Below are 143,526 nucleotides of genomic sequence, written 5' to 3' on the forward strand. Positions count from 1 at the left end.
AAAAATAGTACCTGATGCCGCTCTTATGCTTGCTATTAAACAATAAAGAGATGCATAAAATAGAATATGAACTTACACTGACTTTTACTTGGTGTTCAGTGGGGCAAGGGGACACTTTGGTATTACCACTATGTAACATTGTAAACAAATACAGACAATTGCATTCAAAAAAGCTGCCTTCTCATTTCCAAGTTGGATTTCAAGGGTTAAAAAATAAATAATTAAATAAAAAAGCATGATTGGGAATTTCATCAGTTTATTACTCAACATGTAATCAATTGGCTGTTGTAATGGTCGGCTGAGAGTCACCAGTTATTCGGGTCACACTTCATACTTTTACATCTGCAGCTGTGTTATTATATGTATCTTCTTTATACAAACCTCAGCTAACCATGTTAGACCACAAATAAGCAATTTCCAGTATTCCAAACGCATGTTTTACATTGTTCATCTAGTGAAAAAGTTGGCGTCAGGCTGAGGTTTTGCCCAAATAAGGACTTGATATGGAGAGCAAGTAATAAGTGAACCCATAGACTATGATGAACACTAACAGAATTTATGCTCAAAAGAAGAACTATGATATTTTATCATAATCATAACCAATTTAGCAAGATTATCCCAGCTCTGTAAGTTGTGGTTTGTGATGCTGTGACGGTAATGATGAGTGTTGATCTTCCTGTCCAGTGTTTTCACAGCCTGATCTATTAAAGCCTTTGCAGAACATCATCTTCGAAGATACAAACCAAACGTTTTGTGGTGCTACAAACCAAAAGCAGAAGGGTTAAAAGCTGAAGAATCTTGGTGCTGGTGAAATATTCTCCAGTAGGTGGCGGTAGTGCAACGATCACGGATGCCAACTACCTTAAAACCCCACAGAAGAAGATGAAGTGTAAATATTCCTGTCTCGTTCAGTCTAGTCAGACAACCACTGCAAAAGACAAGAGCCTTTAGTTTTCTCTTTCTCCTGTGACCCATGGATGTGAGGAAGGTCCAGGTTTCAGGATCTTGACGTTTTATTCGAGCAGCGGCTGCTCACTGCGGTTTTCCAAGATATGGATGAACAAAGATCAGAGTCTGGGTCTGGATACTCAGAGGAGCTTCAGCAGCAAAGGAAACTACTGGATGGGATTTTATTACCTGAGATAAAGCTGCACAGAACAGGTTGGTTTGAAGATGTGTGTAATAATGTTTTGTGCAATCGAGCTAGTAGCTATAGTAGAAGTTGGCTCTGACCTAATATGTTTTAACTAATGCCAAAAAAGCACAACAAATTCATCTGGAAATGTGGGTTGTAATGTGGATTTTCAAGTTTTCTGTGTAAAAAAAAATGTACAACGAATACCAGCACACTCAACAAAAATTAGCTACTTTGTACTGTACCATATGAATTAATAAATTATTTTCCTATCGAAGATTTATTTTACAGCTCATTTTATTTTGATTCCACATATTGCGTGGGAACCGTTTGAGAAGGATGCACCCGGCATGAAGTCCTCAATCAAAGGCACATTGTTGTCATTCTTAATCAGAAACTCTGCTGTCTTCATGCCTTCATGCTACAGACGGCACAGTGGTCCACTGTGTTGGTCCACTGTATTGGTCCATGCTAAAAGGCTAACTCTAGTGCTCCAAATAAAGATGGCGGCTTTTCTTTTTGTGGCATCACTTTTTGCTGAATGGCCTTCGTAATTGTCTTACTGCCTCCTAATGGTCTGGTGGTTTTTCAAAATTAAGTTTATTTATGTGAAAAATGGACTCTGTGTCCATGATGTATCTTATACAGAGTTTTGAAACCCTTCATTGTTGACTGCCATAGTAAAAAAAACTTGACCCATTGATACCTCTCTTTTGAACTTGGCTTATTAATTGTACAAGTTATTAGAGCCCGACCGATATGGCATTTTCGGGGCCGATGCCGATATCGATACTGGGGGCAAAAAAAAGCCTATATCCGATATATCAACAGGTATATCAGCTGATATATATATATATATATATATATATAAAAATATATATATATATATATATATATATATATATATATATATATATATATATATATAAAATAAATTCATTGATATACACGGGATATATACTGTATATAATCACAAATCATTATAATACCCATATGATTCAAGACAGAGACAGAACACTATTAAATGAAAACAAGGAACTTAAATTATAAAACTGTCAACATAAGAAATGTAGTGTAAACCAATGATAAATAAGAACAAGCTGTAAACACAATAATAAATAAAGAAGTCAAACTGTAAACACCTTAAATAGATAAGTCAAATTTTAAACACAGTAAGTATTGAAAAAAAAAATATGTAAACACACAATGAGCAACTTACACAATGTTAAAATGACATATTATAGTCTTACATTAGATAATGGAAGACGTGTGGATTAACAGTAGCATTTATCTCTGTTTATCTCACAAAAAAGCAACTAACACGATGTTAAAACGTCATTCTATAGTCTTACATTAGATAATGGTGGACGGAAGGGGCGGGCACTCAGGCAGTGTGCAGCCCAACACACAGACACACAGGAGCAGGAACAACAGAATCTCTGTAGAGCAAAAAATTTTATAATTGGCTACATTTTGGCAGATGTCGATTAATCGGTGACAGGTATAACAGGCATAATCAGCCATATAAGTTGTCTTAACTTATAGAGCCCTATCGGGCTCTAGAAGTTATAGACATTGTCTCTGTTATGCCACCCATCTGTTTCTGAAGCGGAGCTTTGAAGCAAATCATCAGCAAGAGCCATGTTGGAAATCGGGCTGGCTTCAGCCTCCTCATTAATGGCAACAGTCTATAGACATTATTATTTCAGTTAGAAAAAATGTCTTTTTTTGGAGCAGCGTGTATATGGTTTCCTGTACTTCTAGAGACAGCCTTACGTGGATGTTCAAGAAACTGTGTTTTTAGGTATAGAGGCAGGCTTTTGGCAGCCTCGCTTACTGCTGCAAGGTGTGAGTCAGTGACGGGTCATAATGGGTTATAATTTGTTAACAGCATCACAAATTATCAAATGTCCAACTTGTTGTGGTGGATTGATGGGGTTTACATTAAAGAGTTAGACTCCAGTGAGAGAGTCCTTTGCCACTCTAAAATGTATTCATCCATATCTTTCATTTACAGATGTGTGTAAACAGGTGCACTCCACTTTCAGTTCTTCTTTGAGATCAATGTCTCAAAAAGAAGGAGGTTCCCGTAATCTTTTGTCCACCATATGAGATTGTCATTACAGTTAAGCAGCAGTCCTGGGAATAAAGATCCTGAGTTTTTTCTTTCACATCAGGAAAAATATCTAATATCTCATTATTATTTGTTCACTGCAGATGTTCAGCTACTTATAATAAAGAAAGAGGAGCTTTCCCCTGAGCAGCAAGAGAGGAGCCTCTATCCAGACCAGGAGGATAATGAGTCCCCAATCATTAAAGAGGAACAGGAGGAACTGTGGATCGGTCAGGGGGAAGAGCAGCTTCAAGGACTGGAGGACGCTGATGCAAAGTTCCTGTTGACTTCAGTCCATATGAAGAGTGAGAATGATGAAGAGAAACCTGAGTCTCCACAGCTTCATCAGACACTAACTGACCATATGGGAACATCAGCTGGAGGAGAGGACTATGGAAGACCAGAACCAGCAAGGAGTTTAGATCCAGAGAGAAATTTACAACCAGAGAATGAGGTTCCAAGTGAAGCCTCTTCAGATGCTGAATCAGAGACTAGAGATGGGGCAAAAACTGTAGAGTCACTAAATTGTCCTGTGCCTGGTGAAACCAATCAAGTGGCTTTAATCACAGAAAAGAAATCTTTCAGCTGCTTAGACTGTGGAAAAGGATTTAACCGTAAAAGATATTTGGTTAAACACATGTTTGTTCACTCAGAAGAAAAACCTTTTGGCTGTTCTGAATGTGGGAAAAGATTTAACCGTAAAGGAAATCTCCAAAGACATATGTTGGTTCACTCAGAAGGAAAACCATACAGCTGTGTTGAATGTGGGACTGGATTTAATAATAAAGGAAATCTGACTCTACATATGTTTGTTCACGCAGAAGAAAAACCTTTCAGCTGTACCGAATGTGGTAAAAGATTTAACCACAAAGAAAGTCTGACAAGACATATGTTTGTTCACTTAGAAGAAAAGCCATTCATCTGTACTGAATGTGGGAAAGGGTTTAACCAGAAGGGGACTCTCACTGTACATATGGTTGTTCACACTAAAGAGAAACCTTACAGCTGCCCTGAATGTGATAAAAGATTTAGCCACAAATTAAGCCTGACGCGACACATGTTTGTTCACTCAAGAGAAAAACCATTTATCTGTGCTGAATGTGGGAAAGATTTTAACAGAAAGGGAACTCTGACAGCACATATGGTTGTTCACACAAAAGAAAAAGTTTACAGCTGTTCTGAATGTGATAAAAGATTTAGCCACAAAGTAAGTCTGACAAGACATATGATTGTCCACACCAAAGAAAAACCTTATAACTGTTCAGAATGCACATTTTACTAAGCTTGACAACACTTGATTGATCAGAAACTGAGACATAACTTAACACAGTATAACATAAAACAACATAACTCAACTCAGCTCTTTATTTTATTGATAGACTGAAGTTTGAACAGACTACTGCAGTAAAACTGTTGCATGTGAGTTGGAATAAACATTATCAGAAACAGTTTACCCTTGTTTCAGCTTTTAGCTTGCGTTTTATCACTCTCTTGTTTACAGGAGACAAAGATGGAGCATGACTGAAGAAGCTTAGTCCTGGACCCTGTGGAGGTGGAGGCTGGCTGAACTTGAGAATGATGGACAAGCTGTCATCATCTATTTTCTTTTGGACCTTCTTGCACTTTCTATATTCTTTCTTGCTTTTGTTTTCTTGGTTGCTGCTGTGACTTCAATTTCGTTGTCCTTGTTACAATGTCAATAAAGTTCTATTCTATTCTATTCTATTCTATTCTATTCTATTCTATTCTATTCTATTCTTATTCTAGCTGCTGATACCCTAAAGGCCCACCTATCTGCCACAGCCTTCTGAGTTTGCACAAAGAAATGCTTCATCTATTTTCCTCGCCTCCAGATGGCGCCATCATCAACAAACAGGGACGTGCCAAATCCATGAAGAATTTTTAGAAATACATAATTTATCTTAACACTGAAAAGGACTGATTACTGAACCTTGGGATGTTCTATTCTCCCATTTTTAACAAACACTCCCTATCCACACCTGAACTGACCTATGATTAAGGAAATTTCTAATCCAATAATACATTCTTTCTAAATACCTGTATCATGGAGTTTAAAAAGCATACCCTCCTTCCACAGAGTGTAACTCAGCTCTTTTCACAAAAAATGTTTTGACTGAAGCATAGCAGCCAATCACATTTGAGGATATAGAATCATACCATTATGTGATAGCAGGAAGGGGGGACACTTGAGTCAGGTACAGCATTTTGACCCCACTCAGTGAGACAGCAGACAGCGATGAGGAGGAGAACGTGTACTGTTACGAAAACATGTAAATAAGAGCAAGACCTGCAAACAAAGCAGCATCTGTCCCAGAGTCTTTTGTTAATTTGTTTTTTTGTGCAAAAAATGTTGATTAAAATTTCAAATAAAAGTACAAAAGCCTGCTTTTGTAACAGGAAAAATGCACAAAATGAAGCAATTATGAGGCTTATTTAGCTATATGTTTGGCTTCAAAGATTATTTTTGCAAAACTATTAAAAATTTATACAACAATGGCAGCAGCTAAAGCTAAAACATGGAATAGATTTATTGTATCACGTTGCACAAAGCAGGGCAGCCCAGTCTCACCCTACTTATTTCTGATTGTGTCTCACTTCTGGACACTTAACATTTCCAGCAGTGTTTTTAATTCAGATTGCATGTTTGCAAGCAAAGCACATGTCTGAGGGTGAATGTTTTTAAGAGTATGTAGGTGGTAGCGGTGGGCGTTGCAAAAAAGAAGATTAAGAATTGCTGCTATTGCCACTCATAGTTTTATGAACAAGATAGATTTACAAAAGATGCCTTCTCATTTCCAAGTTGGATTTAAAGAATTGAAAAAATAGCATGCTTGGAAAATTCATCAACAGTTTTATTACTCAACAAGTAATTGGCTGCTTCCTGTCAACAGGAAATGTGAGAAACAATGCCATGACTTTTAGCCACGGCCTGATGGTAAAACGTTTAAATTCCTTTATTCCTGACAATTTCTCTACAAAGTTTTTCTCATGATTAGTGCTGTCAAAACTGTTTTTACTGCAGTGTGGGATTTTAAGGCAAATTTCAGGAATACTCAAAAAGTCTATGTATTATTTTCTTAAACAAGAAATAAACACTGACCATTCATTTCCTTACAACGATGAAAAGTAGAAAAAGCTTTAGTCTTACAAAGCATCAAGCACATAAAGATGATACGTATTAAAAAATATTAGCTCCCCAATGTAAAAAACACAGAAATCAGGTCTAAAATATTTAATCTATGAAAGCACATTTATATCAACATTATCTAAGATACAAAAAACACATTATAATGCTAAAAATAAAAGCAGGAGGCAATATTTTACTTAAACTCACAAATTCAGATCTTGAAAGGACATTCGATAGAAAACTGACAAACGTACATCATTTTCAAAGTCCCTGATAAACAACTTTGCTTTGGAACATGTCAGTAAAAATCAACTCCCTGAGTGTGACTTTAAGGCTTTGAGTGTTTACTTTTTAAAAGGTTCAGTTTTCTGTTCCTATTATTCTGGTGCTGGGGACAAAAAGATGTTGAAAAGGATAGCAAAGATTAAAAACACTATATATCCAACTATACAGATCCAGAAGCGAGGGTCTTTGAGGAGCTTCTTGTTGTAATCGCTGAAGAAGACGTAGCCGATGGTCATCCCGGCGACAATCCCTCCAAAATGGGCCACGAAGGACACCTGGGGAAAAAGAAAATGGAGTCAGAGTTAGCCAGAATTTTATGCAGGAGAGCTGAGGCTTGTACTATTAAGTGGGACTAACACACAACACTGGGATCTCTTTAATTAACCAGACATTCTCAACCCTGATAGCTCGATATGAGCTCAGTAACTCTGTGTGCTGTGGGGTAAATATAGCTACTGTGGCACGGTAAGTGATTCTTTCGACCAATCAATGGACTACAGTGTTGTAGTGCCACCTTTTGGGATTGGACCAACTTAGTCCGGCACCCCATGGACGGGCTCCAAAAGCAACACTGTAGCTGCAGCAATAGCCAGGAACGAATGCTGGCAGGAAATTGCTGACTCCGTTAATGTATAAATTTGTGAGATTATACAATAATTCATCGGACAGTGTAAACCAACAGCTCTGATCACTGAACTTCACTTTGTTATGGCACAGATGTTTGGGGCAGAGCACTTCCTCAGTGCCCTTCCTTTGGTTTAAATTTCCCATTGAGTTCTTTTGATGTTCAGCAACCCTCCAAGTGAGTGTGTTTTTTGTAGAAATATTAATTCCTCACTGTGATGAGGTGAATAGTTGCGCTTCCATAAATTCATATTTCTGCAGTCATGCCATGTGTGACCATTATTATCAACCTCATTATTTCAGATCACCCTGACTGTGATGTTTAGAGCCATTTGTATCACATGGCTCAATCAGCTGTATCTTTTGTACAGGATGTCATTTGGGACATCAAAAGAATTGCCTCTGTCCTTACAAACTCTTTCTTTACAGAGCACACCTCACACGATTCACACACCAACATCGACAGGATCTTCTGAGAATGGGCAGGCCATGTTCGTGGGATGTAGGAAATCCAGGGTCAACCCTAAAGTTACTTTGATAAGAGGAAATCCAGCTTTACAGTACAGGCCTTAGATATCCCATCTCACTGGATGTTGCAGAACAGGTTTAACAGCCAAATCAAGGGATTGGAAACAAAAACAGGGAGTAGGAAGAAGCTGGGGGAGGTTAAAACTTACATGAGTTTTTAACTCATTCAATGGTGCAACAGGGATCATGGTTTGTCCTTTTGGTTGGTTTTCTAACAAAAATGAAAGCTAGATATAAGGAATGTGTTTTGTTTGTAGTCTTTCCAAGGAGCTACTTATTTGCATGAATGATCAAGTCCCAGCATGAACTACTGGTCCTGTCTGCACCCACAGGGGCATGAAATCCTTCACCAAACACCAGCAGCTTGGGAGGGGTTTGCTGAATTAGCAGGATCCCTCTTTAGCTTTGTTATTCATTTGAGTTTAACCAAAGCAAAGTTCTTACTTTGCTTGAGTCCTGTATAGGGGGAAGTGAAATCCTACCTTCAAGCCAGCCTCGTCACTGACAAATCGTCTGTAGAAGGCAAATCCAAAATCTGTGCCAACTGGAGAAGGAAAACAGTTTTTAACTGTCATTTCAGCAGGTTGGGGAAAAACAGATGAATTGGTTGGAATTAAAGGGAGAGCGTACCAAAGATGACGATGACGAGGATTCGAAACACTCCAAGGAGAGGGATCATCTCTCGGAAATTCTGCAAGGGAAACAGTTGCAAACTTAAACGCCAGTAATACTGAGAAAAACTTAAACAAACATGAGGTTTAGAAGCTAACGGTGTGGCATGTAACAGAAAAGGCGTGGTTTTAACATTTACCAAAAACAGAGGGATGAAATGTGTGGTGAGGTGATGTTAAATCACGTTCTTTCATATAAACTTACAACAACAGCATTCATAAAGTATCCTCCAATCAGGGCATAAACTCCCCCAGAGGCTCCCACCAGCGCGCTGAGAGGATCAAAGATGGAGCTGGACAAAGAGCCTGAGGGGAAACACAAAATATAAATCAGCTTCAAAATCAGAGACAGCCGAGAAGAGCTCTAACACAAACAGGGTAACACAACCTCAAAATGAGCCAGCGTCACATACATGAATGCATACGATTCATAAACACTGATGTTTTTAAGCTAGCTTGGGATTTTTATAGCTGCTCATCATTAAAACAGGAAAAAAACAGGTAATGCTGACCTGCCAGGACTCCTGCCATGTAAACCATCCCCACTTCAAAGCCTTTGTGTACCAGCTCCAGCGGGATTCCCAAGACCAGCTGCATCACCAGGTTCCCCAAGATGTGCTCTACACTGCATAGAGATGAGGAGAAAATGCAGAGGAAATGTGGCTGTGAAAAGTTGTGTGAGAAGAGAGAAGACTTAGCTGCCTTAGTTATAAACCAGGCTGTTTTAAGGCTTCTCAAGAAATATCAACAAGATTTGAAGGTCCCATATTATGCGAAAATCACTTTATTAAGTCTTTTAGTGAAATTTGTGGGTCTTTGGCTTTCCTCCCAGCCCACAAAATGGGATATTTAATGACAAAACCAGTACACAGTAGTGCTTGTAAATGTAAAATCCTGTCCTAAAACGAGCTTTTTGGACTTTGAGGATTTGCCGACCTCAGCGATTCCCTTTTTTGACCAATCAGGCGCAAGTCTGACCTGACTGGTCCACCGGGGCAAATACCCTCGAACCCCCACCCAGCCCACTCCCCTCCATAGAGAATGCCAAAATTGAAGAGCCATCACTTTTCTGTTTTTGACTGTAAACAGCCACTTAGTTCCATCATGCACAAGCTTCCCATCTCGGAAGAAGACAAGACTAAGTGGCTAGAGTGGAGGAAATGTTCCAGCTACACTCAGTAAAACTATGCATGTGTATGCTAGTCACTTCACGGCCGACTGCTTTTCCAACTTTGGACAGTACAACAGAGGGCTAGCCAATAGACTGGTCCTGAATCCAGGCACATTACCAACCATCCGCCAACAAACCTCGGACCCTGGAAATGTGAGTATTTTAAATGCTGTGTGCTGTGGAGCAGATGTAAGAGCTTTCCCTCAGTGCTCCCCCTGTCTCTGTGTTAGCTTCAGGATGCTAACTTTAACTCTAAGCTGCGGTTGGCCTGTTGTTTTAGCCTGTAATGTTACTGTATCCGGTATCATTTTAGTTTAGTGTTGTTTCAGTGGTCTATGATTCTTTTGTTTGGAACAAGCACTAAACAAAAAAACACCATGTAAATGCCTTAGCTAACTAGCTAGCAAGTTACTGTAACTTTAAATCTGCTCATATAAATGCTATTAGTGACTACCTCTCAGGGTCTAGACAGGCTGTGCCATTTATCAGAACTCTGTTGTAGAGTTCTGTAAATGAAAATACTTTCCTAAAACAGTTGGGTTTTGTAGTTTTCCTGAACAGTGTTTAATTTGGAACCATTTTCAGACACATTTGGTGCAAGAGTAAATATTTCTTTAAGCAGGAAAACTAAGTTTAGTAAACTTGGAATAAACTGTAGAGTCTGTGATCATTGTAGCAGAAGAACGTGTCACACTAAGCAATGTGTTTGGTTCTATGGATGTTCTTTCTTTTAATTTAATAGTTTTTAAGCAACATGTGGCTGCACAGGAAGGTCAAACCTCATTACTTAGGGTCTTTCAATTGAATTTGTCAACAGTAAAGATGATACAGAGTATCAGGAGCTGTCTTATCCTTAAAGCAAACACACTGCAAAGTCTCTTCCAGTTGCTATCTTTGAGCAGCTGTACCCACTGTTCCTCTTTGCTAATCTAGTTTTTCCAATGTGCTTCTGTGTAGTCATGATTTTTGGTTTCCTTGTGTCTCTGTGGTTCACACACTCATGACTTCTAAGACTGCTAGTACGCCACGTCTTGTGACTTTGGAGTGTTTGAACAGATGTTTTATTTTTTACTTTTATGGCCTTCATGTTTTCCTTTCAAACCTCCCTTAAAAAAAATAGACTCAGCTTCACTTTACTCACCATTTATAACTGCAATAATTCAATATCAGTTAAAAAGTGTTGGATAATGTCAAAGTTTTTAGTAGTAGCATCAACAGAAATGAATCTATTCTCACATCATCATCACAAAAACAGACAGATTACAGGATTTACCAAACTGATCTTAACCACAGAGCCACAACACCGTAGTGACTCTGAGAGTGTGTCCACCTCCCTGTATGACTCAAGCCTTCACTGGGTAATTAAAGAGTCTCAAAATCCCTGCCAACGCTTACCCAGCGTGGACAAACATGTAGGAGATAAAGCGCCATGCTTCCTCTCTGCTCTCAGGCTTGTATGTGAGGGGGCTTGTCCAGATGGCGTCCTCCAATGTCACCCACTGCTTCTGGGGCTTCCACACGGCATAGTAGATAAAAACTGCCAACTGAGAAAGAACAGGAAATATACTCATGAAGTTCAACTATGAGAAGGAGATGGAATAATTTCTGTTTCCTCTGCAAAATAAACATTTAACTTTACCAGCAGCAACAAGGAGGGTGAAACCCAAAACAGCTGAGAAAACACAGATGAGAAGTCTGAGTCACTTACACAGATGTATTTTTAACCAGCAGCAGAAAATCCCCCTGTGCATCCTTACATTACAGACTGTATTTGTAGGAATATGAAGCCAATGCCAGCAGCACTGGACTAGGGCCTCCTCCCCCAAAGTAATAAAGTATTTAGTGACATTCAAATACAGAGACACTGGACGTCTGTGAGGCACAAAGGGAGACTGTTCATCCACAAGTATGACCAGGCAGAGTGGTAAAATTGAGAGGAAAGCAGCAGCTCTTAACCAAACTAGACAGCAGCATAGGCTCAGCTAGAAAACTGAGTTTCAGTGATGTTTGTTTTAATCGATAAAAAAGGAAAAGTGGCCTCATCCTGTGAGAGTTTGTTTCTCAAATGTTGATAATCTGACACTTTTAGGATCTTACAGTACACAATAGAAGAGCAAGAAGGATGAAGTCTTTTATACTAGCTTTTTCAAGATATAACACAACAAAGGGAAGGAGTAATGCTTAGTTTGCATAATCAGGGGCGGAGCTGTTAGACATGTGGGCTCATGTAGCTGTTAGCTAGAAGGCTAAGACACCTCGGCGCTATCTCTGTCCTCAGTAAAAGGTGCTGTTTGGACTATGGTTTGTATTTTAAGCAACACCTTTGGCTGGAATCAGTAGTGTTTGCATGATTAGGACTCCCATGAGTAGGGATGGGTATCAAATTCGGTAATTTTATAGGTGCTGACCTAATTCTGTCAAAAGTACCGGGTACCGATCCATGTAAAATCCAAAGGTACCATGTTTAGGTACTTAAACGCATCCTTGTGACTATGAGGGAGTAGAAGAGAAGGTAATTTTCCATGTTGGACATAAACACAGTATTGCAAGTTTACACGAAAAATAAATATGTTAAACTGAAAAAATATATATATTTTATTATCAAACAAATGTATATTTTTTTACCACATAAACACAAAAAAGTACCAGAAATTGGTACTGTTGAGTACCGATACTGATTGCCAGGCTCTGGGCATCGATACCGTATTGTCTAAAATGTGAAAGGTACCCATCCCTACCCATCACCCATTGACGTAACGACATGACTCTCACCAAAGTGTGCATTTGTTTTGGAATTAAGTGAAAGGAGGGCACACCTTCTTTTAAGCACTAGCTCTCTTTGTTCAAGACAACATTTTACACGATGCAAATCAACATGATAATGTTTTAAGTTACAGTTACCAAGTGCTAGCATTCAAAGCGTGACAACAAGCAAACTTTATAAACTCAATTCTTAAAAAAGGGCTCTGGATGGGCATGTACTGGTATTGGGTATCAGGTCGATACCAGCTTTATTTAAAGGTATTGGTACTTGTGAAGGCTGCCAATACCAGCAGCAGATACTCAAGGCAAAAAAAATCTTGCATCGAGTAAGTCATCCTCACCAGTAGTTGGCGCTACATTGCTCAATTTGACACCCCGCGAATGAGAGCCAGGCCCTTTCCAAACAACATGATTAAACCAGGGCAAGTTAACAGTTCAACTGTTTCATTTTGCACTTCAGTTTATTTAGAAAATAAGACTAAAGTTCTGACAGTTGTTTTATTTTGCACTATTTTTGATTTGTTGGGGGGAAAAATGGAAACTCTGAGAGTTGTTGTTTTATTTTGGACTTAATGGCAGAGTGACTGTGCTGTCTTTGTTTACAATGATCTGTCACTGTTAATTGAAATTTTATGTTTTGAAAGGACTTGGGAGAACTCAAGAGGGAGTACTATGGTTGGTCTGAAAAAGTGGTATTGAACATCCCCAAAAAGGACAGATCTTGCTTCTTGGTGGTAAATTATGTCAGCTGGCTTACTGTTGTCAAAGGAACTCTTAGTGTATAGGACGTGTCCCCACAGGGCCTCAGAGGTTGATTTAAAGCTAGTTTAAGTTAACATTTCCAATATGGCACCTGCTATTGTCTGGCTTCAGAACTACAGGTCAGGAATCAGTGGATGGCTTCACAGAGATTCCATCCTTGTTTGAAGCAGTATGTGTTTCGCATGTATTGACGCTGAGCAAGACCAAGAAGGTTTAGCCTAGTTACCCTGGATCTGCTTTTGTTATCAGCAAAATGTTCACCTGGTGCTTGGCTGAGGCATGTTGTAGTATGCTACAGAGCTTTCATATTCATAATTCGTCACATCAATTATCTAGCTGACATAATTACAGACAAATAAATTCATCAAACTACAATATGTCATTTTAGTGTATCTGTAAATTGTCCAAAAAGTGAAGCAGTTGGGTTCTCAATGAAACACTGACATGTGATTGGTTCTCTGTGTATGCACTATTCATAAACCTAACATTCAGGCAATTTCGAATGCATTCCTTTTAGTAATAGTTTCCAGTTTTACTCAAGGACTGAAGGACATAATAAAAAACTCAGTCTACCTCCTCTTTCTGCCTCGAGTCCCCCTTTTGCTATTTCATAAAACCTCCCACCGAGCATCTACATTCCACATTAGAGTTATTTACCTCAACCTAAAAGTCAAACGCCAGTCTGACTTTCCTGTTTACACACTCATAACAAGCACCTCTGAACCTCCCACCAGTGTGGATCAACTGTGTCAGCTCTGAGCTTAAGCTGTAACCTTATGAAAATGAATGTTTGTATTGACAAGATGCCAACCACACTTCTTGAGTCGGGGCGTTAAAAAGGAGGAAAAGCAGACGCTGAAATTCGTGGAGTGATAGAAATTACTGCAAAAGTTTTACAGCAGTAAAATGTCAAACAACTGTTTTTAAAAATAAGCGATAATACCACATAACTTCTACAGATATACTCTGATAACTACAGTTAGAGCTAATCCATACAGTCATTAACACCATGGCAGAGTTTGAAGGCTGTGTGTACAGAGCAGGATCCATACTGATCGGCCAGTGCTTGTGTGTTTTCATGCTGCACACACTCAGTGTATGAACTACCTCAGCAATACTGATGAGGATGATGAAGATGGGGGGCGGGCAGCAGTTGGCTCGTTCCAGGTACTTGCTGCGGGAGTCTTCTGGAAGCATCCATCTGGAGACAGACTCCTGGAACTTCTCACAGCATCCTCTCTTCTTGTCTCCATCAGGCCGGTCTTCTGCTATCCTGACTTGAACCCCATCTCTGTCCACAGGTAACGGCTCCTGCTGCTCCAGGTTGATGTCCTCCATCACTGCTCCCGTCCTGCATAGAAGATACATATTCAGGCTTTAATCTGGGTTTGAGTATTGTCTGTGGCATAACAGCATAATTTTACAGGCAGTACTTTGAAGTTTTGCTCCCATTAAATTTAACAACATTTTTACTACGAAATTAAAAAAGCTTGTATTTTTCCCTCCGCCAAGGAAGTTACATTTTTTGTAAATTTGTGCGTTTGTTTGTCTGTAAACAACATAACTCAAAAAGTAACAAACAGATCTTGATGAAGTTTTCAGGAAATGTTGAAAATGGGATAAAGAAGAAGTGATTCGACTTTGGAGCTGATCCGGATCCCTATCTGGATCCAGGACTTCTTTGAAGGATTCTTTGACATTGTGAGATAGGGCTGTTTTCACCATATTTGTATATAACTCCACGATAAATGGACGGATTGCTTTGCAAAACAATACAATACAAAGTTACAATAATTTTTGACAGATGTAAAAGCACAATCCGGATCCTGGTATTCTGGATACTAAGATCTGGAATACGAAACATGTACTTGCTCATCATAATTTTCAACCCTGTCAGATAACAAATTATCGTACAAACCTGCAACTAACACCAAATTGTAGCAGACAGTCTGCTGAAAGGGAGTATAACATTAAAGTAGGACGTAAGTGTTGTGTGACAATCACAAAATGCTTGGCGGAGGTTTGCGCTTTCTGAGTGCTTTTCAAGTTTTAAGGAATGAAATTGGTTCGAGCGGCCAAAAGCAGACTTTTATAGACCCAGAATTTACTCAACGGTTTTCGGTCACACAAACTGAATAAAAAAAAACTCTCTTAGTATTACACAACATAATTCAATAGTATGTTAATTACAGCCTTGAATTTAAAGATTTGACGAAAACAAAAAACATCTGAGATGCAACCTTCATTGCTATATGAGTAATTTACGTAAAATCTGGCAACTGTTGCAACAGCACATACATTTTTTGGAAGACAATTTTGTTAAACTCCTCTTCCCTATTCTAACACAAAGTGTTTTTTTCTTCTCCAGAAAAGTTTATGGCAATAAATTATAAAGATGAACAGACCATGAGTTTATTCCACTCATTTTAAGATTAGGATGTGTTCTCTGCGAGAACCAAGAAAGCTTGAAAATGAAATACTCTTTTTCTTCTGGGGCCTATTGTTACATCCTGTTTGGTGTCAGTCTTGTTTTCTTTGTCTGATGAATATCAACCTAAGTATCTGTTTTCATATGAAGCGCTTCAGCTCACTCAGTTTGTGTTAAAGGCACCCAAATGCCAGCAGAGGAGGACACTTCATGTTTGAATTAGTAAGGTTGTTGTCAACATTGTTTGACATGTACGGTAACATGGTCAGTCTTTTTTGTTTCTTTATGTTGTTGCTCTTATTTGCCCTGAAGTGAAACACTAAACTAAAACAAATGTACCTAACTCAGTAACACCATCTTACTCCAACAGAATTTTTTTTAATGAAGTATGAGAGAAATGTTTAAAAATCTTCAGTTTCAGAGACTGTTATAAGTGCTGAATGACAAACAGAGGATTAAAGGTCAATTTTCCACATAAGATAATAGACTTAAGCTGTGGCTTTGAGCCATTCACTCTAAAAGTGGTTCAGAAGTGAGTTTAACCTCAGCTATTCAGAATATTCATTTCCAGTAGAAGAGTCAAACAGGTGTTAGTCAGAATTTTCTGCTTATCTTGAGGACTTTTGGGGAAGTTAGACTGTTTTTATGTCAAGTCTGGAGGAAAATAACACTGTGAAACACTTATTATTCTCTCTAACAGACAGTTTGACTGGTGGTTCCCAAAAAGGTGCTCATCGCCTCTAAACTGATTGATATCTGAGTGAGGATACACCCATTCTTCAAATTCTCTGTTTTCGAATTCCAGTCAGCATCTGGACTCTGTTACAGAAGCAGCTTGAAGGTTTTCTAAACACACTTCTCAAGTTAAAACTCCTCACAAACTGTAGGAGTGAGCATTTTGAACCCCCAGAGTTGAAATCTTACTGGATGGTCTTTTGGAAAACATTAATGTGAGGCAGCTTTTAACAGCCACTTACATGGCAGCCTCTAAATTAGCGTTTCCTGTTTACTGGGCGTTGCTGATGACTGATTTTATGGCTCTAAGACATTTTCTTAAAGTAACTTCATAAAAAACTCTAAGCCATTAGAAAGTTTCCTAACATATGTTCTTGTATGCAAAAGCGTGAATATATCTCCGGCCTACTCACCGAAACCTTCACCGCGAAGAGTGCAGATGTTTCCGAGCGCTCCTACGCGCATAAATATTGATTCAGCAGCTAAACTAATTCACACAGCTCAATATGCAGGATGAAGTTCCTCCGCTGAGAGTTTGAAAAATTGCTAAATGGCAGCTTTAAAACCGTTCCTCCATGTTTCAAGAGAGCCCACGGGATCCCTTCTTCAACCGACCCGTCCTTCGGAGACCGAATGAAACAACAACAAAAAAAGCTCTTGGAGATAATTATAGTCCATTCATTGCTTTTTCCTGCATGAAACTTCCTTCCCTCCCTCCCAGCATAAACAAAACCCTGATGCGTCCCTCCTTCCGCTAAAACTACTCACAGTCCTTCGGAACCACGAAGAACACCGATGACTGTAGCCCGCGCGATACGACAACAGCTTACCTGCTTCCCCGTACCACACCTGGGATCAAGTGACGTCACCGACACAGTGGAAGCTCATTATCTCGAGCTGCTTTGCTCACGCGCTCCCTCTACACCCAAACCGCACGCGGTGGAAAATTTAGGCAACAAAGGCGCCGTTTACTACACAGTGGGGTTATATAACACGTTATTAAATACTCCGCAGCAACTAATTCAGCTAAGTGCAGAGGATAAAGCCTTACCAGGACATTAAAGATGTCAATGGGTTGGCAGTACCTAAAATCAACCACAAGAGAGCGCTAGAGCCCACAATTGAGAACAATAGAGCAGGGTTTGTTTGGATTTAAGGTGGCAAGCAAAACAAAACGCTCAACATATACGCGGTTATCTTGTTAAACCAGAGATTATCAGTGGATTATTGGGCCCCTATTTTTAAAAACGTGTCATTGTTTAAGTAGTATCATAGAAATTCTGCTTATACATTACGCTATATTAATTTAGGTGTGGAATTTGTGTTTACCAAATTCCCCCCTTGGGTTCATTAAGTCTTTCTGATTCTGAAATCAAATACTGTCTTATAGAATGTCTATCAACTGTGACTTATGCTTGTCACATGGTCTCTTTCCATAAAATGTTAAAGTTTGATTTTTTTTCAATTAAAGAATACAAAAACAAAGGAGTTATCTGATGCCCCATAAAACCCAATGTTTTCATTTGATATTTTTAAAAATAAAACAAAAGTGCAACAAATCTTACCAACCAGGGTTTATTTATTTAACCACTGCTTTTTGATTAAAAAAAAAAAAATCCAAACTTTTAGACAAATCTTACAAAGACATCCTGGTAAATTAATATTAACTTGTTTAAGAGCTGTTGTTTTACTGACTGAAACAGTAGAAAACACACACAAACACACACACATCTAATTGAAAATCATACCACGAGACAAATTTAAATCACAGAACTTTTATTTTTTTCAAAAGGGAGAAAAATCCACATTCTCAGGTAAAGAGTTGTGGGAAGGGAGGGAAGAGGGGAAGGGTGGGAGGAGGGGTATGAAAATAGGGACAAAGTGAGAAGCAGGAGCCTTTAAATACAGCTGCTGAAAGGTTATACAGAATGATCACGAGCCAATAAGCTTTTCTACAGCACCGGCAAGAGATTTGACACAGATCTGCTTTAGTCAGGATTTCCAGAAAGAGTATATCAACAAGGAAAAATGTTGGGCTGCGTACATAGTTTATCTTTCAGATTCGTCTAGCTTTTGGCCAGCAGCAACAGTTTTTAAGTAAGAAATCAAGGTTTAGATTAAAAAGAAGATAAACCATGGCACCCAAACAGGTCAAGATGAAGGGGGGTAAAAATTTTGGTAAATAAAATAAAAATCAAGAGGAAGGGGGCCAAAGAGGAGCAGCCATCTTGTGAGAGGAAGCTGGAAATCTTGTTGATGTGAGTTCAGGAGACGTCTGAAACAGATGACGAAATACAGATGATTACAAGCAGCACAGGCGTACAGCGCCCATAAGGTTTAAATGCAACACAGGCACTGAAGATTGAAACACTTCAATAAATCCTTTTGATTTGAAGGTAGTGTGATATACTTACAACTAGCAGGTCGGGCACCGTATCTTCGCATGATCTGGTCTTGTGTGAATTTCACAAAGGATTCATATTGTTCTGGGGAGAAAAGAGGTAGAGGTGAGGATGCAGACTTAGAAACACAGCTTTCTCAGGAAAATCTGATGCAGCTTGTCAAGATGTTTCATAAAACTATGAGGAAACTGCGTTCGTTTTAAGTTTCTTTGACACAAGCAAAAAATGCCTGAAATATTCAAACTTTTCGGGGGGAAATAGATTTTGTCCCAAATTTTTAATTCTCTTTTTCTGCCAATCACGAGTAAAGATTTTGAAAGAGGTGAGCAGAAGTGCAAAATCAGCAGATAAAAGTCTGAAACACTCAGTGAACTGGGGGCTGAACACTTGAAGAGACTTGTGCCAGCTTTATAGTCTCACTTTTCACGTCCTTCATTGGTGTTTTTATTTGTACGGTTGAGCTCCCTTATACACAATGTAATGGCAAAAATAAAGACATCCACCACTGCTAAGAAAAATAACTCAAATGCCAACTGCCTTGCTATGAAAGAAATGAAATATTTTGAGTTGTTGGAGCGTGTTTGACAAAGAAAATAACCCACTGTGAGATGCATGTGTGAATAGCCAGTCTCAGAAAATATCAGGGCCTGAATGTGATGAAAAGTTATCTAGAAGATGTGGCAAGTTCAGGGGAATTCTCAAGTCAAGCGTGGACTGCCTACAGGCCTGTGAGTGCTCTGCTCTGCTCACCCTCCTCCTGCTTGCATGTTTTCAGTTTCAGTTTTACACAACATACTCAAACATGATTTCAAAGATGACATGCTGGTCTGAGCTTTATTTATTATCAGGAAATCTACAAAAATACAGCATACTGTACTGAGCCAGAGACTTATCTTCTCTTTCCCACAGCAGCTAATTAAGGGGAAAGCCCAAATACGTAATAGAGATTTTACCCTGGGTTTTATGCCATTGACAGCCAAAAGTCTGATTTTCTCTTACACAAAACTTTTACAGTTCTAAGTTAACTGTACAGTTTGAAAAAAAACACCTTTTAATGAAAGAGGGGACAAAAGCAAAGATGTTTTCTTTAATAGGACCTGCAAAATGTGAATGTAATCTAAGTGAATGCAGTGTTGCCTCAGCTTCTACGTAAATACTTTCTGCTTGTGCAAAGTCTTGGCATCTTACAAGCACATAAACTCTGTTAGAGAGATTCATGGATGCCAGAGCTGCAGTCATAACCTTTTTTAATATAAAGAGAGACTCATAAGAGCTAGAGCTGCATGTTCCCCATCACACACAGACACTTTTATTCTTCTTCATTGCCTGAGCGTAAGAACCTGCTGTCTACAATGAAAGCCCAGAGGGATATGGTTCTTATTATGATGATTATGTTTTTTACCTGCAAGTTTTGTGTTAAGGATCTGTTCGTACTCCTCCCGGATCTTCTCCTCATGGTCTTTCAGCAGCCGCTCACACAGGTAGCTCACCTGCTTCAGTGTAAACGAGGGCTGGTCCTTCCTTGAGGCACCTAAGGAACACAAAATCACAACGGTTATAAAAACGGTGGATCACTAACGGCTCTGGTGCTGTTACTGAGACAGTGATGTCTTCTAGTGTTAGGCCAGGTGCAAATTTTACAGCTTTGTTTTGTGTCGTCAGTCACCTCTGCAAGCCAGCAGGGTCATGCAGCACTAATGCGAGCTCTTTCTGGGTCTCCAGAGTGTCTTTGTCGCAGTGCTGATGGAGATGGTTTTAGCTTACAGAGCATTCTTGAGTTATGTTGTAAACCATTAGAATGAAATGTTGGTAAATCACGGGAAGAGTAAAGCAGAGTGAGGATGAAGGTTTAATGGGCGTATCAGAGACAGAAAGAGGCCAGGTCAGTGCAGCACAGTCAGTGTGATGTATGAGCCGATACTGCAGACAGGAAAGAGACAGGAGCCCAAAGGCTGAGGCTTGGATTAAAGAACACTCCAACTACCCCGCAGTTCTCTTCCTCTCTTCAGACTGGTCCACTTTGATATGAAATGGATGATCAATTATTTATTATCATTTATCATTAATATTAGTCAATTTTAATTATACATCTCATAGCGTTTATCATGATGTGCACATATGTCAACAACTGACTGACATTCCAGAGGCCAGTGCTGTTAACTTTTATTCTTTAATTAAACTGAACAGTGAAAAATAGTCACAGTTAAAAACAATTAACGATGCATACCTGAAACAAAAAAAACAATTATTTTACAGATGATCATTGATTAATCTTTCGAGATGTCTGAATCAACCACTAAGGATCTCATGATCCAGTTTTTTCTTTCTGGGTTTAATCTTCTTTGGTTTATTACTATCTGTATGACATGTGGATTTATTAACTTGTTGACAAAGAAAGATTGCATCTTCTCTTAATTTGTAAACGCTGCACATTATTGCGGTAAATCTCAATTATTCTGTGACACTCTGGCTCCCCATAACAGTTTGATTTGTAATCCTTTCAGACACAACAAAGCATGAAAGTGTTGCTTATTCAGGGCTCGGTCTGAAACAAATCAATTACACAGCACAGCATTCTGAATAACAGTAAGCTGTTTTAAGCATAGCAGAAGAACAGGCAGGCCTAATGTAATGGATACATGGGGTTGGATTTGAACAGGTCCAGCTGCAATTGTGTCATTGGTAATTGAGAAAGTGGTCACCTTGGTTTGGTTATTGTTGGACCATCTTTTCTGGTTGAGCAAGAACAAAACAAAACTGCTGTTTCGTTTTTAAAACAACTGAGACAAGAATTCATATAAAAGAATTGAGATAAAAGTAGAAATGAGATATAAAACGATTTCCAGCCAAAATCAAAATCATAAGATAGAAAATTTAAATTTCAAAGTGCAATCAAGTAGGGCTGTAGCTATCAAACATTTTAGTATCGAGTATTATACTGAAAATCCCATGGATTAATCAAGTAATCAGATAAAATACATTTCTGTTTAGTTAAAGAGCAGTTATTTTTCAAATGATTTTTTTTCTTTAAGAAATAGAATTTTCTGATACAGCATGTCAATAAGAGCACTTGCTTTGGCAGCTCCAAAATTTGTAAACACACTTTGACACATTTTTTGTGACCCATTAGTCTCCAAACTCCAGAAAAGAAGCTAGATTTGTTGCTAGTTGCTATTTTGTATAAGAGGTACCTTGGGGGGTCTGAAAACTCTCTTAATATGGCCTCAGCTCTATTTGAAACACCACTCTTTGATCTTTTTAAAAATTAAACGATTCCTCGAGGCGGAGAAAATTACTCAAGTAATTTTTGTAATCGAATACCTCGAATCATTCGAGGAATCATTTCAGCTCTACAATCAAGTTATTGAAAGTAGATTAAAAAGGAGCTGAAGTAACAAGAATTAATTTCAAAATTCCAATTAAAAAACAAAATTACAGGATTAAAATCAGATTTACAAAATGAAAAAAATAAATTTATGACAATAAAAAAATGTAAAACTAAAAAAGTGGAAGTTAGGAGATGCCTATTTGGAATTATAAGATAAAGTCAAATTTATGAAATACTAGACTAGAACTGATGAGATAGTAACTCAAAATGATGTGATTATGACAAAATGTTGAGATGCCAAGCTAACATTAAAAGTTAAAAAGTCAAAGAAATAAGAAGAAATGTAAAAATTGCAAAATAAACCATAGAAATGATGAGATAAAAATGGCAAAATTATTAGCTAAAGAGATTAAAATATGAGATATTCCATCAAAATTATAAGATTAAAAGTCAAACAATGAGATAAACAGAAACTATGAGTTGAAGAATAGAGTAAAAAAAGTGAACTTATGAGAACCTACATCAAATTTTGAGATACAAAGTTAAAAAGATGCAAGTTTGGACTTTTTCATCTTAACATTTCGACTTTTCATCTCATTATTTCTCCTTAGGATCTCATTCAATATCCCATTATTTTAAATTGTATCTTTTATTGTGGCGAGTTAGTACAAATTCACTGTTATAGAAACCCAAACCAATCAAAAAGAAAAGCTTTATTCTTTATTCTGCACCTGATCCAGGTAGAGGAAGGGACACAAACACAAACATGCCCAACAAGGAGCTCATAAAATTAGGTCAAACATCCACAAACTAACACTGATACCGCCATTAGATCTAGGCATGACGAGAGGGCAGGCCTCCTGGGTACAGTCATAAACAACAGCTCATGTGTATATGGGGCAGATAGTAATTTATCTACCTGGTGGGGAGCTGGGGGCGTTGAGGGAGGAACTGGGGCTGGGGGCATCGCTGGAGCTACAGGCCTCGGTCTGGTTGAAAGCCCCTTCCAGCTGCCGCCGCCTCTGGATCCGGCTGTACTCCTGACGCAGGTTCTGGAAGATTTGCTCTGAAAGGGAGGAAACAGACTGTAAGTGTTCGAGTCTTTACTTGCACATTAAAAAGTCTATGAAACCATTCTGCAGAAGTTGCTCAAGAATCATCATTGTTTGATACAAAATGACTTTGAAAGTGATTCATTAGAGAGAGGAAATGATCAATATTCTCATTAGTTTTGTCTTTCATGTGTTATTTTCTGTCTACGCCCACCACAGCCATATTAATACAATGTTGAATGTGTTCCAGCACGAGCAGGGACTATTAGAGGAAGGCACATTCAGCAAATGTTCTTAGATTAAACAACAGCTGTGCTGACTTCCTCTGTTCTGGCTCTTTTGTGACTCTGTTTAGAAAAAAAAACCTAAATAGGCAGGAAGTGAAGGTGTTAAAGGTTGACATACTCAAAACTATGAGTACACAAACACCCAGCTGACTAACAAACCCCTCCTGACACGGCTGATACATCACTTTCACTTCTCTTTTATCTATTTTTATGTATCGTATCAAACTACAGCTGGTTGGAACTTGTATGTTGATGCAGTCATTTTAAGTAAACTGATCTGTGTTATACCATACAGTAATGCAGATGGGACATTTCTCGTCTAACTTGCACAATCATTAGCTTTCAATTTAGCTTGAAGCACTGCTAACAGAGCAGATTAGCCTTGGGCATGCTACAAACTGGAAGGCAAAGATAATCAAATTCTTCTGTTTTCCCTAAGGCAAAAAGGTGGCTGTTCTTCTGAAGATTACAAAGATTAACTTTTGGAACACTGCGACTGACACAGGATGAACAGCAAGGCAGAGATAATGTGTGATAAAATGAAATGAAAAAAAACAAAACAAAACATCAGCCATCTTTGACTGGGGCAAAGAGTTGTGGTATCCTTAAGACTTTGCTACATTCTCTTGTTTTGGTAGTACGTTTGTTGCTTTTTTTTACAGTTTTAATGCAAACATTTTTTTATTTTCATTATGGTTTAATAAGCTTTAGCTGAAGCCCCAGAGGTACAACTTGGAGACAAAAACAAAAGACAAAGATCACTACACAAGGCTTTGCAAGATCAATAAATCGTAGTTCCTCCACAGTGGCTACACTCTAGTGATCTTTGTTGATTCCTTGCCAGAATGAACCCTTCATGTCCCTGCTGTGCAGTGTCGACACTGCTTAAACATGGTTAACAGCCAGCACACATACATCCAATTACAAGGTTAAAGTTCAGAGAAGTCCTGGGAAAAACATGAGGAAAAAAACACCACGGCCTCAACCAGCACTGATAACCAAATGTAGAGGAGGGCCTTTATCTTCTTGATTCATTGAGTACATGTGTCCCCTCTATCTGGTGAGCTGTGCCTATTTATCTTGGGTGGGGAGGGAGCTGGAGGCCGTGTTGCTGTCCCTTCGGACTGCTAACTGCTCACTTGTTTGGAGAGAAAATCCTGTTTTCCCCATCATCCAGGGCCATTTACAGAAAGGCTTTTTTACATGTGGCCTGGAAGCAGGAAACACAGCTACTTTATGAATTTAAATACAAGGTTCAGAAGAATATTTATAAGAAAAATCAATCTAGTAGAAATCCACAAGTGCTTGTGATGAGGATTGCAACTTCTGTAAAGTTTCTTTTCAGTTTGTATCTCAAACAGAAGCATGAAGTGGACATGAGGAATTACAGCTACAAGAAAAAGAAGGAATTCATCAAATTCATATGACACGAGTTTGTGGAAAAATCCTGATTTTATATTAAGGCCGCCAAATAGGCCTTTCATGATAATCAATAAATCGATTAACCGAACACTAAATAAAAATGTCCTCGGTAAGTTTGCCAGCCCTCGACCTTGACACGTGCATGCATGTTTGTTTTCCTCCTCTCTTTCGACTAAAGAGGCTAAATGAGAAGATGGCTCACTATGTCTATCTTTCCTAACATCGGGGAGCATAGGTTCTATAGCGGATTTAGCGGACTTATAGCGGAGTGAGCATCTGTCAAAAATGTGATCTTTGGCATCTTTTGCGATGCCAAAGCAATGATGTACTGCTCGCGCGTACACACAGAGAGAGCTGAAGCGAGCGTCCTGAGGGGTAAGGAGGAAACACACGCTAATATGAGTGATGGCACGAAAGATACGGTTAGTAAGCCACCTGCCACATTCCAAGTGTGAGAATATTTTGTTTTTTTATCAGAATGAACAAAGTGTGAGCTCATGAACACCAACGAGCTGATATGTCACATTTGTTTGAAAATGGTGGCGACGAAGAAGAAAGGGAGGTGCAGCGGAGCCTTGTTCTTTGACAGTTCGCTCTTACTGAGGCTTTTGGTCTGCAAAGTAAATAGAAATAAAAGCACCAAATGGTGGGCGCTCAAAGACAGCTACATTGCCAAAGAAATGCAGCCCTTCAATACGGTTGAAAGCCAGAAATGTTAAAAATGTTTGACAGACAGTATGGATTGACTGGGAAAAAGTACATGTTACAAACATTTCAGGAACTGTATAAACTCCCTTTTATTTAGGCTATAGTTTTTATTGTTTTTTTTGGGGGGGGGGTTTCATTTTTTCTTTAAAAACAGGGTCTATGTTTTATTGTTTTTATTATTTTTTTTCATTGACATGTATTTTTTTCTAAAAGAGAGTCCATTTCATTTTCATTGTATTGTTTTTCTCTTTCTTGTTTGTTAAATTTATTATATTTTTTGTTTAATTTATTTTATTTAAAAGATCCCAACCTTCTAATTACAGTTAAATACTCTTAAGAAATTAAAGTTTCTTGCTTCTGATATGGTGTACTCACTTTATTATCCCATTTATCATAATTACATCAATGAAAAAATGGAGAAAAAAAAAAAATCAAATAATATTGACAATAATATCGTTTATCAGCAATAATATTTTGGAAAATTATCGTCCAGCAAAATTTGTTATCGTGACAGGCCTACCGCCAAACTTTAACGTATCACAGTCTTTTAGAAGTAAGTGGAGACTCCTCTGGCTGCATGTGGCCTCTAAAACCATCCAGGACCTTAAACAAAACAAGACCCTAATCTGACAGGCTCTGTTTGTTTAGTTCGACTGAGCTGCTCACTCAAAATAAAGACTCGACACAGCAAAAGCATCTCTGTTCCACACAAAGAGGCTGGAACTATTAGCAGATTCACATGAACATTTATCAGGGTCAATTCAGAAAGTCAAGTACAGGCTGCAAGTATGATTACAAAATACCCACAGGTTTCTGTTTCAGATTGTTGTTGAAATACCCAGACAATAATGTGGAGATGTGAACTTTAAGCTACCTGCCACATATTTGGGGGGACCATATGAGTGTGTCTGACCTCACCAGCTGAAACACATGCTTTAAATTAGCCAAGATCCCGTTATGCTGCACTTCCTCAGTTTCTCCTTAATGATAAATCTGATCGCAGAACTTAAAAAAGGAAATGCATGCCTGCCAGAGACACAGTGTCTTGTCTTCATTTTCATTCGAGTGTTTTGCTTGCCACCCTCGGTTAGCAATTTCCTGGGGGAAACCCTGTAGTACACACAGGAACTCAGCGTGATTGTTGTTTAAACAAAAGAGAGACAGATGCTTTCGACGCTACTTTGAAGCAGTTACTCACTCAATAAGTGTGTTAACCTGCAGTTTAACATCTGAATTTGTTAATCAAAGCTGTGTTACTGCTATAAAAACAAATTAAGTCACACTTTAACCCAAAATAATGAAAAAATGTTGATATTTATTGTTGGCCAGTATCAATATTCCTGGGTACATCTGATAGACAAATCTCTTGCTGCCTGTCACTTCCAGCCCTGCCAACTACTAGTGCCTCAACTGTGGGCGTTGCTTGGCAACAATGACCCCTGCCACAACCAGGCCAAGCAATCAATCACAGAGACTTCCGGGAGCCAGGGGGAAACAGTGGAGAAAGCCTTGGCTAAAAGGCTTAAACACAGGCCGAATACTGAATACGAGAGGGAGATAGGCTGGGTAGATTGGACATGGTGGTGCAGAGAAAACAAAGCTGACTCATTTCATTTCACCCTCCACTGCTTAAGGATTGTATAGGGGAGGTGGCTTTAGTGTGGTCCAACTGCAGAGAGGTCACTTATGGAGTCATTTTGTCTTCTATTGAAGACAAGACTTGGAGTCATCATCATTTTGTGTGTGAACACTTTGTGGTCAATCCATAACCACATCCTGGAAACAAAACTAAGAACAAAAAATCACAATTGTTTTGAAAAACACAAAGTGTAGCAATATGGTAAAAAAAAACAAAAAACAAAAACAGAGCACTGCTAAAGTAGAAGGTCTCGGTATGTGGAGAAAAAAGTTGGTTTGAAAAGTCAGAGCAGAAGTTTGTGATTCTGTTCACCTCTGTGTGCAAAATCGATCCCTCCTCTGTTAACAAGCGTCCCCTGGCCAGACAGCAGGTTGAGTTTAGACAAGAATACTGAACAGTTCAAAAGCCTGATTGGGGTTTTAGGCCACAACTAAGGCTTGTCATCCAGATCCGTTAACCTGGCAGAAGTCAACAAGTTCAGCCTCATCTGTCAACTGGGGGAACTTAACCGAAGTGCAAGCCCAGACAGGCGGCAAAGAAACAAGGTAGCCAAGCACCCGTCTCAGCCAACTGAAGAACAGCTAAACTGAACATTTGTACCCACAGTAAAGTCTAAATATTAGCATTTCTTGTTAACATTTTTTAAAGAGGCAAAACAATATCAGCAAAATCTGTGCAAGGTCCTCTTCACTGTAACTTTCTCTGTTGACTTTTTCTTCTCACTCAACCAGTCTTGCAATAAACCCAAAGCCCATACTGGGTTGCAATTTGTGGTTACTTCAAGTCCATTTCCTTGATTTTGGTCAAAATCTATGACTGTGCTCTTTGTGTGTTTGAATATCTCGAGTTAATTTTTTCTGTGCTGTTTTCTCTACGTCTTGTCTTCTGTTCTCTGCTGAAAATAATCTCCATGTTGCCTACTGATGCCACAGGAAAGTCTGGTTTTCATCACATTGGCAGCTTAAGGAGTGAAATCACTGGAATTGTCGTCGTAACTCAGGTTGATTTGATATGTGAGACACATGAGGCCTGGTGGTCCCTAGTGCTGCCTTTTTTTATTTAGAAGTAAGAGCCATTGTCAGAGGGTTTTGATCAATCAGAGTGAAGTTTAAGGGGAGGAAGGAAGTCAGCTAATAATTACCCATAGATACCTGGTAAGATCCCAGTATCTCGCCCACACACAGCTTTCCTCACCATTAGCAAACCTGACAAGCTAGAAAGCCTGTGTGGGTAGAGACGGGTGGGAGGGATGACAGCTGACCTTTTGCTAAATACAAAACTGCTTTCACTTGGCAAACCAGAAGAAGGGCAGGCCTGCAGCACCAGTCCCATGAGGGGCCTCTTTCTGGCTGAAGGTGAGTATAATACCTGGAATCTGGGCCTCATGTCTGCAGCAGACAAATGTGCATTACTTGCAGATTTACTTGCAGCTGCTGCAGCATAATTCAGCGAGACAGACACACGCTGGAGGAGATGGAGGCTTTTTGGATTCCGACCATGAAGTTACGGCTAAATGAGCAACTTGGAAAAAACTATCCCAATAATTCATTTTCTATACAAACATTCACCGAGATCCATTACGAATCCCTCCCTCAGAGGGCTATTTCACAGGACTGCAAATTTAATTTGAACAATAAGAGGCAACAACAGGAGTCAAAACTTCTAGGAAACTACAAACCCAATGAAGTAAACTGCTCTGAGCGTCATGGGAAACAAAACACTCCTTAAATCATCATTTAACCCTGGCTTGTTGAGATAAGTGGAACTCACAGTTCACCAGAAACGGACATTTCACAGGAGGCCAGCTGTGGATACATCTCTGTCAACACCTACATCTGTGGGTGTGGGTGTTTGTTTCTTGATAACTGATGTAGCCTAGCATGAACCCTTAGCTTTGGCTGGCTAGCCTTCAACTACAACACACAGTCAATGTTTTTATTTAGAGATTTTTAACTCATCTGCAAGTAAATCTTCATTATTAGCATGGAAAAAATCTTTTTATCAAAAGTTTTTATTTTTTTTAAATACTTTTTATTTTGCATTTTTAAGAGTGTACACAGGATAAACCTAAATTATGTTGATCTAAATAACCTTGGCATTACAACTGAAGAGTACAATTATACTTTCCGGTAAAATACAAAAATAGGGGTACATACACAAACGAGAGTTCATCAAACAAGAAAGATTTTTGTACAAGTCTTACACCAGTTCAACTTCATAATTAAGGTAAATCCTCAGCAAAAAAAAAAAAAAAAAACTAAGACAAGCAAACAAACAAAACACTGGACAAAGAACAAAAACAAAAACGAATAAAAAGGGAAAAAAAATCTGAAACAAGTAACAGAGCATAAAACAAACAGAGCAGTACTGGCAATATGCATTTTTTTAAAAATATTTCTAGATATTTTTTCCCCCTCTATTTCAACCCATATTTTTCAAATATTATAATTGCATTAGTTCATTTATCTTCTTCCATCGCAACTCGAAAACATCCCTGAGATTTCTTATACTATGTGTAATTCTTTCCATGATACATATTTCTTTTATTAATTCAATCCATTTGCTTATTTGCGATGGGTTTGGTTTTAACCAGTTTTTCGTTATCTGTTTGATTGCTGTTATTCTTAAGATTCTGTACAGATATTTGTCAGATTTGAGTGAGAGGACCTTTGGGGGGGTTCCCAAGAGTAAGTTTTGGGGGCCTAAGGAAAGGTCATATTTAAATATCTTTCCCATTTCCTCTTTAACTGCACATCAAAAGCTTTTAATCCACAAATCATAGACATATTTTACATTAAAAGGGTAGAAATATCTATTTTAGCTAAAGGATTGACACACATGAACTAGGTAATAATGGAGGATAGAACATTTTTTTAAGCTTTCTTGTTTCTCCATGTTTGATTAAATCACTCCTAAGGTCTGCTTAAATCAGACCTCAAAAAGACAAAGGATAGCACCTCTCACTGGTATCACCCTGTCCAATCTCAGAGAACAAGCCTTACTGGATCACAGTGGAGACATCAAGGTAATAATCCTGTGTCTACTTGTGCACCCCACACCCATCCAGCACATACAGTGCTGCTTTCTTAGCTAACAGGGGGAGAAAAGGAGTACAGACATAAAGGAAATGAACAATGCCCTGCAGCCTTGAAGAGGAAAAGAAACTAGTGCTGCATAATGGTAACCCCCACCTTAGTGCAAGACAATTGTGGCACTAAAGCCAAGGAACATTACCCAGGCAGCTCCTCATTAACAGCCTGCCATGATGTGCCTGCTGCTGTGATGCCGTTTGTCTTTTTTGGAGGAGCCAACAGGCTGGATTTGTCACCAAGGTGTTAAAGGGTGGTTAGAACCTTTTGTTTTATTCCAGAAAATGATATATTGCACAGAAAAATCAGGGGAATCTAGACTACAGCTGGAGATTGTTCACGCAGAGCTGATTGAACGGGTTATGAAGCTATTTTCAACTCCCCCAATGTTAACACGTTTTTCTTCAGCCATATGACAAAGCTTTCAATAAACTATTTGCGTGAACAAATCAGAATCAGTAACTGAGTGCTTCCCAATTCTGCTATGAAAGAATACAGTGAGCTAGCAAATAGTCACTCTCAAATTCCTACACATCCACTTTTACTTTTTAACGTCTGTTTCTTTATTATGATTCATATCACTATATGTGTCGGTAACTTAGCAACAACATTCTCTTTCCTGGAGTTAGCGTGGCTAAGCTAATGTTTAGCCTCCAACCCCCATTCTGATTCTCCAAACTAGCTAGCTATCCATTCCACTCCACCCAAACCCCCTCCCCCATGACACCCACCCAGAAACGCAGATAAAACGACAAATATTGTTTAATTAAATACCTGGGGTAAGCCTGTGTTCGCCTCCTATCGCCGGGGGAGACATCGAATGCGTTGGGCTGTCGACCGGGGGACGGAGGTTGCATCTTTGCGGGGACGGAGTGCTGGGAGTCCCCGGTAGTGGATTGCACCTTCTCCGCTTGGGAGACTGGGGACTGAGGAGGGCCTCGAACTCCATCGACCGTTTTAACGTAGCTCCACAAGCCATGTTGGCAAAACAAAGAGGGGGGAAAAGATGGAGGAAAAACGACCCTCAAAAAGGGGTTTTAGCGGTCTAGGTTGGTACGTTAAGCGTTCCTCGAATTTCTTGAGCCTTTCTTCCTCTCCACAACAACGGATTTTCTTCTCTGAGTAGTAAGCCAACTGCCGACCCTGCCTGCTGAATTTTTAAAACGTCACAATGGACCGTACCACTATTGGTATTCGGAGGGTAGTTATAAAATACATTAAACATTTAACCCCGTCTTGTTAGGCTATTTAGGTGCATTTTCGACCAAACGTAGTTTTTTAAATGCTTACTTACTCAGTTATAAATGAAATTTACTTGTTGACAAATTACATGGCTCGTTTACTTTACAGACTCTAGACCCCCACCCCACCGTTGTTGATTGCTTACCGTTGAACTCAACTTGAAGGTTCACGAGACGTCTGGCGTTGGTGGTCAGGTAAGAAAAGTAGATTAAAAAATGAACTCCAGAGTGATGTTTGACAATAATCTTCTTTGGTGGGGAGTAGGTTGTTTTTACCGGTTTGGTAACAGCAGGCAGGATTAGAAAGCGCGCAGTACATTCGCACCAGTTTGGCAGACTATGCAAATATGGGTTAGACAAAATATCCACAACATGTAGGAGCCCTGAGTGCAACAGCAACAACTTGACTTGTTCCCAACACAATACTAAACGAGAAACAGGCGTAACCTTTTAGTAAAGTGGGCAATGGATCCATTGTTTTGTTTTCTAGATCACAATAAAATTACCCATTACAAGAAGACAGTCTGTGTACTATCCTGATGTAACAAAACTTGTGCTTTGCTTTGAGGAAACTATCAGGAACTACTTACCAATATGGGGAAATAAACGAGTTCATATGTATGGATGAATGTATGCTTTGGATTTCCATTTTCAGTGTACTTTATTTTTGCCAATTTTTTTATTGCCATGCCTGTGATTCCTTACAAGAATGAAAGATAAGTAAGATAAAGAATGATTTTGTGAATAGAAAAAAGTTACAAAGAATCCAATCGAAGATCATGTATTTTATTAATTCAGTTGATACAGTGAGATGGATCAACAAACAATCAAATTTTGTGATTCTCTAACGTGTTACCGTCTGTGCGTATGTGAGTTTAAGTGCATTTCTGTCTGTGCTTTACTGCAGCTGCTCATTGTCCCCACAGCAAAGAGAGTTGCAGTGCCTGTGTTTGTCTTCCTCCTGGCATCATTTGTCCCATTTACCTCGACACACTGCTTGGATTCATGTGGTGAACACATAGGGTGAACATTGTGTGAGAGCCTCCTCGTGCGTGGAGCTTTTGTGGAGTTCTGGCATTCATGTGCAGATAGGACAGGCAGCCCACAGTGTCCTCTGTGCTCATGCACACTCTGGGACAAAAATGTTGAAACATAAATAAGCAGAAAAACAACAAGTCCACCTTTCTACTATGAGGTGAGGTGACCCCCTGAAGTGAAGTCAGCAATTCAGTTCAAGTGGCATGGTTTGTAAAAGGAATGAGAGAGCTCAAATACTGTCATGGGGCAGAGAGGTCAAAGGTTAGGAGTTGGCTGGCCACATGACATCATCTCACTTTAAAGGACCAACATACACTGGACCCATCGCATGGAATCCACAAATGCTTATAGATGACAACCTCTATTTCTATACATATAAATTATATTGTTATAGTTCTTCTGTCATGTTTCACTGCTTTTCCTCTATTTTTTTCTGTTTCCATTACCAATTTCAATGCCAAGACTTTTGGGGATGCACTGATCTCACGTCATGAGTTCTGATACTAATACAGATAGCCGTTTTGGGTATTGGCCAAAAAGTGATACACCTCCAAACTGCTGAGCCAATGTGCATCACTCAGTCCATGCTACATCGGCTTTCAGCTTACTGCTGTAAACTCAAGATAGCATAATGGAAAATATCTGCCCCTTATCACTGATACCTAATCTAGCTTTTTGAGACAGTATCTGACTAATATTGTAAACTAGGGTTAGAGGGGCAGAGATTACACCGATAACATATTTTCCTAGTGACGGCATAAAAGATCCAAAACATTTACTGGCTGGTATTTAAAAAAAACTCTGTTATGATGTATGAAATAATGTGGTCTAATATCCCTTGATTTCATGTTTTTGGAATCAAAAGCAGAACCCAATGCAGTTATTGTTTTCTTAATTTCATAAATGATGCACATTTTAATGCCTAAGATGAGATGTATATTAGATTGTAATTTGCATGGAATAATGGAGGTTATTATTATTAAAAATACTAAATTAAATACTGTTAAACATTACATCAAATGCAACAATACACAAACAACTTGACATCAGCATTAAATATCAGCCACTGGATGACCTGCTCTCTTATTATTAGGGATGGGTACCTTTCACATTACATTACATTGACTTTCACAATACGGTACTGATGCCCAGTACCCGGTACTCAGGGGTACCAATTTTGGGTACTTTTGAGTGTTTATATAGTAATAAATGATAATTTGTTTAAAAATAAAATACTAAAGTTTTTCAATTTAATATGTTTATTCTTCATTATATAACCTACTATATAGCCTACTCTTCCACTCTGTTACAGTCACAAAGACGTGTTTAGGTACCTTAACATGGTACTTTTTGATTTTACGTGAATAGGTACTCAGTACTACAGACAAAATTCGGTCAGTACCTATAGAAGTATTTAATTCGGTACCCATCCCTATCTATTATCAGTATTGGCTGTTAAAAAACTTATACCTGTAAACCTCTTACTGTGAAGTCTTCTTTGAGTTTAAACAAGAGGGAATACTACTCTAATACATGCATAATTTCTTAAATTATAAACATTTTTACACAAACTGTATATGGAAAACACTGTTAACATTTTTGTAAGCCCTCTGCAGGCCTCACACATGAATTAACCTAAAACCTGTTGATCTTTCTGGGACTAAAGGGGTATGGTGTCACAACGGTTCAATTAATTTGTGATTTTGTTTGGTTGTTACCTGTACAAATTCTCTATGGTAAGAAACATTAAAAATCCTAATAGTACTTCCTGGTTAATTAAGAGAGTAAGGTAAGCTCTCTAGCATAATGTCCAGCTAATTAGAGGTTGATACAGATACTAGGATTAGCATTGGTTTAATTATTTGTATTTAGAACTCTTTCTTTTTTGTGAAAGCACCAACAAACAACCCCAAGCTTGTGTCCCTCATTTGACATCCTCACTAAAAACTAGATTGTTGTTATTTTTGATAGTGTCCTTTCACAGTAGCTATTATTACTGCATGTATTAAAAACAGAAAGAAGTGTCTGCCAGCACTTCCAATTTGATAAGAATAAATCCTGCTCATATGTATTCATGGTCATCAGCAAAGACTGTGGTGTCTGTTTTCACTGCTCATACACCTCTCCATATGTACGAACTCATTTCCTGACATACATAGTTTAATTGTTCACCATCTCTGAGATTGAGGTAAGTGGGGTGTTTCTGTTCCTTGGGGTCTGGTCCTCAGAACAGTTGTTGTCTTCTAATCTTGGAGTTAAGTTTTCTGTAGACTTTTTACACCTTCCCGTCTCGCACAGCTTCTGCAGCAGCTGCAGCAGAGCCACCCGAAGCTCTCGACAGCGCAATGCATACAGCAGTGGGTTGACCGCAGAGTTGACCAGGCACAAGGTGCTGCAGAAAGCAAAGGCCCTCTGTTGGTTGTGTGTTAGCAGCATGGAGACATCAGCCAACATAAAGGAGAGCGCAGGGAGCCAGCAGCTCACCATTATGAGGAGAATCAGCCCAAAGGTACGTGCTAGCCGGATATCCATCCTCATGCGAGCGTGGCCGGTCCCTGCTGCTCCTTGGATGTTGGTCATGGAGGACTCGTGGCGGTGTGCTGTCCACAGAATGAGAGCATAGGCCCCTAAAATAAGAGCCAGGAGCACCAGGATGAAGCTGGTCCAGCAGGCTAGATATCCCTGGTTGATGTAAGGGAAGAGGCGTGAGCAGGGTGGAGTGAGCCCTGTGGGACACCTCCACCCCATCAGGGGTAGGAAAGACATGAAGATGGTGGCGCTCCAGAGGACCAGCAGGCTCAGCATAGCTCGCCGACGGGTCACCAGCACCTTATAGCTGGAGGCCTGATGGATGCAGAGGTAACGGTCCAGAGCAGTGAGCAGAAGACTCCCCACAGAGCTGCTGAAGGCCATTGTGACCCCACCTAGCTTAAAAAGGTAGGCAGTGGGACCGTCCCTGCGGCGAAAGAGGTGGAAGTCCAGAAAGCTGGTGGTGAAGAAGCAGCTGGCAAAGACGTCAGCAAGCGCGAGGCTGCCTATGAAAAGAAATGAAGGCCTCTGCCGAAGAGTGGCAGTAGCTGCGATCACCACCAACACCAGAGCATTTTCCAAGAGGGTGACGGGACCCGCCAGGAAACAGATGGAGCCGATGGCTGTCTTCTCTGCCTGGATGAGAACCATGTAGCACTCCAGATTCTCACATGAGGTGTTAACTGTGAGAGAAATATCAGGTTTAGATATGTTGTATGGATAGATCACAGATGACAAGTGTGTTCAAACTTATTTTGTATTGAAAAGAAGCAAGTTAATTTATTCATATGAAGTTGTATACCTGAGTTGTTCCCTTTGGCTTCTGGGGGTCCTGAAGAAGTGTGAAAATCCCATTCATCCATTTTTGCACTCACTGTTTGGGCCAGTGTTGCTGTGGGATGGTAATAGGATGTAAAGTAAGATCATTTATTTGTAGCAAAATAACAGTCTCTGGGGAGGATCTGCAGCCTCTCATCTTCTAACCCAGGGGTCTGCAACCTTTACTTTCATAAGAGCCCTTTTGCCTCAGCTCACCTGGATTAAATTCATTCAGGAGCCACAGAATCTACTTTATCTTCAAAACAAAGACGAAAAAGTGGAAAATTGTAAACATAGTAAAACTCATGAAAATTATCGAAACTAGATTTTTTTTGTGTTTATAAAATTGTACATGTGATGTCTTGTTTTTTTTTAAATTCAATAAATTTGCAGATATAAAAAATCAAAATAAATATCTAATATCATGCATTTCTTAAATTTGAAAAATTTATGAAATTTCTTCAAATTTTGCAAATAAAAAAAAAAGATATTTAAAATGTAAATAAATAAATAAAATAAAATCCCCAAATTATGAAATCTAAAAATCTGCCAAATTGTCTGAATTTGCAAAAAAAAAGAAAAAAAAGGAATTCAAAGAATTAGCAAAAATTAAAAAAAAATAAACATTTTGAATTTCTATTTATAAATTTTAAAATTTTTGATTAAAAAAAATGTCAAAAAAAAAACATAAAAATGTCCAAAAAATTTTAAACTTTATTGACAGATGTTATGCATATTTAGTTTAATAAAATGTTAAGTCATGATTTTATTTAATGTCAGTGTCGTCAATCATCAATGCCCTTTGTAAGAAAAATGAAAATTCATTATTTTAATAATATTTTTTAAAGCTACAAGGAGCCACTGCAAAGGAGTCAAAGAACCACATGAGGCTCCAGAGCCACAGGTTGCAGACCTTTGTTCTAACCTTATTATCCATGTGCTGGTTTGAAGGGGTGGGGGCATTATGATAACCACAGGCTTTTCTGATTGGCTGCTTGAATAATGCCAAAGGAAGGGTATAGACCAGTGCAGAGGTAGAAGAACACTGAAGCAGAAAAAGCAAAAGCTCCAGAAGAACTTAAAACTACACGTATGTCCTGACCGTGAACAAGAGGATGCAACTACTCAAGTGTTGCAGTCACAGTCGCAACAGCATGTCTCTGACCTGTGACATTTTGAATCTGCAACATCAAATCAAAACCACAATGGTGTAGGACGAAGTGGAAATACTGAAGGAGGGGAAGTTGGCATTGTTTTGCATGTATTTCTATTCAGATCATTCCTGTTGTTGCATCACGGCAGGAGAAAATTTAAACTGTTTTGTGATGTATTCCCAGAAGGTGGGCTACACAAAGAAAGCAGTGGCTCTTTTGCTTCCACATTGTCAGGGTTTCTGTAGCGTGACCAAAGTAAAGCAAAAAAAGCAAGAAATTACATCAAAAATATGATTTTGTAAAATCCCAATTTAATCAAATACTAAAAATTTAATGTGGTCGTCATACAAATACAGCAAGATGTTTTTACATTTAGAGGATGACATAGCTGACTTCCTGTGGAGACACACATGAAATAGATAATGTAATCTCTCTTTGTCAATATTGAACTTGGGGCTTAAAGTGAACATTAACATTTGTGAGTCAAGACGGAAAGTGATTTAGAGGTCACAGCAAACAGGCAATGATCATTACAGTATCTGCTGATGATGCCACAAACAGGATCCTGGTAGATTTATAACAGGTCATAAAACACAAAACTCAAAGAATAAGGGCAGAAACTTTGGCAGAATCCTTGCTTAAATTTAATTATTTATTTATTTTTGGAAATGCAAAACTTTCAACAGTTTGTGACACAAATAAGACTTGAGTGATTGAATATAATGACAGTAACAGGTCATCATATTTATATTTATAAAACTGCCTGAATGAGAGGAACACACTACATAAAGCTCATCATATGGGCTAAGTTAGTCTGCATTTCTTGTAGTTAATTTATTTGCTCCATGGCCATTGCATCAAGCATCATAACACAATTTTTCTGTAAAATCTGAGCATAGAGATAATCATTAACAAAATACATGCAATTTTTAGAATCAGTGGAACAACACAATATAATCAATTCAAATGATAATAGGAAAAATGTCTGAGTGTATCATTATGTGTATTTGCCTACACATATCTTTGTGGCAAACATATGTCCGCTGTTTTTGACAACTTGAAATTTGATATTCAACTCAACGTTCTACATTCACCTTGGCAGTAATTTTAATTTAAGAGCATGCAGAGATAGATATATACTTAAATTCATGCTAATGGCCTGCTTTCATGTCAAATAGGGTGAAGACTGCCCCCTGTTGGACGTAGAGTGGTTTGCACTGTGACAAACTACCACATCAGAGTGTGAAGGTCACCACAGAGATGAACAATTCTCTGCTGAGTGCATCATCTGTATGCAATCAATAGATTAAGCTCAGAGTGGTGTGAGAGGATTTGATTAATGTAAATAATGCAGTGATAAATGGGAGTGGCCACTGATAACTGCTTTGACAAACATAAAATCTACTTTTTACATGATAATAAGCACTGAAAAATGCAAGCACTTGGAAGATTTGATTATTATTTTTTTGCAGCTGTGACAAAAAATAATAAATCACTTCTGGATCGATATATCTAGTAGACTTCACACTGTGTGAGTGATTACAAATCTCATGAGCGCACTTACAAGAATGTTTGCACCAAACCAGGTTACTTTCCCCACCAGTTTCCTGTCGATTGACCTTTTTTTCAGGTTTCTGTAACCAACATGAGACTACTTTTGTGGGAGCAGAGATAAGAACATCAAGAGTAGCAGAAGAATTACTTTCCAGAGAGCTTCCTTTTGACTGAAAGGACAATATTTCTCAATGTGACTGTGAGCTATAAGGGCTCGTGCACAGTGGATATTACACCACCTCAGGCTTCTTCTCCCTTCTGGTTTAAAAAATACATTTTGCTCGACAGAGTAAAAAGCTGTTGTGACTGCCGAGAAACGGTCACTGGTATAAAAATAAGACGGCATTTTCAAGAAAGCTGCAAATAGTTATAGAAATGAATACATATGTCCATTTTAATCACATCTTTGTCGACACACGCATTAAAATATGGTGTAGTAACACTCTTGAGTCACTGTTGCACCCTGCCTCTTTGTTGCAAAATGAAGAAACTGTTTTGCCAGAGGAATAAGAACAGACGTGATATTTTTAACTTCTTAGATGATTTGCAAATCTATTCTACAAAAAGACAAACATACAAATCAAGGAACTTATTTCAAATAACTTTGATTAACTTACCTTTCTTCCTGTCTGTGTTTTTTCTTGTTTTTGTTTTCCTGTTCGAGTCAAGTCTCTCAGCAAAATCAACCACAGCAAGACCACATAGACCTGCAGATCTGACTGGTGGTAAAGAGCGCGAGTGAGGGGAGAAGATAAGGTGGGTGGCACTGATGACAGAAGAGAGAGGGGGAGGGAGGGATAGACAGAGAGATAGACAGAGAGAGATGAAAGAGCCCCGGGGTTATTTTAAATACAGCTGGAGTCTGTGATGAAATACAGTAAAGAAAATGCTGTTTCATTATGATTATATACATAAAAAGAGCACTGGACTAAAGAGCTTTACCATAAACAGCATAAAGACTGCACACCTATGACTCCAGTTGTGCCCTAAGTAATGCTTTTCAAGCAGACCTGTCAGCGTGGACTCATAGGAGCAGAGCACTTACCCTGGGTGTTAAACGTCAGGTGTGAAAAATATGTCGATACTTAAGGGATGAAAAACACACCAAACACCCCTGATGTGAAAAATACAGTAACCTTCCAGGGCAAGGCAAATATATAAGTAAAGCACATTCTATATACAAATATGTTTTCACCACAAATAAGAAAACATTCAAATAAAAATAAAACAACATTTTTTGAGGAACAGAAGATTAAAATATTGAAACAGAGATGCTGGCTATATGAATATATGAAGGTCCATGTTAATGATGTACCTGTCCAGAGCAGCATCAAACTGAAACTGCACTCCATTAAAGAAAATGTCCATGCTGTTAGCAATAATTTGCCAAATTGCTACTCCACAGTAAAGAATAGTTTCTCTTAGGCTCAAACTCATAACCTTGTTTGACAATTCATAGTTCTTTCCACTAAATCATTCCTGTTTGTGCAGCAGCAAGTGTACCCTTCCACTTCTTCAGCTAATTATTCACCACTTATCTTCATCTGACAGAGCATCACACAAACACGCAACGACACCACTTCCTTGTTAAATTGCATAATTTACACTATTCTTATAACACACCGCATGAATTGTTACGAAAGACTTCAACTGACAACTTATGTACAAAAAAATGACTCAAAAAAGGATAAGTGTTGCGTCTTTAACTGCACTGTTAATAAAAATTGTTGGAAGTGCTTTAAAAAAAAGACGTCTTAATTTAAATAGTGGACAGATGAACAGTTTCTCATGCAAATATGAGACTCAAACACAAATAAATCTCTTAGCTGCTCCAGCACATGAGAAACATATCAACACATTTACTTTTACAGTTTCAAATTGAAATGGTTTGTTACCTAGTACACACTGACTACTGCAAAGGCTGTTTGTTTGCAAGCGGGTTGGGTTGTTATTCTGCTTGCAAGACAGCAGGGGGCAATGCTCAGCAACCACTAACTACAGGCCACAGTGAGTGACCCAGGGACCTGGGTCTCTGAGACTCTGGACATATTTATGGCCATGTTTTTGTTTTTTTTAGGTCTCTATTTCTCTTTATGGATAAAAATTAAACTCTAAAAGCAGTTCCATCTTCAATTGAGGTCGTTTAATTTAGAGTAAAACCCCCTGGAAAGAGTAAAGAGAGTACATCATTAGTGTTATGACAGATTAATCAAGCTATAAAATCACACAATCACCTGAGGCATCCTGAAATGCATGAGCAACTTATTTTAGCTTGTCACTTCAGGGGAAAGTATGCTTAATAGAACAGAAAGTAGGACTAACAAATCTTTCAAAATGACAACACACAGAAGTAGGTCAGGAAGGGATATTTGGGGTGAGTTTCAGTCAGGTAATGAATTACTATTTGTAATAAGAATAAATATTTCTGCATCCTTTGATATGAAAGTGAAATGGTGTGCTGATTATGTTGTCTCCTTTGCTGAGCTGATCCTCGCAGAAGGCCAGAGGCAGGAAATGTGATTATAGCAAGCAGAGCAGCTTCAATAAGATTTCTTCTCTGTCACTGCCAGACCAGGTGCATCACAACAGAGCAGAACAGGACAGAAGAAAGCCGGAAATGTTTAATTATTAGTTGGATTACATCACCCTGTTACACAATCCCTCTTTTTTTAGAAATCGGCCTGGACGCAAACATGATACAGCTCGCTGTGCTGTTTCAGGAGGTTTCAGGCAGAATCCATTAATCAAATTTCCTCCTCCCATTTCCAGACCACCAGACCTTCAGACAGATGTATCAGATCACTGATGTGATAAGAAAAAATGAATAGTAAAAATTGAATTACTTCATGCTAAATGTTTTAATAATGTATAATTATTTCCCAGGCTTCTTGAAATAGTATAACTGGATAATAAGTTATTAATAAATGGTTTAATTATTCATGCAGAAATTAAATTAGGAATTTAAAACTTCAAGAAATGAAAACCAAAGCCTGAAGGCATAAATTAAAAGACCCTAAGAAACAAACATTGATCTTAATTTAGTACGAGATAAATACACAAGAACAACCTCTTGAGAATCTTTTTATTCCAATGTCTCGTTATCTTTTTCTTTTTAAACCAAATCTTTTTAAAATCTTAAAGCGACAGTGTAAAACCTTAAGTATGTGTAGATTTTGAAGCCCTCTGTGGAAAAAACAGTAGGTATTCTCCCTGTGCTGATCTTATCCAATGAATTTTTAGTCTGATGGAAAAATCAGACTGATTTCATCAAATTCATACCCACTTTGCTGTGAGGTATATAAACAATGGCTGTTCTTGCAGTCTGCTGTAGCTCAAACTGTTGCCAATATACTTGCTGGTCACCTTGAAAGTAAGAATCTTCTACAGCCAAAACAATTTGGGTTAAGACCAAGATTTTCAATAGAGATGACAGATTGTTAACTCACTCAAGCAATAAAAGAGTCTCTTTCAAAGGGATTACTTCATTTAGAGGGTGTTTTAGTGCTAAAAGGTGTAGTGTATAGCAGTTGGCAGCATTTCGCCACACAGACATGGTGAAAATGTGGTATAATATTTAAATATGTATGTGGAGTACCTTTAAACAAATAAACAATAATCTCAATAAAACTTTTGTTTTCTTTTATTAGGTTAGAAAAGTCTTCTTATATTTACATTACTGTGGGTCCTGTTCATGGAGGTAGACATAACAAACAGCCATGTTTGTCTACAGTAGATTTTGTGGGACAGAAAGAGCAACATGTGGTTTTATGAGCGTGGTTGCTGGTGTTCAAATCAACCTGGAAGTTAGGTGAAGAAGAAAAGAGGGGTCCGTTGTTGTTTTTACAGAGCAGCACATGAGACTGGAGCAGAAAGGATCTGTCATAGTCGAGGAAACATCCTGTTCCTGTTCACCCAAAAGCATAATCAGAAGTACAAACCTATAAAAACAGAAGTCTTTCTATTAATCTTGAAATTACACTTTGTCAGTATTCTCTAATCTTATTCAAAAGTCAAACCATAATCTTACCTTTTTTTAATTTGAGGTTTTGCTACCTAACCAGTCAACTGGCATCCCTGCTATCTATGAGGAAGTGTTCAGAGGAATGTTTAGAGCTCTTCGCTGCACAGGTGTCATCATCAGAGGCATGATTCAGAATCTGATTAGTCTATTTGGGCTTTGTCTATGCAGTGTCTTTCTCCCACATCTACTCTGCTGCTATGAATATGCAAATGTTCACCAAACAAAAATCAACAGAAAACTGAAAAACTAAAAAAGAAACAATTCCTGATGTTCAGAGTGTGGTCAAATTTAACAGAGGCTTTTTGTTTAGAAATTAAGGCTTATTTGAATTTCAGATGAGGAATGTATAGAAGACTTCTATACCTATCTATATCTATCTAGCCCAAGTGGCAACCTCCAGTCCAAAAATATGGGTTAATGCAGAAGTGCTTAAGTATGCAGGTTTCCAGGTGTCCACGTCAGACTGGCTCTGGAAGTACCAGAAAGTACCAAGCCAAAAGCTGCGTTTCCACCAAGCAGTCCGGGTCGGTTCAATACGGTTTGGCTCGGTTTTGTACAGTTAAGCCAGATCCCGTTTGCGTTTCCACTGCAAACTGTGCTCTCTCGTGGTGAGCGGCGTGTAAGCCGGATGCCGCAATAGAGCGGATGGATTCAGTCTGGCACCCATACGAAAGGGTCCCAAAAAGTAGGCCGGCTTGTCTGTGCTTTTGGGGATCTGTTCTGGGATAAGTCAGTAGAAATGCCCCAAAATGCGCTGTACCAAGACGAACCGGTCTGCTTGGTGGAAACGCGGCTAAAGAAGCCGTTTTCACAGCAGAGATAAACATGTTTACTGCCTGGTACAGCAAATGACTGCAGTCTGAATAACTGATTGCTTTTGGCATAAACTGTAAGGAGAGTGTATATATATTCTAACTTGGCAGTTTAGAAGATATCTATATGGCCACTTTAACCAGTCAGAGGCACAGCTCAGCTGATTGACAGGCGGATGCCTTAAAGCTGTTGGTAAGGAGACTCAAAGCCTGCTCTACTTCCAATATAGCGCCAGCCGACTATTTACTTTACAGCTCTGTTTCAAAAACATTTCATGGAGACCAGTCTCACCTTTTACTTTACATACTCTTGCAACTAAACAAACAGGCTCTCTGACACAAACTTGGTGCATGATACACTGTACAAACAATGATTTAACAACACACCAACTCTTTGTGTTTTTTCAACGGGTGGGATCCAAACCAAAAAGGAGGTGTGCAAACTTATTTTACTATGTAATACAACAGTTTTCATGTGCTTTTAAGTAAAATTACAGGCAACAGAAGAGTTAAGAGTGAAATTTAATGAGAAGAAAACCACTGACACAGTTTAAGATTTTTAACACACATTTTAAGAAATGAATGAAACTGAAGTAGGTCTTTAAACAACTGTTTCTTGAAATCATTGCATCTTAAAACTGTGGTAATTGCTTAACTGTGTTCATTTATGTATATATTAATCATATACCCAAAATACAGGATGTTGTTCATTGAATCTTAAATATATTGAGTGCAATGTGATAAAAAGTTGTACTCCTTTATGTACTCTACCTTCAAGCTCATTTGTGTGTGGTTATGTCACTGTGCCCCAACCAGTCTAGAAAAACTTGGCAACAAAAAGGAACCGTTTTATTTGATTGCATTATACAAGGTCTTTGAAATGAGCCAAACTTTCTGCTGAGTAGTGTGAAACCATTTGTGCTTCTGATCCTCCCACTGTGTGGGTGTGTTCTTGACACTTTTCTTTTCAAATTCATGTGAAACTTTGTTGCTTGTTTCCACTATTTACACCCGGTAATTATGCTAAATAATCTACAAGACAGAGAAACAGAGACGGACAAGTTTCAGCACATCAATCCTGTGTAAGAGAAAAAATAGACCTGGATGCTTTTTCATCTCATGTGTTGAAGATATACTCCATTACACTGTATTGAATTACCAACGGTTTATTTACTAGCTCCCTTCCATGTTTATGTAATCCTCCACAGCCAGTCAAATATGGAGATTTTTCCACCTCCTATCTACTGTACAACCTACAGAAGCCTCTGGGTGACCTACTTTCCATACATAGCTGACTTTGGGCACACCCCCATTCAAAGGTTGCCTTAGTTTGGGGAGTGTCTTTCCAAGGCCTTCAGCTGCAAGCTCTGACACAGACGGGGTTGCGAAACTGTTCTAGAGTTCAGGCACTTTAAACAAGCAGAGTGCGAAGTAACGTTGACCGTGGACTTAGATTCAACCGGCTAGTTGTTTGGTATTCTTCAGACTTTGACCTGCTGACTACTTTGAAAACAAGTTACAGGCCGTTGTGACATACATGCCAGTTGAGTCGGAAAGTGAGGGAAGGGGGCGGGGGGAGGGTTAAAAAGCAAACTTGAGATAGTACACAAATCTGGTGTCAGAAGGTGAAAAGACACAAAGAATAAAGAAATCAGACATAATAACCTCCATTAAATAACAATGCAACAAAAGTATGACCCAACCAACCAGATCCAACTATGTGACCCAAAACTAATTGGGTTGTGAAGTCAGAAAGTGCCTGAAATAGCCTAACTTTTAATGGCTTAAACAGGCCACACTAGGCCTCAGCCTGCTATTACCCTTACCTGCATGCTACTGTCTTTATTTAGATACCAAACACACATCTGCTCTAATGACACTAGAGGCTATTGTAAACCATTTGGCTCCTGGTTAATTCAAACAAACGTCAGAGGCAGTAAAGTTACCACCTAATAACCCCAAAGCCTGACCCAAATGTTTACGAGACTGTGTCTTATTGACTGTGTTAAACTGACTAGTTGTTGTTTTTTAACTGTTGCACCATAAAACCCAAGACAAATTCTTTGTAGCGTAAAAATTACTCGGCATTACACTGATTTTGATTCTGATTTTGTACAAAGCAATGGCTTGATCATACTGGCAATCTAGACTTTAAGTACACATTGTTCATATAATATTAACTTCAAGAAAATATATTTCGTATATAATTCGCTACCTTGTTTTCCCTATAGCTTTTTTTTTTTTTTTTTTACCAAAACGGTAAAGAAAACAATGGGATTGCAAAGCGATCAGTAAGGCATGGTGCTTTTATATTGTTATAGCTTAAAAACAGAAGAAGATGGGGGGATGGGCTGTCGATCCTACAAACAGATTGTGTATCATCACAGCCTGTTGAAGCTGTTTTTCACTCAGAACCACAAGGTTGAATCGTAAAGTGAACCTGTGGTGGCTTAGTATTTATGTTAGGGAATGAAAACTGGGGACGGTTACCGTAGGTTAATTTCAGTGAGAGGCTAACATTACATAATGTTTTTATTTTTAAATTTTGTTACTTGAAGCCATTCCTTCACACTCCTTTCTAGTGTGGGCAATATTCCATGTGATATACCATCAAAATGTCACGTTTTTAATGTTTTAAAACGTCTGTTTTCGGTTCCTTTCTCACTTCTCTTTCAGGAAATACCCCGAGCTCCAACAAAGGAAAGGAGAGGACTGTAAGCGATTGACGTCACCAGTCTGGCAACAGGCGTGAATGCGTCTGGATTTCTCGTCATTGATTGGCTGGTACAATTTGTTCTCCCTACCTGATTGGACAGACCTCGGTTAGCCCCAGCTACATATCTCTGCTGAAGATTCCATTTTGTTGCAATTCAGACGGAGTCGGGAGAGAGACTGAAGTGGCCTATACGGCCACTTTTACACCGCAAAATACTCAGAAGGCGACGGATTATCAGGAAATATAGCTTTGCTGTAATTCTAACATAGTCTGTCGAAGGATTTCAAAGGCATATCTCATACTTAATTCGGAAGGGGTTTCAACAACCGAGCCTGAAGAAGTCGGTAAGTGATACAGTTTAGTTCCTCGTCGCCATATTGAGTCTAGTTTCTTTGTTTTGGTTTTGTGCCAAAGTAGTTTGACCGAAATTGTGAATGCTGTTCTATTTACCTTTAAGAACGTAATAGTTGTTGCAGAACGATCACCTGTATCGAAGTTATGGCTGTTAACTATTTTTCCTGTATTAAAAATGCTTGTTTTACAAGACTAACGAAACTGCAGTGAAGCTAAGGTTGCGCCCGAACAAAACTGGAATATAGTGACGCAGTTTTCTTATCTATCCTACTACAGTAGGCACGATATATTTCTTCTGGCATTATGGTAGCAGAATCATAATCCTAGTTTTAGCAGTTTTTCATTCTTGTCGGTCCAGATGTGGTGACGCACTATGAAATGCACAACCCCCTCCTGGAAGAAAACAACACCCGAACGATTTTTTCCCCCTTCTGTTTTGACAATTTAGCAACTCTAGCATCGCTTGAAACAATGTTATTGTTATTTTTGGTGTATTAGGTTTCTTCGACTTCTTGGAGCACCGTGTGCCGAGGTGAATTGATGTTCAGCTCGGCTTCACGACAAAACAACGTTCATAGGCACATGAAAACCTCAGACCTTGCTGGACACCAAAGTGCAGAGAGAAGTAGATTGAGAACTACTTCAAGGACCTGGGGCCCGATCGGAGGCGAAAGATTGAAGAGAGATCTCTGTGTCGTCAACTTTCTCACAACAAAGAGGTGAGCTGGGGCTGTTTTGCTCTTCAGTTGTGGGTGGGGGAGGGGCGGCGCAGTCGGGAGTCTGGTGATTCTGCACGTAACGCCGTGAGCTTGTTTTCATTCAGAGACTGCGCAAGTGTGTGCGTGCACTGTGAAAGGATTAGCCTTGTTAGGTTCACCCTGTCAATAAATAGAATAACACAGCGGGGAAACACAATTAATCCACTTGATGTCCGTTATAGTTGATGGTAATTGTAATGTTCTTGCTGTTTAGGTGACACGTAGAAAGGCAATATGGGAGGTGGAGAGAGATACAACATTCCAGTTTCCCACCCTGAGCGCCCTCTGCCCAAGAAGAACCATCAACTTGGGCGTGCCAAGCAGAGAAGCCGTGACCAGAATGGAGCAGCAGCATCTGCAGGTGTAGGGGGCCTGCACCACCATGGCCACCGCCGGAGCGACAAAGGCTTGTCCTACCATAGGTCTCCAGAGGCGCGGCAGGCCGTGTCTGCAGAGAAGAATGCTTCTGTCCGTTTTGCCACCAACTATGATCAGAACTGGGAGGGTGCAGTGTCTCACCTTAACACACTCCTGGCCACCCAGGGGAGTCCGAGCTATGCAGGGCCAAAGTTCAGTGAGCCACCCTCGCCTAGTGTTTTGCCCAAACCCCCAAGCCACTGGGTGTCCTTTCCAATGGGCTCTTGTGATAACAGGGAGATGATGACCTTCCAGCTCAAAAGTCTCCTCAAGGTGCAGGCCTAAGAGGGAAACCCGTTGCTATCGTTGAAAAGCCAATCAATGAACTGGGACCCTATCGAAGGCGCCCACCTCCCAGGAACATCTCGGTGCTGTAATCATTTTAGCTGTTTTTAGGTTTACCTCAATGAGTGTTTCAGGAGACATTTTCAGCAACATTTGCTGAGAATGTTTGTTATGAACACATTTTTTTTAAAACAATCGTTCAAGGTATTACAGTTCACTGAGCCTTGCTGGTTGGTGGTGCTGTTTGTGAGGTCTTTTTCTCTGTGACTAATGACAAACTGGATATCCTTTGTACTTCTATTTTGTTTAGTTCTTTTTTTGTTGGCTGTTAAAGCAGATTAAGTGTTCTTTTCCACCTAAACAAGGGTAATGGTACAGATCAGGATAATTCCCAACACTTTAAAGTCCATTTCTGGGGACAGATATGTTCCTTCGTTAGTTTAAATGAGCCTTTAGACTCATCTCTAAAGATTCAGGTGCTAAAGCAAAATCATATTTGTAGCATTTTTGACTAGGTCCACCTCTTATTCCTTACACCCTTCTCCTTGTTTGGGATAAAAGATACACTCAGCTGCAGTTCTGCAGGGAAAAAGCTATCTTACTAGATATAATAAGCTGTAGTGAGTAAGTATAGGTCAAAAGTATAACCTCAACTGAAGGGTAATAAGAGACCACGGCACACTGGCCTTTGACTGTCAACTCCTGTACCTTTTTTATTGCGCTGTGCGCACATGCACTATGGGAGTTGAACTAGTCTGAGACCAAACACTCTATCATAGCATTATTTTGTACAAGTCCTTTATGTTGTGATTGAAAGATGTGTGAAGAACTGTTTGTAACCAAAGCAAAAGTTTTGCGGTATTTTATTTTTCTTGGACATCCTTTGTGTGGCAGGTGGTGTTTCCATCGCCACTTCAACCATGCCAGCCGTGTGATGAATGGGATTGTGCCCCCTGGGTCACTTCTTATGTTTTTCCAAACTGTGCTGTGTGAAGTCCAGACTCTGCCTGTAAAATACAGTGCTGCAGCTTCAACATGCGGAAGAGGGCCAGTGCTTATGTGTGTGAATGTTGCGTTTCACTATGAGTCACGTGAAGTTGCCCTGTTGGCTGCATGCATCTGTACGCAAGCTAAGGCAGAGCTGAAGAGTGTTCTGCAATAAGTGGCCCAGGGGTCTTGACATCGGGCAGTTGATGTTTACAAAACAGGTCTCAATTGTTGACCACCTGATTATTAACAGACCCTCTTTGCCTCTGCCCCTGATTAACACTTTTGCACTGCAATCAGAAGTTGTTTTTGATGAGTTACAGACCAGAATGCTATTGTATTGATGGAGGCGTGATCGACTATCCCTATGGATTCTCTATTTTTGTGATTCAATCCTATATTGAGGCTCTTTATTTCCCTTCGCAGAATTGAAGCTGCTAATAGCTGACCTAAAGACAACAAACAAAGTAAGAAAGCTCGTTAGTGTGTTCGAGAGCCATGTAAATAATAAAATGTATAAAGTTCTTGTAGCATATGTACATTTACAGGCCATGTTTGAGGCCTGTCTGACAAAAGTATTTTTAGTAATAACACTGAATGTATAAGACATGCTAAGGACATGTCTTGACTTCAATGTCTTGACTTCAATACTGAAGAATATTTTTGTTAAAAAAAAACAAGAAAAGATGCCCACAGCATTTGTCAGAACCCCTGCACTGTTATCTTTTCAGAGATCTTGCACATGTTTTTTATTGTTTTGTATAACACAGTGCAGGGTAAAATGCTAAATGCAAAATCAGAAAATCTCAATTTGACCCCAAAGGAGACTTGCCTATGTTTGGATATGAGTTTGAATGTGCTTACAGCAAGTAAGCGTGATGCTCTTAAACTTGCGTTGACCTGTTGTGCCTATGTTTATCCCCATGCTGAATATGACTTTGTTTCGTTTGGCAGCCATGCCACCAATTTAACCAAATGTTTTCATGAGAACCATCTTCACTTCTCAGCTGTTCTTCCGCCAGCTGACAACTGAATTTGGTTGCAAGCTGTACAACTACTTCTTGTTTTGTTTTTGATGTACAATTTTTTTTTGTCACCCTGATTGAATTATGCATGGCAGTCTCCTTTATTCTAAATTCTGAAACATGTAACTAATTGGCTCTTAATTAAGTCCCCCATGAAATGTCACCAAAGCTGAAACGATATTGCCCTGTTTAGAATTGGTATAATTGGTGTTTAAAAAAATGAAATGTGAATGAACACACTGTGAAATGAATTGATGACAAATTTTAACAAAAAAAGAAAAAAGAAATAAATCCCTTCCCCTCCCCCCATTTCTGTCTCTGTCTCAGTATATTCATAAAGGTTTTCCAAGGATTAAAGTGTGTTCTGAGGTATCTTGGAGAATTGTCGATAGAAGAAGTGCTTTTACTTTAATTTATATGAAAATACTTAATAATTAGTCAAGAAATCCTTAGTAAAAATAACCTGGTACCATTGAATCTATAAAGTAGACTTCTATAAGTCTAACTTCGGCCAAGTGTAACAACACTTTTTGTGCCTCCACTGCAATGAATCCCCATGTAATGCCGTGATTTTGTTTGTTAGATTTAAGTTGACTGGAAAGGTACTTACTTTGAACACTTATAACACTCTATAGTCTTAAGTGCACTCTTTAAGATGGACTTATTTTACCTAGGTGATAAACACCTCACTGATCGTTTCAAAACATTGATGCCTATCAACTTTCCAGCCCTGAGGTGTATGTTACAGGAAAGACCATCATGGCTGTTACACAATCTCAAAAACAGAATTTATTTCACTGTGTTTTGCACTAGGAAAACCAGATTAAAAAAGTGAAGCTATTCTTTTCTTTTACCCATGGACTTTTCCCTAGTGGTTTCACCCCAGCAGTACCACCACATACATAAAGCTTGTTTGGTACATATTATTTCAAAGTAGCTTTAAAAATCTAATTAGATAGGACATAATGATCATCATTATCTGAGCCAGAATTAGAGAAACACATTATTTTACAAATAGAAATAGTCAAAGGACAATATGCATAAATATATCTCTGGTGTCAATTAAAAGTAAATTACAGTCAAGTAGAAAAAGGAAATGATTGAACTGATTGCTACTTTCCAAAATTTGATACATTTTACATGCACACATCCTTTTAAGACCACAGGCTTCTTGCGTGGTGTGTGTCAAATAGCTTTTTGCACCTTTGAGTATGAACGAGAGAAAGGGATGAGGGGGGTTGAGCTCGAGCCAGGTCATAGATGGTAGTGTGCCCTCTAGTGGTAAGTGTATGTAGTGCAACACTTTTCATGATCAATAAATATATTCTTACAAACAGTAAAGTTCACTTTAATTCCAAACAATATGATTTACCTTCCTATTTTTTTTAAATATACATATACATTTTATCTTTTAATGATTTTGCTCTATTCATTCCCTCTTTGTATGTCATTTATATAGTAATAGACCTATGCAGGATTCAAAGTGTGTTCTGACACTTTGCTTTTACAGTTTCAGAATAAACAGAGACAATACAAAAACAGACTAACACCAGACTGGCAGTTGTAAAGGTAATTACCACGCAACTTACCTGCCTTAAATGAAGTACTTCTAAAGGACTTTTATTGTCTCACAGCTTGTTTACACCTGCAACAAAGTCTTATGCTTATTGTCTTGGTGGTATTAGCAGTCGTTATTTAGGCTAATGTATCCAGTGATTGTTATCTCTAACAGAAGTCAGTTGACAGAATAATCTCCATGCCCTGTGGTGAGCTGTGTCAACATTAGGCAGGTAGCCTGGGAATATGCTGTAGCTATAATTGAGTTAGTAAGGAAATTGTTTCTAACTGCAATTTCTTAGTGGCGAAATAACGATTTTATTTGACGGTATGCTCTTGTGTGAAGTAAAATACAATATTTTAAGGAGAGAATGAAGTAAAAGTTACACAGCCTGCCTTTTCAGGCCTATTCATTGTGTGTCCGCGATGATAAATGTAAGCTAACTGAGTTAGCATTATTAGCTTGACGTTTTCCTCATGTGTGCAGTGTTAACACATGAGTTAGCAAAATGACGTTCTGAGAAATATGATATTTTGTCTGTTGCTTTACATAAGTTTTAATTTCAGTGATAAAAACAGGCTTTTGACGATGAATTTCCTCAAATTCTCTCCGAAATGACAAAGCACAGCAAGGTTTTTAAGCAACACTTTTATTAAATAGACATTGGTTTCTTCACTGCCAAGGTTGGCCTACATCTTCTTGCTCCTCCTGACCAGAGTTGTTGAGCCAATGGTCATAGTCTGGAAACCAATAACAGAGAAGAATATGTCAGAAAAACTCAAGAGAATGCTTTTATTATCTGTGACATTTACTGTGTGTGTACCTCAATCATCTCTCCTCCCTTGATTTCCTGGACGTGGGTGGACTTGCCAGTGTTGCAGACTAGTTTGCCACCCTCCATTTTGACCACACACTGAGGTTCAAAGAGGAAACAACATGTCAAACAAAGACTCCAAAACAAGTCCCAGATCAAAAAATCTCAAAGCAGCAGAGTTTAGGAGAAAACTAAAATGACAGACCTTGATTATTTTGCCGTCCATGGTGGTGATGTCAGCCTCCTTGCCGATGGTGAAGGAGTTGGTCACAGTCTTTCCAGGGGTCTTTGAGGTGACAGTGAAGTCATTGCCGCTCTGCTTGATCTCAGTTATTGGCTTGATGTCCTTGGCCATCTTGATGACTTCTGGAGGAAGTTCTGTGCACACCCCACAATGTGTTTTTGGTCAATCAATGCAAAGAATTAAAAACTGAAAACTCAATAGACTTCTCTCTTTTTTCGTTCTTACCCAGAGCCTTCAGGAACTCCTCGATGTTCTCCTGAGCGTAGACCTGCCATGTTCCATTGAAGTCCATGTTTCCTTAAAGATTGGGGTTCTCCTTCACCAAGGTGGGCTGGAGGCTGTGACAGCTGTGTGAAGCTCAACACAATGTGGAGGATGTGACTGTGGGGCTGCTCCTCTTATACAGGTACTATGTCTAATGAGTAACAAACCCCTCTGTAGTAATCACTGCTGTTTGAACAACCTGAAGTTCAATTACTCCTGTTTGACCAAACCTTAGCGTCCAATAAAAATGGATTTAGATGTTGATTTTTGTCACATGTTTTTAAGAAGCTTCACTGATAAGAAATGTGAAGAAATTGAACTATGTGCATAAAATGACACAATGATCAAACATTGCCTTTAAACTCATATCCATACATAGGCACTCATGAGTTTAGTGTGGATTCTATTGGACTTTTATTTACTGTGAATTTCCCCATTGAGATATAAAATCCTCTCCATAAAGAGACCGGGCTGAATCAGCAGCTGAATAAAGGTGCATAAAAAAGAACGAAACCTGAATACCACATATTAAGATTATACCAATCAATGAATTTGTGACTTCAGGAGCAGGATATGTTCTTTTCCTGATCAAGTAATAAAATAACCTTAACCAGGTGACTGTTGCTCATAGCAAAACAAAATTGGCCTTAACAAAGTGTGCAGAATGGAAGGATGGTACTGGCTTTCAGCTATACTGAAAAGTATCAGATGAGACATGGAAGTGCAGTAAAACATTATGAAGAAAATGACCCAGTGTGCCATTAGATAGTTATAGTTAAGACAACAATAATTATCTTACAGGCTGTGGAGACAATGCATAAATGTACTTCAATCCCAACAGCTCCTGTAGTGATGAGGTTGCATGCACACATTAGGATGCAGATGCATTTAATGCATCATGGTTTAAGCCTGAATTATGTAACATGCACCTCTATGTGCACCACTACAACCACACTTGCGTTTACATTCATTTTGCATTTTGATGTCTTAAGTCAGGGTTACTCCAGAGACTTCTTTACAACCCTCTTGTCATATAAACCTTTTACAAAAAGTGAGGAATTTTGTGTTGGGTGGATTATTTCTTAATTGTAACAATGCCCCTCAGATATTTTATTGCTGGAAAGTCTTTATGTTTCTCTTTTAAAGGGGCTACATTTGTAAGAAACATGCATTTGTGGGTTGGGAAATTTGCCAGTTCTTCTCTGCCAATGCCAAACAGCTTTTACTGCAAACATGATTCTTACCTGTGCTAAGTTTATCTACATTACAAAATAGGCAATAAAGTGCTTGTTAAAGGCCTCACTCTGGCCTGCACCAAGTCCCCAATATCTCCTTTAATGACATGTTATAAGCAAAAATAGCTGCTTTATTAAGCACATATTGATTTGAATATCACATTTTTATTTCTGACATACAGATTGCACTTATTTCTTAACAAGAAATATGTTTTTATTTTGTATAAATGTAAGGAATTTGTAAATATATTTGTACAAAATAACATCACATCTGATTTGCAGTTGCTGCTCAAACCTTGTTTTTTTATTGAAATATGACCACAGACTTTTTGCACGTCTGCAACCTTTCTGCAGAGTGCCATTGAACCTCCTGAGGTGACTCTACCTAACTGACTGGGGCCCTGTAGTGGGGTCAATGACACCACGGACTGTTTGTTTTCACAGTGCAAGACAAAAACTCTGATTGCAACATCACTAAAAAAAGAAATCGGCAGTCCATTATGTTCTCTATGAGGAGAAGAAAAGTGATTTGGGTTAAGATATACCACTTAAATGAAGCAGTTCTTAACACTTGAGAAACAGTTATTTGAAAGTGCTTTATTTGCTTCACACAAAAAGGATGATTTATCAAATGCATCATCTGGCAAAAGGACAAAAGTAGCAACAAGGCCATCAGGGTAAGAGGCAAAATGTAGTTTAACAGCAGCACAAGTACAGAGGAGCAGTCAGTAAACTAAAACTGTAACATCATTGAAGTATTTTGAAGTCACTGTTGAATATCTGCTCGTGCTTTCAGTTTTTGATTCATTGAAAGGAGACTTTTTTCATTCTACAGTTTGCACTATTTAATTTAAATGGAGAAAAAAAAGTCAACTCTTCTAAATGTTAACTTAAGTTCACTAACACCCTGTAAGGCCACCATCCCTCCATCACTCCATCTATCTATCTATCCTTTCCTTAGCAAAAATGTCAGCCTTCATGTGTTTTCTGATCAACTTTTTTCATCCTAACTCATAATCACAGCGTGTGCCGGCGGCTTCTCCCCGATCTTGTAAACACTCACTGTCACATCAGCAGTTTCAGAGCCGCACTTGTTACGCACAAAGATGCTATATTTCCCAGAATCTTCCATTTTGACATTGTGCACGGTGATGGTGCTGCATTTGGGCTCCTTAGTGATGGTAAACTGGACCTCATCGACTATCTCTCTGTCGTTCCTCAGCCAGAAGATCTCCGGGGCTGGATCACCGTCAATAAAGCAGGTCAGACACAAAGACTGAGGAGAGGAGGTGTTTATGATTGAGAGTAAGACAATTACGTTATAAAACAGTTAAGAAATGAGACTAAATATAGATGTCATACCTTCCCCTCCATGATGGCCACCACATCAGGGAGACCTTTAGTCACTTTAGCCCGATCTGAAACAAACCACACAACAGTAACTCCCTCTGACACCCACTGTTACAATCCTTTAATCTTTGTTGAGAGCACAATAACACGTAACCCGCTACTCACTTTTCTCAGCGATGGCTGCCTGCCTGAAGGAGGAAAACAAAGGGTCAAATCGATGCGACACCGCACAGGTCAGGACACTCATACTGTGTCAAGATGCTTTCAGTGCACCGTTTTCTGCTAATGGCCTGTTCCCTCTGACTTCTACGTGTTTTTGTTATTTTCACAGCAAGCCATGCGTCATTTAGAGCATCTAGTGTTGCACTTACTTTAACCTCTGGTGCTCCAGTATGGCGTCAGCGAGAGCTGTTGATAAAATACTGACATTAGTTTGCAATCAGACCATTACACAGTCTCAATATTACATTTTAAATCCTCTAAAATTTCACTCACCTTGTCCAGACAGCTCAAGGCAGCGTTTGTGTGTCTCTTTCCCATCAAACATCTCTAAAGTGTATTTGCCTTTGTCATTATCTGTTGGATTACGAATCTCAATCCAGACCATGTCCATACTGCTGCCGGGCTTCATCCTGGCCTCCTGATCGATCCTCTTCTCCCTACAGAAGAAAGAAGAGTTCCTATTTGCTCTTTGCTACACGTGTGCTGTAGAAACAAGCACACAATGTCGAGATCTTTACCAGAAATGTGAGAATTTTGCTGTTACCCTTGAGGAAATATCTGGTCAAGACTTAAATTTTGAAGGGATAATCTTCCCCATGACTTTGGCAGACTGCAATACACAAGGTCACTGCTTTCCTCTCTTCTGTGAAAGCTATTTGTGTATCAACCAGCAGATGGCGCTGGCAACCTTTCTTTAGGAACAAGAATCCTCCGACCATGTCAGAGTTGTGTTTCATACAGGGTGTATGTCACAGAATGGGAAATGAAGAGACAAGCTTAAAGACTGTATTCTGTCTTGTAAAATCATGTCAGTGAAAGAGCTCTCATTTATTTTTTTCTATTTTCTTGGGACTGTTTGTGCCACAAAATGACATATCTAGAAGCAGGTGAATCCCACAAACACACAGCCTTCAATCTCCCTCCTCAAAGAGCTTCAACCTTGTGCAACACTAGCAGACAGTAGATGAAATAATTCATTTAAACTGATCAAAATTCTTGAAAATAAGATGTAATTCTTGTTAAACTTTGATTCACATTTATCAAAAGTTCAGACTTGCATCTGGGATATCTAGATCTGGTGTGATGAACCGGTTGTCCAGATGTGCTCCCAGCTGCCACATACGACATTTGCATGCAGACATTAAGATCCAGCTCCTCTGTCACATTTAGCAGCTGAACTCATTAAAGAAGTTGAACTTTGAGCAGCAATTTTACACGCTGAACTTCAGTGTAGGAGCCTGAGACTTTGCCATTATAAAGAGAAATGTCATTGTCAATTAATACACCCAACTTGGTTTTTGTGGGTGTATGCATGTGCAGCATGTGAAGTTCCCTAGGTCCACTTTCATACATCCTTGCACCCAGCTTTCATCTGACGTTGAACTATTAGAGATGGGACAATATGCTATTCTTGTGATTTGATTCTATTATGAATTTTGGGGTGCGGTCGATTTAAATTACAATTCATCAATATTTACAATTTTTGCGATTTTTAGTTTGCTTTTTAACATCAGACCATATAAAAAAGTTCAATGAGGATGATGTCTGCAGACTATATCAGGAGCCATATTTTCCCATAAAATGCACATCACATGAGTCAGAGAAAAACACTTCACCCCCTGCTGGAGAAAAGTGGTATTTTTTTTCCAATCCAGTTTATAAACAAAGACTGAAATTAAGAATTTGAATTAGAAAAAAAAGAAGATTTTTTTTGGCTAAGAATCCTGATTTTGTCAAACAAAAATCCTGATACATTGATTTTTGATTTTTTTCTCCCACCCCTAATATTAATTATGGTGCTGAAATGAAGCATGTACTAACTATCTGTGCATTTACATTTTCTGTCGCGGTCACAAACATAACAAAAGAATGGGGAGTAACAGATGTTACTACTAGTTCTGTAGTAACATGTAGTAAAATCCTGTAGTAACATCTTGCAGAACTACATTTGGGCGGTGCATAGGCTATTTTGTATGGAGCTAAAGCTCTGAACATTCTCCGGAAACTCAAGAACTCTTACAGCTGGTGTGTTTAAATTAATGTATTTGTCAAAATGATGGTAAAAATGTGCTTCATAAACATCCTGAGTTTCAGAGAAAATGTGCAGAAAAAGCATAAATTGGCTCATAAAAATTGTTTGAGATGCAGGATAAGGAATATTTGGGACCAAAAATGTTTTCAGGTCAAAAAAGCCTTAAAGGTTAATATGTCAGTATCATTTTAGCTCTTGGTCATATTCACAAAATCTAATTTTGGCCTTTTTGATAATACAGGCCAACATTTGCCGTGCAGGTGGACTCACCCGTAGTACCAGCTGTTCTTCAGGTAGCTAGTATAGTATTTGAGTGAGCTGTAGATCATAACCCCTTCAGCGGTGCTTTGGATCTTCAGCTGGCTGGCTGACAATGCTACAAAGAAACAACACTGTGAGAGAGACTTCAGAGCTCCTGATTATTTGCCCATTTTCAGTGTCTTTTGTATTTTAAAGCATGTTCTCTCTTATCTGTAGAGCTCAACATGTTCATATTTAAAAATCACAACCCAACCAATATTAATTAACATGGCTAACAAAGCACATCTGGTGTAAAATAAATTTCCCTGGCACATTACACAAACATCACTGTGTAAAGAAGAAGTGTTAATAACTCACCACATTGTTTACTCAGCTGCTGCAAGAGCTTGTCGTACTCTGTAAATAAAAAGCATGATTCAGTGTACAGAGAGGGTTTTATGTTGTCTTTGGAGCTCAACAAATATCAAACACAAGATTAAAAGTGGAAGGTCGATGCTGAAGACGTAAGATAAAAACGGGGTGAATTATGATAATGTGAACCCCTTCATTGACATTGCGGATGAGAAACTTCTGGCATCTAACATGTACACAGAACAAAGTCACATCTCACCGTCACTCAGCAACTGTAAGGTGCTAACATCCTCTCCTCGCCCGTCTGACACCACGGCTTTGTACAAACCTGCCTCTTTCTGTGTGACCTTAGAGGAAAATATACAATAACAACAAAATCCAAACAAGTCCTTGTCTTTGTTATTTGACCTCACTTCACATGCTAATCTTAAAACAGATCAGGACGATTTGATTACCTGGGGGACGGTGAGTTTACTGATCCCTGAAGATTGGACGTACTCTACTTTGGTTAACCCCACTCCTTCTTTAAACCAGTTCAAGGTTGTGTCCTTGTTTGTATTTGTCGGCTGAGCATGAAGAGGGAAAACATACTTTAAGTACAACTGCCAAGGTATTCCAATAAATATACTGGCTGAAAATTCATGTGATCACTACAACTCTCAAGGCTGATGTCAGGAGTCTTAATTCATAAGTCTCTGCTCTGAGAATTTAAGTTTTGCCTAAAACACATTTTATTTCTCAAGTTTATACATTTAATACAAAAGTCTGGAAAGAAGCTCATTAAGGTGTTTCCTGATTTTTTTATGACAAGAAAATCTGGGGTGATATGTTTTACTTTATTCTATTATTTGTCTTTGCTTAGGTGCTTGGTTTGTTGTCATAACTCCACCAGGCCTCAGAGAAAAACTACCCTTTCTACCTCACTCAATCAAGCTAGCGACCTGCATCTCAGATTAACATTAGCTCTTATTTCTATGACTCAAAAATGGGAAAAAGTACTTGATAGTGGGCTTAAGAAAGTCCCAAAAATGTTGGAATATTCCATTAGTAAAAAAGGCTTGTGTAGATGATTGCCTTGCTCCAAACACCAATCTTTATATGCTGGGTCTGATTTTATCAGGGTTGTATGTATTGTTCCTGTTATCTGCTTTGTTGTGTACATGGGAGTCTTTGCTGCTACTCTCCCTGCATATGAAAGAAGTAAAAGGTGTGCTCTCCACACCTCAAGCACTGGCATTCCATACATGTAAATGGAAGGGCAAGAAACTCTCGATATAGAGCTTCTGGATATGGCTTGTTGTATGAGTTTGTTTTTGACTCAAGTGGTCCTGACTGAAACAGAAATGTTTTCATGAGTTACTTTAAAACAAGGTGAAAGAAAATGTGGCTTCCTCTGTCACCGCTGTTTTCAAACATATTCTGTAAAATGTGACAGTACCTTGCACTTTATAACCAGCTCGCAATCCTCATTAACACTCCATGACAAGAATTCCTGAAAATATGGTCCTTTGGAAAATAGAAAACATGATTAGTCATTTGTACTGATGCCATAGAAACAGTGACTCTCAGGCTTCTACTAATTCTTAGCAAATAATGAAACATTAATTCATATTCCGTCAATTAATTCCAATTACTGAGCTGCATAAAAACCTGAAAATGACTGTGACAGCAGTCATTAATGACGGTACTGGCAAGTTAAACTTTTATCCTACTTAGATTAGTGCCTCCTCACTATTAAATCATCATTAAATGTTTCATGTGTGCCTTGAATGTTGGACCTACTGTATCATAAGCTTTCTGTTTGAGTACATTGAATATTCTTTACAATCAATCCAACTGAGTCCCTCAGGCTGCTGCAGCAATGTTCTTATTGTATTTACTTTGTCAAAGAGTGATGCTGATGTTTTGATGACTGCTCACCAGACTTTCTCAGTAGGTCTCGTCTGTTTTTATCAGCCAGGGCCAGTGTCTGACGAAACTCTGACAGAGACACAGAAATACCAGAGAGACTGAGAAGAAGTTAAGCCACAAAAGACACAAGAAGAGAAGTGATGGGAACCTGTTGCTTTAATGCGTACTCTTTCTAAAACAACACCAACTAGTTTTAAACTTCTCTGGTTAGCCTGAGGGGAAGGATGTTTGGGTGGGGAAATGAGACTTGTATTTAAAGAGGGGGTATATGCCTCCTTGCATTTTAATCATAGATAGAAAGTAATAATGCTGGATGTCTTTATTAATCTTATTAAACTGCTACATAGTCACATGTTGTACAAATCCTTGAATCCTATGTGTAAATTGCCAAAAATGGTCAGTTTTAGAAATAGCACGAGATCTTCATGAGACTTGTTGAAATGATGATGTCATAGTATGTGGATGTCCAAACTGGTTCATGACACTTTTGAGGGGCTGGCTTACGACATCAAGGTGTGCTCATAACGCAGCCCCCTGACAGGCCCACAGAGGTCTGGCCAATCAGAGGAAATAGGGTTTGTGGAGAGGTGAGCTTTAAAGAGAAAACAGCTAAAATGGAGCCTTTCAGACAAAGGCTGAAATAAAGGGTTTCAACAACACCAGTGTGAGAAAAAACTGGGATTTTCTAGCTGTAAATCCTGTAAATCTACTACTGCTGTACCAAATGGATGAAATAAAGCCTAAAAAAGAATAATACTATTGCCTGGCTATAAAACTGTCTTTAACAAGTTTACTAGTGTTCCTTTATTTAAAAGGATAAACAAGAAATTGTTTAAGTTTGGACCTCAAATCTGATTTAGTAAGCTAGTTTTATGACGTTAATGACATTTACCAACTTGTGACATCACAAATTGAGGGAGACTTGCACCCCTCTTGCATAATTCTTGCGTGTCTTTTCGAGCTAGCTTATCCTGGGATTACTTTCATGGAATCTTTACTATTATTTGTATCAACATCCGATACTTAGACTTGTTTTTAAAAGTTTAAGAGATAAAGCCTAAAAAAGAACAATACCCTGTCTTTAAATTTTTTTTGTAAAGATGACCTTTCAGAAATAAGTAACAAATTTTACCTCCTGATGCTTATCAAAACAAGGCCGAATATGTTTCCAGAAGTTACACCTTTTAATGCCTTCCTTGGAGATCAACACAACATTACATGTTTAATTCAAACACAGATGCCTAAAACTCCCTTTTCTGTCATGTTATACTTAAAACAAGCCTCCAACGGGAGCATATCAGTTTCAAAACTTAACCTCATCAGGATTAAATGTTCCTACGCACACAGATGTTTCAAATTTGTATTTTGCAAGAGGACGCTGACACCCACAGTTTACAGTCATCAAGCTCCTCTTGTTTTAGAAACACACTGCATAAGATTGAAAAGGAAATGCAAATGAGCTGCCTCCTTGGAGTAAGCTATTTAAAATGTTTTGGATTGCAAATGGGGTTTTAAAAAAATCATTTTTCACTAATATATTAAATTTTTCCCCTATTTATTCATGTATTATTCAAAATCAGCGCTCATAAACAGTGACTTTTCACATCTTCTTGTATAAAAACAAAATAATGAGCCATTTAAATGTCTCTTGCAGGGCCATAACTAGAATTTTAAAAACATAGAGGTCATGAGGAAAAGTTTGGAGGACTGGCTAAAAACTGTCGTGATTGATGTGATTTTTTTTTTAATGCTTCTTCACTATGACCTCATATTTTCTAGTCTTCTCCTCATTTCCTTCTTCTGGTGTAAGTAACCAAGTTGCAGATGAGTGAGTACTTACTCTGATCCACAAAGACCAAAGTAGTCTGGTTTTTGGCCCGCCCGTCCCTCAGCTGAGCCGTGTACGAGCCCTGGTCCTCTGGAGAGAGCTGATCAAACAGTATCTCCACCAGACCTTTGGCCTTGTCAAAGTTGATCTTACGGTGCTGCGGGAGAGCAAACATTCATGCAGCTCACATCAGCTCGTATGTCCAACATGTTGGTTCTGTTTGCACGGTTAGGCGAACAGAGGGAATAAAGCATGAATGAGGGCATGAAACGTGTCTGTAATGAAAACTATCTCTATAGATTTAAAAGTCCTTGTCTGTAAGGCATGCACACATACACACACTGAAACACAAACAAACAGGAACACACAGAGAGCAGCCTTTGAGCTTGTTTTCGTAGCTTTTATGTTCATCAAGATAAGTGTGTGCTGTGCATGTTGATGGGCCTCAGTGCTGGGTGTGATTTGTGATGTATGGCGAGCCTAAGGGTCCTAATCAGCTAAATGGCTTTTGAATTCACAAACCTCAGATGTGATCATTTAGAAATAACATACAATCAGTGCTGTTCAGATGGAACTGGGATATAGAGAAATAATGGAATAAATGAAAATGAAATACAGGCAGTGAATGAAAGCGACTGAGTATAAAGCACTCGTCTTCAGCACACAAAATGTGTCAGACAGAGTTGTGAAACCACAATAAACACACTGTGTCATGTTTGTTTTTCCCTCTATGGACACATCAGTGCGGGGCTCAATGACCATGACTGTGGTGCTGATTATTTTTAGCCCGATGTCATAACATATATCAGCACCGAGAAGGTTTGTTCACATTCAGTTTATGTTCCTCCTGATGATTATAGTGTTGCTTTGTTTTGGGTCTCTGAAATGGCAGGTGAAATCACTGTGCCGCTATTTTCGCAGCAGTGTTACATTATTTTGTCAATGACAGGGTAACAGTGTTTATGAAATTTGCTTTTTGTTTTGGCTCCAGATAGATTTGGCTCTCGCTGAGTTGTTTTGTGAAAGTAAATAAATTTCAAGGTCAATTTTGAGGCATATTAACAGTAACAGCATACAAACTTCAGGCTGACTTGTGCACAATATGCCTCAGAATAAACAATAGAGGGAAAATATCTATCGTGCTATATTTAGTATCACTTCACATACTAACATTAAGTGTATATGTATAACGCCTGAAATGCACCAGATTTGTCTGTAGTGCGACTCTGTTGCACTGTGTCTTGACTGTGTTTGTCAACTTACACGGGCTGCGTGTTCAGTCATACGAGCTGCGTGACTGACAGACAGCTGGAGTCACAGACCAAGGAGATCCCGCGCTTCCCTCTCCATTGATAAGTCTCTCTTCATTCATGTTGGGGTGTGAAACCTCAAACCTGTTGACTCCTGGTCTGGCTCCTCTCATTATGTCCCTTTATCATCGTAGTCAAGCTTAATACGAACTGATTTTGACACAATCTGTTTCATTTCGAAAGTCACTGGGTGTTTTTAGGTAGTTTCTGGTCATGACTTCCTGTCCTGCTCGATCTTTCCTTCGCTGAATTTATGCGTCACAGCTCCGCGTCCATCAAAATTAGGATGGCTGCGTATTTCCTGCAACATGCCGGACAAGCCACACAGACGTACTGCAACAGAATGAATCCTGTGTAAGTTGCTACATTGATTTGAATGAAACCTATTTGGTCCGTTCGCCGTAACAGAACAGAGGCGCACTGCAGACGCATCCTGTGTATTTTAGTCGTTAAACTGATTGGTGCTGCAGGATAACTTGTGCAATGCTTCTTACTGGAGTGCTGGATATTTCTCGGTCATTGAAGATGAGGCGGAGCTCAGCGTTGTTACTCAGGCTCTCTGTTTGGAGCCAGAGACGAACGACACCTTTCTCAGAAACCTCCACCTGCCAGCCAGACTTCAGAGCTATCACTGTCAAAAAGCAAACACAGAACACCTCTGGAAATGTTTCATTTGCTCTTTGACAATCCTTACATTGATTCCAACATGTAAGACTCAACATGCATAAGTTTGATGTCTTTGCCACATACGTACACGGATTTCTGACTTGCCAGCTGAGTTCCTTAAGTCGTTCGAGGTCTGCAAGTAGTAAAACAGTTTTTGAAGGTTAATTAAACTTTGATCCGCAGTCACAATTTTGTAACACTGAGGAACAATGGCTTGCATGACTGAAAGTTGATTGAGATCAAATGCTTGGTTGGATGCTTATTGAGACGTGTGACCTTGTGGATGTGGTGCTGAGGGGAATAATTATTTGAAACCCCCTTAAAATTAAAAGTCAGTTATTCCTTCTAGCATCAGCTTTTTCGATGACACTGCAGGCGGCAAGGTTGGCATCATTCATAAATGATAAACTGAGGTTCAAAACTTTTCCTTTTTCCTGTTTGAGTTTACCTTCAGCAGTGAAGTCATAGCTTGACGAAAGGTCTGGGTTATCACTCATTTCCACAGTGTAGAGACCTAGATCCTCCTCGGAGGGGTCTGTGAAGGTGAGCTTTGACCTGGCAGACAAAATGAAAAGCAGAAAGTATCTTTCATCATCTCTCCACCCTGCTGGAGAGGCCCAGTCTCACAGTGTTAGCCTGCACCTTTCATGATCCTATCTGTCCCTCTAGTGTTGTGTAAACACCTTTAAGCCAACTGAACACAGAGTTACATTTGTGATTCTCATGCTATTATTTAGCACAGCACAGAGCAACATTGAGAGCTTGCATGCAGCTTCCCAAAGGCTACGTAAATGATAATTAAAAGGGGCTGGCATTGAGTGGAAACCGAAATGAAAATGACTCCAGAGATGTCACTTAACAAGATAATTCAATCTAATTGGATCTAATCTCATCTGTGTTCAATTTCTCTTTGGATATTCTCTCATTTATCCTTTCTGGTTGGTTTGAAATCTAACTAGGCGTCATGCACATGCTTTTTTTAAATTCAACACAACTCCTACAGGAGTCAGTTTTTAAGTGCAAACTAACATACCCATTCTTTTTGGTTTCTACCCGAGCTCTTCCAGCATCAATGGGCTCAGTGTAGTTTTTGCCCCAGAGGAATTTGCTTTCGTCGTTAATCTCATTAGCTTCGTAGCCAAGATAAATGAAACCATCGTCGTCCACTCCGATCTCAATGTTCTTCGTGCCTGCAAATAAAAAAAAACTTAAAGTCCAAAATTAATGTATAATTGATTTTTTTTAAGCTGTCCAAATTGTACTTATAATAACTGCATTATTAATGTATTTCACAATTTAATCCAAAAATCTAGATTCAGCTGAGTTAAACCCACATTCTTGGCATCCTATAGTTTATAAAAACACTTTTCACGTTAGAGTGATGTCTTTTAAAGCCCTAAGTTCAGCTTTGTCTAAAACGCAAGCCCATGTTGATCTATTTGGCTAGCACTCTAGTAGCCTCCACCACTGTTGCTGTGCTACAAAGCTGTCTTTAACAAGTTTACTGGTGTTCCTTCTTTAAAAGGATATAACAGGATAGAAATTGTTTAAGTTTGGACCTCAAATCTGATCCAGTAAGTTAGTAGTAAAATTTACCAACTTGTGACATCACAAATTGAGGGAGACTAATTCTTCTCATCTTTGCTATTATTTGTATTAACATCCAATACTTAAACTTGTTTTTAAGAGTACAGGAAAGCACAGCACCACCTCTTTGAGATGGTCTCACTTTAACTGCCTTTTTGAGAAATGGATACAGCAGACTTGAGTGCACAGCTATTCTTGTATGCTATCCTATCTTCAGTCCAGCTCCTAAAGGACTCAGGCAATCATTTTTTTGACATTATCATGTTGGTACATATTGAGCTGCACAGGCTGACCTGGTCTGGTCTGAGCGATGACTGGCTCAGTGGGCAGGGAAGCACAGCTCACTCCAGCCTCATTGACAGCTGACACACGCAGTCGGTAGGTCTGACCCGCCTGGAGACCTGACACCTGGATGTCATAGGAAACATGAAGTATTTACAGATCATAGTCGTAACTCAACATGGTTACTTATTTAAGCAGTGCGGTTCATGCGGATGAAACAGTCTTCAAAGATGGGCTTTCAGAGGAATGATTTAGTAGACAGAAGCAATCAGTTGACCAGTTAAATCAGATCATGACAAAAATCCAATTATATCTAAAAATTTTGAAATACATGAGTGAAGCTAATCTGTGTTTACTAATCGCTAGAAGTTGTCACTACATTTGTATGCCACTCACTTTGAAATGTGTGTCAGTGATTGGTTTTTCAGTCACATAAGTCCAGTCATCTGATTGGTCACCCTGGCTGATTTCCAGTAAATAGCCAGTGACAGGGCTCCTTCCCTGATACAGTGGAGCCGCCCACAGAAGCACGAGGGAGCTGTCTCTCACCTCCCTGACCTCTGCGTCATACGGACAACCTGAGGGAGAGAAGAGCAAAGGTTATTGAGCAACTGGTCAGATTTGTTGTGAAGGGGAGTGCAGAAAAATATCCTCCTGTCGGTATTTCCTGAACATATAGAAGGAACCAACACTGTCAGAGCAGGAGGTAGTAACAAAATAAGCTTGAGTTTAAGCTAAAAAATAAGCGACGCCCTGTAATCTACCCCTCCCGACTACATGCTGGCATGTGGTGGTTAATTTGCTTAATGATTTTCGGTCACTTTTAAATTATTGAAGTCACGCAGGAAAGCCCATTTTCTAAGATTAATGAGCTGCGCTTTAAAAGAGGCGTTTGTGAGAGAGCCTCTCTCCATTCTCAATATTAATGCTATTAGAAGCTGATATGAGCGCGGGCCAGAGCTGACACACACTGAAATGACTTATAAAATGTGTGTGCTTGTGCTAATATACAATATGTGTGTTTTAATAATGATATTGTGAGGGTGCAGCTCCCGCTTTCATAGTTTCAGGTTTATTCTGCGACTAGTATCTCTCAAATATCGATAAAGTGTTGAAAAGTCAATAAAGTGTTTGATTTTTTTAATAGTAGTTATTATTGTGCACTCAAGGTAATGAGCTATAAAGATAGCAGTGGTGTGTTCAGTGCAATACAGAGTTGTTTAGATTCTCAAGCTGAATATGATATATATAATATTAATTTTTGCTTTCATAATCAGTAAAAAAACCTCTTCACTGGGGCTTTAAAGTAAAAGAAATAAATGCGTTGAACATCAGCTAAGCTTGGACCCTTTGATCCTAAAGCTAACAGGTAAATCTGCCTTTGTTCACCAACTTTGTTAGAAGTTTTCACTCTGAAGCTGAAAGTAGACCCAGGGCTAAGAGGCTCTTCAGTGGTACAGAAACTTGCCTCCAGTCAGGACTACATTAAAGGACAAGTCATACATATTCAACGCAAAATTAAGTCCGCTTACTACCTCCAACTTGAGGCTATCACTAAAGCTGTTACAGCACCTTCTGTATTTTGCTCTTGACTGCTGACCTCAGCCTCCATTTGGAGATTTAACAGCAGAATATGCAAATAAACTGTTTTTATACTTGTACTCCGTTTTGACCCAGCGTCTTTGATTGGAGATGACCATATGGACTTTTAATGGTGCCATTTTAAACAAAAATGGGTTTGTTGTGTATGGTAATGAGTCCTACAGTTGATAAGTCTTTGTGTCCTTACTTTACTCTTGTACTAATGGAAGGAAAGTTTCTTGAGGAGAACTGTAGATCATGAGGGTAACTACAGAAGCTTAAAATCAAATAAATTTAAAGATACTCATCCTCACTTGAAACAGAAATGTAGTCAGTTTATTGTGAATTCACTTGGATGGATAATATTTATCTGTTAAAATGGAAATGCTTTTTTGAATCTCAGTTTCATTTATCCCAAAAAGGGGGATTTTGTGACCTTTAAAATAACTGATTTGGGAGCCAATAATATTCCAGTATGAAAACAAAACAAGTTTGTTGTGCTGACCTGGGATCAGTTCGCTAAAAGACACTGAAAACATCACAGCAGGAAGCACTTCCTATCTTGTATCTGCATGCTTTTTTTTGTGCATTTTTTGTCAGACTCGTGCTTTAATTGCCAGGAGAGGACACTTATCTGAACATACAGTATAGGGTCGGGATTTTTTGTCGAAAAAAATCATTTTTTTTCAAATTCAAATTCTTCATTTCAGTCGTTGTTTATAAATTGGATTGGAAAAGAGTTACCACTTTTCTCCAGCAGAGGGTGAAATGTTTCTCTCTGACTCACTCATTTTATCGGAAAATATGGCTCCTGTTATAATCTGTATACATTATTATCATCATTTAACTTTTTCACAAACTAAAAATCGCAAACTAAATATCGCGAAAATCATTAAGAATTACAATTTAAATTGAATCGGCACCCCAAAAATCGCAATAGTTTCAAATCACGAGAATAGCATATCATCCCAGCCCTTGTATAGCATTTGAGATAGCCAGCATGAAGTTATCTCACTTATATCTAAGTTAAGATGCCCTCTCCAATCCAGCTATTTTCTTGTTTCTTTCAAAAGTGAACAAACATTGTCTCCTCACCTGGCTCTGGCATTGTCCACTTCTCACAAAGGAAAGAGTCACTGGCCTCAGATGGCTTACCAACGCCTGCCATGTTGGCTGCAAACACACGGAACTGATAGAAGTGTCCACTGGTGAGGTTACACACCTGTGGAAACACATTAGGGAAAGAAAAGCTGATTTAATATTACAGGACATGATAGCTTTAACCAGTAAAAGTGAAAACACAGATTATTTTGTGACTTAACAGTAGGGATGCACCGATCCAACTTTTCTGGTTCCAATACTGATACCTGGGCTTTGGTATCCACTGATACCGATATAGATCCTATACCAGTGTTAAATAATAACCTGCATGCCCTACTGTGGGATAAGACTGGTAATGATTTGGGTAAAAGGCAAAAAATTAGTAGATGGAGGTATCAATTCTTTAAACTATGAAACATTTAAATGTTTACCATTTAACAATTTTTCAGAATGTGCACAAGGTCTTCCTCAAGATCATACCCCGTTGACTGGTAATGCAGAAAAAAAAACCAAGTGCATCAGAGGCAACATTTCAGATCAAGTAGCAAAGAACGCTGGTAAGAAAAACAAAAAAACAAAAAGGCTGAGCTGTTTGCCTGGATCAGCACCATGGATCTCTTCCCACCGATACTGATCTTTTCATGTCTTTAATGATAGAGGAGAGGACAGTGGATAGAGTAGGAAAGGGATCAAGAGTGTGGCAACATGCGGGACACAGGCCACAGGTTTGACTCGAACCTGGGCCATCCGCTCCAGGGAAAACCTCATGGGGCGCGACCTAAGCTACTAGGCCATCTGTGCTCCCTGAACAAGCCATGAACTGAAATACCAATAACCGATACCACCGATCGATATTGGTGTATCCCTACTTAACAGTATTTTACCGCAATATCTGCAGTGAATTGCTGGGAAAGGTATTTTCAGTACATAATATAAACAGCAATGGGTTGTGGGGGAAAAAACACAGTGATGATACTGTAAATTAAGATACAGTGATTTACTATAAAATTTACAGCAACTTTTTTTATAGAAAAGGATTAAGTTGAATTTTATAATGCTAGAGTAGCTCTTAACCTCAACAATTAAAACTGTTTTGTTATCTTTCAGGAAGCCCTTGTTCAATACAGCTTTCACTCTTTCATATTTATTAAAAACTACTCTGTTTGCACTCAAACCCCAGATCAGGTATCACATCATCGAGGAGCAGAAGTTCACCAGTTGTGCAGTTACACCACTCCTCACTGAAGCAGGCACTCTACAGAGTAAAGTATAATCTCTGCTGCTGCTGCCAAAGCATTCTCCACCGAGCCCCTGGAATGCTTTGGCATCGGGACGAGAGGCGATTTGAGCGTATTGATCCGTACATTGATCTCTCTATTCACAGCCACTTAGACTTTTAGACCCTATCGCCTCCATGAAACAGTCGTGAACTTCTTGTGGCTGCTTTCAGCTCCCAAATAGCAACAACCAGAGGGAGCTTTTCCCACAGCATCCATAAACCAATTTACAGCCTTTCATCATCTCAAAACTATCTTTAGGAAGAATGACAAACTTCTATTTGCAGATCGATTGCAATGCAACACAAAAAATGCAAAGGTTGTTTGCCGCTAGAAGAGGTACAGTGTACACACTTTACACCACTAGATGGCAAACAGGCTGCATGTAAATAATACGACATATATTTATATCCTTAAGTGGGCTAATGAATGGAGGAGGGTCTGTATGCAGTGTTTACATCAAGAGCACAGTTTTGAAAAAATAAAGCAAATTGAGACCCTGCTGATATTTTTATGTTACATTAATGGAAGCTAATGCAACTTGAAACAGCAGCCAAGCCACTAATGGAAGGTAAAATTTAAGGTTAGGTTTTTAGAGTGAATGTTTTTTTTTAGATAATAATGCAAATGAATTTCTAACTTTGATTTTATTTTATTCTATTTTGTGTTTCTTGCAAATAAACAGCCTGCATTATGGGCCCCTTGTCATACATTAGATGACTACACATTCATTGAAACTCTGAGCAAGATACATCCATCTGTTAATCTACTCAATCATGTTTTATATGTCAATCATTTAGGGAAAACTGGTCCAAAAAAGTGAGGATAAATTGATGAAGCATTTTTTGTTTTGGATCGAGCTAAATCACAAGATGGTTTTATTCCATCTCAGCTGTGATTCAACCGATTCATGAGAGAGTTTCTTTGGGTATGTTATGATATGATATTGAATATCTCATCGGACTGAGCTGTAAATCTGCAGAACAAACTCTTTTAATTAGAAACCCCAAATCAATTTGGCTATGTTGGTGCTTCTGTGCTCTAATCTTGATTTAACATTGAGGACTTTTGATTCTAATCTAAAATAAAAACACAAGAACATCTGCAGGATCACTAACATGTCTCCCTGGCAGCTAAAGTTGTGGAGGCTTTTATGTTGTTGAGATTTTCTGCAGAACTCCAGCCTGGAAAAGAAAAACAGGCCTTTAACTCAAAATCCCAGCCAAATCAATATTCCAATTACACCAAATTGCATCCAGAAAGCCACCGGGTGGATTCAAATAACAGCTCATGAGGGAAGTGGAGAGGATGGCTGAAATCGCCCATTTACCCCAAAAGGGGGAGCTGCTTGTTCTCATCAGAGAGTTCCTTCTGGGGTCTGTAGTCCCCTCATGTTCATGTTTAGGGCTCATCTTGATAAACACAGAGCCTCATTCAGTTTCCTCTCATTAGCTTTGCTTTTGTTATTTCCAGGAGCCAAACACAACCGCTCACACGCAACACATTTACACATTTCAACAGTCTAATTAGGAACACCTGTAATCTCAGTGAGACAGGTTAAAGATTTAACTCTGCTCAGGTCTCCATGGACACTGCTAGTTGCCTAGTGACACAGTCATTGTGGAAGAGGGAGCTTTAGTTAAGAGCTAAATGCTTAATGGATGATTTGTATTGTTGTAAAGGTATTAAAAGCAGACTCTCTTTGGCTGTGCTAATGGCACTTTTTTAATTGATTAGTCAGAGACTCAAGGACGCTGATGCACATTGAAGAAGCTGCAAGTTCACATGTTTGTAATACTTTTCTGCATTGCTTTGCACGTGATAGGAGAGGGAAAAAAGTCAAGAGTAGGAGTTTAAGACAGCTTGAGTCGACTGCACAGTGGTACAGTGATGCTCTTAGCGAAATGCTAATGTTTACATTCCAATATGTTCACATTTACATTGCTTACAAGTAAAGAGTTGGCATTTATACTGCTTCTGCAATGTATAATCTTATTTAGACAAGCGGTTTTCTAACCAGCAAAAAGAAACTCCAGTCAGAACCACTCTTGTCAAAAGAACTGATTATGCATGCAATAAGATTAATTTGTTTCCAGGAGTTAGAGTTCACCATGAATCTCCGAAATCTCATAAAAATGTCAAAGCTAAAGCCGTATCCCAGTCTTAGAATATGCTTCAAAACTGCATTTCTCTGCAACACTACCTTGAACTGCCTCTCTTTGGCTGGCTTGACGTTGACCTCTCTCCATGCTTCCATGCCGGTTTCTCTCTGGTCCAGGTAGTACCCCCGCACAGGGTCTCCCCCATTAAAGGCAGGGGCTCTCCAACTCAGCACCATCTCTGATCCAGTGCACAGCAGCAGGGTGATGGCGGATGGAGCAGAGGGAACATCTGGAGCAAACAGTGGAAATGACAGAGGTGAGGCGACAGGGGAGAAAATCTCAGCAGGCACACATTCTTGCTTAATAGACCGAGAACTGACTGAATGAATGAAACCCTTCTGCACACTACAACTCCTCTCAACAGAGGCAGAATCTTAACTTTGGGCCAATATTGAGCAATTCTAAATGAGACCGAAGAATTATTCATCTCATATTCTGTTTGGTAAAAATGTATTTCTGGACTCCAGCCATTTACCCTCAGGTAACGGCTCAGTGGCAGAGTAGATGTGAGAATACTTGGGCAGTGAATAGCATGCAGACCTGAGTCATCATTGCACTGTGTTGCATGCTGCAGAGAGCACATTTTTTGAGTATTCAACTTGGGAAGCAAAGAGGGTCAGCAGCTCTTCTACAGGCAGATCTCAAAGCTTTTCAGTCCCTGTCTGACAGTCAGCTAATGAAGAGACCATGAAAGATATGGAGATTGACGCGTGGAAGCTAAACTGAAAGTGACATAATGAGTGTTTTGTTTTACTTAAAAAACTGCAAATGAGTTGATGAACACTTTGGTAAATAGTGATGGTGTTGTGAAAGAAGTAATCCATCCAAGTTACTTGGGGGGACCTTGATGAAAGTTTGCACTCACTAATGGCTGATTTGACCACGATAGGTTGAGACTGGTCAGAATAGTTGCTGTTTCCTGCTCGGCTCACAGCCTTCACCCTGAACACGTATTCCTTTCTGGTTTCAAGACCATGGACTGTGAATCTGAGGAGGAGAGAAAGCACTGAGGTATCTTAACTTACTGTTATCACCTCACTCCATTAACATTTTATCAAACTAACATTTCCTGTCAACCCTAAAACCTTCAGCCAATCACAAGAAGAAAACATGCTCTACCACGAGTAGAAGTTACCTGGTGTTGGTTATTGGCTTGTTGTTTATAGTCTGCCAGTCTTCTTTGCCAGTTTCACTGTAGTACAGGTAGTAGCCAACAATGTCATCTTTGTCTTTGGGCTCCTGCCACTTGAGCAGCACAGAGGTGTCAGTGTCTCTGATAGCCAGGACAGAGTGAGGAGGAGCTGGCACAGCTGATGGAAAAAGGTAAAAAAAATCACAAGTTAAACTCCAGCAAGAATAATATAGGAATGAAGACAGAAATGAATCAACTAAAATAACAGTCATTCTTCGGAGATGCACTGAAACAACCTGTTGGCCATTTTTGTTTGTCATTCCTTAGTCGATTTCTCCAGTATGTTACTTAAATACTTATTTATAATACTTTACTTAAGTAAAAAATTATCTTGACATTTTATGAAAAAATTGAAGTGCTTCAACTTCTGGAAACAGTTTTATGAGATTCGGAGATCAAAATGACCTATTTGGACCAATGTTGAAAAAAAGATAACTTAAGTGCCTTTATGGGAGCTAAAACGCTCGCTAAAGTACACTAAACACCCCCCCTTGGCTAGTGAAAAGATGACAAACTGCCCAATTGGGTGGCAAAACATACGCTAAAGTGCCCTCTTGTGGGCTGAGAATGCACAATGTGGGTCTTTTTTTTTCTACCCCCAGCCCTTCAAAAAGTCAACAACCACAAACTTAATATGGAGACCTCTGATCAGCCTCCTCTAAATATATCAGACACTTAAATGCAGTTTCATGTTCCGAAACAAGGGATGGGTACCTTTCACATTTAAAATGATACGGTACCGATGCCCGGTCCTGGCAATCGGTATCGGTACCCAATGGTACCAATTTTTGTACTTGTGTGTTTATGCGGTAATAAATATCAATTTGTTTATTTATAAAATCCAAAGTTTTTCAATTTAACATATTTATTCTTCAATTTATAACCTTGCAATGCTGTGTTTACGTGTGGAAAATCACCTATTCTTCTACCCCCTCACAATCACAAAGATGTGTTTAGGTACCTAAACATGTTACCTTTCGATTTTACGTGAATTGGTAACTGCCACTACAGACAGAATTCGGTCTGTACCTATTAAAGTACCTAATTCAGTCCCCATCCCTATCAGAAATCAGTTATTTTTTTTAAAAAAAGGAAAATAAACAAAAAACACATTTTTTATGAAGTACAAAAGTTGAAAAAAAAAAAAATCTAATGAGATCATCATAAAACAAAGAAAACTCTCATGCCAAAAGCCAAAAAATGAAGGTTTGAACTTAAAGGTGTGATTTAAAATCAGGCAGTTTTGGGTCAGTGACAAAAGGCTCTGGCTGTTTTTTAAACTGCGTTCTTTACAACAGGAATGTATGGGTTTGGTGAGGTCTAAGAATGTGAAAAAGAGCAAAATCTAGCAGTTTCTTTTTTTTCTCTGCCAGCTTTACTTCCTCCAAAAACCAAGAAAGGATACCACAAAACAAATTAAACAGAACAGTCACACTTCACACCATATTCTTATGTAGTAGGCAGTTCAATCACAGCCAGTGCCCCTGAGCTTAGACTTTACCATTTGGTCAGACCGAAGAACTGATCTGTAGATCTGAGAGTTCCCAGAGAAAGCCTTAGTTTTATTAGGTCAGAGAGAAGCTGGAGCTGATCAATGATTTGCAAATATTTACTGAAAATTCAAAACCTGAGAGCCAGTGAATCAGAAATAGGGAACATGTGCTCTTGTTAGCCAATCTTAAGATGAGCTACAGCATCCTGAAATAACCACACAAGATAAAGAGGCTTGGCTTCCAGCAGGGAAAAGTAGAGTGCAAGAAACGAGGTGGGTGAGGGTAAGAGAGTGCATAACTTTTTTTTTTAATCATTACAAGATTAAAAAGAGCTTAACCCTGGATAAAAACTGAAGTTAGAAAAGCTTGTTTGACAACTGAATTTTCTGTTAGTTCATTTTGAAATCCTTGTGAAAATCGCAAAACGTTTTTCAAAGTGAGGCGAGAAAGATTTGATGATCTTACAGAATGTTAAAAGTCTGTGATCTTTTAATAAACTGTGTGCAGCTGTAGTGGGTGCAGTACAGCGGTGAAAGGATGTACAAACCCAATTATCCCTTACAACAGGTGGAGAAATAAATCATTACAGTACATCACACCTTTCCTCACCTTGAGGTTTGCCCAAGGAGACTGGCTGACTGGGCTCAGAGGGGTCGCTGACACCGTACTTGTTGATGGAGCGCACTCTGAAGCAGTACTGCTTACCCTTGACCAGGTCAAACACTGGGAACCTCGGTGAGTTTACCACCACGTCCAGACTGGCCAGCTCCCAGCTGCTCGTCCCTGCTACGCTCTGACTCAGGCAAAGAAAAAAAATGTAAAGATAGTCACTCTGAAGTAAACTGACACTTACCTAGTTTTAAGAAGACAACTGAACAGACAAAAAGGTAAAGGTTGGCAGTTAAGAATGGAGGAAGCAGAAATATAACTCATAAAACAGATTTTCTACCATACTGTGCAAAAAGAGGAAAGACATTTACAAAATGGGCAACAAAGAACTCATCTGGACATCTTTTTCCATTTTTATTAAATCTACTTTTGCTATACCACTAAAGAAACTCAGTTTTATATAGATACTTCTGCTCTGTCTGGGAAGGAAAACCTAACAGTAGCACAGGGCATATGAAAAAAGATGAGTGATTATAAAGAGCTTGCTCAAGGGCAAAAAGAATATTTAAATGTTCCTTTCATTATATAGGCAGGCGTGCGGCTGTAGACTTCAGTAATTTAAAAAGCCTTTGACAGATTTGACAGTTTTATTACACTGGTAACTAAAGTCCAATAAAAATCTGTTTCCTGTGGCAGTTCTCAGATTATTGGAGCCAGAAGCTGTTGGCGGTCTGGGTTAATATTAGAGAGGCCGGGCTTTTTACTATTGGGAAGAACAGTTTGACATGTTGGGGGAGAATTTCTGTTATTTCCGACGACCTGCATTTCAGTGTTGGATGTTGTGTTGACGGGGTAAAATATTTTTGCAGAGAAAGAAAACAAGTTTTTAGAGGAATTATCTTTGGGCTAATCATAAACTTCTTTCTTGAGTTTGGGTGTAAAATCCTCACTGCTGTTCTTAAGTTTTTTTTATGGTTTAGTTGTACCACAGGGATAGAAGGTTCATGGAATACAAGGGAATCATCCAAACTAATCAAAATATCAGCGCAGAAATGACCTTTTCCTGACAATCTCTTTTCTTAATGAGTTTAATAAGTTTCTCTGTACTATTACTTAATATTTCCCTCTTTTCACCACTGTTTTATTTCTATCTTTTAAACATCACCCCTCAACTTCAGAATCTATTTGCACATTTTCTATGTTCAGCTGACACGTTTAAGTTATTGTTGTATTTATTTCTTATTTTAAAACCAGCAGTTATGTTAACTCAATCCTAGTGTCTATATATTTTTACGATCCTACTTGTTTTTATTTTGAGATGTTCTTGTATATATATTCTACTGTTCAACTGGCTCTGATGATAATAACTGCTGTTGTAACACCAAAATTTCCCAGTTTGGGATCAACAAAGTTATTCTGTTCTATTCTATTCTATTCTATTCTATTCTATTCTATTTCAATAATGTTCATTGTCATGCCTTTAACACCCCAACATCTGAAAGTAACTTCTGATAACTCCTGTTTATCAACTAACAGCAGCATAAAGTTATTTAAAATATGATACAGCATCATAAAAAAGGTCTTGGTGGTTCTTTCTCATTGTGCAAATAAAATTGTTGCTCTTTACTCTTAAAGAAAAAATAAAAACAGGAGAAAATCATGTTTAAACATTTGATGTAATCTATAGTGGGCAACAAGTTACAGATAAAAAACAGAGGGGGGTAAATAGGATTAATTCTTGTTGCTCTTAGTCCACCAAATAATACAATTTTGAAATGATGCTCCATGACAGCCAGTGTGTTATTAGAGGTTTCAAATTTACTCAGATTTCATTCAAAAATTATGCTGGCATTGTAACTGTCAGCTGGTGGAAACGCTAAAAGTAGATACAGTGTAAACTTTACCCTCAGCGAGAAATTATGGTCAAATAAAGCAGCAATCTGAGATCTAAAAGTATGAAGTCTATGCACATTTGCTAAACTAAACCTGCAATTCTTTGACACTCTGCTGGAGGCTGGCACCATATACCAAGGTTATTCTTCAAAACTTGTTAGCTCTAAAGTTATCAAACTTACTAGTTTTGCCCATATAAGGACTTGAGGAACTCGACTTGCAGTCAGGCACCTTGAAGCTGTAGCATCACCCATCGGTTAGCTTCAAAACACTTCACTGGAAACTGATGGGTGATGTCACAAACACTACGTCCATAGCCAAACTAAGCTGCGTTTCATCTTGCACATGGCTAGATCAACCCAATGCTTATCTTTGATACTAGTAGTTTACTCTTTTTAAGGTTACTTTTTGGACTTTTAGACTTTAATTAAGAAGGAAACAGGGCCCTGATTCAGGTAGTTTTTAATCAACAGGTAGAAAGGGGAAAAAAAATCTTTCAAGACTTTACGCAAGACAATCAAACCTTGAATGTGGAGAAACACAGCATGAAGGAGCAACATCAAGGTCTGTTTGTTTTTAATGAGTCCACCAATTCCCACTTAAACTGACACCACAGAGGAAGACGTGTGTGTGATTGTGTGTGTGTCTCTTTGATTAAAGCTGTGGCCTGCTGTGTATTTGTCTCACGCTCCAGCACCAAACTGAACAAACTCAACAAGTGAGTGGAGAAGGTGATGATACAACAACATTGATTCTTGATTCAGTGGCTGTGTGAGTGTTTCTAATTACAACGCTGGTTTGTGTTTTAATGTATTTACTCTTGTTTGAGTGGAAGAGAGCAGGAAAGTGGCTAATTTTGCTGTAGAAGTAAAAAGCTCCACGGTGAGGTAATTTTACCTCTCAGTTCCTCCTGAAGTGGGCATACAGATAGCAACAGTCTCCTACTTTTTCATTCATTTTAAATCTGGAGTCCTCTGCTCTGGTGTGTCCTGTGTAGCTCAGTTTGCTCTTTCAAGACTCCTAAAGGAAAACATCTGTCTCTTATGTTGCTAAATGTTCCAACATGTTCACAAGCAAGCCACTAGCTGTGTCTACCTGCTGTTTGGTGGAGAAAAACAGCTGCTTATAGCTAATGGACATGTTCGGAAAAGTATTGTTGTTGGTGTAAATCAAAAACAGTGATGGTAAAAATGTCACTACTTAATGAAACTGCACTGGTTTGTCACAAAGTTCCATTTTCATGTCTAAAAAAAAACAAATCAACTCATTTTTAATGTAAAGTATTAGAGTAAAGTATACTGCGGATCTTAAAGCTCTTCCTTCCTGCCATTAAAGGCGCTGAGAGGACCATTTGATTGGCATTGACTGCAGTGACACCTCTGGCCAAAATCGGTAGTGCACTATCACCCACTGACTAAAAGATGTGCCATTGTGTGCACTTGTTTTGGAGAGAAGATCTTCTTTTTTAACACTACTTTTCTTTGTTCAAGACTAGGTAATGTGTATGTTTATTTTTACATAGCTTTACTGTTTGGATAGTGACAACCATAAAACTTTGGAAACTTAATTTGTAATGTAGTTTAGTTTCAATGGATTTCTGTTCTTTCCCACCCAACCACAGATCCTGAGGAAATAGCATTTAGAAATGACCAGTTTTGGTGCTAATAGTCTTTTTTTAACGCGTGGGTTTTAAGCATACATAAGAGCCAGACCATCTCTAGATCGCTTATAAAGTCCTCAGAGGACCTTGAAGTAATCAAAAACTTTGCACTATTTGTAGCAAAGTAGTCAGAAGTGATTTATAGCTCATATACAAAACCTTGCAGCAGTCCTTCAGGAGCAAGGAGTTTGAATAGGGAGCAAGAGGCTAACTGCCATCCAAGAGCCAAATAGTTGTTGTAATATAAACCTTTGTGTGCCTGTGTGTTTGTGTGTGTGTGTGTGTGTGTGTGTGTGTGGGAGTAGAGACTGACTCGCTCCACGTAGAAGGTGAGCGGCTCCCTCCCTCTGGGATCAGGCTCGGTCCAGCTCAGCACCACGTAGGTGTCGCTCACCTCACAGGCGTGGACGTCTGTGGGAGGAAAGGGAGCTTTGACCTGACCTGCAGAAACAAGAGAGGTGGAGGAAGAGGAAGAAAAGAAGTCTTGGAGTCTTTAATCAGGATATTTTATACATTTCTACAGCGAATTACAGTCAAGCACAACATTGAGCAGATTTACCTCACAGACTTTATTTCCTCTAAATCTCTCACTTATAAATGTACATAATAAGAAAGAGTTCAAAAGCTGAAGTCAGCACACTTTCAATGAGACTTCAAGTAACTCAAGGACGACAGAAGTGCTTAGATTCAGACTCAAGTCTTCAGTCTCTGTGCCTGTCTGACTCTGTTTGTATCCCCTGAAGATCTATAGAGCTGCAGTAAGGATCAGAGAGAGGAACTCCAGACCAAAGAGAGCACAGAGGGATGAGGAATGCTGATCTGGCAGAAGTAGTTCAAGTGTTTGTGTGTGTCAGTTTTGTTGGAGTTAAGTATTTATTGTTATAGCTTGGAACTGGAGCACTTTGGATTCAATATGAAACCATCACCACAGGGTTAAAAGGGCTAATGTTTAATAATTCTAAAGGTGAGGCAGCAGTTCAGATCCTCAATGTGTCACACACGTCCAGCAGAATAATGATCCTCTGTGTGCAGTGAATGAAACCCAGAAGATGAATAAGGCAGAAAAGGAAATGGTTCATGAAAGGTCAAATCTTTCATATGAGGGGGAAATACCAAATGATCAAAGCTAGCATAAAACATTAAGGACAGAGAGAAAAAAACAAGGCCCTAAAACCTGGAAGAGGTGAAAAGGGAACAAGGAAAAAAAATGTTATTTGTGTTTATTTTATATTTTCATAAGTACATCTTTTTTGAATCCTGCTTTATGACTCCATGTGGAGAGTCTGAAGAGAAGGCTGACAGCCTAGCATCCAGCTCTGGCTTGACCACAAGTACTGTCACCCACATCTATGTGCGTTTCAATCATAGACTGTAAAAAAATGGACGTCCACTTGCTCGGCTCGAAGCGAGGTCTCCACAAAAACTGCTCCCTCTGGTGACTGGCTGCAGTATAGGTTAAAAAAAATACAGCTTTCCAGCCATTCCAGATGGGCAGTGGTCAAACTTAAAAAAATTAATACTCCTCGTAGAAATGTTTCTCACGTCCGAATGTTGTGGTGATTTGAAGATATCATTTGGCTGCCTTGTATTCAAGTCCTTTTTTTTCTAAAAAGTTTCATTGTCATTAGTTAGACAAGGTTAAAAACAAGGTTTTACGTAATGTTTTACGATGATTGACAGCTGCCGTTCTTGTGTCTTTTTTTCGGGAATTGTAAAATATGTCGGGAGGTAGAGTCAAGAAGTGATTAGACTCTCGAAAGAAAAAAATATAAAAAATTATTTATGTCACCCAGCTCCGCTCAGATTCTCACAAAATCCCTCATCGTCTCTACTGCGCAGACTCAGACTGCAAACTGCTTCAATGGCTGCGCCTGTAACGGGGGTATTTTGGCTACAATGGTAAATAGCAGAGCCACGCTGTTCACTCTACATTCAGTCTATGGTTTCAATCAACAAAACTAAGGTTGAAATTTTAGTTATGTGATAATAAATCAACTGTGGGAGAATTTTGGGAGGTGGGGCTTAACGCTTCTGATTAGTGGAGTACTCACAGTGTTTTTATTACAGTCTACGTCCACAATAACATCACACTCAGCTGTGATTGACCAGGTTAAATAACTCTCAATCGTCTTCTTTGAGCCCTTTAGTGTGAATGTTTCTCTGTCATCCATGTCAACTGGACACCTTCTGTTGAATGTATCAGTGGATATCAAATTTGCAACAGCTGTTGATATATGAACAAAATCCTTGAAAATGCATCCTTGTTTAGTCATGTGTCATGATGATCTATAGTTGTTTTAGAAGGATACATCCCGCTGCAAGTCGTCAGTCAACATGCTAAGTTTTTTAAGCTGAAATAAACGACCAATTAATCAATCTTTATTTATACATAGCACAAAATTATAAAAGACCTTATCTCAAGACATTGTTACAATCTAAGCCATTGACTGTATATAGAGTAGACAGTGTGGCCTCGCCATTAACTATTGTATGGTTTTGAAGCCAAAATACCCCCGTCACAGGTGCCGCCATTGCAGTCAGAGTCTGCACAGTAGATAATAACAAATAGTAATATTTATTTTTTCTTTTGAGATTCGAATCTCTTCTTTGCTCTCCCTCCTGAAATATTTTACAATCCCCGAAAAAATATCACAAGAACGGCAGCTGTCAATCATTAAACATGACAAAAAGCCTCATTTTTTAACTTCTCATAGCTAATGAAAAGGAAAATTTTCAGGAAAAAGAGAACCTGAATACCAGGTTGCCCAATAATATCTTCAAATCACCGCAATATTTGGGTCTGAGAAACATTTCTACGAAGTATATACATTTTTTAAAGGTTGACCACAGCCCATCTAGAATGGCTGGGTAGATGGATTTTTTGACCTATACTGCAGCCAACCACCAGGGGGAGCAGGTTTTGTTTTTAAAGTCTATGGTCTTTGGCTCCAACCAGCGGCAACTTTACCACTTGCGCTTGTCTCCTTTCAAGAATCAACAAATCTATCGGCAGTTCAATAAAGCACAATTGAAACCATCACAGGCTGAACATCCTCCACGCTCACATGCTAACTTGGTACTACTACTACCGTCGACCTGTTGTCACTTCTACGGTGTCACAAAGCAAAAGTTCCTCATGGGAGTTTTTATTGAACTATTCTCTGTTCTTTTCATGTTTGTTTCAAATAGATTAAAAGTTGGAAATTAGTTACTTGTGAGCCTTGTCCATGGGAAATGACGGTGCTAAACTGGCGAGCAAAGGTAACCAGCAGGGCATACTGTGTGTGTTAGTGGAGACATTTTCTGGCATTTTAATCTTTTCAAATAAAGGAATTAAGATAGGTATGCAAATAAGTCTGTATGAATGAAACTTTTCATCTATTCAGAGAAAAATAAACCTTCACACCAACACTCATGCATGAATCCTTTTCCGTCTTTCTTTTTTAACTTCAGCTCTGAATCATCACAGAATATGATGTATTAAAGGGAGTATGAATGCTCTGTCTTGCTGGGTTTCTCTTCTGGCTGCCTCCCACTCTTCTCCCTTCATCTCTCTCTGTCTGTGAGTTTCATTTCCAAGGTTATCAGCCCTCTTCACAGGCATTCACACTACCCCAGGCCATAATGTGCATTTACCAGAAGCCGTCCAGGGACTGTTCTCTCCCTTCATTTCAGTAAATGGAACAAATGCTCATTGCCTCAGCTATACAATTACTGCAGCTTGTTGATAAATATAAAACAAAGATGCATTAAGCTTCAGGCCTGAGGCGGGATGAGGAGGCAGCAACCAGTGAGCCAGTAAAACATAGAGGATGTATGAAATCGCGTGTTTAAATGCTTAAATAGCATCTTTTTATTGCAAAATTACACACTGTGACAAAAAAAGACAACACTCTCACCTTCAAGTTCATCTTTTGTGATGGTGATCTTCCTTCCTCTGTCAACTTTGACCACTGAGGGAGGGAGACAAGGACAGAGGTGAGACAGGAAGGAAATAAAAGAAGGAGGAAATGAGGATAATGAAGTTATATGAGAAGCCATGATAACACTATTAGTGATAATGTTAAAGGAGCAGCCACGAGAAAGAGAGCCAGTGATACAAAGAGGTGACGGAGGGGGGAGACATGGAAGGATGGAGAGCAGGCTGGAGGCAAGTCAACCTTCTGTCCGTCCTTCATCTGTGTTTAATGATCCACAGCTTCTGACCACAGCCCATCTGTCCTCCCTCTAACACACACTCACACTTACACACTCTGTGATGTGCTCCACATTAGATTTCATTCAGTAGATTTCATCCCCTGCTGTAAAGAAGTATTTAACAAAACCTAAACTCCTCAAAGTAACCTTCAAAAAAAGAGTGTCTCAGTTCAGAACGCCATTAAGAAGCTGTAACAAAAACCACTGCAGAACCTTCTGGCTGTAGAAAATGAGATAAGCATCTGCACACATCCATCTGTTTTCTCCAGCAGCTAATATCTTTGTGGGACAGAGACAGGAACCAGGGCTTATGAGGTAAACCAACGTTAGAAATAGGGATGGGTGTTTACTTTTATCGGTACCAACTGAATTCTTTCTGTAGTACCGTGTACAGTTCACGTAAAGCAAAAGGTACCGTGTTTAGCTACCTAAACTTATCTTTGTGACTGTGAGGGAATGGAAGAGGATGCAAAACAATAAAATGAAACTTTAATTAACTGCTGAAGAGCCAGGAGCTTTTTCAAAATACTCAAAGAGAAAAATGAGGCCTGAATTGTTTATAAAAAGTGAAAAAAAATTGCAAATGAGCCAAGGAAAAAAAGCTTGTTAAATTACTTGAAATTAGAACAATGTCTTACAGAAAACTAAACAATGAATTTCTTCTCACTCAATAGCTTCTTAAGAAGCATTTCAGGCTACATTTTTGTCTATTGATAGCTTATAATAAGACATGTTTCTGGACTTTGTCACATTCTGGCTATTAATATATATATAAAAAAACCACATGTTCAGTTTCAGTTTTGCAGTGCTTTAGCTCCCCTACAAGCAGTAAATGTAATGGATAGATAGATGAACTGAAAAAAATACTGGATGTTGCCACTAAACTTAAACCACTACCACTGTTCTTATATCTAGAAGTTTTTTGAGCTATTTGTTCAAAAAAGTGGTTTTCAAAACAACTAATATTTTTCAGAACACTTGTTGTAGTCTCCAGAAGAGTTTCAGGGGTTTAAACCACTACCTGAGGTTGTTTGAGCTCAGAAAATTATCTTTAGATTGGTTCATTCAGTCCTGACCAAAGAGAAAACAACACTGACAGAATTTAGATCTGGCACTGGTAATTAAAAGAGGACTCCAATAAGAACTTTGTTGCATTCCCATAATCTTGTCGGACTTGAGATTGGTAGATTAAAGGGAAAGGATCAAAAAAAAAAAGGAAATCTGATTTTACTACACATGTCCATTATCTTTCCCAGTGCTAACATTTGAAGGCAAACAATCATACATACACATACTCACACCTACGACCAATGTTTATGTTTTCTCTCAGGGGTCCAGTGGTGGAACCAAACCAGGAACCTTCTTGCTTCTTTGATAATTCCTCATTCATACAATACCCTTCCAAGTTAGCCTGTTCAGGGTTACTTCTTCTGTAATGCATTCATTCATTCATTCATTTCCCGAACCGCTTATCCTATTCAGGGTCGCGGGTGGCTGGAGCCTATCCTAGCAGTCATTGGGCGAGAGGCGGGGTACACCCTGGACTGGTCGCCAGTCAATCACAGGGCCGACACAGACAGACCTTTAACACACTCACACCTACAGGCAATTTAGATTGATCAATTAACCTGATGAGCATATGTTTGGACTGTGGGAGGAAGCCGGAGTACCTGGAGAGATCCCACACATGCATGGGGAGGATATTCTAACTCCACACAGAAAGGATGGGAATCGAACCAGTGACCTTCTTGCTGTGAGGCTGCAGCGCTAAACGATGCGCCTGCGTGCAGTCCTCTGTAACGCATTACTCATGTTAGATAATTTGGATGATTTGGTCTCTGTAGCGTGGGCATGGACGTCAGGGACTGTACTTACTCTGAAAAGACTTGGTTTGGGAACCAGAGGTTAGATAGTTCAGGTCCCATGACAGACCAAGTCTCAGGTCTGGAAAAGTGAGTGTACATAAAAAATGTAGAAGCAAAGAAGAACAAGATCGTTTCCTTGAGACATACTGAGGTGCCCTCAAGCAAAACCCTGAACTTCTACCTACTCAGGGCACTCATCTGTGTAACTCTCACGCTGACATCTCTTCATTAGTGCATCTGCATCGGGTCTCATTAATGCGTGTGTGCGTGTACTTTGGCCTAGACGTGTGAAAAGCACAGAGTGAATAAAATATATCTTCTGCATTCTTCATTGCTGTGTTTTCTATTTCAACTCAGTTTCTAACAAGCTCCCAGCTGCAGAAACAGGCATTAAGACAGAAGCTGAGCACGCCTGTTATTCAGGGAAAGCTCCACACTCACATGGTGACATTGGTGTGTTATTACTGGATGATACTGCTGGATACTGCGTTATTTTTTTCTGTTAAAGTCCTGTAGCTAGTCTGTGTTTGAACAAAGTGAACCAAACAGCATTTTTATTATTTTTTTTGTGAGTCTGTAACCAAACTGTTTCTACTTCAGTTGCTGATGATTGATGATGATGTTGAGATTTCTCATGTATTTGTTTATTGTGTGTTACCCATGGTCCTGGTGTATTCCAGTGGGTCAGCTGTAAGTACAGGTTCAGTGGCCATGGAGGGACGTCCTGCTCCAGCCTGGTTCACTGCACGAACCCTGAACTTGTACCATGTTCCTTCTTTCAGCCCAGACACAGGGAAGTAGCACATTTTCTGAATACCAACATTACAACGCACCCATTCAGCTTGACCAACTTCACATCTGAGAGAGATAGAAAGAAAAGGAAAGGGGAAGAGAGTGACGAAAGAAATACAAAGAGAGAAAAAGAGAAACATTAGATTGAGAGGTAAACAAAGAACCAAATGTGTGATGTTTGAGCCACATAGTGTGCACTCTGCAGGGTGTAACATTATAAAAAAAAAGCAATTCCAGCCTGCACAACAATACATCTAAGTCAGTAAATACTCCACTAAGACCTATAATTGTGACCAGAACCCATCATGTGAAAGTAATGGGCCTCCAACAACAATACAAACAGATTTTTCAAGTGGAATGCAAGCTCAGATTATACAACATCAATAACAAACTGCTGCTACTTGCAAACAAAACAAAGAAAAGAGTGCAGTTTTCTCAGCGTAAGGAGGTTGCTAGGGAACTGGAAAGTAACTTACACATCTTTTCCTCACACAATAACCAACAACATCCGGAGATGTGGCATCTACATGAAATAAAGTATGAACAAACAGAAAAATGCATCCACAAATACCACTCAGGCTGTCTGTTTCTCTGGAAACACAGGCACAGAAATGTACAGGGCGATGGTGATTGATTGGTGGTGGTGGTAAGTGCAGCACCTGTTCTCCTCTGGGAGTCTTTGACTCTGATGTTAACATACTGTCCAGGGTTGATAATTACTGTGTATACCATCCATCTCAGGTGCACTCTGCCAAAAGGATTGAGCACAGCTAGTCACAGCCCCTGCCGTGAACTTTCTAGGTGTGTTGTTGAAAAACAATCTAAAATATTTTTTGTGGAAATTAAATCAATTTGATTTCAATGAGTCATCCTGTTTAGTCATTGGAAAAAGAAATGAAGCGTCAAAGCTTTTTACAAATTCTGAACCCTGAAGCAAAACTCACAGCATTTCAAACAGCAGTATGCAATGACAGCAAATGTTGCTCCTTTCGTTATTTTGTCAAAATGTCAGCTCCAGTTCTGTTTCCCTCAATCTTCTGCTCTGTCCTTCATTGCCGTTCTCTGTCCATCCACTAGATGTCCTGAGACTCTCTGACCTGTCTCAATCCCCTGACTCCCACTTACATCCCAAGCTGCCAATCCCTGTTGACTACCCTCCTCCCCTTTTGTTGCCCATGGAAACCTTTTTTAAAGTCACCTGTTTTTCCATTCGTAAATTACTTGATTTTCCAAACCGTCCTTGCGCTCCTTAAACTGTCTGCTTTTCTATCCCTCTTCTGCTGCTGTGCATCCTGCCGCTCTAACTTTTTGAAATTATTTAAGGAAATAAAGTCCTAAAAGAACAATCCAAAATTGTACAAAGTTTTGTTAGAAATTTTTTTTAACATATGTTGAAAATGGAAGATTTACATTTTTTTCTTGTGTAACCAAACACAGTATCTTCAGCCAGCAGATTAATTCATCCAAAAAGTGTTCTTTGCTGGTTCTGATTACTTAAGCTAAAACTTTCAACTCTATTCTAATTGCAACAAAACTTTTCAAATTAATTTTCCATGTACACTAAAATCAGTAAAGAGACTTTACTGGTCAAGATTATTTAGATTTTTTATACATCCTTTGAAATGATCAGAAGTGGATTTAAAGAGACAGCTGGTGCATGTCTTTACAGTCAATTCGCCCTGAATGTAAAGGAGAGTTTAAACGAGGAACATTTTAATATTCACCCACTGTCAGATGGATCATCCTCTGTATAAAATATGAAGCCAATGCTGAAAAATGGTCCACACTAATTAGAAAAAAAATTACAGAGAAATTAACATTTTTAAAGCCTGCTCAAAAACTATTTAGCCTTGCGCACCTTGTTTCTTATGTGATTTTTTCCCAGCTTGTTATTTTTTAAGCTATAAGAAATAAGAGCTTTGCCCATATAAGGGCATGGCTGAGTTGACTGGCAGGTGGGCAACCTGTAGCTGTCTGCAGTGAGGCCCAAGGCCCGCCTCTTTTCCTCATCTTAACTCAACTGAAGAGAGGTTGAGTCAAGCATTTTCAATTTGACACCGCAGATGAAAGTCTTCAAAACTTGGTATCGGAAACAAATGGGTAATGTCATAGAGACTGCTTCTATATATTACACATTTTATGCCTGGGTTAGGCTCTGGAATGACAGCAGCTTTGTGGACCTCTGATCACCTCTCTAAAGATGCTTTTGCAACACTAACTACATTTAGAGGTGGGGGATATATCGAATATACTCGATTTATTGTGGGTTGTTGCACATGAGATGTATGAAATGACTATATCCCGATCATCGAGTACAAAATGTCATGTAATGTTGGTATGTAATTCTCTTCTGAGTTTCACTTCCTTCACTTTCTGCTTGTGCTCCTGTCACAGCAAGCAGTACACTCCTCCACCCACCCAGAAAAACTCTCCTGCACATGTGTGTTTTTGTATCAGGAGAGGAGTGAGAAAGGTTGCATACAACTAAAGTTTGTAAATGCAAATTGTACTGGTGTCATTTTATGCATCAAAGGGTTGAATTAAAAATGTACATGGTGATTAAGAGGAGAAATCAGAATATCGTGAAGTACACCGTGTACCATGATGATGCTTAAAAATATCGAGGTATTGGTTTTAGGCCATATTGTGGAGCCTTAACTACATTTAGTGGGGGATGACTGGAGCTGGTGCTCACCTCTCCACGTAATACCCCTGCACGGGTGAGGATCCATCAGCGCTGGGCGGCTGCCAGGTGAGGAAGACGTAGTCCTTGTTGACATCAGACACCTGGACGGCTAGAGGAGAGGCGGGGCCTCCCAGCACTGCAGCTGATGCATCTGCAAGGTGAGGATGAGAAAGTTGGATAGAGGAGAAAGAAAACTGAAAAGCTGTAGAAACAGTACTGTGCTGTGAAAATATGTTACGTAAGTAGAAAAGATAGAGGTTGAATCTAAACCAGGATTTGCTTGTGGAGGAAAAAGATGAGAGGCACAGAGAGTTAACGATGAGACTGAAAAACACAAGCAGGAAAAGTGCAGAAAACTTTTCAAAGTTTTCTAGCTCATGACATCTTTATACAGTCAAAGTGATAGCTAAAGCTGTGGACAGAATCAGATTAGCACATGTTTTTGAATATATACATAATACAATCACAGCCTGTGGATGTAATGAGATGCAGGAATGGGTGGAATAGGAATGATGAAATTATGCTAAGCGGATTGAAATGATCGGATGTGACATGTTCACAAACCTTTCTTGAGGCAAGGATTTCTTTTTCCCCACAAAAGACTCAATCCGACATCAAGCAAATCTCTGTCCCGATCCGCCTCTTTCGTCCTTTTTCATTTGTCTTTGCATTTCCGTGCTGCCTATTTGTAATGCAAATACTCTATATGAAGGAGCGAATTTTGCTCAAAGTTTGCTGATTCACTAATTATAACCTCCAGCTCTGTTTATGATGGAGCGTCTTATTAAGAGAAAAAGACCTGAAGACATATTTTATGGAAGCTTTGCAGAAGAACTCATTTTGCATTAAGTGTTGTCATACGTGCATGTTTATTTAATTTTGGCTATAAGAGCATTTAAAGTCTATGAATAAATCAGTGCACATAATTCTCTGACTGCAGGAGTCCAAGTGCAACAAATTCCAGAGTAAGCACTGTTAATACATTCGAACACTCACACAAGCCAAGCTGAGCAGACGCAAATGTCTGATGAGTCAAGCGGGAATTGTTCTCCGGTTTATTTGCATGCTGCAAACAACGCAAGAGAGAAAACAGCAGACTGTGTGAAGTCTATAGATATATTTATACATAGTCTCACTGAACAAAGTTAACAAGCAAGTCTACAACCAGAACAGCTTGATTGATGGTGCAATTTTTACCCGTATGACTCAGGGTAGTGTGCTGACAGGAAATGAAAGTAGAGCCAAAATCTGAAGAATACAAATTGTGTTTTGAGTGAAGGTTGAGTCAAAACACGTTTCATCCATCGTGGGACAACAAATGATGATTCCCTCCCCCAAAACAGAAGCATTGTTTCATACGAGGGTTGTGAGGTCACCTTTGAGGGACACTGTCAGTTATACAATAAACTTAATTGTCTGTGAGGGACTATTTTTATCACTCAAAGGATTTTCACATGGTCCAAAGCATGTGAAAATTGAGATAAGTCATCAAATGTTTTGCAAAACATCTATTCAATGTGATGTAGTCCCTGTTTATTGATGCACAACACCTCTTCCCTTCCAGCTTGATGGGAGAAGTAAGGAGTGAAAAGAGAGGGTGCGGCTTTGGAGAGAACAAAGCAGTGGATCAGAAATAAAACTTATTCGCACTTCTGACTCATGATGTTTGCATGTATAGCTTCACATCCCTGCTTACAGTGTGTGATTTCTCTCAGACTTCACACGCTGTTAATTATTAATTATTGAAGGAAGGAGGGTAGTCATAAAGGAGCCTTGTAATTCATGCTGTAAATGGTTGATTTCCACCTTGAAGTAGTCTTGAGTTTCAAGGGTCGGGACGCTATCTTAAACAACTCATACCTGTTCTCAGGGAACCATAAATGTCAGATTTATTTTCATAAACTCTGACGATTAATTACAATCAAAAACACAGGATGGATAATTGTTATTACAACAGGATCAAGCAATCAGGAAATAGACAGAACACCTTTACTCAATTGACCTAAAAACAAAGCATATTTCTATTTTTCAATATAAATAAGAGCCATGAAAGCAGGGCCTCAGGATCCTTCTGACTTGACTTACTTTATTTCGTGATAAGAAAGGCCCTTGAGATGAATAATCTTGTTTACAAGGGGGTCTCAAAAAAGGAGATTTTGAGTTGTAAGTCAGAGGTGTCAAAGAAGTTCTGCTCCGTGGGCTAAATGTGGCTTAGTCAGTAAAAACACCAAAACTCTTTCTTGGTTTTGATTTTCTACCTTCGTTATCTGATGACACTGTAAAAAGTGATTTTCCACATTTGTTGTAACATTGTTTTTTTAGTCAGTATGACAAAAGATTACTGAAGTTGTTGTGATAACATATAATTGTAAGTCGGCATCATCTCAACTACAAAATATATTTCAACTTAAAATCTACGTATGTCCACATAAATCGAGTTTTCTTGTTGTGATATTGTTTTGTAACCGTGAGTGAGGAGAAAACACAGTGGATATAAGACCCTGCAGTACATTGAGATGTTGCATAGAGGGCACAGGTTGTCTGTGCTCCATTGCATGGACTGGTTGTTTGTGCTAAGCTGCACAGACTAGCCGTTCAAGCGCCACAGGGCATGGGCCCATGTATTCAATTAATTTTAAAATATGTTTACAGTGCCCTCTGTACAACATCTCAATGTACATCAGGGTCTCATAATCGCCTTGTTACCTCCTCACTCACGGTTACATTACGACATCACAACAAAAATTACTCTGCTGTAAAACATGATGAATTAAGTTCAACCAACATCTTTTTTTTAAGTTATATGGAACTTTTTTCTTAGTTGACTTAACTCAGTCAAAACAACAAGATGACTTGAGTGAGTTAAGTAGAATCAACAAATTCTTTTTTACAGTGTAGCAGGTTGACTTAGCACATCCTAAAAAGTTAATATGATAAATTGGGCCACCAAGATTGTAATTATCCACATCTGTGGAATGTGTCTTTGCAATTGCACAGCCACTGCACAGGCCTGACACAGCAGATAGTAAGAGAGAATTTCAAATTTAGGAGAGAAACCTGCAGTACTAAGAGGAAGCAAACGTGGGGCTGATATGTCCAAACTCGGGGGATAATGTTTGAAAAACTGAGAAAGGGAAGTGCTGACTGTGTGCTCTGTCCACTGCTTACCAGCCGCCAGAGCTGGCTGAGAGTCTCTGTGATGTCACACATTTGTTTCTGATCCAGGCTTCTGAAGTCTATCATCAGCAAATGCCATATTGGAAATGCCAAACTCAACCTAGCTTTATTCGATTTTGGATGAGGCAAAGAGGCAAGCTTTTGGTCTCCCCTTTTTTCAAGGATTTCCTCTCATTACACCTCAAAGCATGAAAATCTTGATGCATTTTGGATGTGGAAAAAAAGGTGAAAATAAAATAAATATCAAAAGCTTACTTCATGATTGGTTTAGAAAGATAGTTTCTTCTTTGTCCTCACCTCTGACGTAGACAAAAGCACTGTGTTCCTGGATACCGTCATAGGTCTTGAGTCGAGCAGTGTAAACTCCTTCATGCTCTTTGTGTGCAGTCTTCAAAGTCATGGAGGCACTGCTGTCCTCTGCCCTAATGTCCACAGAGCTGGACTGAAGCAGCTGAACGCCTGGGGATGGACATGAACTGATCATCACTCACAGCACAAAAAACACCTAACTGATGTGTTCAACAACACTTACCATCTCTAAACCAGGTGATATCCTGCTGAGACGGTAACAGAGTCGAGGTAAAGGTACACTGTAGTGTGAGGCTGTCACCCTCCTTCACCCAGGTTGGTGGGAAGGAGATGCCGAAGAGGGCTTCTTCCTTAAGCTGCAAGCCTGGTGTAAAAGATAAAACAGGGAAGCCGTAAGATGATGCAGCGGTAGAAGAAATGCAAGAGGAGAAAGTTGAGGCAGAAAAATCAGTAAGATAGAAACAAGGTTAAACAAGGGTTAAGAATAAACATGAAAAACAGAGGGCACTTTTTATCACACACATTCAGTTTCCTCGCCTGTGCAGGGCAGAGATAAAGATGATAAAGAAAAAGTAGGTCTTCTAAAAAGCCAGAGTGAGGAAAGAAATATTCTAGATGGTGATAATTTTGGTTGGTGCTGCATTTTAAAAGAGCACAGGATACAAATTAAAAGAGCACAGAGGAAGGGTGGTGAGGAAGCCAGGAAAAAGTCTGGCACCAAAACCCGCACAGTTAAAAAAATCAAGGCTATGTCATCTGTATTAACCCAAGCTGATGATCCGTATGTGACATCTCCTTGAAGAAATGACAAACAGCAAGAAAAACTTTCTGACGTGAACAAGTTACTCCTTCAGCTTCTGCCATTTCTCACTCCTTGAAGCCGTGACGAGATGCAATCTAGAAGTGAGATGTATGTGTGCCACAAAAGGATGTCAATTTTTTTTCTCAAGGATGGATTTATGAGATCGTAACATGTTTGAATAATGATCTCACTCAACTTAGTAGTCCTTCCCCACACTGGAGAATGCTTATGGTTTTGTCCAAATACAACACTTAAACCTGTATTATTCTTATCACAAATGCGCTCCACTTATGCGTGTCTTAGTGATTGCTTTTTATTGAGTGGTTCATGCCATGTTTGATCTGCTCTTTGCAGAGATGATCAAGCGGTCACATGAAAATGGCAGCATCCATTTTCAAGCACACTCTTCCATCATGTAGGCCCTGAGAGCTCTGTTTGCTGTTGATTTATATTCTTTAAATTGACTGTCATTTCATTTTTTGAGTGTGTTGGAAATGTATTGTCTTGTATTGTACTTGTATTACAGGAAGCAGTAATGTATTTGTAAGACATTGTATGTGGTTCAGAATAGAAATGAAACCCCTGACGATTTAAGTCATTTAAGTCCAAGAGTTTGTTTGGATATTCAGAATAATTCAAAGTCAAATGATAATGTGCTTGATACTTGATTCTAACTGGTCAAAACTACATACAAATTGATTTTTCAATTCATAAAACTGAATGTGACAGAGCTTTTGTGTCGGCTGCCCCCAGCTGCGGAACAACCTACCTCTGCATAACCACTCTGCAGAGTCAAATGAAGTTTTTAAACTTCTCTTTAGGCCAGGGGTGGGCAAACTTTTTGATTCGTGGGCCACAATGGGTTCTAACCTTTGACAAAGGGGCTGGACCGGGAGCAGATGGATGGAGTGCTTTGGTAACTATCAGGGTATCATTCGTTCATTCCATATCTGTTTCAGAATCCAAAATCGGAAAACGGATAACGACTTGTTATTCAATTTTTCGTTTTCAAATAAAAAATCAGAAAACAAACAATGGTCTATTTTTCGCTGTTTTAATTTTGTTTTGAAATTGAAATTAGAATATGATAGAATGGAATTATAATGGGATTTTTAATCCGTGTATGGTTCGTTCTTTCGTTCTTCTGTTTCAAAACAAAATAAATAAAAAAAACCCGAAAAAACGGACTTGTTTTTTTGCTTTTCTGTTTTAAAACCAAAATGGAAAAACGGAATTACATAAAAACAGAAAAATTCGTTTTTTTCTGTCCTGGTTTTAAAAATGAAAAAACAAAAACTAATAAAAGTTGGTATCAAAATTGTTTGTGTGATATTTTGATATTAAATGTGAACGTCTTTATACAAAAATTAGACAAATAACTCACATTGAAGGTTTATACAGACATGTTCCTGAGCTTTTTTTTTTTTTAGTAACAGATTGCTGACGATCTACTCCATCTTATCCGCGCGCATATGCGCACTTCCATGTGTTTCAATGAGTTTTGTTTTGTCCACTTTCTTTTTCTTAGGTCGGTTCATCTTTACAGAAGGGCTGATGGGTCAGAGGGTAAAGTGCAAACATGGAATAGGCCCTCGCTTTACCTGAACAAAGCCAATCTATCTACAATGCGCCATCTAGTGGGAGAACATCAGATTTGCAGGGAAAAGAAAACATTAACAAGGTTTATTCATTTAATTTTTTCAAGATTGGCGGGCCGGATTAAAACGTTTAACGGGCCGCATGTGGCCTCCGGGCCGTAGTTTGCCCATGCCTGCTTTAGACTCACCTCTTCTCCCTGGCTTTTAATAAAAGTTAGCTGGACATCTGGCAAAATCTTAATTCATCTTCTTTCATTTTTATTTGCTCTGGTTTTCATGTATCTTAGTATTGTATCCTATTATTTGTGCTGTCTTTAACCTGTAGAGCACAGCACTTTGGTCAACACCAGTTGTTTTAAATGTGCTCTATGAATAAAAGTTTGAGCTAAGTTGAGTTGAATTCTTTAAGGTCAACCCGATACAAGTCACACATCAGTTAAATCAAATAAATCTGTAGAAAGGAGTCCCATAGTGTTAAGTGTTCATGTTCCAGCAAGGAATTCAGGAAAATTAGGAGATAAGAGCTTCCGAAAACTCATATGAGTGCAAGTACAAAAACAGATCCAGAAAAGCTGCATGTGCCTTAACCAATAAGTCCAGTGAACAGTGATGCGGCTGTTTAGCTGCTGGATAAAGCTCTTTTTTTAGTGAAGCGCCCATAAAGTTTAATAAAAGTCAATGTGTAATTCAGGCAAAAATATGAAAATAATACTGGATGAAAACAAACGAAAAAATGATGGTAGAACCAAGATAAAAAAGATTAAGATGACAATGAAAAGTGATGGTCAACAAAAAATATCTGAGCTCCCGACTCTGAGATTTTGCTCTGCCTTTGTTGTAATTCCTGCCATTATACATAATAAGTAAAATAAAGAATAACCACACCCATGGATGGATTCAGAGCAATGACGTCTTTAAAGTGACGTCATCTATTCTGCAAAGTAAAAGAAACCAGCTAAATATATTTCAGCTTCTCCAAACAGCTTGACTGTAGTTCTGTCACTGCTCGGTGATACAAAAGACGCCACTGTTAGCAACTTGGTATGAATCTCATTGGCTCAATCCCCATTGTGATGTGATGTGATATGTACATGAAAAATGTGCATTTTCAACAAGTACTTTCCTGTAACTCTGAGGTTACTTTGCACCGATCTTTGGTGGACCAGAGTGTGCCCCTGCAAGCTTGAAAAACTTGAAGGTTCACCTTCATTTTTACTTTCAAACAAAAGTTCTGGATTTAGACCACAAAGTTCAACAGTGACCTTTAAAAAAGGCTTGCTCATGTGTTTTTTTAAGGGCTGTCTCTGGCAGATTCTCTGTTCCCCACATCAAGGCAAAAAAGTTAGAGTACAACTCTCTCCCCTGTCAAAGCTAGATATCAGACTCTGCTCTCTACTTCTGTCTTTGTTTCTGATAAAACAGTCATAGTTCATCCACAATGAAGAAGCTCTTTTTGGTAAACTGAACAGGTTTTCTTGTGAACAAACAGCCAGTCCTGTTGTTTTCTCATTTATGACAGAATGCATTGTGGAGAGTGATCCGGACAAGAGTACCACAACCATTATGAGATGCTCCACAGCTCGCAGCTAAAAGGATTAAATCCCTGGCTGTTCCTCAAATGAAATATACATGACTGTCGTTTCTGCTCAATTGGAAGCAAGTGTTTATGTCCCCGCAGCAACTATCCTACAAATAGTCTTGCTTAACAACCGTACAGCCATGGACATGGACACCCACACAAAAACATAAACTCCCATGACAAACAAACACTGTCAACATGCTGCTTCCTTTCACTCCATCCATATCTGTCTTTATGAGGTGCAGCATGCACAGCAGAGCGCCGTGTTGTGTCACCACCTTCAAAGCCTCCCAGCCCTCCTTCTCATTTACCGGTGGAGGGAGAAAACTTCAAAGGGAGGCAGAGAAATGAAAGGGGACACTTTTCATTAGGCCCTGGCGTGAAACTTACCGCGGGTCTGCCAGTGCTCTGAACCAGCCACAGCTCCTCGATATGCTGAACCGCGGAGTGGCAGAGCGGTGGAGCAGGACCGATCAGAGAGAAGCAGGGTGGGTCAGATATGGAGACAGAAACATAGGAGGAGAAGATGGAGAGAAACATCAGATAAATCAAACCTGGCAACAGCACAATTACACAAGACACATCTAATATTCCCTTTCACCTATTTTTAACAACGGGAGAAAGTCTGTGAAATATAGATGTCATGGAGAAGCCTTGAAGTGTCTCATTAACACCGTGACCAGCTAATTTATCTACACGGTTGGGTAACCAGCGAGGAAGAGATTGGTCATTAAAAAATGCCAAAGAAGAACATAACATTATTTAAATAAATGTTTGTGTCTTAGTGAAGGTCGTGTTTAATTTAGATATTTTACCTTTCAAGACAGTGTCAGCTTATGAAGGGAATCCACAAATTCCTGTGCCATATATTATGCAGCATACATTAAATTTGAAACTGTGATTTTATTACCAAAGGCCAACTAGTGCACTTATTAAACTTTGTAGCAAATTGTTATCCATATTTTATTGTTAAAAGAAAGAGTTGCTCACATTTTATTTCCAAGGAGCCTCCAGTGTTTGGAGACTTTGTGACTGAAGTGGGAAGACATGCAGATAATCATATTTCCTGTCCAGTGACACACTAATGGGTTTTGAAGTAGGGGGGACATCCAGCTGCATGATGTAGTTGACCCCACTTACACCTGACATTAATCAGACTGCGCTTGACCACATACATTTACACCTGATATTAATGTGCGCTCCAAGTGTCCACGGAACCTAACAGCCTCTTCTTCCTCTTCTTTAGTGCAAATGATTTTAAATGTATCCAAAATAGAGAAACAAATGTCTTGGAATAGTCCAACCTCAATAAGAAGCTGGATCCTGTACCTTGTACAAAGTATTTTCTTAAGAATATCTTTGTCAGATATTTTGGCTTTGTAGCAGAGGCAATTTTCATGAAATGTTGAGCAGCAAAACTAAAAACCAAAATAAACCAAAGTGTATTGCATTCATGTAGGAAAAAAAAAATCAGGTTTTTCAGAGTAATTTATTCTTCGGTTAGTTTTTTTTTTGGTAATTAATTTTGTTTTTCTGATTAATATTTTTTTATTGGTTTGTTTTTTGTTATAAATATTATTTTGGTTTGTTTTTTGTTGTAATTATTTCTGTTTTATGGGTAATCTTTTTGTGGTACTCAATTTTGTTTTTCTGATTATTTTTTTTTATTGGTTTGTTTTTGTTAAAATTATTTCTGTTATTATGAGTACTTTTTTGTGGTAATTAATTCTGTTTTTCTGATTAATATCTTTTTATTGGTTTGTATTTTGTTATAATTATTTCTGTTTTTATGAGTAATTTTTTTTTCTGTTTACAGATTACTTTTTTCCTGTTTTTCATAGTATTTTTTTTCCTGAAGTATCGAACAGGATCTCTGATCTGTGCGGGACACAGGAGCCACCACACATCCACGGGAGTCGTCTGCAGGTTGGAGGTTCTCGTGGGATTTCGAAGTAGCTTGATACTTCAGGAACAAAAATTCCCCCAATACAGGAGGAAAAAATCACCACGAAAAAAACCCCAGCAGGTTGAGGTTCTCGTGGAATTTCTAAGTATCTCGATACTTCAGAAAAAAATTACTCCGAAAAACAGGAAAAAAGTAATCTGAAAACAGAAAAAAATTACTCATAAAAACAGAAATAATTATAACAAAAAACAAACCAATAAAAAAATATTAATCAGAAAAACAAAATCAATTACCACAAAAAATTACTCATAAAAACTGAAATAAATATAACAAAAAACAAACCAAAAAAATAATTATAACCAATAACAAACCAATAAAAAAATATTAATCAAAATAACAAAATTAATTACCACAAAAAAAACAAACAAACCGTTGAATAAATTACTCTGAAAAACCTGCGTTGTTTTTTTTTTTTACTTCAAGTGAATGCGATACGCCTCCGTATAAATAACCTTGACAGGGAAACATAAGCTCACCAGAGGAAATACATTTAGCTTTTGAAATAAAAATCTTTAAACTTGTGATGGCACTCAGGAGTTATCAGAAAGTTTACTACTCCATGCTTCATGTCTTATTGTGTAAGTCTCTAACAAACTCAGACATTGGCCAGGAAAGGATGCTAGAGTTGTGTGCTTGGAAAGCACAGTAAAAGTGAGTTTAATCTTTTAAATCATATAACAAGAAAGTATACACATTCCCCCAGCCCTTTTTTTTCCCCGAAGCCACGCCCCTAAAACCCATGATAGTGCGTTAGCAATAACGGCTTAACGCAGTGTATTAGCATTGGATAGGAGGCTGTTTCAATATCAGGTAAGAAGACTCCTTATGTTGCCTCATTGAAGGTACTCAACAAACGTGGCTTTACACGTTAGTTTCGCGTTTTCTTTTCAACAAACTTAGAAACAAACTGCAAACAAACCTGTTCAAGAGGTACACAGCAACCACCGCTTAGCCGTCACGACCGCTGAAGCTATCTCAACTGGTTTATCTTTTTTCAGTCTCGTAGTACGTTCGGCTCTCCTCTTTCGCACCTTTCTCGGTTTTCCAGTTCAAGAAGTTGTTGGAAAATGGAGCTGAGAACATTAACTGCTCTTTTTCTGTCATTTCCCCACGTTTATCTGTAAATTACAACATGCTCTGAATCTGTTTTACGAAGACGTGCGGGTGGGCGGTTTGATTGGCAGGTGTCGTTCAATCATTAACTCAGTCTTCATGAAACGCTTGGACAAAGTTATCAACGCCCTGCAGCTGAAATACCAAAGCATTATCAACAATTATAACTACAATATTTGTACAATAGCTAATAGGTAGAATATTTTGAGCTATAAAACCAGTTTTTATGGAAGTACATGAGATGAAAAGCGTCAAGAGCCTCAATTAAAAATTCACACAAAGCCACTAGGGGGCAGTGTCTGCAATGTGCAAACTATTGTAGTAGTAACAGTAGTCTTTTAGTTATAAAAATAACTGACATATACAGAATGGTAACTGGAAAGGCACAGGCACAAGCAAAATTTGTTTAGGTCTAGCTTATATCTAAGTAATAATATCTTTTTTTAAATCAGCTTCCAAGTGTAAAGAAAAAAACACAAGATAAATCATGAAAATCAACAATCTTCAAAGGCAGCTTTGTGCACTAGTTTTTGGAAAAATAACACGCATCACTCATTTTTTGCTGCACAGCCGTTGAATTTATGATTGCTTTGTGAGTAGAAAATGAGTCAAATTATGTTGTTAAAGTTAACCACTGGTGCATACTTCTAAAAAGTAAATTGCTGTTGGAACTAGATTTGAAATATAGACTGTAAGAAGGTTCAAAATGTGCTCTTGAACTGGTTATAAGATCCCTAAACAGCTCCTCAGGTGGTTTCCTCCTCAAATATCCAACCTCAGTGTCTCTGTCTCATCAGCAGCTGAGAGTTTAAGCTGGACTCTCATCCTGCCTTTATTTTTATGGAACCCATCTTTGTAACACTGAATATGATTTCCAATATTGTTCACCCAATACGAAATATGAAACTACTCACAGTTGACCACAAGTGTGCCAAAGGTCATGGCTTCACCCAGGAGACTCTTGGCTATTACTTTATACTCGCCGGCATCCTCAGGAGAGCATCTGCAGATAAACAGTGAATGTATTCCTGAAACAACGTGAGTGGTTGAAGATTGAGTTGAATTTAAAATGCATAGCAGTTTTACAGATTTGTGCTCTTACTGCACATATTGTGCTTTTTTTATTATAGGCAACACACTTCACTCTGTTGGAGTGGCTGTTAAATGAATCCCAAATGCAACATAATGAAAGTAAGTGATGTGAGGCCTCAACACCAGACCACTCAACATAATTGGCTCACTTTGTTGTTTGATTTCCGGTAATGGAGGAGGCTTACAAAACAGCACTAGCATTAATCCCTCAGTATGACGGCCACTTTTGGTCTTTATCAACAACTTTATCCACAAGTCTGTTGGAGTTGTTCTGAAACATCCAGAAGAGTGCTTTTTAATGCTGCATATTTTTGTGTTTAGTGCAAAAACAGTTAGCATGGGACTTGTTGAGGATTGACTTTTTCTGTCACCCATGTAGCCCACGCTACAAGCTCTAAAACTCATTGAGGAAACAGAATATTGTTTTTCCCTAACATAACTCAACATCATTTTCATAACTTTATTAAGTATTTGATCTGGTGACCTACCTTCTAATCTCCAGTGTGTTCAGACCATATTTTTGTTGAAGGCTGTAATTCCATGGTTGATCAGACATCCTCAGAGGCAGACCATCTTTATACCTGAGGAAGGAATAAAGAAACAGACCTGAAAGCATGTTTAAGTTTTTTTAAAGTCATTATTTGAAAGGGAAAGTGAGCAACAGGCTGCACTTGGGTGGTTCATAACCCGGCCCACTGACTCCTCATTCAGCGATCAAATGCTGGTCGATAGGCTGAATCTCCAGCAGCCAGAGGAGGTCTTTGATCTTTCATTCTGTTTTGTGCCGGGCACTGTTGAGGGCAGCTCATTGGGCTCGATGGCTCCCATATGGAATGGTGAAATACTGAGCACACAGGCTGTTCATCAGCGAGGCTCACAGCAGCTCAAGCATCAAGGTCGACTTTTTGGAATGCTGCCTGAATTAACGAGTGATTTCAAATGAGAGGGATATTTAACTCGGGGATCAAACCTGGGGGAGCATAACTCTTGTTTGGCTTTGCATAGCTTTGAGTTTGTTTTTACATTTCACAACCGTACCTCATGATGAGATTCTACGAGAAATTTCTACAACTAATGTGCTTGTGTTTTGGAGAGATTAAGTGATTCAGATCGTTGTGCAGGAAAGATAAAAAGATTACAGGTTCACCTTCACTGTCCTTCAGCTCTATTTTTTACATCATGCATTAAATTTATGGTAATGAAAAAAGAGTAACACTTTAAAAGATGAGAAGCAAGAACTGACCAATGACATCAGTGTTAATTTGTCGGGTCTGCTGTAAATTACAGCGTCTTGTAGCACACACAAAATGCACCATTCTCCTATTCTCTTAAAGTGAGACTGTCCTGCCCTGACCCTCTCCAGCCAACTGAGAAACTAAATAAAACTGAATTTCACACAAACTTTTAGATTAAAAACTTGGTAGACGTTTTTAAGCCCAGGGACTCGATAGCAGCAGACATAGGAGTTCTCACCATGTGACCTCTGGGGGTGGACAGCCCTGCACAGTACAGGCAAGTTTGACCGTCATGCCCTCCCAGACGGTGTGAGCCCTCAGAGGAATGGGAAAGTCTGGGGCCTTCTGGCTCAGACGCTCCATGTACGCCATGTGGGCAGATTTCTTCTTCTCTGCCTGGAGCGTAGACATTTCAAGAGGAGGGAAACTTTTTAAATGATAAATAAATACAGATAAGGGGAAAAGCAGTGTGCCGAGAAATATTCTTTATCTCCTAAAGAAACTTTATTTTCTAAAAGAGGCAGCCAAGTCCTTCAGAAGCCATTAAAACAAAGCAGAGGAACAATGAGATAAGAAACAAGCCTATACTCGAGGTAGTCCGAAGGTGGTTAAGCACAGGAGAACATGAGAGGAAAACAAAAGAAGGAGAATCCAAGTGTTAAGCTAGAAACTCCTTACTACATTTGTTAGATTGTTTGTGATATCAAAGTAGGTCACACAAATGAGATTTCTTTTTTCTACTTTCTTTTTTACTCTTATTTTTGTCCTTTACAGCTTATCTCACAGAAATTACAGGCTGCAGCAATGCTGTTTCAGTCAGTGTTTTATGGGTTAGATATTTGAATGTGCTGTCAATCAAACATCAATCAAATATTACCTTGGTAGTCGACACTAAAATTACCACTAGTAAAATAAATTCTTTACCATTTTATTATCATAGGCCCAATGTAAAAGTGAGATGTTGTGTCTAAGCTGTAGCAAAGACACCTGGCTAATGGATACTTGTTGCTAAATTTCACCTCCACCCAGATGTAAACCATTGACTGTATCATTGATGGACATAGTCTCCTGACATCATGTGCCTGTTTCTGAAACTGATTTTTGAAGCAGATCGGCTTTTGCTGCCATATAAGAAGTGATGCTCTAAACTACAGAGTTAGAATAAAATTCATCCCCCATACAGTGTGTGCCAATAGTGAAATTAGCAATTCAGAAGAGTGACATTTTTTGTACCAGATTGTAAATATGTCTATTTCTGCTGCAAAAAAAACAACAGTTTTTTGGCTTGGTGTGTTGGTGACATCTGGTACTTCTGGAGCCAGCTTTAAGAGGACATTCAAGAAACAGAAGATATTAGCACCTCCACATTGTCTTATATTTTAGACCTGAGGTTGCCATTTGATGTGAACAGGTGTGGTGGAGATACAGCATCTTGTAGCAGGGTGCCATTTGGCAGTAATTTGATCAAGAAAATATACATCACAGTTGTATGCAGGCTGGGCCTGTTAAAAAGGCACCTAACCACGTAACCAGAGCAATGTGTGTTGGCATGGAGACATTAACCTGCAAGGAGGACCCAGGCCTTTGTACACACAAAGCTGGGTATTTTCAAAAATGAAAAACTCCCCCTCATTCATTTTTAAAAATACTGTTGTTCACACGCACCGGGCAAAATTGCTAGTGAGTGTGGCTTGCAGCATGCCAGACCCAAATTTGCTAGTGTTTTTTTCAGACATGAAACCCGTGACATCCAATCAGGATGAACCCTCATTAATCAGCTGTGGCTTTTGAGAACCAAAATCTCAGTTTTCCAGCGAGGGTTTTCCAAAATCTTCACTTTGGCCAGAGTTTTCAGAAAACATTGTTTTCAGTGACGTAAAACTTCGGTTTCATTTGGACAACAGGCCTTAACGTATAGACATGTATGCGGTTTCCCAAATACTCGGTTACGTGTGGACATGGCCTGAATGTAGGTGGTGCTAGCTTTGCTAGTGTTGGCCACATTTGCAAAACTTTGACATAATTCACTCACAGATTCTGTGTTTATATTTTTATTGATTAACTAAATCATTCTTTCTTTGTAGTCGAAAAACAAAACATGTTTTCTCATAATGTATGAGTGCCGGTATAGCCTACCTGTTAGGTTGCACGCCCTACAGACTTAATAGCTCTTAATCCAGCTTCAGTTTGAGTCCAATCTATGGCTCTTTCTCGCATGTCACTTCCCATCCTCACCTGCTTTCTTGCTCTTGCCAAGCTAATGTTATATTATAAACACAGACCCTATGTTTGATAAAGTCTGCTAAGTTTCAGCTGTTTTCTTCTTTTTTCTTCTTAAGTACTTTTGACTTTAGACAGTCTGTTAGTTGGAATTTTATTTTAAATGATCAGGGATTTTGGAACATTTCTTATATCCATTGTTTTTAATCACCAACCTATATGATCTAAATTACTTATCAACAAAGAAAGTGTATTTCACTTACATCACTCACAGTATGTAGGTTTCTTTGATTGTCTTTTAGCAAACAAGTTGCTTTTTGCAGACAAAGTACAAGCCAGCCCACACATAACACACCAGACACCAGACATAATAATTTAACAAAACAGAAGCTCAAAGAAATCACATGCATAGAAAAAAGAACACTTTTAGTACTAGTAGTAGTTATATTGCAGGGTTGAAAACAAGATAAATATTGTTTGACAGAGCAGAAACACTTCAGTCATTTTCACGAGTCATTATTAGAAAAAAAAAACAGGATTATTTTTTACCTGCCTGCGAAGTGCCAAAGTGTCCACCCGAGTGCGCAACAAGCGCTGGCTCATGATCACGCCCACCTCCAATTTCTCGGCCTCATTCCCAAACATGGTCCACTGGTCTCTGTAATACTCCTCATCAGCTGCGAGGGTGTCCTTCAAGATGTCCCTGGTGGAGTGCAGCAGGAGTTGTTTAGGTCAAAGTTGTTATATCATCTGTTATTTATGTTATTGAATACAAACGCCATGAAGGTGATCTGTGTAGAATGCTGATGCAGTTGAAACACTTGCATCGAGAATGCAAATTCATTTTGGACTAATACTTTCTAAAACTTTGGAAAGTTGTTTGTCTGCACATTTCAGGATCATAATTAAGCTTCAGAATGATTTCAAACAACAACCAGACAGGGAGTCAATTTCTTGATTTGATTTTTTTGTAGGCTTTCAAAACAATTCAGACCTCTATCAGATAAAAGTGACAGCACCTCAGACAACTGCTTTATTGTAACAATAGAAATCAACCTTTGACAAATACAAAAACAACAATTTCACATTGATTTTTTTTGGCAAGTTATTGTTTCATTCTGTTCAAGTCTGTTTGCAGTCAAACATGACTTTTATGACTGTTTGCAGTTTGTTGCAGAGCAATGATGTTGCTGGTTTGCTGCTCCATTTTTACCCATGTGTCTTTGTCACACATGTTCAAAGGTTGTGAGGAGTGGGTGGTTTTGTCAGCGGGATCTGAAGCTCCACTGACACTGCTGTGTCACGTAACTGTGAAGAGATTGCAGCATGGGTTCTCAAATCTCGCTGAGGGATGATGTGCCTTTCTTCAGGAATCCTTCAGGTGTGGACAGCCGCTCCATCGCAGCCTGTGTCATATCCTTGACTTGCCTTTTTATCAAGTTGGTTGAAGAGATGCCATGTGCTTGTGCTCGTCTGTTCACCCACAAAAGAGAAATCCATATATCTTTGTCTGCAGCTTTAAGGCAGAGACAAAAAAGAAAGCTTGTTTTTGTTGTGGGGCACTAGCATGCTAGCTTTACCAGTGTGGGAAATGCAATGAGTGTCTCTGCCTCTGAATTTTAAAACTGAATCTTCTTTTTGTGAAGTGAAATTGAATTCTGTGTTTTTGAATTTTAAGTTAAAAAAAAAGTTGAATCAAAGTATAAAAAGAGTTGAATTTTCATAGGCCAAATACAAATAACTTCATAAAAACTGAACAATTTGGCATCTCTAATGCTCTGAGGCAGACATGAGGGGCTGGGAGCTGAGCTGTGGCTTAAGCATTTGCTTATCTCCAAATAGTCTCCTGGAAGCCCAACTATCAGAGATTTCCTCCACCAACATTTTAAATCTGTTACAGACTGGGTTATGGTTTCATGCTAAAAACCAATGTTCACCTGGGATTGCAGGAGGAGGCTGCAAGCTGAGCTGCCTCTGAAGCATCAGCACCTTTGGATCTGAGTTCCTGTATTATAATTTTAATGTTTTTTTTCTCAGGAATAAGGGCATGTCCCAGTGTTTACTGGACCGCTGTAATAGACTTTAGTGAAAACACATCTGAATGGCAGGTTGAAGCCGTGAATATCTCTTAATGTCCATGACATCTCAATTCTCTTCGTTTATATTTATGGACATATACATGATATGCTTCATGATACACTATCCTGGGTTTCGCCTTCCTCTTACATGCAGCTTTATAATACTCTCACTGCCAGAGGGCTGTGCAACCTGAACCATCTTTTGATTGACACTCCCCAGGGTTTAATTATTTGAACCTTTCTTCACGCACGCACACCACCTCAACAAACAGAGAGACTTAATCTTAAATATTCACAAACGCTTCTCTGAGCTTTGATGGCCACTCGAGCATGAATGGCCCTTCAAATGCTTGCCATAATTCAGAGAAATACACAAACTGCATCCATAAATATGCTAATCTAAATACGTGCATATGCAGACCTGTAGGTATCCACACCACTCATACTCTCGAGAGCTCAGATCCACGGTAAAGATGTTTTCAGCCACAGGCGTGTTTAGTAAAGAGTGTGCCTGTCGGTGTTTCTAATCTCTGAGCTCAGAGATTTGAGGTCTTGAGGGAATGAACCACTGGAAATCATCTAGTCAGTGGATATGAGACGGTTTATAGCTTAATTATTGCTCCCAATAGAGATTTTTTATATCGCATCTTAGTGCAAGTAACAGTAAACCCATCCTTTCAAGACAAACAGGGCATGAGTCAGCTGCATAATTTACATGTTACCCCCTCACAATGAGGCGATGATAGCCGGGAAACCATTATGTGAATCAGATTTTAATGTGGAGCCATCGCATAAAGGATCGAGCGCCTTCATTTCCTCACAAATCAAAACAAATGTCATGCTCCCACATCTCGCAACACTCCTCAGACCTTCCAGAAATAGTGTGCCAATCCTCGAGAGCTTTGAAGTTCATCCTTCCGTCCTTCCTTTCTTATCCTGGGAGGAGTCAATCATCCAGAGTGTTACCAGATATCCAGCCTCCATCCTAAAATATCCATCCGCACCGTATTCGTCTCAGCACTTATGAGCAGGGTGGAGAGATTTGTGAAGAATTGGGGTTTGATGGCAAATGTTCGCCACTGAGAGGGAATGGATCTAGCTAATTCCAGAGGTAAAGGGTTTTAACAGGTGGAGCCGACTGAAGGTGAGACAAGACCAAATTAGACAAAGCACTTTAGGGAATAGGACAGACACTCGTTGATGAGATGGTGAGATATAGAGGGTGGTGGCGGTGGCATGAGAGAGGGCACCTAATGAGATGCCGAGTTGGCAGCCTACATCTCTGCAGCTGAGGCTCATTACTGTCAGATGTGTTTTGTCTTACAAGAGGGGGTGATTGCACCCTCAATGACTCCCCCCTCCTTTTCACTCTCTCCCCTTTGAAACCCCATCTTCTACTATCACCAATCCTTTCCTTTAAATCTCATTGTGACTTCTGGTCATGGATCCCTTCACGCTGCCAGCCACAGCTTTCTTTCATGGTGTGATATCTGTGTTATTCTTAGAATTCAATAACTGAATGCACAACAAAGAAGACGATTCTTTTTGACTCAACAACAGACTATTTCTAAAGGGATTGGAGCACAGGAAAGAAGCTGCCACTAAGCCTCTAAATGTGGAAGTGCCATTGAGCTACTGTACTTTGTGACACCGACAGGGCATCTAGTGTCCCGGTGGTAGGAAAGAGAATTTTGTTCAGCAAATCATGTCACAAGAGGCCACAATCCTCTTGCTTCATGTTTTCAGTGACCTAAACCTCTCTATTCTGGGACTTATTTTTGGATGTATGACATCCTTTCCACAGCTGAGCTGTAATCCTGTCCTTGCAACATGGTTTTAAGACACTTAGAAAGTGGTAGCTCTCTCTTGTCATCATCACAATCCTCTCAGTTTCCTATTCGCTAATAAGTTAAGGACTTTAGAAACTGGTGGGGGGGTAAGTCCAGCTAACAGCCCAGTGTGTAATACACTTCTCGGATAACCAAGAAGACCATACATCATTTGATGCTTACTTATACTGTAGGTATTAATAATTTGATATATTTGAGACTTTTGCTCTACAAAAGTGACTGTCCTTACACCCTTTCTTCTAGGCCTGGGCGATATATTGATTATATAGATAAATTCAAATTTTTCCTTTTGGACGATTTGAAAAGTGAAAAATTCAATTTTTTTCTCCTCACTGTTGCGCACCTTTTATACCGCAGCAAGCGCTGACTCCGTGTGTGTGCAGCGTGATTTAACAGTTCACGAACAAAACAACAGAAACCTAAATGTCATAAAAATGTTCTTGTGTGTCTTTGACACCCAGCACCTTAATGGACACGTGTTCCTTATAGTCCGTATCAACAGCCCTAAGAGGTTTAAATAAACTAAACCTCTCGTCAGGGAACGTTCAAATCCCTTTCCTCCAATCCTCTGTTTTCTATCAGTTACTTTTCAGGAGTTTGTTTAGATCTTTGACTGAAACATTTACAAAGCCGGGACCCTTTCAGGTTCACCTGCAGACTATTATTAATGATATGATTGATGTGCGTAAAACCTGCTGCTCTTCAAAGTTAATGCTCTGATCATTTTGAGATTTAGATAGTAAAGATATATACATTAGTTTTTCTCAGAACATCCTTCCTCTACCAAAGAAAATCCCCTCTTATGGTGATTTGGATGGATCATGATTTGTGAAAGTAAACTGCAGGGTGGGAGACGGGACGATGATGGGCGATCGAACAGAACGGCGCGCTGCTCGGACAGACATGACTGCGAAGTTGTTTGACTTTTACCTGGGTAAATCGGAGTCCTGTCTTTCCCTGCAACTCCCTCTGCTCAGCCAGCTGATGAACAGAGCAACATAATGCATCAGCATCAGGTGTGCTCTGTCAAGCAGGGGCGGACCAGACTTTTTAGACTGGGGTGCCCCGACCAGGGAACTGACTGATGCAGGAATGCATGAAATTTGTGAGCCCACACTTGAATAGATATCTTTTATTTTTACTTATTTGTTTGTATTAAAATTAAAGGATAAACAGGCTACAGCCTTAAAAAATTAAAACTAGACAGAAATTAAGTGTATTTTTAGTAATTTAAACCTAGAATATAACTGAATAGTGCTGTAGTGCACTGAAACAGTACTGTACACACTTTTCCTAGCAGTATTTTTAAATTCAAAATGTACAAAATGGTGCAGCTTTCAATGTGAATTTAAATAAGTCTGCCTCCTTGAAAACTACAAATTGAAGTTACTGAAACAGAAGAAGAGCTGAAAATTCAAATTCCAAGTCAAATAGAGGTTACTTTTATTAAGTTTTTGACAAAATCAAAACAAAACTGGTTTTGAGTTTTCTCTGTCATTTGTACTTATTGTTTTTTTTAAAGGAAAAAAAAAAACGTCAAAAAATCGTAAATCAAATCATTTGTGAAAAAATCTGAGATTTTTTTTTTTAGGCCATATCGTCCAGCCCTACTTTCTTCACTTCCTCATGAAAACTAGGGATGTCTTGATCTGATACACTGATTGGTATCCGGCGCGGGATGTGACTGTTTTTGGAGGATCGGATAGCATCGAATTTTGTTATTTCATTGGGACTGATCCAGTTTTCACATCTTTTCAGCACCGTCACACTTCACGGCTGCTGTAAATCAAACCATACAAAACTATTAAAAAAGAAAAGCCCGGAGGGGTTTGGGCTCACTTTGGGACAGCATTGCATCAAAAAAACACACAAAACTCTAGTGGAATCCACAGCATGGGCTCCAAATCATCCCCAAAAACTAGGGGTGCCCTGATCACAATTTTCTAGCTGATCAGTAATCACTGATCTTTAAAAAACCTGACCTGCCAATACCGATTTGGGCCAATACTCATTTTTATTTTTTATAACTGACAGCATATACGTGTTCCAATCTTATTTTATTGAACATTTTTAAACAATACCTGTGAAATAATAAAATCTTCATGCTTTAACTTAAACAACCAAAAAAGTGTCCTGAGTTTTAGGTCTCAGTGCAAAAAGCAACAATGGCTGGCTGTCAGACGTTAAGGAATATAAGATCAGTTTCATATGTAAGGGTGTGCCGATCCCCAAAATTAAGAAAATTGGCACAGATCAATCATTGGGTGCATGTCTACCAAAAACCACTGTCAGTGACCACAGTCTGTCAAAGTACCCACAAATGGAGGTCAAAACTGCACCCAGCAAGAGAGGAAATTATATATGAACGGTGTTCCCATTTTGCAAGTGCTCTTCGAATCACTGTAACTCCTCAACCGTTCAGGCTAACAAAAAAAATCAAATGTTTCCTGAATGAAGAGAAGGTGAGCCGTTTAGCTACGATTTCTGACTCTTTAAGGCTCCTTTTATCTACATATAAAAGAGTTTCACACTTTGACTCTGCAGAGTGATCATTGGTTTCATGACAGTGAGTGAGAAAAGAAGTCCACAGCTGGCCTTTTACAGACAGTCCGGAGAAGAGCCCTAATTCCTGTTGATTATTCAGACTGTGTTGGCATAAAAGCTCCTCTGCAGTACAGCTTGCAGGGCAGAGCACCAGTGTAACTTGAGCCACTCCACTTTGTCAAATGAAGTGGAGCAGGAGGATGTGGTGGTGACTACTGATGGAGAGGCAGAATTATGACAAGAACAGATCATCCAGGAAGGAAGTCCTCTTGAGAAAAATAGGGGCTGGCTGGCTCTCAGTCTTTGGTTCAGCGTGTACTGGCGGAGGACTCAAATTTAAAATGAGGAATAAAGACAATGCGCCTAAAATGAGAAATGTAGATGATGGAGAAGATTAAAAAGTTTCCTGTGGAGTCACTTGCTTTTAAAAAAAAAGAAACTGAATATAATGTATACTATCAAATGATATTCCTGTTATGTAATTACATGCCTAAATTAGGCCTGTCATGATAATCAATAAATTGATTAACCGAACAATAAATGAAAACGTCCTTGGTAAGTTTGCCAGCCTCAATAAACTGACACGTGCATGCATGTTTGTTTTCCTCCTCTTTTTCGACCAAAGAGGCTGAATGAGAAGATGGCTCACTACTTCTATCTTTCCTAACATCAGGGTGCATAGGTTCTATAGCGGATTTAGTGGATTTATAGCGGAGTGAGCATCTGTCAAAAATGCGATCTTTGGCATCTTTTGCAACGGGGCTGCTCGCCCAACGAGCTGATATGTCTCATTTGTTTGAAAATAGTGGCGACGAAGAAGAAGAGGGAGGTGCAGCGGAGCCTTGTTCTTTGACAATCTGCTCTTACTGAGGCTTTAGGTCTGCAAAGTAAATAGAAATAAAAGCGCCAAATGGTGGGTGCTCAAAGACAGCTACATTGCGGTTAAAAGCCAGAAATGTTAAAAATGTTTAACAGACAGTACAGATTGACTGGGAAAAAGTACATGTTACAAACAATTCAGAAACTGTATAAACTCCCTTTTATTTAGGCTATAGTTTTATTTTTGTTGTTTTATTTTTATTTTTTTTGGAGTTTCGTTTTTTTCTGGTGAGACAGGGTCTATGTTTTATTGTTTTTGATTAGAATTAATTATTTTCATTGACATGTATTTTTTTCTAAAAGAGAGTCCATTTCATTTTCATTGTATTTTTTTCTCTTTCTTGTTTGTTTAATTTATTATAATTTTTGTTTAGTTTATTTATTTTTTTTAAAGATTCTGACCTTTTAATAACAGTTAAATACTCTTAAGAAATTAAAGTTTCTTGCTTTTGATATGGTGTACTCACTTTATTAAAATCCCATTTATCATAATTACATCAATGAAAAAAATGGAAAAAACCCCCCAAAATAATATTGACAATAATATCGTTTATCGGCAATAATATTTTGGAAAATTATCGTATAGCAAAATTTGTTATCGTGACAGGCCTATCCTAAATGAATATTACTATTTCTGTTATCATTACACTTCTCAATGATTGAAATTTGTGAGGAGAGACAGTATCCCGTTGAAAACCCTTTACAGTAGCTTTAAGGCACGTTCATTGACTCTGTAATGCCAGACACAGTGTGTTTTAAAACAAACTGGATCAGGGCCAAAAACAGTTGAGTGCTGCATTTTTATTCCCATCAAATTAGTCCCATTATTCTGTCGTATTACCCCTTCACTCCTCATGATGGCATGAGCCCATTATGAGCCAATCAATGAGCAGCAGGGGTTTTTATGGCTCTTTTTAATGTGATCTATGCAGCAGTGTGATGGAAACAGACACTCTGGATTATTTCATCCATTAACAACTTCTCTATTGATCTCCCGCAAAATCTGTTATTTCAAAATAGATATTGATGTCATTATGTGGCATTACACACACACACACACACACACACACACACACACACACACACACACACACACACACACACACACACACACACACAAATGGAGGCTTTTATCTGTATCAAAACCCCCTTAAGTCTTATAAGTGATCAATAAAAGCATATGAAATATATTTCTCACCATGTCCTGTGGCGGGGGAAGTTTTCCATGTTCAGGATCTCTTTGACGGACATCACGTCAGCAGAAATGATGGGAAAGTAATCCCCATAGGAGGCCTCCTCATCACTGTTGCATTTAAGAAACAAGATACAACCTGATTAACGAAATTGATCACGCATATTATCAAATGGCACAGGAGGATGAAGAAGAAATAAATACTTCCCCTTGTCATCCTTCACACATATTTGAAGTGTTGATGGAGGGATTAAGCGTATGTATTAGCATGACTTTTCCATTTGTTACAGCACATGGCACATTATGCAACCAAAAGTTCCTCAGGCCATTATCCCCCTCTGCCACTAGAAAGCAGCAACGTCTGTCCTATTCTAAACCTGAACAACAGAGAAGGCTCCTGATGAATGTAAATATTTATTGCATGGATTTTCCTTTTATCAGCAGACCAAAAACAGCTCTAATGATCTCTTATATTGGATTATGTTTATGACAGATCTTATACGTTATGGACACTGTGTATCATGGAGCTTCAATCATAAAGCCCTTACTCAGCAGTTTTTGCTTTTTAGACCACTTGGTTGGTCTTTGACTGAAACACTGGTATATTCTTATTTACAAATCCATTTAAGGTCTTCTATCTCCACACCTTTAGCCTACATCAAACAGAACAGCCCAATAACTTATCATCTTCAGTAGGGCTGCTACTAACGATTATTTTTAAAGTCGACTAATCTATCGATTATTTTTTCAATTAGTCGATTAATCACAGTTATTATGTGTTTCAACTTAATTTGGCCTTTAAAATGTGCAGACCTTTATAATTCAACCTGTGTGTTGCATTTTCACTGCATTTACCCAGAGTTAGGTTCTCACCTCTGATTGGTCAGCCCTGTATCATTTTTGTTTGTTTGTCTTTATTTCATTCATGATGACATAAAAAAATATAAGTTGGTACTATAAAAAAAAAAAATCTGGTAACAGGGAACAGGGAAATGAAGTTATTGTACGCAGTGTTGGACAGACTGCTTATTAGTGACTTTGGGCTTGTTTTCTAATGTTTATTTGCTTGTTGGGGCTTGCTTTGCTCTCTATGATCCTGCCTGACTCTCTCCCAGCTCTCCATGACAACGCGTTTAGTTTCGTTTCTCTACATGCGCTATTTCGCTCATGTGCACCCCGCCCTCCTCCTCCCCGCTGAGTGTTACTGGTGCAGTGTGAGCTTGAGAGTGAGAGCTCCTTCAGATAAATGTCCTCTTTTCTCAAAAGTTATGGGAGTTTTGACACTAGTTTGTGACTCAGATCCTGAAAAATTGTCTGTAACAGAGAGTGAAGGAGACTCTCTAAATCACGTTATCAGACGCTAAACTCCGGGAGCTGTCAGGCTCCGTCAGAGCCTCTATCAGCGCACAGCGCTCTCTGGGAGTGGAGATTTTTCCTCATCAATATTCCTCACATAGAACTTTGCGATCTTTCCCCATAAAAGTATCCAATAACACAGCACCTCATGCTGTGAACTGAAGTTACAAATGAGTATTACCCCCTGGTATTTGATTTCACAATGCGACAACCACAATGAAAACAATAATACGACGCGTCAACTATTAAAATTTGCGTCGATGAATTTTTATCGTCGACGTAGTTGATTATGTCGACTAATCGTGGCAGCCCTAATCTTCAGTTCCAGGAACTTTTCTTAATGTTTTTGTTTTACCATCCAGACTGCATTGAGAGCATTGTTGGCGTAGAAAACAAGTACATTATAATTTTGCAGCAGGTGGGTGGACAAAATTCACCTGTTAGAAACACCAAGGGTATGTTCAACAATGCTGACAACTTCAGGAGGAGCTAAGACTTGTAAGTTCTTTTTTTCTTTTTTGTCATGGGCTATAACACATTTTATGCTGCCATCTACTGGCTAGTGTAATAAAACATACTTGAACACTGTAGTGCCAGCTGCCACAACGGTTACTGGAGATGACTAATTATTAATGAAACAACAAAAATAAATTTTTGTGTAGGTGTTGCATCCATTTCAAAAGGACAGAGATAGAAAAAAAATATTTTAAGTTTGCTGTTCCTGTTATTGAAACATTACAAAAAGAGCTGCAGGTAAATCTTTAGAGTCTAGTCTCATCAATGCTTTAGAGTGCTATTTAAGGACTTGGCTGCAAATTGCTGAAAAGATCGGTGGATTCTAAATTTCCCCTCTGGCTGTTTTATGCCCCCCAGTCGAATAGTTTCCATCTCTAGGAGGGAAATTTCTTACCCCATTTTGGTCAGATTTCATGCATCTCATACTCTAGCAAATTTGTGCAAGTAAATTCAACATGGGTAAGGACAACTTAGCTTTCACCTCAGACAATGATAACTCACTGTCTCTTGAAGTTTGGCAGCAATTTAGACAGCGACAAGGCTTTCCCCCATTTTATCGCCTCAAAGAAAAAAAAAAGAAAAAAAAAAGAAAAGGAAAGGAAAAGTCAAGAACAGATTGCAGGGATAAAGGCCCCAATTGACACGACAATGTTTCACATGGAAACACAACAAAAACGCTCATATTAGGTCAGCCAAAACGCAGTTTTCATGTAAAAGAGAGGCTGAAACAAGGGATGCACTGATCTGATCCTGGTGTCAATCGGCGTCAATCCAGCCCGCCAAAGCTTTCCCACTGATCAGGTATCGGTGGGAAAGGATCAGTCCGAGCTTGACACTAAGTCTGAACTATGATTTAATCTACAAGGTATAACATTTAGCAATCAAATTTTCTTTTCTGTAAATTCTGAAGCATTTTTAACCAAACCGCTGTTAAATATTTAAACACTCAGTTTAAATGAAAATTAACTTCAGTAACTCCATACGTACCCATTTTTATTTTTTCCTAAAAACATTACCAGTCTTATCCCATAGTAAAGCACGCAGGTTATCATTTAACACTATATCGGATCTGGATCGGCATTGGTCAATACCCACCCTAATCTTAAAGGGGGGTACTGTGCTTCTTTTTAAGGCTTTATGGTGTCCATCTGGTAACTTCATAGTAGCTTTACATGATTTGAAGCTAGGAAAAAGAAATCTCAATTTTTTTCACACTGGTGTTTTAGAAAATCTTTGTTTTAGCTGCTGTCTCTTTAAGGTTTCCTGCTCCTCAAACCCCCTTCCCTCTGATTGGCCAGCCACCTTTAGGCCTGTCAGGGGAAGAGCTATTAGCAGACTTTGGTGTTTGAGGCCTGTTCCCCAAACGTGTCATGAACCTTTTAGGAGACCATTATGCAATGACCCAAAGCCCAGGTATGGGTGTCGGTATTGGGACCAGAAAAGTTGGATCGGTGCATCTCTAGCTAAAACGCAACAATACCTTTGCGTTGTATCCTAAAACCATTGTGGTGTGAACAGCCAAAAAAAAAACAGCAGTCAGCTGCTGCTTCAATATTCACCCTCCTCCCATTCAAGCCCTGTCATGGAAGGAAGTTGGAAGGAAGTAATTGAAGGGATGGTTGCAAAATACAGGTGTAGTTCTTATGTCAAAATCCCTAAACACAGACATAAATCACTGAAAAGACATGAGATATTATGGAAGATGGCCCGGAAAACTAAATAAAAGATAACTGAGATGCACCTACACCATCAGCCAGAAAGACCAGAGGCCAACGGTAAACAAATGAACTAAAAAGCTGACAGATTTTCAGACAAGTGCTATATTACTCTCAGACCCTGGACACTTTAAAAGGAGGTTTTTAATCTCAGAGAATTTCTCCTGGTTCAACTGAGGTTAAATAAAAAAGATCGATAAAATCTTTGTCTCTTCCTCCTGTGGTGGAAAACCATAATCTAACAAAACAACATCAACTTAAAAACGGAGATTACCGCGTCAGGCCTGCTTTGAAAAACAATGTTTATATTGTTCTTTGCACTGATACCTTCTGTCAAACTGTGCAGCTCTGGGGTAAACCACCAAGTGTGCCTCACTGTGTCACAAAGCAGATTTGTCTCTGATCTGCTCAAACAGTTTGAGCTCATATTCAAATAAAAAAACACAATCGGTTGTCTTCTCTTGTCAAACAGGGAGTAGAGAGTTAGGAAGAAGTTGTCAGTTACAATGGCTGCATTGTCGCTGCTGGCTGCAGTTTTTGTATTTCACAGCCGCTGGGCATAATAAGTCTATGTAGTCTGTTCAGTTTGACAGTCAGAAATGCATGTAGCTGTATCCTGGTAGATTATCTGGTAATTCAGCCAGTGTGTTTAAAAGCCAGGAGGGTTTAACAGATGAGATGGGATTTCAGTTCTGACACATTTGTAAGTAATTATATGATTAAAACGTTCATTTGTGTAACTACACTTTGGATCATAGTTTTAAATCCCAACAGTTTTAACTTTGAACTGAATAAATGTAATTTCCAATGCCTTGTTTTCACTGATATGGCTGCAAATTTTCTAATTTCACCAGCCACTGGCAGCAGAACCAAAAGCTCATTTTGGACTCCAGTATTTAGTTTTGACACACGATGCAAAGCTTAATAACCTGTTTTCTTTCTATGATCATCATCAGCTGTTTCTGCTCTGCATGTGTTCCACTTTCTCTCTCTGGTGTTCAAACACTCATGCTATTGTTGAGGGAGTTTATATAATCAGGAGGAACATTGGCCGCTGATGTAAGCACAGGCAAATGATGACAAATGATGATCGTGAGCCAAAGACTTTTGGATCATAGCCAACAGGTTGTTCATGGTACAATGACAATTTTAATTGTTGGCGGCATCGTAGCATGCAATCAACTGCAATGTTCGGTTTAAGACCCACATTGTGTCCTTTGTCAACGGGCTGTAAAGCTGTTTGTGTTCCCGATGATTGACCGCAGCACAAACTGAACATGATGAACCAAACATGGACACGTTCAGGAAAGTCATAACAAACCAGACGCAGTGCCAGTTGCTGTCTCTTTAGGGGCTTCAAGTATTTTCCTCATCATGGGCATGTCGTGGCAGAGACATGAATGCAGACACAATAGGCGCATGTGTGTAATAGTACTCTGAAGCATGAGCTCTCCATTTAAAGCAACAACAATAAACTGAGCTGGCCTTTATGATGTGCGCCCCCATAAACAGGAGAGGGGTATTAATTGTTGGTGACAAGGGCACTCGAGGCAATGAAGCTGAAAGGAATTTTTGTAACAAGAGATGCTGTAACTCTTGCTCTCTTATGCACATGCCTTTCACACGTTATTAAAACTTCAGTGATAGACTATTTAAAGTCTGAATACTTTACTTTTTTATGTAATGTAGAATAAATACATTAAATTACAACAGCTGCATTGAAACTCACAGAAACAAATGCAAGAGTTTCTAAGTTTGTGAACCAGAACTAAATGTTTACCTGAATTGTATAACTGTTGTTGCCACTAAAAAGTAGCCTCGGGCGAAACTTGAAATAAGCCGTCTCACTAATGGTAATGCAAATCGACACGACTTCTCGTTTTCTTTTGTTTGTAAGCAGGGAAATTTCCCCATTTCACAGCACTCAGGGGACAACTTCTGCTTTTGTCGTCTTATTTTTCTCTTTTCCTTTGTTCAGCTTCCCTCTGAGTCTGTGCTCAGGGGCCATTTGAATAATGTAGAGCAAAGCGTGTGTGGCTGGGCAGTATCTCCAAAGTACATCTCACCAACGCGTGAACTTACAAAATAAACACACACACATATAAGCAGGAACATTCACACACATGTGCTCCCGTGCATGTCAGTAGTCGGAGAGGCAGGTCGTACACTTTTAGTGTTGTGTTGTTTTAACAGGCTTCCTCAAAATATTAACCCAGTGTGATGGTGAAATTTAAAAAAGAGGAATTTTTTAAAGGGCAGTCGGTGTTCTGTTGTAAATGTCGTATGCATGTTAACAACTTGCACCAGGGATAGTAATAAATGTTACAAAAAAACAGAACTAAACCAAAAAGACAAACTCTTCACTTAGTTTTGTTTCCAGTTGTACCAAGAGGACACTTATTTCGCTCTAATATTAGGATTAAATTTGAGTGTTCTCCACAGAGGATGTTATTCCACATTGCACCTGCCTCTTAACTCTTTTTAGCAGGGAGAGCTATGAACTCCAAATGTGGCTCAAATAAGCTTGATGGAATAATCACTTATTTTTATCATCCCTTCTGAGGAAATGGGTTGAGCTCCTGTTATTCTGCAGAGGAGATTGCAGACCTACAGGTTAGCCTAATTTAATAACTCGCTACAGCAGGGGGGCGGTGAAAATGAAGGCAAATTTGACTTGAGACTATTAGAGCAGGACCAGAAGTGATTTCTATTAGATCTCCCTGGAATCACTTGGGAGTACTGTTGTATCTGCTTTTTGATTTTTTGATTTTCCTTTTTTGTCTCCCACCTTTCTGTAATTTAACAGGCCTGCGGCTTGGCAGTCAGTGAATGAGGGAGTAGAAAGACAAACAGATTAGATAAGTTATTCAATAAGAATTTATTTAAAGTTATCTTAAAGCTATTAAAAGAAGACTTCTGGGGTAAACTTAATCTTGAAGGGAGGTACTGTGCTTCTTTTTAAAACTTTATACATTCCGTCTGGTAACTTCCTATTAGCTGTACATGATTTGAAGCTTAAAAAAATTACAGTTTATCTCATTCTGGTCTTTTAGAAAATCCTTATTTCAGCCTCTGACTGAAAATATTTGTTTAAGCTGCTGTCTCTTTAAGGGCTTCCTGCTCCTCAAACCCCCCTCCCTCTGATTGGTCAGTCATCTTTAGGCCAGTCAGGGGAAGAGCCATTAGCAGGCTGTGATGTTTGAGGCTTGTCCCAACGTGTCATGAACCTGTTAGGACCATAGACTGTAAAAAAAGTGGACATCATCTTGCTCGGCTCGAAGTAGGGTCTCCACAAAAACTGCTCCCCCTGGTGGCTGGCTGCAGTATAGGTTACAAAATCTGGCTTTCCAGCAATTCCAGATGGGCTGTGGTCAAACTTAAAAAAATTAATACACCTCGTAGAAATGTTTCCCAGGTCCGATTGTTGTGGTGATTTGAAGATATCATTTGGCTGTCTTGTATTCAAGTCCTCTTTTTTCAGAAAAATTTCGTTTTCATTAGTTATACCAGGTTAAAAACGAGGTTTTACGTAACATTTAATGATGATTGACAGCTGCAGTTCTTGTGTATTTTTGGGGGGGGGATTGTATAATATGACGGGAGGTAGAGTCAAGAAGTGATTAGACTCTTGAAAGAAAAATAATAATTATTATTTTTGTCACCCAGCTCCACTCAGATTCTCCCAGAATCCCTCATCGTCTCTACTGCGCAGACTCTGGCTCCAAACTGCTACAATAGTGGCGCCTGTGACGGGGGTATTTTGGCTTCAAAACCGTACAATGATAAATGGTGGAGCCGCACTGTCCACTCTATATACTGTCTGTGGTTAGGATACCCTTAGGCAATGACCTCATAATTTCAGTAAGTCTTGTGAAGATCTCATGCTTTTTTTTTAGGGAGATAAAATCCGGAAAATGTCAGGATTTTTTTGTTTGACAATATCAAAATCAGGATTCTTTGTCAGAAATTCTTTCTTTTTTTCCAAATTCAGATTCTTCATTTTCAGTCTTTGTTTATAAACTGGATTGGAGAAAAGTTGCAACTTTTCTCCAGCAGAGGGGGAAATGTTTCTCTCTGACTCACATGATGTGAATTTTATGGTAAAAATATGGCTCCTGATATAGCCTGTAGACATTGTCATCATCATTTAACTTTTTCACATGGTCTGGTGTTAAAAAAGCAAACTAAAAATCATAAAAAAATCTTAAATATCAAAGAATCGCAATTGAAGTCGAATCGCCACCCTAAAAATTGCAGTAGAATCAAGTTGCGAGAATACCATATCGTCCCAGCCCTACTGTTTTAGAACTGAAATTTTTAATCACTTTACAGACAAATTCAGGGATTTCGATAACATATGAAAAACATTTCGGTTTGAGAATCTGCACACCTTTAGTACAAACATCCAGCATTGTTCCTTTATCCCTTCAACTTGCTGCTCAACCATTTAGCAGAACGTTTTTTTATTTTTTATTTTTTTCGCATCACTATATCTCATTGAAAATATGCTGAGCTTAGTAAAACTGACCTAACTGCAACAACAACATAAAAAATGATTAAAGGGCCAAAATTTCTTCATATCTCTTGCATTAAAAAAGTCTGAGTTTGAAATCCTGTATTAATCTCACTGGACATTTGTCTGTGTTTTTTAATTATTTTCAATCTAATTAAAACTGAGCTTATTTTCCCTTCCTATCCAAACAGAGGCAATGAAACAGCATCAAAATATGTTAAGCTATTTTTATTTAACTAAGATGCCAGTGTTTTAGCTGGATTTGTTTGAACAGTAGTTTCCTGGAGTGTGTTTTTTAATCCATTGTCTTGTGTTTTATTGACTGCGCTTTGTCTTTTTTGTTCTTCCTGTTTGTAACTTTGTGCCTAAAGTTGCTGCTGCCTGTCTTGGCCAGGTCTCCCTTGAAAAAGATGTTTTTAATCTCAATGGGACCAACCTGGTTAAATAAAATAAAATAAATAAATAAAGGAGCTGTTCTGTTTGGTTTCCTGCTGTTGCCAACGTAGGAATATGATGCCAGTTTGGATGAACCCTCTTCTCCTGCATTTGTCTTCTGTCTATCTTGGTAATATAAAACAACAGTTGTGGCACAAAGTGTTTGCATTTCTGCAGTCCCATTTGCTGCTGTTCATATTTGTCTTTCAACACACTGGTTGACTGGAACAGCAGCTTGTGTCCTTGAAAGAATAACACTGTGAACCACAACGCGACTGAGCTGCGACTGCAAGAAACGTCTTGATGGACCAAATGGCTTGGTTGGTTGGGATCAGATGGACTTTTTTATAATGTTTGTGCCTTTTGCTGATAAATGTCAGAAAGACCTTAAATAAGGTGAATAGTTTCCACAGTGCTACTGTTGCTTTTTAATGTGCACAGCTGATGTGAGACGCATATTTTTGCACCTGGAAGTGAAAGTCTTCTTCTTGATCTGGGAGGACAGCTGCATGCTGTGAGACATCTGGGACGACTGCTCCTCCTGCTCTCGCTTCATCACAGTCTTGGTTTCCATGGTAACCCCCCTGCTGGCACCTGTGGAGGGAGGGGGATGTGGGGTGTGAGGATGCAGATGTGTGTAGGAGGCAGTGATTTACAAAGTCAATGAAAGTCAGTGAGACGCTGAAGGCAGTGGAGGAACATAACTATATTATGGCTGTAAGCAGTCTAAAGACAACGTGCCAGTGCTGAAGTATGAGCCAGGTTCTGGCCTCCTGAGCCCAGCAGAGCCCAGAGGATGCGTTGTGTTATTGCATTGATGATTTAGGCTTCAGAGTACTGAAATCAAAGGAACACAGTTTTTCTTGTGTATTGAGGGGCCTAGCAAGACAACAGGGTGCTACTAAACACAAACTGTTGGTGGATCAATATCTGCTGCGATTACATCCATTACATCCTTGATCCACATTAATATGTATCAAACTTGTGTCAGCGTCTGACTGCCATCGACAAACAAGCAGCAAACACACCTAGCATAAATGGGTTTCGATTCAAAATGTCATTAATGCATTTAGGGCAGGAAAATTGGTGCCTGAAATCCAATAGTCAGCTCTTTGAACGAGAAGCAGTCTTTAAATATGGATTTTTTTGTTTCAACATTTTGGAAAATACTTAACTTACAGAACCGCTGCGTAATGATTAACTTCAGAGTTTATTTTGCCAATTATCTTTTTGATTAATGGGCCTAATCCTCCATAAAACATCAGTGAAACATGCAGTCTCATTATCACACAGCCCAGGGTGGAAGCAGCTTTTTGTTTGTCCAGCTTCTTTCATCAAACTTTGTAAAAGTTTACCTTCTCTTTCTCCCAGCTGCACTGAAAGTATTTCTGATGATTTAAACCGTGCCTTTTTATTTCTGTGTTGAGAAACGGTGCATTTTCACTCCCGTATGAAATGAATTGCCCCTTTGTGGGTCGCTAAGCCGCTAACAATTCCTCAGCTGAGGTCCGCCATGCTGCTGCTCATCATTAATCATGTGACTGCTTCGGGGAAGTGGATACAGAACGCACCCAACAAACAGAATCAGGTTGTGCCTGAGTGATAGCTTCATCTGGCTAATCCCAATAGTAACCACCTGTGTTAGCGGCACAAACAAGTAATTTGTTATGTCTTCTCATCTTCTACAATTACTCAACAAGTTAGCGAACAGACTAATAGGCTAGCAGGAGAGATGATGCCTCTACTGCCCTTTCTTTGTCTCACTGTTGAGTCTTTAAAGTGGATCTGTCACTATTGAAAGGTCATAATCTCAGGTTCTTGGTGGAATGGGACCAAAATAAAAAAAAAAATAGTGTGAATTTCAAACTGAATCAAATTTCAACTGAATCAAAAGGGAAACAAAACAAACAAAAAAAGAGCTTTTTTTCTGCTGGTGAAAGGGCAATGTTTCATCTGAGCACTACAACAGCCTCTTTTTGCCACCCTTAAGGAGTAGTTAAAAGCTTTGTCCACTGAGGCCATTAAATGGTGAGACCATTAAGAGCCGGACTAGGTGGAAAAAAAAACAAGAAAAGGCTCAAAAAGGAAAGAAAAAAGAAACCTTTCTGACAAAACAAAGACAGGAATAATTGACAGTATTTTATGGAAAATGAAGCATGTTGTGGTTTTAAATCTTTACCAAGGAATGCAGCATATTTCATCCAAAGGCCAAAACACATTATATACCATTTGTTTTGTAAGAAGGATGTGTAAAGAAAATCCCACTCACACGTTCTTCAAAGAGACCAAGGAAGTCCTCTGTGTGTTGAAGATCTGTCAAACGGAAATATCCCACTTCCTTTTGCCTCTACCTGTCTGTCTCTCTCCTTGAAGATCTGATACAATCTCAGCTGTCTCACCTCTCAGTGTTTCCTCTTTCTGTCTGTCTGCCTGTGCCAGCCTCAGTCTCCCCTCTCTTCCCTCCCTACGCCTCTGTCAATGAGGCGATGAGGGTGACCCTGAGCACAAAGTGTCCTTCAGTGCCAAGAATGTGGACAACACAATGCTCGCTCATTCTTAAGTTGGTAAATATAGACCAATGACACCTCCCCTACACACACGCACACACACACCCACACACAAGGCATCATAGCCATCAGTCAGATCGATTTACAGACAGCCTCGAGTATGAGCCGCTAAGAGATGACACAACAGCTCCCTGTACAATAAAACAATGCTGGACCAACTGACCTGAGCAGCTGAAAGGAACAGCTGGAACAGCCTCAGGAGGACAACTAGCAGTGCTGGAGCGACAAATGTCTGCGCAATAACTGTCACAAAAAGAAATACAGATTTGAAGTGGCCCTTTCAGCGCTGTCCCACCTGGGTACAAAGGATGCAAAATTAAAAGTTAAGAAGTGATGGTGTGGAGACAGAGGGCTGAAGGGAAAGAGAGAAGAGGGTATGAGGGTTAGCAAAAGAGAAAGGAGAAGGCGGCTGGAGAGACATGAACCAAGAATGAGTTCTCTTATACTAAAAACTCTTATTAAAATCTGACCTTTGATTCTGGCTTTAAAGGCACAAGGCTAATGATGCTGGAGGCAACACCTGAGGCGTTTTGGTTTCTCTTCATTCTCTGACTCCTCTTTTGTCCGTTCCATCTCTCAGGATAAAATAACAAGTTTCGTGCATGAAACTAACTGTAATTTATTTCTGTATTGAAAAAGGATGAAAATTACTCAAAAATCATAAAGCTTTTAGCCTGCACTAGTAGTTTTGATTCAGGTCACCTCAGAGGCCTGCAGTGGATATCTGTATTATGTAGCAGTACCTTGTGAGAGAGCCGCGTTTCCACCAAGCAGACTGGTTCGGTTTGTCTCGGTACGGCACGCTTTTTGCTGCGTTTCCACTGACTCATCCCAGGACAGATCCCTAAAAACCAAGACAGGCCGTCCCACTTTTTTGGGACCCTTTCGTATGGGTGCCAGACTGAACCAATCCGCTCCCGGAAGGTGGAGCAACACACTGCAGACCGTTGATTGGTCAAAAGAATCGTCACTCACCCAGACAGTGGCTGCATTTCTCCTGGCGGCACACAGACTTCTTTGAAACAAAGCTTGATTACACTTTGTAACAGAGAGTTACATGAAAATCACAGGGGACGAAATGCTGCATGTCTTCCATCCGTGCTCTTTGTTTACTGTATCGCGTTTTCTTCTTTGTTGGATTTAATAGCAGGATAAGCTGCTACGGCGTCGCGCTATTGTTTAACAGCTGCGGCTTCTGGCATCCAGCTTACACGCCGCCCACCACGAGAGGGCACAGTTTGCTGTGGAAAACGCAAACAGTATCAGGCTTAACTGTACCAAACCGTACTGAACCGACCTGGACTGCTTGGTGGAAACGCAGCTTGATAGTGGGGAGTCTGTAAAGAGAGTGAATAGTGCCCCTTCCCTCTCTCTGTGCAGCCGGGGGATCTCCTCTGGCACTATATAAGTGTTAACCGCGGTCAATCAACGGACATCTTGCTAGAAGGCTGTACTTCAAGAAAAGCACACAGGGCGCGGAATAGCAAGGCATTGCCTTTTTTGGAACTGACCCTCACGATGGCAGATGAAAAACGGTGAAAAAGGACTGTTACAGACGAAGCAAGGAAAAGAAAGAGGGAGAGTGACTGAGCTAGAAGTCAAACGAGAGTTAATATTGGAAATACTTTTACAAAGTAGTGAGAGCTACGAGTAAACACAGACTGCAACTCAGACGCCGAGCTGGCTCATTCCATGTTTGAGTGGTAAGTAAATTAGTTTTATCAACCTTTTATCCATTTCCTTTGATTTGATATGAGTAGGTGTTGCATGTACTCAAGTATCATGTGAGTCCGTCGTTATCAACGTCCTACTTGTCTCAGTTTAGCAGTTTTATGGACAACACAAACACACCTAACCACTGTCATGCCTCAGACATGGATTAATAAATTATTCCCCAGAAAGTTCTGTTTTCCAGTTGGTTTTCCAGGTAGCTTGTAACTCTTCAGACCTATATGGCTAATAGCGCATGATAAAATAGACTCTTATATTATACAGATGCAAATCAAACTAACGGCCAATGCCACTAATATATTTGCAACAAAAACTATAATACTGTACCTTTTCAGTAGACATTCTTTAAATGTTCCTCTCAAAGACTAGCCGACAGGCTTCTTCCCTATCTGTGTGTCAACACATTGTTGTGGGGCGCTCAGTGCAGTCACAAGCAACAACCAGAGAGGAAATCCTACATTTTGCAGGAATCCTACATTGTGGGCCTTTAAACAACCAATAAAGTGAAGTGAGTTTTAGGTCTCAGAACAAAAAGCAACAATGGCTGGCTGTCAGACCTCCCTGGAGGCATATAAGATCAGTTTCATATGTAAGGATGGGCCGATCCTCGATCCCCCAAATTAAGGAAATAGGCACCGATCGATCGGCCGACCAATCGAGCAAGTTAAAACAGATAAAAAGGGCTCATATTTTCACTTCTATTTATATATGTTCTATATATATTAATTTAATGTATTTATTTTTAATTACAGAATACATTTAATTTTAATTTTTTTGATCCCTGTCCACAAAACCCGAGGATTAATGTTTGAATAGTTGTTTTTTTGACTGCAAGCTATAATCAACCATGTTTTCTTGATCGCATGACTTTCTCTGTGCTCGGGTGTCCAGTGGAAACTGACGCACACAGGAGCCGCAAAGAAACAAGGCATCACTCAGGACTGCAGCATTATACAGGAGGATAAGGGTTATTTATAAGCTTTTAGGAGCCGCACCTGCCTCTGGAATATCAACAACACAATACAAGCTACTGTTGCCAGGCTTTCTCCTCTCATCATAAGCTAACAGTGACTGGGAAACTAAGAATAACCTCTGGGACAAAGCAGCTGAGGGCATCTTTTATTAGTCTATTGGAAGACTCCTCAGCTTCTAGGAACTACTAATCTCAGTGTTATCTTCTGTTTCTTGCAGTTCTATTTTCTAAAAATAGGGTAGTTGGTCTGAGACAAGTTTGTGAAGTGCTGCCAAGCTTAAGAGCTCAACCTGAGCACCTGCTGTCTGTCTGATTTCACACCAAATTATGCAAATCAATTTGGTTGCACTTTCCCAGAACACCTGATGCTCAAAATACGGGATGAGTCGTACATTTAGGTGAAACATGTATGGCAAGCCAACAAGGACTGGGTATTTGCTGCACACTCTGAACAGCTTCTGCTGTTATAAATCTTTAATGCCTATTCACAATTCATGCTCGCTCTGTGCTTTTACTCGCATAAATTATGAATAAAAAGCCAGAGTCAGTGTTGACACTGTGGCAAACATTTATTCCCTGTTGGGTTCTCTTGCATTTCCTCTGAACCTCACAGATGCAGAGGGTTTCATTCTCTTTAATGCATGGGACACTGTGGAGAGGACAGCTGTGATATCTCAGCTGTATTTGATGCCACATCCAGGTCACTTTGCAGGGAACAAGTGAAAGAAGAGGAGAGTATTTGACAATTTTTAAAGAGCGGGAATGCCCTCATTAGGTATTTCATTTTAAATACCGCCTGTAGCAGCTTTGTATAGAGTTAAATTACTTGTAATACACATGAAACACTTCAAAAACACAAAACTCTCTGGCTTCAATTCTTTGGTTGAAGCTTGGATGGTCAGTTTTCAGGATGCAAGTATTAATAAAAAAGTTCCCTGTTGTGTAATGGTGACTTGGAGGCATATGTTAATGCATTTTCTTCTCATCAGTTTGCAGCTCATGTTTACAGTAAATCTTAAACGACAGAAGCCAGAGGCCAGGATATGAAAAGTTATCAGAAAAATTTCTACTTAGTAAGCTTTGCATGATTTTATTTGATGTGGGGTTCATCCTAATGTTTCAACAAACGTCACTGTACTCTGTGTTTTTGATAATGAAAATGACAAAATGACATATTTTTCAGCTATTGTGCAACTCAAAGTAGCCTTCATCGTCACTGTCATAGTCACTCATTTTGAATTTCCTATGCTGCCTCACAATCATAAGAGTACAAACAAAAGAATTAAGATACTTGATCAAACTTACACGAGGCTACAACCGGGGTCTGAAGCATGGCTTGTTTACATTCCCTACAGCTGAAAGGAGGAGGGGGGACGGAGCGCACTAGCGCTGCATGGAAGGGCACATGACCAGTTAGTTAGGTCCGGATAAATGTTTACATTTTCCGAAGACTTAATGCACTTAAAAAATATTTTATGTAGCGTACTCTTAAACTGTGGTATTACTTTTTGATTTTAGTTCTTGTAGGCAGAGAAAATAGCCTTTGAATTTGGTACCGTCTCTCCCTGTTAGCGCCTATTTCCTCGTCACCATCGATTAAAGTTTGTGTCTTACTGAGGGAGAGGAGACAACTTTCTACCGTATCTAATGTCCTTAGTGGTCACATAGAGCTCATTTAACCCCACTTCAAAAAAACTGAACTATCCCTTTAAATAAAAAGAAACCATAAAGGCCTTTGTCTGACTCTCTGGCTACACATTATTGTTATCCTCATGCTGGAAACTCTTCCCAGTGTTCAGCTGCCATCTGTCACTTTCAAGTCTGCAGGAATCCTTTTTTACACGGGGGCATCATCTTGATAGAAACTATAATATTAAGAAACTTTCTTGTCATCCTTTAACCTACCAGTGACAGGGGCCCAGAATAGACCTTAATGGACACCAAAGACTCCAAGACGATCCATCATTTCGCCGCCTGCCTTGACAGCTGTTTTCGTGCCTTTTTCTAATCAAGGACCCATTAAGAGCTCATTAAAATGCAAGAGAGGAAATGTAAGGGGGACAAGTGATTGCATCCAATTACACGCAGACCGCAATTTGTCAAGTTATGTGGTCTGAGAGAGAGGCAGGTTACTTTCTCAGTGGGAGTGGCAGAAGAGGGCTGTCTTGTTGTGATTAACTCCTGATACTCTTAAGTGGAAAATTCTTAAGATTAATCACAAACGCTGGATGCTTCTTCACTCTGCACTGCATGTCTTATTTGTTTGACAGAGGTCCTCCGTTTCCTGTAGCATCTTATCATCAACGGATACTGAAAGATTATGGAGAGATTATGGTAAATTAAGCTTTTATCAGACGATAGTGCTTCTGCATCTAGGATTTGATGAGAGCTTTAAATATGTAGGAACTTATCCTGATAAGTTGCTTTTAACATGCAGGAGAAACCTTCAAACACAGTCATAGTTGTTAAGATTAAGAAAAGTATCTGCCATGTTGACTTAATATTTTGATATGAAATAGTGGTATAGGATCCAGAATATTAACCGCACTGGTCTATAAGATGCAGTATCATTTAGGGTTTGCGTGCTGGAGTCCTCTTAAAGAGTTGGTCTTGAGCATGATTCATGTTCACTCCAGCCTGTGCTCAACTAATACTATTATATTTACTAGACTTGTTGATGCAACCTTTTTCAGGCCCAAGTATGTTCTTCTTGGTAGATTTACAAACCAACTAAGCACATACCACAACTGTACAGCAAGTAGAGCGATGCTCTAGATCAGGGGTGGCCAACCTTTACCATGAATTGACTGGTTTTCTATGCTTGGCTATACAGTGAGACATGGTTTCACTTTCCTCCATTGTCTGGTTTTTAACAGTACAGAAAGTTTTGAATGTGCTGCTCTGTTTAGCATGCTTTGCTAACACTGGTTTCCTGGTTTGGTCTCAAAAAGACACAGCACTTGATGTCCTAACACACCACACTTTCACAGCAAAGGGTGCATAACAATCAATCTCCAGGCATCTCTGGCAATAAATGCATACTCCCCTGTCCAACTATGTTGGAAAGAATTACCAAAACTTGGTTTGTTTGCCTTGATAAGGCCACTTAATCTTATGTTATTTTATTTTAATCAACCTTTATTTAACCTTTATTTAACTGGCTAAAAAATGGATGCAAATGCAAGCTAGCTCACTGGCCTTAGAGATTTGCGGTGATACACTTGCAGGACACATTTCCGCACTTGTAACATCATGACTTAAATTTAGTATTTAAAGTTTTATTTTTACGCAAGAACATTTATAGTTAGCTCAATTTCTTGTGTAGCGTTAAATGGAATAAAACACAATAGTTTTATTATCTTATACCTTATTTTTTTATTTTTTCCTCTGCCGCATTGTAATTTTTCTCTGCGTACCAACATAAATAGCCTCCCAGCTGTGGCACCCGTGCCCTAGGTTGTCTACCCCTGCTCTAGATCCTAGATTTCTCATGATCTGTTGCCACAATTTTTCATTGAACTACATCAAGCTTCACAACTACTGGAGCAATACTAACTTGGATCAACGGGTTTGAGGTTATTCAGAGCTCAACAAAGACAACCTGAATGAAGAGAGGCTCATTATTAGGGTGGGAAAACCCTTGATTCTGTATTTGCCAAGAGTAATCCTCGGTCACATGACTCCAGCTGTCCGGGTGTCATGCTCACGACCAAAATACATGTGTCTCAGATGTGTCTCTACCGCACCATGATGATAGGTTGATAGGTTTCTATCAAGTGGCAACCTCCGGTCTAAGAATATGAGACAATATGGATATGCTGAAACCTGCTGTTTCTCAAGTGTCTGCTTGAGGTTGGCCCCAGAAATACATGTCTCTAGTACACTAGTTGCACTATCGGCACACACTGTACAAGGAGTGAATTTTTTTCTAACTCGGCAGTTTAAAGGATGTAAAGATCACATTCAAACTGCATCAGAGAAATAAAAAGGTTTAAGGCCCAACATGAACAAAAAAGGGGCTCATCATTGGTGTGGTAAACATGTGGATTCCTCAGGCTCATGTTGGACTGAACACACAGTACATGTGTTTGGATGAATGAGAGAGTAGCAGTCACACAACGGAGCATGGACAGAAGTTGTGTATCCCCGACATCGGTGTCGAAATTTCAGTGAGTGTTGAGTAGGGGAGCACCAATTCTTGAGCATGTCGTGAACAATCATGCCTAATTTTTGAAACGCTCTACTCTGCAAAACTGTTAAATTACCCTTCTTGTAAATAAAAAAAGCGGACTTTTGTTCAGCAGTCATGAGCAGTCACACTTCTTATAGATGATCTATAACGGTAAATAAGAAATGGCCAAGTAATTTTAAAGTGCCACAGACTCATGAGCACTGAAGCCTTCAGAAGACCCAGTTAACTCTAAGAACCTTATCTGAACAGATAAGTCAGGAAAAAGAAGGTTACAGCAAAGATAGGGTGAATCTGGGGCCACAGTCTCTTAACTAAGATGACAAAAGTTATCTTCTCAACTTCTTTAAACACTTTCTGATGGGGTGAAATGTCTTCAAAGGACGTTTCCCCTTCCTCTATCTCTCCATGTGGGAGCTCTGCCTTTAATATGTATAGTGAATATAATAATGAATTAGTCGATCTTTGCTGTGTATACCCAAAATTAGCCTTCTGAGAGGCTGCTTCGAAGTTTAAACCTCAGAGGAGTCGTTAAAAGTTAATAGGAACCTCTACCAATACACTATCGAGCAAATGTAAGAGTGTTAAAGTAGGACACACTGACTGAAGAGTGTTTTATATTTAAGTTAGGAAGAATCAAAGTATGAATGTTTGGATTTCTACCCTGCTTTTAACTTTTCTGGTATTGATTGGAACAAACATTTCCCTGTACAGGAGTCAAAGCTGCTCGCCCCTCTTGCACTCCCAGCTGTGGCAATGACTAAAGTGGCCATCCATATATTCATTGATCTGGGGCTGGCACACACCGGCTGCTGTGATTGAAATTCTATTTGTGCAGAATCAGTGGGTTCATCCCGACTGCTATTCCCCTTTTAAAGTTCCATCATGCCTGTAGCACTCAAGAGGGTTTGCCCTGCAATCTCCCATTCGATCTCCTCAGGACCAGGAGAGTTGGAAAAGTGGAAAGACGGCCGTCTGACAGAGAGAAAGAAAAGAAACTGTCACTTCTGCCAGCCGAGTGAAGCCTGTATTTTAGACGCCTGTCCAAAGTTAGAGTAAGATTAGAAGAAAGAAGAGAAGCAAGACAAGTTGGAAAACTTGCCTGTGTCATGTCTCCTCTTTTAAAGGATTGGCTTTAAAGGAACTGCCTTGTTTCCCAGGTTCAATTCTTTGTACCGTTTTTCGTACCGTTTCTCTGGGAGGTGATTGCCCTAAATCTTTCTTGACTGGATCCAACCCAATTTCTTTCTCTCTCAACCTCCCACTTCCTCCCACTCGCATGAGCTACTTCACATATTCATTTCACCGCCGTATTTTTGTGTTGGTTGAACTTTGCTGGTGTGTTTCAGGGGTCAGTACTCAGCTCTTGTTAAATCATCTTTTACATGCCTGCTTCTCCCTGGGTTCCTCTGTCAGCCCTGTTCTCACTTCAAGCGCAGGGCCCACTCATATGTAAAGGGCGGCAGAGCTGGCTTGTTAACTGGAGCATTGTGTTCATTGACATGCTTGAGCTCTGATGTAGGCGGGTCACAGAAACCTTAACAGCGCTAAAACATGCAACATATCTGTGCTGGTTTACAGTGGATCATACAAAACAACATAGTAGCTTCAGCTCTGCACCAGCACTCTTAGATTCTGTTGTTGTAGTTCTCAACTGAGAAAACAGAACCACTATTTGATGAAAGATATAGATCAAAATAATTGTTTGCGAACACCTTGTTGACCTGGCTTTATCTCCCAGGGTTTCTGCTTCATGTAAATCCTCCTCGTGCTCCTACAGGACTCACCTTTTGGACAAAAGTTGCAGTTTGTCTATCTTTCCCTTCATTCTTTAAAAAACAACAGAGGACTTGTCAGCTCACATACCACTGTTACCAATGTTACTATGTACCTCTGTGCTTGGGCGTGCCCAGACAATCAGAATGGGGTGTCATCGGGTGTGACATGAGTGGGGGAAGCCAGGGTGTGCATATGCAAAATTATCACCATTATCTTCTTTAAGTTCACTCTATACTTTTAACAAGTATGAGTAACTACTAGGGATGCACAATATATCAGTATCAATATCGGTACGGTCCGATGTTGGTCATTTTTTTGACACATTGGTATCGGCCGATGTGTAAAAGTGGGCCTATATTTACTCATTTGCTGCAGGCCATTTTTCAGAGCAATCTTGAACGATCTATGAAGACCCAGATAACATCGTATTCTATAACTATGTAAACACCAAAACTACCTAAGAAGAGTGGACCTCCTTCTTTTATGTCTCTCTTGCTGTCTTTGAACCAAAAAACAGACAACACATACTTTTTTGATCGCGTTCATCTCAGGCGCTCCATCTTTTGATCCTCTCCATTGTCGTCTTTTCTCTTGATTGCGCCACTCTTTCTGTCTGAACTACATCGACACAACATCTCAGATCTTTTTTTTTTTTTTCTGGTGTCCGGGGAAGGGTGGGCTGAGAGGCTCCCCCACAGTTTCAGAAAAATCCTGGAGGAAACCCTGCTCCATCATGTTTGCAAACTGGTGAGAAGCTATGATTTGTTTTTTAAGCAATGACCTCTAAAGCTTTATTCTTTCTCATTTGCTTTCTTGCACAACACTCTGTTAGGTGCTTCTGTGTTGTGCATGTGCAGCGGTCTTGAGTACCAGTAATTTCTTTAAGAACACGCAGCTATAAATCATAAACGTACCTCAGACGTTTTCATAATGCAAGTTCCTTCTTGATAGCCTGTCTGAAGGATGTATTGATTCAGTTCTGCCATCATTTTTCACTGTGTGGGATTTAAGCGTTTAGCATTTAGTAACCTGCAAAGTGTACAGTGTGTCTACTCAGAGGGTGCAGTTTGTTGTCCTGATTTATGGATGTGTTCCTCTTGTCGTTTTGAGTAATATTTCAGTTTGGACACTGATACACCTGGAACTGGAATATTTGGTTTACTTTTTGCTCCTGTAAACAGACACAACATGAAAATACTCCTAGAAACAGCAGAGATGTGATTGAGTTATTTAGGCCCACATACAGATCTGGGTCCTTTGTTATGGGCATTTGTTGACATAGTGTTGATTCATTACTTCTCTAAATGTGGATTAAATATTTATCCAAAACACTGACGCAGCTGTAGACAATTATATCTGACACATCCTATTTTTCACAAGTGACTTGATCCAGTTGAGGTCTTGGGATATGAAACAACGTGTTCATAAATTGGAATTACTGAATATGGCTCCTCGTCTTGATCTGTGTAATAAATTATTTAACAAGCCAGAAGTCTCAAGCTTACATTTGGTGCAACTGTGTACTTAAATGTTAAAATGAATGCTATGAGAATGTTGATTCTTTGATGAAAACGAGAAGCTCAAGGTGAATGTTTCGCTCCTTGCTCAGTGAAGTCGCAGCTGAACAAACCTGTGTATTGCTGTCACTCACCAAAATAACTTTTCACATTCGCTCACTTCACTGTTCACTTCCACACGGAGCCGAATGATCTCACTACAGAGCCCAGCTGTCTCGTTAAAATGAAGAGCTGGAACAGAAGGCTCTTTGGGCAAAACTCAGGAGAGAGCTGACACAAAGGCTGGGATGGGAGGAAGATTCATCTGAGCTAATCTGATCCATCAAAGCAGGCTCAGATTGGCTCTCCTCTATCTTGAAGGAGACAATAAGGAAAAATCAATGACAGACGATTAACAGTGAGGTCAGGCACCTCCAGCAGGAGCGCCCATCACTGCGAGACTTCATCAAAGTTTCTGTCACTCTTTTGTTTTGTACAGGTAATACATGCTTCTGTCATGCTGACCATTAATAATTGTATCATTATTTCTAAATTGACTCTTACTGACCAGCATCCTTTATTTACCAAGCCCAGTTATGGTCTCACCTCCTCTTTAAACTTCAACTTGCCACCAGCACTTTTACGAGTCCACCTCTTTAATGATTTATTACTAGCTACGATTTGTGCCACCAGAAACTGAATTTGAATTATTGAATTGAATGCCGGCCAGTTTAGCAGTGAGAAGCAAGACCTATCCTTTTTCTTTAAGGTAATGATTCCTTTTAGGGCTGCACAATATTAGATTTTTTTTTTTTTTGCCAAAATCTGGTATGCTGATATTTAACAACTCAATTAGCCGATACCAACATTTTTTTCTGTTCACATAAATGCAGAGATCATCAACTCTCTTCTGTATTGGAAGTAGCATACTGTATTATGGTGCATACTCTTGTCATATCTGTTCTGTGTTCATTTTTTGTGCAAAATCAGAAAAAAAATATTTTCAAACTGTATATTTATTTGAAAATTGCTTTTGAAAAAAAATTGTGAAAGAGAAATCCTACTTGAAAGCTGGAAATCACAACATTACCCACAACCAGGGAGAATTTATGCCAGTTTCGTAGCTGACAGTGAGTCAACATTTCAGTAATTTCAGTTTAACTTAAAACAGGAACCAAATGTGGGACTTCTCTATCGGAACTGTATCACAGAAAGTGCAAAAAATATATGCAACTTTGCCCCCTTATTTCATTGGTTTATTATATCGGTGAAATTTGGTATGTTGGCCGATATGCGATATTGTAATTTTAAGCTAAAGTGTGTTTGTTATCACATTTCAAAAAAGAACACTTTGTACCAATAAGAAAATACCTTACCTTGTTGCTTTGTATCCTGCAAAAAGTTGACTTGAGTGCAGAAAAGTAGTGCCAAAGAGAAGATCTGTTCTTGTTAACAATTGCACATCTTGGCAAGAGTCACGTCTTTAAAACTGGATGGGAGTCGTATTCCCTAAAAAACAATACCAGTTCTGACCAAGGGTGTCAATTCCATCAACACCAAACTGATAGTCCTCACAAAGCCCTTAAAGCTATTCTGAAACATGTCAAATGAAAGCATCAAACTTTGCTCCAAAATGTGGAAAAGTAACTTAAACCATCTCAAAATACACTTGCCTATGTAAACTTCATACTAAAGGTTAGGTATAACTGGATGAAAGAAGGAGAATCTGGGGAAATATTCATTGTTACTGTTAGTTTTGTGCATGTGCTTGATTGTTGTTACCTTCAAACTGTAAAGGTCAAGGTTACACTGTAATATGATGCATCATCTGGTAGCAGTGATATAACAAAGCACGCGATAATCCACACAAGACTCTAGTATCCCTTGTCTTATCCCTTGGAAGGTGTCCAGAAGGTGTCCAGTGCAGATAGCTTCTCTCTTTCCCCTCTGTGTTTACTGTTAAATAAGGGGGATCATTTCCTCCTCTAGGAAAGGAGGAGGAAGGGTATGAAGGGAAAAGAGCTTATTATAGAATTAAAGGGGAATCCCCAACAAACACCAGATCTTTCAGATAATTTTAAAGCAGGTGTAAAATGTGGTTTTCTACCCTTTATAATTTGAATAAAACTCTAAAATTTGTTTTGAAGATTTAAAAACATCGTACAGACTTAAACTTCGACCTCATTGTTAGTTTTACTGCCAGTGAAGAGGGAAACACTGTGAAACCTCATTAACCAACTCTGTTGTTTTTTTGTTCCCATACTAATCACACACACACACCTTAGCAACAGGCTGTTGAGTTGTACTTTGAACTTTCCGTCTCATGTCTTTATTGTCTGTGGAAGTGAATGTGTACACTGTGAAACAAGGTTCCTTAGCTGTTTAATACAGACGTTTATTTGCATTCAGTGTTTTATGGTAGTTGAATTTTATTATTTTGGCATCATTAATTCATCAGAAACTAGTGACCTTGAATGTTTTTTTGAGTATTGGAAAGATTTTTTTTTACTACTTTTTTTTTAATCTAAACCCTGTCGTATCATGCCAATAAATATATTAACACTCTATATCTTTATGGCTGTAACAGAATACAAAGCAGTTTCATTGTTTTTAGTATTTAATATTATATTTTGTGAACCATGTTACAACATGTAGTATAACTTACCAATAAACCTCAACATTACATTCATCCATTCACATTCATACACACTTCATTCTCAGATAAATTGAATTAACACATGTCATCTGTGTAATGCTTCACACTGTGACTCAGTTTGTGCTGTTTCAACATACCTGACATTATGACTTTACAACAGAGCACAAAAGATAACGCCCAGGCTATTAAAAACAGCTTTTATCAGTGTGGCTGAGGCTGCATCATAACCTCACCTTCTCATAAAAATCTCCACACGGTCGTTTCCTCCCCTGAAAGAACAGCAAACAGCAGGGAGAGCAAAATGAGTTCATGAACTCCGAGTCAGAGAAATATGTTTTTCAAAACGTACAGATGAAGTCAGTTTTATGTATTCCTCTCACTTGTGGTATCAGGATTTCTTGACAGGAAAAGAAATGGGAATGTATAAAGTGGAAATTCAGTCATTGAAATGTGTTATTGGCAGGGAACTGTGTCTGGAGCTTTGTTCTGACACAAGGCCATGAGGTTTCTTTCAAAATCGAATTGAATCTCGTCTAAAGGGTCAACTGTCCATGTTGCAATTTTACGCTGACTACATTTTTTTTAGGGTTAGCATGAAACTATTTTCTTCCTCAAAGAGAAAACATTAAAATTTAACTCAGACTGAAGACTAAAAGTGATTTTAATATTCAAACCTGAATTTAAAATTTAAAAGATAACAGTTTTAAAACAGCTGTAGTATTTTAAAACAGCTGTCCAAAGCTTGTTCCCAACCATTTTTACTAGGGCTGTCATTTTAACGCGTTAATTAGATTAATTAATTACACCGCAAATTAACGCGTTATGAAAATTAATATATTAACACATCTCGTTTATTCACAAGTCCTTTTTGAAAATCTGCAGAAAACCAACAGTTTGCTCTAGCTCAATTCTGTAAAAAACAGATAATTTTACTTTTTACTTTATTAAACAAGTCCTGAATGATGGATATTTGTCCTGTATTTAAATCTAAAGAATTCTTTGAAAATTTACTTCCATTTTCCTGGTGTCATGTTTCAGCTTGGGGCTGCTATGCACCAATGAGCAATAGTTTGTGTGTTCAGAGCTTGTAAAACTGAAAATACTACACTTTTCTTTGATCCAAGACTTGAATTAAGTGTTTTGTACATAGTTCCTCACAGTTTTTAGCCTTTAGCCCTGGTTCTCCTGACCTCACAGAAGTATAGAAGTTCATATTGCAGTGAAAATTGAGTCCACATCGAGTAAAAATGTGACAGAAGCAAAAACCGCCCTAAAAATAAAATCAGCTTATCTTAGGTACAGGACTGTGTAGATTTTTTTATGTCTTTTAATGAAATTTTAATGTCCTGGAGTTCAAATTCTTTATTTTGGGACCTTAAGCAGATATGAGATTAAAATGCGATTAATTAGATTAATTAATTACATATCCTGTAATTAATTAGATTAATTTTTTTTAATTGCCTGACAGCACTAATTTTTACAGAACAATCAATGTGACATATTTCCAGTGTAAACAGACAAAAGATAGTTGAAATCCAGAAAATATTAAACCAGTAGAGAATCTTTGAAATAAATACACTCATAAAGATGTGGCTTTTTTTGTTAAATAATAGCTCAACAAAAAGTAAACAGACTCTTAACGTATATACAGATTTCTTCAAATGTACAGTCAAACTTTTCCACAATGTTTTCAAGTTTGGATCAGTAAATACAAATTCATTTCCAGTGAGGTATATCATATTCTGGAATGAAATGTGATTAAAACCCTGATTCTTTTAAATGACTCGGATAATCCGTTTGGAGAATGGTCACGTCGGGCTGAAAAGCTGTTCCTCAGCCTGAGCTTTGCAGTGTCATCAAACCAACCATCAGTGCTTGCGTCATCTTCCTCCTGTGATACATTAATTCAAATGTATCAAAAAAACATGTTTCTAAAATTTAGCAGAAGAGTTATTCTTGGATTTTTAACCCCCAACCTCCCAGCAGGATTTCCCTTGATCTGTCCTCTCGACCTTGCTCATCCCTCTCCTCTTCGTCCTCCTCTGTTATGGAACTAGACCATGTACACTGACTGTTCGTCCTTACGTATCCACAACTGTCCTTGAATGAAATCCCTTGAAGGACTGCAGGCATCCAGTTTGTTTTGTAACCCGTTTCAGATATTGCATCATGAGATTCCTGCTGCACATAAGGAACAACAGGCTGAGTTGGGGAGTAATTGGTGTTGCAGTACGGGTGGGTTGGTGTGTTTACAGTACTGTCATCACACCCTGAGTCTGACCACTCTGAGCTGTCAAAGCTCCGCAGGGACGCTAACGATGGCCCCTCTTCACTGCAGTCTATGATGTCAGATAGAAGTGGTTTTATTTCCCCCTCACCCTTGTTGCTCTGCAGCTCGAGTGTGAGTGAAGGCAACATAAGTTGTCCATTGGGATCCCTAACTGTGTGTAACAGCAGTGGTACTGTGGCTTTTCTCTCGTAAGGGTTGAGAGCAGGTAATCGTGGTACAACAACACGTGTGTTCAACTCTTGACTCATTCCACTGTTAGCTTCTCTTCCTCCACTGGAAGACAACAGGAAGCTCTCATCTCTTGTAGTATCCTGCTGATCATCGGTATCCTCTTCAGCAGGGACATGTACAGCCACAACACCATAGGTTTCTGAGGATTGTCTGCTGGTGTCTACTGGATTTGAAGTGCGACTCTGTGCACCTGAGCTGACCGGAGACTCAATGCTTTCTTGCCAGACAATGTCTTGAGGAGAATATCCTCCTGTGCCAACTGTTGGCTGATTTGGCTTCACTTGAATGGTTGCGTAAACTGTTTTTTCACCGGGTGAGGTGTCGAATTCTGGTTTGGAAATGACCAGATTCCCATCCTCAAACTTCAATATTTTGGGCTGGGTATTAAAAGGGTCCACCTGTTTAAAAGAAAGACAAACCATCAAAACCAGAAGAATGCTTATTTTTTCAAATGAATTTCAGTTTCTATGTCTATATTACAACTGTGGAATAGATAACTTTGTACACCATGATGCAATAAAAGGCCCGGCCTTAAAAAAAGTACAAGCCTACTGTCAGCCAAACCGCATGACTGGAGGGAACATGAGTCACCCAGTCATCGTATGTTTTTAAATTCTTTGAAGTAGTTGCATCAATTTGGCATCCTGAATGTCTCGGTGTGCCTGAAGGGCTAAAACTTCCTGTAAAACATAATTTCCTTGTTCCAAAAACACACCAAAAGACACAAGAGAAACCATAGTCTTACCAATAGTTTTGGCATTTTCTTTGTCTTTCCACCCCTCACATAGCTGCACATTGACACAACAGAAATTAGGATGATGAACACAAGAAGGCCGGCACCCACAAGCAGCCAGGGCAAAATCTTTAGAGGTTCATCTGAAAGAGAAAAGAGCTGGTCTGGGTGAAAAAGTATCACATCTTTGAAATCAGAAACCCTCAAGGGCTTGAAAACTGCCTGGCCGCAAAATTCCCACAGCAGCTCACAAGAACAGACACGTTCTCCTGGGGTCAAAGACTAGCGTGACTGACATGTACTTAGTGAACAGACAAGAGAAAAGACATCCTGGATGTGACATTAAATAATCTAAGAGGTGTTTCTCTGAAGTTCATAATGTTGGTGAGCAGGAACTGAACTGTATGGAACAGGAACTTCCACAGGGATTCCCCTTTCCAGAAATAGAAAAGCTGCAGCATTGAGTAACTGGTGCATGAGAGTGATATAGAGTAAAAAGTCAACTTTAGTTGAAGGAAAAGGCTCGCTGTGATGGGTTGCAAGGCTGGGCCCTGATTCCTTGGGCTAAAGTGGGGTCCTTGTCTTAAGGTTGGATGACAGACAACATGCCAATTCTCTGGGAGATTGGGCATATAGTGTGCTAATGCATTTCTAATCAATCACTGCCTGCTATAAATGTATTGGTCAGTATACAGTGCATTAAAGTGATACTCCGGGATGGAACAAGTTGGGTCCTATCACAAGGTTTAGGGCAGAAATTACCCCTACAACAGTGTTGTTGTGCAGCAGAAGCCCAGGGCGCCGGCACCAAAGACCCCTTCCCTGCTCCTCTGCTGGTTTCCTCTGCACTCAGACGGGGTCATATTTTACTTGACCAAAAACACAAATAAACGGATTCCCACCGAAAAAATCTGATATCGGTCTGTATTCACGCTTCATTTAGAGAATTTTCAGCGTGTTACTTTCACACAAAAACACCGCTAAATAAGGCTCTAGTTCTCATTGTGTCGTAAAACGACGCTACCTCCGCTGCAGAGCCACAGCTGGCTATGAGGTGCTCGCCGCTTAGTGTATCAGTCCGCGCGCGGCATGCCAGATATAAACAAACGCAGGTAGTCTGCCAGGACGCAGAGACACGATGAGAACTAGAGCTTTATTTAGCTGTGTTTTTGTGTGCGTGAATGCAGACCGATTTCAGATTTTTTTGGTGGGAGTCCGTTTATTTGTGTTTTTGGTCAAGTAAAATGAGTGCAGAGGAAACCGGCAGACGAGCAGGGAGGGGGTCTTTGGTGTGTGCGCCCTGGGCTTCTGCTGCACAAAAACACTGAGGGGTAATTTCTGCCCTAAACCTTGTGATAGGACCCAACTTGGTCCATCCCGGAGTATCACTTTAAGGTTTAAGAAAAGAGATTCTAGTTTTTGTCCTCACCTTGCAGTTTGGCACAAAAGAAAGCCTTCTCACTTGCTCGTCGACCCCATTCAACAGACGGCTTGTAGTCTACATAGCCACAGTACTCTGTTTGGTTATTCTTCAAGTCAATGATAAAGCTTCCATTTATGGATTCATACTTCTGCAAACAAAGTGGGACATAAGAATCACCAGTCTGTTTAGTCATATACAGGATTTACAGGTCAGATAAATGATAAAACTCAATGCAAGGCACCGAGCAAGATCTTATTATGCACCATTCCTTTGTAGACACAGGCTTTATTTTATGCATGATGAGTGTTTTACAGTATATTCTGCTGTAAATTTATATACTCACATGTGCTGCCCACTTTGGATGGGTGATGTTTAAGTAATAAACAACAGGCCCTTTTGAAGGCCCTTTGCTGCTGTTGATGATAATATCTCTAATGGAGGTTCTGTTGGGTCCCAAAGGCAGTGTGACATTTACGTGCAATGATGACACTGTTGTGTAATTGGACAGGCTTGGTGACCCTAAAACGGCTACGGGGGAAAAGGCCAAGTTAGAGAGCATTTGCAATAAAACAGTGGGAGTGAAAATGTAGAATAGAACAAGCAAAGAAGTTACTGAGCACTGAGATTCTTACTCTCTGCCAGAGGTTTAAATCTGATGGTGCGGCCGTGTGTGGAATCGTTTGCGAAAAACACTTTAGCCTCGTAGTGAACGTCGTAAATTGATGGGGTTTCAGCAGTCAGGTCACAGGACAGAGCGGTTATTTTCTGACACTCCTTTTTCATCCGATAAGTTCCATTCCCAACATCGCTGTAAAATATACAAGTGCATCATCAATGAGCTGTGACACTGAAACCAGCTGAACATGGCTGTGTGGGCCTGCATGTGGGAAGTGAACGACTGACTCTAAATGAAACTCTTCGTCATCACAAGATAGCACTTAACAATTAAAAAGCAGAAGTTAACTCTGTTTCTGACCAAGGAAAATATTCTCCATTAGGAGGCGATATGGTGAATGTATGACAGGATTTCTCAAAGCTAGGATCAGGATATGTTTAAAAAAAAATTTGACCTGCAGACAACATTTTGAGCCCAAATTATTTCTTGTCCCACTTTCTAGACAATTTTCATGTACTGATTTGTTCTGAACTCTAGATGATTATAAAGCACATTTTCACATCATGATGAATACATTAATTTAAAGAAGCCTGCTTTAAGAGTTATTGAGTTTCTGTAGAAGGTACAGAGCCACTGCTTCATACAAGCAGCCTATGCATAGTCCAAATGCAGCTTTGTGAGACGTAACTGGAAATACTTTGCTTTTGTTTTTGCACTTTACAGAAAATGTAAATGTACATGTAATTTAGAATATGATTTATTTTAAGGCTGTATTTGGAAAATAATCTAACTGCGATTTTTTTTGGACCAATATTGCAGTTGTGATTCAGCATGCTATTTTTGGGGGTGAGGGGACACTTGTCTTCTGCATTAAACACAAGATATAATCATTCTGTAGTATGACAAACACAACAAATGATACTGTCAACATATAAACAATTCTTGCTTGCGCTGTCTGACTGAAAAAAGAAAAAGGAACTTTGTAAAATTTTACTGACCTCCCATTGTCAGTAAAAGTAACAAACCATACAGAATAAAGTGAACAAGGGGTATAGCTTTGCCAGCCACAATCATTCTACTGTATGTATTTTTTTAAGCTCAGGTTTTTTGAAATAAAAAAAAATAAATAAAATAAAATAAATAAATAAATAAATAATAATAATAATAATAATAATAATAATAATAATAATAATAATAATAATAATAATAATAAATAAATAAATAATAACAGCATATTGACTTTTTCAGGTTTTAGGGAAGACCAAGTACAAGTGACTATACTCCCAACAGGTCTGCGTACATGAAACTTTTTCTTTGTTTAATCAAGCCTTTGTGATTTGAAAATTGCATTCTATCACATTGCCATGTCAGTTTCAGTTTGATTAATTGTTCAGCCCCAAAGCTAATCCACTCACCTTTCCTTCAATTCATGCCAAATTACTGTGTGTCTGACTTTTCTCCTGACCAAGTCAACACCTAGCAAACTCTTTCTCTGCTGTAGGTAAAGGTGCAGTGACAATCATTCCTATTCCTTGGTCTTACCTCTTGTACCAAACGCTGTAGAGGACATTTTGACCAGAAGGGGCTGGCTGAACAGGATCCCACTCTAGTACATTGTAGAAGTTCTTGGAGACAAACCTTACTTTCGGACTCTCCGTTGACAGACATGCTGTTGGGAAAAAACCCAAGAGAACAAAGTCCATGTGAATCATTTTATGGCCAACACTGAGACTTAGCTCATGTCCTTGTTTCTTGATAATAAAGTGGAGACAACAGGTGTTTCGTTGCTTTTTTCAAAATTGTAAGTCAGTAAAAAATATGTTTAATCAATTCTGGAGCTCAACTTTATAGTCAGATTCTTGTTTTGCAACACAACCAAGCCCTTGTATTCTTAGCATTCCTAGCTCCTATTAGGTCCTAAGAGCAAAAATAAATCTGAATTTAATTGACCGTTGCTCAAGCCTGGACGAAAAGCAGAGTGAAATATTTGTTTCACTCAAAACTTCTAAGTTTCCTAACTTTGTCTTTAGCATAATCATCATATAAGTAAATATTAGCCAAGGACAGATTTAGCACCTCACACAAAGAACAGTTCACTCCCCAGCAAATGAAATACCATCCAGCTGATTCATGTTGAACATTATGGCCAATGTTGTCAAATGGAGGTGTGATCAACACAAAGCTGAATACACACCCAAAGTAGTCTATTTCAGAATGAGCTTTTTCATGAGTAATACATAATTATCATAA

General features: G+C 39.1%; 8 protein-coding genes across 11 annotated transcripts in view; 2 read left to right on the forward strand and 6 right to left on the reverse strand.

Moving 5' to 3' along the window:
- The first annotated feature begins 854 nt into the window (after positions 1 to 854).
- LOC141800947 (uncharacterized) lies at positions 855 to 4,885 on the forward strand. The gene is made up of 2 exons (XM_074683815.1): positions 855 to 1,161; positions 3,353 to 4,885. Exons 1-2 carry the CDS (start codon positions 1,053 to 1,055, stop codon positions 4,528 to 4,530), a joined length of 1,287 nt encoding a protein of 428 aa, XP_074539916.1. The 5' UTR covers positions 855 to 1,052; the 3' UTR covers positions 4,531 to 4,885.
- A 1,104-nt stretch (positions 4,886 to 5,989) lies between these two features.
- rhbdl2 (rhomboid, veinlet-like 2 (Drosophila)) lies at positions 5,990 to 17,333 on the reverse strand. Of its 3 annotated transcripts, none has more exons than XM_074683879.1 (8): positions 17,194 to 17,333; positions 14,308 to 14,551; positions 11,071 to 11,219; positions 9,017 to 9,129; positions 8,710 to 8,810; positions 8,464 to 8,524; positions 8,316 to 8,377; positions 5,990 to 6,956 (listed from the first exon to the last, which is right to left on the reverse strand). In XM_074683879.1, the coding sequence occupies exons 2-8, from the start codon at positions 14,536 to 14,538 to the stop codon at positions 6,774 to 6,776; spliced, it is 900 nt and encodes a 299-aa protein (XP_074539980.1). In that variant the 5' UTR covers positions 14,539 to 14,551; positions 17,194 to 17,333; the 3' UTR covers positions 5,990 to 6,773. The 3 variants fall into 3 exon arrangements, with proteins under 3 accessions (XP_074539980.1, XP_074539981.1, XP_074539979.1); XM_074683880.1 differs by having other exon boundaries at positions 17,132 to 17,198; XM_074683878.1 differs by lacking the exon at positions 17,194 to 17,333 and adding an exon at positions 16,777 to 17,187 and having other exon boundaries at positions 5,991 to 6,956.
- Positions 17,334 to 18,122: 789 nt separating this feature from the next.
- Positions 18,123 to 31,448, reverse strand: akirin1 (akirin 1). The gene is made up of 5 exons (XM_074683015.1): positions 31,065 to 31,448; positions 23,013 to 23,159; positions 20,168 to 20,296; positions 18,778 to 18,849; positions 18,123 to 18,638 (listed from the first exon to the last, which is right to left on the reverse strand). Exons 1-5 carry the CDS (start codon positions 31,267 to 31,269, stop codon positions 18,628 to 18,630), a joined length of 564 nt encoding a protein of 187 aa, XP_074539116.1. The 5' UTR covers positions 31,270 to 31,448; the 3' UTR covers positions 18,123 to 18,627.
- Positions 31,449 to 34,668: 3,220 nt separating this feature from the next.
- On the reverse strand, positions 34,669 to 35,961 carry cnr2 (cannabinoid receptor 2). Its single transcript, XM_074684124.1, has 2 exons — positions 35,903 to 35,961; positions 34,669 to 35,792 (listed from the first exon to the last, which is right to left on the reverse strand). Exons 1-2 carry the CDS (start codon positions 35,959 to 35,961, stop codon positions 34,730 to 34,732), a joined length of 1,122 nt encoding a protein of 373 aa, XP_074540225.1. The 3' UTR covers positions 34,669 to 34,729.
- A 3,405-nt stretch (positions 35,962 to 39,366) lies between these two features.
- On the forward strand, positions 39,367 to 50,262 carry pnrc2 (proline-rich nuclear receptor coactivator 2). Of its 2 annotated transcripts, none has more exons than XR_012599341.1 (3): positions 39,367 to 39,381; positions 46,135 to 46,518; positions 47,027 to 47,251. XR_012599341.1 is itself a non-coding variant. In XM_074683016.1 (3 exons), exon 3 carries the CDS (start codon positions 47,521 to 47,523, stop codon positions 47,986 to 47,988), a length of 468 nt encoding a protein of 155 aa, XP_074539117.1. In that variant the 5' UTR covers positions 46,298 to 46,518; positions 47,027 to 47,247; positions 47,501 to 47,520; the 3' UTR covers positions 47,989 to 50,262. The 2 variants fall into 2 exon arrangements, 1 of the variants encoding a protein (XP_074539117.1); XM_074683016.1 differs by lacking the exon at positions 39,367 to 39,381 and adding an exon at positions 47,501 to 50,262 and having other exon boundaries at positions 46,298 to 46,518; positions 47,027 to 47,247.
- Positions 50,263 to 52,247: 1,985 nt separating this feature from the next.
- Positions 52,248 to 52,960, reverse strand: fabp10a (fatty acid binding protein 10a, liver basic). Its single transcript, XM_074684012.1, has 4 exons — positions 52,842 to 52,960; positions 52,578 to 52,750; positions 52,382 to 52,471; positions 52,248 to 52,298 (listed from the first exon to the last, which is right to left on the reverse strand). The coding sequence occupies exons 1-4, from the start codon at positions 52,906 to 52,908 to the stop codon at positions 52,248 to 52,250; spliced, it is 381 nt and encodes a 126-aa protein (XP_074540113.1). The 5' UTR covers positions 52,909 to 52,960.
- Positions 52,961 to 54,899: 1,939 nt separating this feature from the next.
- On the reverse strand, positions 54,900 to 121,166 carry myom3 (myomesin 3). The gene is made up of 36 exons (XM_074683634.1): positions 121,060 to 121,166; positions 112,064 to 112,168; positions 104,064 to 104,217; positions 101,533 to 101,690; positions 100,548 to 100,640; positions 99,882 to 99,970; positions 96,279 to 96,323; positions 92,133 to 92,273; positions 91,898 to 92,059; positions 88,433 to 88,574; positions 85,604 to 85,803; positions 82,783 to 82,836; positions 79,197 to 79,324; positions 75,331 to 75,514; positions 73,172 to 73,346; positions 72,902 to 73,023; positions 72,078 to 72,265; positions 68,592 to 68,718; positions 66,312 to 66,493; positions 65,927 to 66,041; positions 65,080 to 65,236; positions 64,495 to 64,601; positions 64,135 to 64,179; positions 63,875 to 64,011; positions 62,083 to 62,227; positions 60,252 to 60,311; positions 59,770 to 59,837; positions 58,787 to 58,897; positions 58,591 to 58,678; positions 58,338 to 58,376; positions 57,990 to 58,095; positions 55,961 to 56,124; positions 55,837 to 55,873; positions 55,631 to 55,653; positions 55,478 to 55,533; positions 54,900 to 55,391 (listed from the first exon to the last, which is right to left on the reverse strand). Exons 1-36 carry the CDS (start codon positions 121,164 to 121,166, stop codon positions 55,122 to 55,124), a joined length of 4,284 nt encoding a protein of 1,427 aa, XP_074539735.1. The 3' UTR covers positions 54,900 to 55,121.
- A 16,767-nt stretch (positions 121,167 to 137,933) lies between these two features.
- ifnlr1 (interferon lambda receptor 1) overlaps positions 137,934 to 143,526 on the reverse strand; it is a 5,857-nt gene continuing 264 nt past the window's right edge. Inside the window, exons 2-7 of the mRNA XM_074683291.1 lie at positions 142,819 to 142,945; positions 141,293 to 141,468; positions 141,004 to 141,188; positions 140,667 to 140,808; positions 139,250 to 139,380; positions 137,934 to 138,902 (exon numbers count right to left, since the gene is read on the reverse strand). Of these exons, the coding sequence (XP_074539392.1) occupies positions 137,934 to 138,902; positions 139,250 to 139,380; positions 140,667 to 140,808; positions 141,004 to 141,188; positions 141,293 to 141,468; positions 142,819 to 142,945 (1,730 nt within the window). The remainder of the gene's footprint in view (positions 138,903 to 139,249; positions 139,381 to 140,666; positions 140,809 to 141,003; positions 141,189 to 141,292; positions 141,469 to 142,818; positions 142,946 to 143,526) is intronic.

This window comes from Halichoeres trimaculatus, unplaced genomic scaffold, assembly GCF_033239565.1.
Source record: "Halichoeres trimaculatus isolate MK-OKI-2021-1 unplaced genomic scaffold, fHalTri1.1 fHalTri1_scaffold_12, whole genome shotgun sequence".
In the NCBI taxonomy this organism is placed as follows: domain Eukaryota; kingdom Metazoa; phylum Chordata; class Actinopteri; order Labriformes; family Labridae; genus Halichoeres; species Halichoeres trimaculatus.

Excerpts from the sequence above, each read along its gene's own strand:
- LOC141800947 (XM_074683815.1), top strand. The coding sequence starts at position 1,053 with ATGGATGAACAAAGATCAGAGTCTGGGTCTGGATACTCAGAGGAGCTT. Across the intron at positions 1,162-3,352 it reads GATAAAGCTGCACAGAACAG|ATGTTCAGCTACTTATAATA; the intron begins GTTGGTTTGAAG and ends TGTTCACTGCAG.
- rhbdl2 (XM_074683879.1), bottom strand. The coding sequence starts at position 14,538 with ATGGAGGACATCAACCTGGAGCAGCAGGAGCCGTTACCTGTGGACAGA. Across the intron at positions 9,130-11,070 it reads TACATGTTTGTCCACGCTGG|TGTAGAGCACATCTTGGGGA; the intron begins GTAAGCGTTGGC and ends ATCTCTATGCAG. Across the intron at positions 8,525-8,709 it reads ACTTTATGAATGCTGTTGTT|AATTTCCGAGAGATGATCCC; the intron begins GTAAGTTTATAT and ends TTTCCCTTGCAG.
- akirin1 (XM_074683015.1), bottom strand. The coding sequence starts at position 31,269 with ATGGCTTGTGGAGCTACGTTAAAACGGTCGATGGAGTTCGAGGCCCTC. Across the intron at positions 23,160-31,064 it reads CGAACACAGGCTTACCCCAG|AGCAAATCTTCCAGAACCTG; the intron begins GTATTTAATTAA and ends CCTCCCTTTCAG. Across the intron at positions 20,297-23,012 it reads CGCCCCCAGCTCCCCACCAG|GTGCCTCAAGGAAGGACCAG; the intron begins GTAGATAAATTA and ends TGTGTTCCTTAG.
- cnr2 (XM_074684124.1), bottom strand. The coding sequence starts at position 35,961 with ATGGATGAATGGGATTTTCACACTTCTTCAGGACCCCCAGAAGCCAAA. Across the intron at positions 35,793-35,902 it reads GAAGCCAAAGGGAACAACTC|TTCTCTCACAGTTAACACCT; the intron begins AGGTATACAACT and ends TAAACCTGATAT.
- pnrc2 (XM_074683016.1), top strand. The coding sequence starts at position 47,521 with ATGGGAGGTGGAGAGAGATACAACATTCCAGTTTCCCACCCTGAGCGC.
- fabp10a (XM_074684012.1), bottom strand. The coding sequence starts at position 52,908 with ATGGACTTCAATGGAACATGGCAGGTCTACGCTCAGGAGAACATCGAG. Across the intron at positions 52,751-52,841 it reads GGAGTTCCTGAAGGCTCTGG|AACTTCCTCCAGAAGTCATC; the intron begins GTAAGAACGAAA and ends GGGTGTGCACAG. Across the intron at positions 52,472-52,577 it reads TGGACGGCAAAATAATCAAG|TGTGTGGTCAAAATGGAGGG; the intron begins GTCTGTCATTTT and ends TTTGAACCTCAG.
- myom3 (XM_074683634.1), bottom strand. The coding sequence starts at position 121,166 with ATGGAAACCAAGACTGTGATGAAGCGAGAGCAGGAGGAGCAGTCGTCC. Across the intron at positions 60,312-62,082 it reads TTTGGTCTTTGTGGATCAGA|AGTTTCGTCAGACACTGGCC; the intron begins GTAAGTACTCAC and ends TGTCTCTGTCAG. Across the intron at positions 55,534-55,630 it reads GGCAGCCATCGCTGAGAAAA|ATCGGGCTAAAGTGACTAAA; the intron begins GTGAGTAGCGGG and ends GGTTTGTTTCAG.